At 45.1% G+C, this 144,179-nt stretch overlaps 2 protein-coding genes across 3 annotated transcripts; one reads left to right on the top strand and one right to left on the bottom strand.

The window, feature by feature from the left end:
• The first annotated feature begins 42,084 nt into the window (after positions 1-42,084).
• On the top strand, positions 42,085-67,299 carry TUB (TUB bipartite transcription factor). The gene is made up of 12 exons (XM_061148063.1): positions 42,085-42,176; positions 51,279-51,330; positions 51,805-51,961; positions 54,864-55,007; positions 56,209-56,376; positions 57,571-57,692; positions 58,104-58,301; positions 58,579-58,691; positions 59,604-59,721; positions 61,955-62,053; positions 62,277-62,448; positions 62,909-67,299. The coding sequence occupies exons 1-12, from the start codon at positions 42,139-42,141 to the stop codon at positions 63,040-63,042; spliced, it is 1,515 nt and encodes a 504-aa protein (XP_061004046.1). The 5' UTR covers positions 42,085-42,138; the 3' UTR covers positions 63,043-67,299.
• A 165-nt stretch (positions 67,300-67,464) lies between these two features.
• RIC3 (RIC3 acetylcholine receptor chaperone) lies at positions 67,465-124,450 on the bottom strand. 2 transcript variants are annotated; one of them, XM_061148074.1, is made up of 6 exons: positions 124,307-124,450; positions 94,038-94,264; positions 92,820-92,895; positions 90,525-90,618; positions 82,903-83,048; positions 67,465-72,529 (listed from the first exon to the last, which is right to left on the bottom strand). In XM_061148074.1, the coding sequence occupies exons 1-6, from the start codon at positions 124,428-124,430 to the stop codon at positions 72,093-72,095; spliced, it is 1,104 nt and encodes a 367-aa protein (XP_061004057.1). In that variant the 5' UTR covers positions 124,431-124,450; the 3' UTR covers positions 67,465-72,092. The 2 variants fall into 2 exon arrangements, with proteins under 2 accessions (XP_061004057.1, XP_061004065.1); XM_061148082.1 differs by having other exon boundaries at positions 67,465-72,490.
• Positions 124,451-144,179: the final 19,729 nt, after the last annotated feature.

Below are 144,179 nucleotides of genomic sequence, written 5' to 3'. Positions count from 1 at the left end.
CGTCCTCCTTTCAGGGATGTGGTCACCAGTAAAAGAGCTAATGTATATAAAAGAGGTCAGAAATGGCCAAGTACTGAGATGGATGTTCTGTGGGGCTCTGCTGGACAGAAGGAGAATCACGGGGAAGTGTGTCTGGGCTTAAAGGGAAGAAGAAATTGTTGACTGCAGGTGGAGGGGCTGCTCTGGAAAGAATGAGCATCCTGATGCTGGAAGCACACATGGAGGTTTTATAATTCCATGTCGATCAGCTTAGCTTCCAAAGGGCTTCCGGCCCTAGGAGGTGTGACCCTAGAGGGGTGCAGTCTATCCAGCCCCGAGGCTCCATGACTCCTTTTGTCCGTCCTTCCCCAGTCCTCTCCCGGGGGGTTGTGCCGCTGGGCCCCACAGCCAGCCATAAAGTGAGAATGGCCTCCTTGGAGAAAGCTGGCTTCACTTACAGTTGATAAGGTTTTTCCTGGTCCACATTCCTATGGGCCAATATATAAACCTGAGAGCTTGGGCAGGAGGGGGGCTACCAGGGATGCTGTGCTTGAGAAAGTGCTAGCCTGAGCCTCAGCTTTGAGATGCTCTTTGACTCTAGCTGCAAAGTTGCATTCTGCCTGAATCAGGACAGAAGACATCTGAAAGAAGTTCCTGAGATGTGGAGGGATGTGGTTTCTGGTTCCAGGTGGCCACACACATATACTCACCCACCTGGAAGTTGCTGTGTGCCGCATGTCTGCACACTACACTTGTGCTGCCTTCCTGCACTGGCTTTGGAGCTTCGAGGCATGTGTCAAAGTGGAGAGAGCAGCAGACTGAGAGTTGGGGAACCCAGCTCTGACCCCTCCTCCCACTGAGCCATCAGTGATACAGTGGGCAGGGTATGAGATGCCTTCTCAGTTGACAATCTGTCTTCTATTCTCTGGGGGCCATTAGAGTTGATAGAATGGACTCATCTTTGCACTTTCCTCCTGGGCCACTCAGTCTCCCCACAAGTCTTTCTGTCTGTTTGGCAGACCTAGGGGCCAAGGGCTCCAGGGTCCCATCAGAAGTGCCTGGTTTTGCAACTAGGCATCATTTCCTGCTCAGGAATTTGAAATTGAAGTCCAACAATTCCTAATACTATTCTAAGCTCTCATTGAAAATCTGAGTATAATTTTTACAAGAGTGTGGCTGAGGATGGATAAGAAAGGGAACAAGTCGAGCTGAAGGTGACGTGAGCAGGAGGTAGAGAGAAGCCTGGGAGCGGAGGAGGCTAGAGGGGCTGGCAGGACTCGGACAGAGGGAATCAGCTTAGATTCTGCCCTGAGGCAGAATGTGGTGCTTCTGAGGGCTTTAAGCAGGACCAGGAGGCATGATCAGACTTGCATTTAGAATGCTCACTCTCCAAGAGGGAACTAAGATGGCGGAGGAATAGGACGAGGAGACCACTTTCTCCCTTACAAATTCATCAAAAGAACATTTGAACGCTGAGCAAACTCCACAAAACAACTTCTGATCGCTAGCAGAGGACATCAGACACCCAGAAAAGCAGCCCATTGTCTTCGAAAGGAGGTAGGACAAAATATAAAAGCTAAAAAGAGAGACAAAAGAGTTAGGGACAGAGACCCATCCCGGGAAGGGAGTCTTAATAGAGGAAGTTTCCAAACACCAGGAAACCCTCTCACTGGCGGGTCTGGGGGAAGTTTTCAAATCTCGGAGGGCAACCTAACTGGGAGGAAAAATAAATAAAACCCACAGATTAGAATGCTCACTCTGGTGCCAGTTGGAGGATGGATTTGAGAGAAGTAAGTTGGAAGCAGATGCCGTCCTGATGCTGAGATCTGGGCAACAGACGAGGAGGCCTTACAGAGGATAGGGGTCCAGGCAAGGGGGAATGGGGAACTGAGTGATACTGGGCAGTAACCTCAGAAGGGCTTGATGGTTGTCTGCATTGGTCGAGGAATGTGGACAGGGAAAAGAGGAAGCGATGACTGCACCTGGGGGGCTGGATGTGTCACTCACAGAGAGAGAACATTATAGAACAAGTGCTCAGAGTCACAGGAAGTCCCAAGCTATGTACCTCAGTGTGAGGTTTTGCAGGACATCCAGGGGGATGTGTCCAGAGAGCAAGTAGATGAAAGGGTTTGGAGCTTAGGAGGAGGTGAACCCGTGATCCAGGCATGGATGTTCTTTATGGCAGGGCTGTGGGACTTGAAGCCCTGTGAGGGGATAAGATCACTCGGTACACTCTAGGTGGAGTGAGAGGACAAGAAGCTGAGGACACAGACTAGGAAACCTAGATCCCCCATCAGTTCCTCAGAGGCACACTGTGTGTGTCCCATGGCACGAGGCCTGCCACTGACCCCTAGGCCAGGGCTGACCACAGAGAGGACATCAGTGAATGTGTCTGACTGTGGTTCCCCCAGATGAGGTCTTTGTCCTTAATGTACCTGGATCTGCCAGAGTTGCCATAGTAACCACAAATGCAGGGATACATGGTCTCTGTGTTGTCATGGAAACAAACACTTGCGTGTCCCTCAGTGGCACGGCTACTGAGAACTTGAGGATTCAGTCTGCCCTGAAGGGTTTGGGAGGGAGACTGTGACCAGCAGAGAGGGTTTCCATGTCCTAATGAATCAGTGATGGCGGCTGTTAGCCTGACTGTTGCCACGGTGATGGAGAAAGACACCCAGGTGACTGGTGCTAGCTTCAGTACTGAGCTGGTAAGATAAAGCATTGCAACGGGCTCCAGGTCTCGGTGTGCAGCCTGAACAGGACCAGACCTCAAACTCACCCCACCCTCTGGCTGCCATGGGGACCAGGACCTCTTTGCTTTCTCTTTGGGTTTGCACCCTTTTGCCAAGACAGGGATTTTGTTCTCAGGAGACACTCCCCGGCCCATGGGATCTCAGCATTCAAAGCAACACAGGAAACCTGGGCCCCTGAAACGGGGCCACCGAAGAGATCGGTAAGCACACAACACCCTCTCCTTTAGCCCATGGACCCCCACCCTGTGTCCACGGCACCCATCATGACTTCCTCCCTTTCAGTCCCAAGGCCCTCCCTTCCCCCACCACATGGGTTCCCATGGCTCTTCCCTCCCAAAATCTCAGGCTCTGGACAGGTCAATGGGGACCTTTGCACCTCTGCTCACCCAAATCTCAGGGGAATCCTCCACCACGGGTGTGAGGCCTCTGCTCCTGCCCTCTGCCTCCACTGCAGCCCCTACCCTGCCCCCGGGCTCCACTCCCCTGACTTTGGTCATTATCGCCCTCCTTCTGAGCTGCCTGCCTGCTGTCCCGGGCCCCACAAAGCCAGCACCTGCCGAAGTCCCTCCAGCTGATCCCACTTAACTCCCACCGGAAGCAGCTGGGACTGAGGCCCTGGAGGAGGCCTTGATGAGTGCCCAGTCTGGCCAGGTCAGGGGCGGGAATGACGAGGTGAGGTACAAGGCCGTGGAGTCACCCCTGCTTTTTGTCCTCAGGCCAACAACCAGGAGGAAGTATTGGAAGGAAGGAAGGGAGATCGCTCGGTGAGCTGGCAGGGGAGGAGGGAGCGCTGGCTGGGGAGAGGCCACCGGCAGAAGCCTGTGCGGGGAGGGTGTGGGCAGGGGAGGGCAGCTCTGTGGCCGTGGACCCCATATGTGCTGGGCTCCGTGCGTGGGAAATTAAGTCTGGAGGAAGGTGTGACCCCGAAGGGAAGTGTGCCCTCTCTGTGGCTGTTGTGGCCTTGATTTATTCCTCCTGGAAATAAAAGGACCCTCCTGTGGTCCTTTTGCCCAACTCCAGCCTGGTGAGGCTGCTGAGAGGGCCCAGGGTTCTGAGCTCCACTCCCCAGCCTGTCCTGGGTCACTCGGCCAGGCGTTCTCAGACCCACACTCTCCCTGCCCTAAGCTGGCATCCCCAAGGCCTGTCTTCACAGTCCGGAGATGGGTCTTTTCTAGGACTCCTGACCAGAGCCTCCTCTGTGCTTTACTGATGGCAGGGTCCCTGGGATATATTTCCTCGCCCAGAGGACAGGCAGGAACAGCTGCCTGTGAAGGAGGGAGCTTGCCTCAGAGGTGAGGCCAGATGTGGGATCCCCTTCCCAGGTGCGATGTGGCTGCCAAGGGTTCCCGGAACCTGCAGAATGCATCTGGTCTTCCAGGGACCAGGCCAGAGACATAGAGGGGCATTTGGGGCTCTGGTTTGCGCCCTCTGGGATGTTGGTCCTGGTACTGATCAGGTCTCTGATGAGCTGTCCTCAAAGAGGAGCTCTGTGGAGAACCATGGGTCTATGGCCCTCTGTCCTCCTTTTCTGCACACGGCCTAAAACCAGGTTGGCTTTTTAGCCTAAAGAAAATCTCATGAAGAGAAAGGTGGGAGGCAGGGGAGGAGACGTGGTGTGTCCCTTGAGCCTACTTCAGAGGCTTCTGGCAGGGGAGGAGGAGGAGGGGTGTAGGGATTGAACCCCAGGGGGCAGACTCTGCTGTGTGACGCAAATGAGGCTCGAGGACTTCAGCTCATTTGTCTTCTGCAGCTGGTGCATTTTGAGTGATGTGAGCTGATGAGGCCCCCTCTGGCACCCACCACCCATACACTGTCAAGGCCATAAGAACCTCTGAGATCACCCTTTGAGTAACAGCAAAACGGAGGCCTCAGGGCAGGGTCACACTGCAAGTTGACAGCAGAATCAGGACTAGAACCCAGGCGCCCTGCTCATGGGTCTTTCTCTGCACTGCAGGCCTGGGAGCCAGCCTCACTGTGTAGCAGTCAAGGGGCCTGCTAGGAGTGAGTGGTCCTTTGGTTATGACCTTTCCTCCTGTGAATGGAGGCCCTGAGCTTACTGTGGGCTGTATATCCACAGCGGATGCCTGGATGGCAGGGACTCCTGGCCTTACCAGGTTTCTGGGATGACTCTTTCTGGGGTTAGGTGCCTTGTTACTTTACCCAGGGCCTCCTCCCACCACCACTACTCTGGCTGTTCCGTGTTGAAAGGCTCTGCCAGTTTCCCTTTAAAGCTGTGTTATCAAGATGGTGCCAACAAGCGTGGCATTTTGCTCCCAATAGCCAGTCCTGTGTGGGCTCGCGGGGTGGTGAGTAGATGGATGAGGGAGCCAGGCAGCCTCAGTGTTAAGGCTGAGTTCTGGGGACGTGTCTCTGCAAGTTGGCAAAGTCTTAATTGATGATAAAGTTTGATGGTCCAGCCATGGAAGGACATAGCCAGAATAAAGGAATCTTGTCACAGCGTTTTTATTGCAGGTTCTCCCAGTCATCCTGGGAGCTTCCACGTCCCTGAGGACATTCCTCCATACCCTAGCCTCGGAGTTTCTTCTTTTCCTCAACTCATTGACTGTCACCTTTACTTCAGTCACCCATTACTGGGATCTTTTCGTCATGTAAAACTGTTCCATCTCCAAAGTTTTAATCTCTCTGTACCTCCGAGGCATTGGCTCCCTTTGCTCCACTGTATCAGTTCACAGAGACCTTCAGGCTCCCGCCTCCTAGTTTTTTTCCTGGCCCTGAATCCACCCTTGTTCCTATCCAGTCTGGACCCTATGACCTTGCTTCAGCTGTTTGCCAGTCACCACCTGGCCCCTTAGTCTCCCACACCACCCCTAGAACATGGTAACTGACTGTCTTCTTTAGTCCTGACTTACAAGGAAGGAGGGGCGGGTGGGAATCCCTTCATGAATGGACACTAGTCCGAATTCACAGTCCATAGCCTCACCTGAGCCCCCAGCAGTCCTCCGGCCTAGGCCACTGCAGTGCCCCCTCAGCTGTTTCTAAGATCTCACATAATCCCTCTACTTGTCTATACCACAGTTTCCCCTCTTGTTCCTAGCAGTCAACCGAGGCTCTCTCTTTATAAAGAAAATCTGCCAGGAAGACATTTCTTTTCTTTTTTTTTTAAAAACTTTTTATTTCATATTGGCGTATAGCTGATTAACAGTGTTGTGATAATTTCAGGTGAACACAAAGGGACTCAGCCATACATATACCTGGATCCATTCTGCCTGCCCCCTACCCCACCCCCCCCCCAGGAAGAAATTTATTTAACCTCTGCTCTGGGCGACATTCCTGCATCCATGCCTATCCATACCTCTGGCCCGCATCACACTGAGAGATGGGTGTTCCTCTTCCAGTTAGCCTCTCCACAAGAGATCTGGGGACCCTCCACCTTGCCTCTCCATCCAAGTTCCCCCCTCTGTTGCTCATTCCTTCTCTCCTCTCCTGGCTCCTTCATTTGTAACTCAGTTAAGAAATGAAACAGAAGTACTTTGACTTTATAGCCTCCTCTCTCCTGCCCTCTCAGCCAAGCCTATTAAAATCAAAGTCAGTGTTTATTATCTCCACTTCCCCACCTGCTGCTGAATCTTTAATCTACTACAACCTGGCTTCTGCCCCCATTTCACCACCTGAGCTGCTCATCCTGTGTCTCCAGTGGGTCTTGCTGTAAATCCCCCTGAAGCCTTTCAGTGCCTAGTTGACCTCTCAGCTGCATTTGATAGAATGGAGCGTGCTCTGCCTTTAGAAGCTCTCTTCCTTGCATTCCATGACCACACACTCTCCTTTTCTGCCTGCCTTTCCTTCTCCTTTCCGCCTGATAATTCTCAGTTTTCTTCATGAGATCTTCTTCTTCTGTTCATCCTGGAAATGCTGATGTGGTCCAGGAGTCTGTCCTGGTCTCTTTTCTCTCATAAACTTGTTCCTGGTGGTCTCATGGATTACCCTGGCTTCAACCTCATCTCTCACTGGTGACTAGAGCTGCTCCTCAGACTAGCTCTAAAAGAAACCTTTTAGAGCTTCTTCTTAATTTTACTTTTTCTTTTTAGTTCTATAAGTTTTTGCTTCATGTGTATTGAAGCTTTCTTTATAGGTACATAAACATTTAAGATTGCTATGTCCTCTCAAGAACTTAACCCCTTCATCAGTAAGAAATGTCCTTCTTTATCTATGGCAGTACTTCTTGTTCTGAAGTTCCAGTGCTGCTACTGCTAAGTCACTTCAGTTGTGTCCAACTCTGTGCGACCCCATCCCTGGGATTCTCCAGGCAAGAACACTGGAGTGGGTTGCCATTTCCTTCTCCAATGCATAAAAGTGAAAAGTGAGTGAAATCGCTCAGTCATGTCTAACTCTTCGAGACCCCGTGGACTGCAGCCTACCAGGCTCCTCCGTCCATGGGATTTTCCAGGCAAGAGTACTGGAGTGGGGTGCCATTGCCTTCTCCATTGGTCTGATGTTAATTTAGCCACTCCAGCTTTCTGTTGATTAGCATTTGCATGGTGTATCATTTTCCATCCTTTTATTTGTAATCTCTCTGACTTTAAAGTGGGTTTCTTTTAGGAATCATATCATTGTGTCATTTTTATCCACTCTGACAAATTTGAATTTTTAATTGGAATATTTAGAACATTTACATTTACTGTGACCATAATATGGTTGAATTTAAATCTACCATCTTGCTGTCAGTGTTCTATTTGTCACACTTGTTCTTTTTTCTTCTTTTCCTACTTTCTTTGAGATTGGCTGTCTCTCATGATTCGATTTTATCTCTGTTCTTAGCTTATTAGTTGTGACACATTTTTGTTTTTCTTAGTGGTTGCTCTGTTGCTGTTCAGTCACTCAGTTGTGTCTGACTCTTTGCGACCCCACAGACTGCAGCATGCCAGACCTCCCTGTCCTTCTCTGTCTCCTGGAGTTTCTCACACTCATGTTCACTGAGTCAGTGATGCTATCCAACCATCTTATCCTCCGCCTCCCCCTTCTCCTCCTGTTTTCAGTCTTTCCCAGCATCAGGGGCTTTTCCAGTGAGTTGGCTCTTTGCATCAGGTGGCCAGAGTATTGGAGTTTCGGCTTCAGCATCAGTCCTTCCAATGAACACTCAGGACTGATCTTTAGGATTGACTGGTTGGATCTCCTTGCAGTCCAAGGGACTCTCAGGAGTCTTCTCCAGCACCACAATTTGAAAGCATCAGTTCTTCAGTGTTCAGCCTTCCTTATGGTCCAACTCGCACATCCCTAAGTGGCTACTGGAAAAAGCATAACTTTGAGTAAACTGACCTTTGTTGGCAAAGTGATATGTCCGCTTTTTAATATCCTGTCTAGGTTTGTCATAGCTTTCCTTCAAAGGAGAAAGCTTGCTCTAGGGTTTACAATATACATCTTGTTCTTGCCATAGTCTACCTTAAAATGTTATAGTACTGCACGAATATCATAAGAAGCTTACAACAGTATACTTCAGTTCCCCCTTCTTGTCTTTTGAGCTGTTGTTGTCATGCATTTTGCTTTTACTTATAAACCCAACTATCAGTTTATTATTTTTGCTTTAAACAGTGAATTATCTTTAAAAAACAACTTTGGGGGATATAACTTATATACCATATAATTCACCAGTTTATAGTGTACAATTCAATGTGTTTTAAGTTGTGCAACCAACACTACAATCAATTTTAGAGCATTTTCGTTTACCCCATCTCCCCAAAAAGCTCATGCCCATTAGTAGTCATTTCTCTTTCCTCTACCCACCCCTAGCCTTGCACAACTGCTGATTTACTGTCTCTGTAGATTTGCCTATTGTGGATATTTCATATAAATGGAATCATAAGTGGCTTTTTGTGACTGGCTTCTTTCAAACATATCACAATGTGTTCAAGGTTCATCCATGTTGTATCATGTCTCAATACTGCATTTCTTTTCATTGCTAAATGATATTCCATTATCTGGATTTACCACATTTGTTTATCCATTCATTCGTTGATGGACATTCACATTTTTCCACTTTTTAGCTATTATGAATGATGCTACTGTGAATATTTGCAGACATGCTTCATTTCTCTTGGGTACATGCCTAGTAGTAGAACTTTTGGAAGACTGTACCACCTTTTGAGCAACTGCCAGGCTGTTTTCCAAAGTGGCTGAACCAATTCACATTCCCACCAGCAGTGTATGTATAAGAGATCTAGTTTCTCCACTTTCCTGCCAATACATGTTTTAGCTGTGGTATTGACTAAATAATCATCCTAGTGAGTCTAAAGTGGTATCTCATTGTGGTTTTGACTTATCTCTCCCTAATGACTAATAATGAGTGATAATGTGCCCATAGGCCATTTGTGTGTCTTCCTTGGAAAAATGTCTATTCAAATCCTTTGCTCATTTTTAAATGGACTATTTGTCTTGTTACTGAGTTGTCAACGTTCTTTTTGTATTCTAGATGAAAATCCTTAATGAGATAATGATTTGCAAATATTTTATGTCATTATTTGGATTGCTTTTCACTTTATTAATGGTGTCCTTTACAACACAAAGTTTTGAATTTTGATGAAATCTAATTTATCTGTTGTTTTGCTGCTGTTGTTGCTTGTGCTTTTGGCGTCATATCTAATTGTTTAATACAAGGTCACAAAGATTTATGTTTTCCTCTGAGAGTTTTATAGTTTTAGCTCTTACACTAAGGTCTTTCATTAATTTTGAGTTAGTTTTTGTATATATTGTGAGGTACAGGAATCCCAGGTTTTTCTCATTTTAGATATTTAGTTTTTCCCGGTATCATGTGCTGAAAAAAACTAATTTTTCTCCTATTGAGCAGTCTTGGCATCCTTGCCAAAAATCAACTGACTGTAAATGTGAGTTTATTTCTGGACTCTCAGTTCTACTGTGTTGATTTATGAGTCTGGCCTTATACAGTCTTGATTACTGTGGTTTCATAGTAAGTTTTGAAATTAGGAAGTATGAGCTCTCCAAATTTGTCTTTTTTCAAAATTGTTTTGGCTGTGTGCTGGGTCCCTTGAATTTCTTTTTTTTAATTTCTATATGAACTTTAGGACCAGTTTGTTAATTTCTACAAAGAAACCAGCTGGTATTTTGATTGGGGATTGTGTTGAATCTGTAGGTCAATTTGAGGAGTATTGCTGTCTTAACAACATTGAATCTTCTGATCCATAAACACAGGATATCTTTTAATTTATTTAGGTCTTCTTTAATTTCTTTGAAAGAAGTTTGTGGTTTTCAATGAACAATCTATACTTGTTTTTTAAAAAATTCATTCTTAAGTATTTTTTGATGCCTTTGTAAATTGAGTTATTCTTAATTTCATTTTTTGGATTGTTCACTGTAAATGTATAGAAATGTTACAAATTTTGTATACTGGTCTTATATCCTGCAAGCTTGCTAAACTTGTTTATTAGTTCTATGGTTTTTAGTAGATCCCTTAGATTCCCTTTATACAAAGTCATGTCATCTGTGAATAGAGATAATTTTACTTCTTCCTTTCTAATCTGGAGCCTTTATTTCATTTTCTTACCTATTCATCTTGGCTAGAACCTCCAGTACAGTGTTGAATAGATTTGTTTTGATCCTATTGGGAATGCATTCAGCCTTTTACTTTTATGTATAATGTTAGTTTTGGTTTTTCATAAGATGCTCCTTATCAGATTGAGGAAATCCTCTGCCATTTTTTTCTTTGTTCCTGTTTGCAGTATCTTGCCACCCCATCCATTTTTCTGGCTGCTTTTAGGATTTTCTCTTTATCCTTGGCTTTCAACAGTTTGATTATGAAGTATCTTGGTATAGTCTTTTTCATGTTCTGCTTGAGGTCTTACTACCATGCCATGTAACTCTGCTAAGAACGGTCCCATTCTCTCATCCATTTTAAAAATGGTTTATATACTTTACTGTTGTTCGATTACAAGCTCCATGAAGGCAGGGGCTATGTCTGTTTTTCCTCACTGTTCTGTCCTCAGCCTGTAGCGTATGTACACAGTAAGCACTCAATAAACGTTGACTGGACAATAATAACCATTTCCTGAGGACTTGTTGTGCTACACCCTGAGGACTTACAGTGCTAAGCCATTTACATATATTAACTCATAAAAAGTCGCAACTACCCTATGAGGTAGGTACTGTTGTCATTCACAATATGAGGTGAAGAAACTGAGACACAGAGTGGTTAAGTAAATTGGTCTAGGTCATATTGTCGTAGAAGTAGTGAAGCAAGCTTTCAAAGGTGTGTACCCTTAACCATTATTGAATGAATGAATGAATATTTTGATATATAGTGTCTACAAAAGGGGACCACAATAGGTAAAGGTATAGCTCCTAAAACAACCATCAGAACATCAGACTTTCCATAATTTTGAGTATCCATACACAATGTTAATAAATGTCTCTCTATATTATATATGTATAATATTAAATATAATATTCAATTAAATGTAGTAGTTCTATAAGTATTAAGTGTTAAGTAATGTTCACATGTAGTATATATCATCACTATTAACATTGTGATCCTACTGCATGCCAGGTTTTGTGTTAAGTGTTTTATATAAATTGCTTTATTTAATATTCATAATTCAGTGAAATAGGTGTTAGAATCCCTGTGATACAACTAAGGCTCAGAAAGATCAAGCCCAGGGTCACAGAGCTTATCACAAAGCCAGATTTGAGCCCCTGTCTATTTGACGCCATATCTGTGTTCTTAAGGGCTTTGCTGTACTCCCCTCTCGAGCCTGGCTGAAGCAGGGGCTGCCTTTGGCTCTCCAGGCTTTCGCTCTCCCAGGAAACTCCCAAATCCTAGGGCTTGGTCCCCACTTCACAGCACTCTCCAAGGGGACTACCTGTGCCCCAGGCAGTTTCTCCCAGCCCCTGTCCAGTAGGGAGAGGTGACACTTCGTCAGTTCAGACACTGTGGTGGTGTCCTGGTCCCTCGGAACCTGAGGGGTGCCGTATTGGAACCCATCCTAGACCAACTAAATCAGAACCTCAGGGAGGAGGCACAGGAATCTGAATTTTTAAACAGCTTCCCAGGTGACTCTGATGTCTGGACTGATTTGGAAACCACTGGCCCAGGTTCAGGAAAGAGGAAATGGATACTCCTTAGGAAAAGAAATGGGGGCTCTTTCCCAGACCAACTTTACAATACCTTTTAGAAACATGATGTTATCATGTGGTATGAACATATATTGTAAAATAATATTAGAAAACCTTGTAGTAAATTTGGAATACATGAAACAATATAAAGAAGAAACATAAGGTTACCTATAATCCTAACACCTAGAGGCAACTCCTGTTAACATTTGATTTACTTCTCTTTTTAAACTTTTTTGAAGTGTATATTTGTACACATAAAAATGCACAACTATTAGGGACACAGCTTAAAATGAATTTTCATGGCTGAACACAGTTATGTTAACAAAACCCAGACCAAGGAACAAAACATCAAGAGCACTCAAGAAACTCCCTTTGAACTCCTTTCTGGTAACTTCTCCCTCCAAAGCAGTTAACAGTGAAAGTCGCTCAGTCGTGTCCAGCGCTCTGTGACCCCATGGACTGTAATTCTCCAGGCCAGAATACTGGAGTGGGTAGCCTTCCCCTTCTCCAGGGGATCTTCCCAACCCAGGGATCGAACCCAGGTCTCCTGCATTGCAGGCAAATTCTTTACCAGCTGAGCCACCAGGGAAGCCCAAAGCAGTTAAACCGACTTCTAACATACTAGGTAATTTTGCCTATTGTTGTTCAGTCATCAAGTCGTGTCTGACTCCTTGCAACCCCATGAACTGTACCACACCAGGCCTCCCTGTCCCTTACCATCTCCCGGAGTTTGCTCAAACTCATGTCCATTGGATCAGTGATGCAATCCAGTAATCTCATCCTCTGTTGCCCTCTTCTCCTTCTGCCTTCAATTTTTCCCAGCATCTGTATTCTTGCTGTGAGAACCCCATGAACCGTATAATTTGCCTATGATTGATATTTAAATAAATGGACAATTTCTTATCCCCTCTTTGAGTCTGGCTTATTTTGCTGATATTATATTTGTGAGCTTCACCTGTGTTAAGCATGTATAGTAGTTCATTTATTGCTTCTGTATAGTATTTGTGTGACTGTAAAACAGTTTATATGTCCATTTTAATGTTGATGGCATTTAGGGAGTTGAAGGTGTTTGGGAACAGTGACTAGTGCTGTTATGAACCTTCTTGTACCTTTCTCTTGCTGCACATGTGTTTGCATGTCTGTGAGGTATGTACCTAGGAGTGGAATTGCTGAGTTTTACGTTCAGCTCTAGCAGATGCTGCGCAAGTTTTCCAAGATGGTGCTACAGATGCACCTTTGCCAACAGTATGAGTTCTGCTTGTGCCACATCCTCACCAAAACTTTCTTTTATTTTAGCCATCCCGGTGAGCACATAGTGTGTGGTATTGTGGTTTTCCTTTGCGTTTCCTTAGTGAATACTGAAATTGAGCATCTTTTCCTTCATGGTTTTTGGTTTTCTTGGCTGCAACTTGCGGCTTATGGGATCTTAATTCCCTGACCAGGGATTGAATCTGAGCCCATAGCAATGAAAGCACCGAGTCCTAACCACTGGACCACCAGGGAATTCCCACCCTTCATGTATTTCTTTTTAATCTTTTACTTTGTGTTCACCTTTGGCAACGCTTAGTTCATTTAAAAAGAAAAACAGAAAAAGAAAGACAGGAGGGGTAAGGCCAAACCGTAAACAAAAGAAAAATCTGATAAAGTAAACATAAAAATCAGAGTAAAGTACTATGTTGTTTTTCCCTTCAGTGAAGTTTGTCAATTAAAAATAAACGCTGTCTGACTTTCAGACCTTAAAGAAAATATATGTTTTGCTGTTGTTCCATCTCTTGGCCCTTTATTCTGTGCTTCTCTCAACCACTTAATTTTCACTTGCTTTACTGACAGCATTTGTATCTTTGGGAGTGGGGGATGCAATTTTATAAACTTTGCACTAATATTCTTCAAAGAGAAGTTATTGTGACAAAGGAGAAACTTAAATTCAGGCTGAGAGAGGGAAGCCTTGGGTAGCCAATGCCCAGAACAAGTTCCTGTCATTCCCAGGAGAACAGTAGAAGCTTTGCAGAGTGAAGTAGAAGTCAAATTGCGGACACAGCAGAGAGAATTCTAGAAATGAGCTTGTTCTGTTTTGTGCTGCTATGCAGAAATCATTTGTTAATTGAAAAATGGATTTAAATTTTCTTTAGATGCTTTAGGAAAAAAATCTTCCTGGGCATTATCTGAAAAAAAATAAACAGATTGAATCTATACACAAGACAATTATTTATGTTCATGTGCACATATATCCTTTCCACAAAGTTGTGTAGACTGACATCTAAAGTTTTCTTGTAGCATGTCTTCCCATATCATTTAACACTTAAAACTTTTAGTGTCTCTAGAATAGAGCTTTTTTTAATGGACTTACTGAAATTTATTTAATCACTCTCCTGTTTTGGTTATTTCAATAGTTTCTGAATTCTCAATGATGAACATCCTTATTGTAAATTTCCATGCTCACTTAGATTACTTTCTTAGAATAGCTTCAGAGACATGAAATTAATGACTCAAAAGAGTGAATGTCTTTAACGGTCTCTGATACACCAGTGTGAGACATTTCTTCCGGAAAGAGCATCATTCAGCCATATATGACAGTAGATGACACGCCACCCCCTTGGATGACCACCAACTTTGCACTCACTTCAGTTACAGTATCTCTTGCCATATGAGAAGACTGCTGTTTTGAACCTTATAAAATCTGTTTGGCTTCTGGATTTAGGAACTTGCTTAGAGCAGCTCCTCTACTCTCTACACATGATTAGAACAGTATTGTCTAATATTTTTTCCTTGTAGAAATGTTTTCCGTTTTACATAAACCTTAATCCATCTGTTATTTGTTTTTGTGTCTGATATGAAGTAGGGATACACTGTTTTCCCCCAGATAGCAAGTTGATCTCTAAACCATTTGGCAAATAGTGCAACATTTCTTCAGTCTTTTGAAAGGCCATCTTTATCATAAACCAATTTCCTCTACAGACATGGATCTCTTTCCACACTGCATTTGTCTGTTTGGTCATTCTCGATCCAGTACCACTGTCTTGGTTATTTCAGAGTTTTAGTACAGTTTGAGAACTGCTATGGCAAGTGCTTTCTTATTCTTGTTCTTTTATAAATTTTTCTTTGATATCTTGGGAAAATTGGCTTATTTTTTCCAGGTGAATTTTGGGATATATTTGTTCAATTAAAACAATTCTACTGCACTTGTGATTAGAATGGTATCAAACCTATAAATTCATTTGTAGACATGAATACCAAAATTATAATACCGGACAGGAACAGAGGATTCATCTCCTTAAATCAGGAGTGTTTGTATAGGTAAGATTTCTTGTGTTTTTTTAGAATTTTAGTATGTTTTCATGTATATGTGAGACATTTCTTGTGACGTTTTTCTGGATATGTGAATAGGCTAGAATCTCTTGTTTTATATATGTAACTAGATGTTTCTGATATGTAAGATAATTATGTAAGTCAGCGTGTCAGAACTGGAGTAGGTGTGTCAGAACTGAAGGATCAGGGTGTATGTAGCCTCATCCTCAGTGAACCCAGGGGACCCTGAGGCCTGAGAGGTAGGGTTTTGCCTCTGGTCACAAGGTGAATCTGGAGCCCAGGAGTAGATTCCCAGCCTGTGTCCCCTGGAAACCTCCTAAGTTAGATGGAGAGAAGGGCTCATTGTAACTCAGTAATCAGGGAGCCAACTACTGTTGCCATGGAAACCTAGAGGCTTCATCTTCTGGGAGGACCAGAATGTGGAGTCTAGAGAGAACAAACTGCATTAGGATGGGACCAGTCTAGGGAGTGTGTGTGTGTGTGTGTGTGTGTGTGTGTGTGTGTGAGAGAGAGGTGGGGGAGAGAGAAGGAGAGGGAAACACTTTTTAAAGAGAGGGGTGCCCACCTCATCATTGTCTACTAAGGTCTGGTGCCGTACTCTAGATTGACACTGGGTGGTGCTGTAAGAAGGGGTGTCCAAGGCTGCTCTTGGAGTGAGCTGGAGGCACTCTAGGCAGAAGTGCTAGCATCTGCCCATCATAGGACCCGGAGTCCAGCTGGCATCTGCTGGACGCTGGTTCCTCCTCCCTCAAGGCCCAAAGGGAGGCCCCCACCCAGGCCACACAGACCCTGGGATGATGACAGAAGAGACTGACCTCTCACCCCAGGACTCATCTCCGTTGATAATGGGCTGGGTGGCAAGGACAGTGCAGGAGTACACAGGGTGATGGTCAGGAGGAGTGGACAGGGCCTGACCTGCAGGTGGAGCTCGGGGTTGGGACAGCCAAGGCCAGCATGTGATTCTTTCACAGCCTCAGTCTGACAAGACTCAGGAAGGGGAGGTCCGTTGAGTCCTGTGAGCATCTGTGGAGTTTGTAGCTGGGAGTCCTGACTTCCCTGCTCACCTTGCCCCCTGCTTTTGCCCACCTGGGTCCTGAGTCTCCTGCTTCTCTGATCCCTTCCTTGCTAGCCCAGGAGAGCCTGAGCCCAGAACTAACTGCACCTGAGCAAGGGCCGCAGGCCCCAGGGAGGCTTTCCCCGGGCAGGCATGGGATGAGCTTCTGGAAGCAGGCGGGGTGTCTTCATTTGGGAGGTGGGGTGCTGGGGAGAGAGGAAGGAGGTGAGCTGCTAAGGCCACCCGTGGCGCCCAAGACTGGGTCTGAAGGACCCAGAAGTGTTGAGCGAGCAGCGCTTGTCCATCCTTTCCCTGTCCCCACTCGTCTTCGTGTGCCCCAGGGAGACCTGACCTCCGGGAATGGAGCTGTGACCCCAGGGAGGCTCCCTCCAGCTTTCCCACCCCTTGCTGTCAGGGTCACCCTCATGATTGATCCGGGAGGTGGGCTTAGAGTTCTGGCAGGGGTTGGGGGAGTCTCCTGCCTTGGAATGTGGGGGTGATATGAGCATGCCTGAAGTATGAGCTCTGTGTGTGGGGTGGCCGGTGTGCGTGCCCGTGCTAAGTGATCATGGGAAGAGATGAGGCAGGGGATGGTGTACATGTGTGCATGGTCTGTGTGTGTATGTGCGGTGGGGAAGGAAGTGTGTGTGGTGTGTCTGGAACGGTGGAGGTATGTGATGGGCTGGTATGGTATCCATTGATGTGTGAAAGGCCTTGAGTGAGAGGCTGACAGGTCTTTGTTGGAGGGTATGCACGTATGAAGTACATGAAGGAATTTGAAGTACATATGCGTGTGTGGGTATTGTGTGTGACAGTTGGGTGTATAGATAGTGGGTGTATGTGCAATAGAGCTGGAGGCAAAATGTTTGTGGAGTGTCTGAGGTGGCGTGTGGGAGGCAGCTGTACACACGTGAGCCTGACTGCCGGAAGAGCTGGCATGTTGTTATATGTGGCTTGGGAGGGGGAGGGCTATATGTGGATCCAAACCACCTGCATGGTGTATCCCAGATAGTGTGTGTCGGAGGAGTAATGAAAATGAACTAGCATGTGAGAATGCAGAGTGTGTATGAAGAAGGGACAGGAGTTGGTGGCCGTGGTCTTCCTTCTCCAAGTTGAGGAACCTGAAGCTCACACAGGGAAATAAACATGGCCGTATGCCTAGCAGCTCACAACCCAGACTCTTGAGGGTTGAGGGAGACTGGCCCCTCTGGTGGCCTGGTGCTGGTGGGTTATGGCTGGTCACATTCAGTCCCTTAGGGTTATTGTCCTGGAGCTGGCTCCCACACCCCATGAGAATCAATTGTACAATAAAGAAAACATTTTGTAAGCCAGCTGCTAAATATAGCTGTTATTGACAAACAATATAAATGTAAAATTAAATTATGTTTTTAACAAAGGTGATAAATACTCAAAACTCCCCACTTGGTAAGTTTTTTTCCAATGTTGGACTGCATCTTCAGTCCGGCCACTCTTGTGGCTGGTCTGTTGTGAGGCACTGCCTTGCACTGTTCCTGACTCCACCTTCAATCACGTCTCAGAATCCCAAGTATTCTTTCCCCAGAAGTGAGCAGATGCTACAATTTAGACTTGGTTTATTCTTTTGTTGATGGTCTAGACTTCAGAAAGGGACAGAAAACAGTTTTGTGAGTGTGGATCAGATTTTCAAGTTTGAAATGTCTGTGGCTGCTTCATTGTCAACAGCACTAACTATTGAACAATTTTTTTTTTAAATATTCAAAAGCTGTTTACCAATTCAGCAAAGAAGTCACTCAAATCACTGGTGAATGGCTGACGTTTTGACACATCTTCGTTGTTTCACCATCTTACTTGTTAAACAAAAATAGCAACCAACATGCACATCAGAACTCTACCTGTTTGTCACTGCAGCCATAGGTTGGCTCCAGCTAATGAGGAAAGTGGAAATCAATGAATGCATTGATTTGGGGGACATCAACTGGCTATATGGAATTTTTATTTGTAAATTATGTGCTGTACGTCCTTTATATCAGCAAAATTTATGATAAGCTTATGTATGTAGGCATGCAGACATTTTCTGGAGAGCCGGGTATTAAGCATCGCTGGTTGGAGCTCTCAGTAGGTCCTACCCCCTCCACACACGTCTCCCTTATTGTGCACGAGGTGAGGGGAAGAGGGCAGGTGCAACCTCAGAGACACTGGGAGCCGCTTCTCAGATTTCCAGACAAGCTGCAGGCAGCTCACCACCTCCTCCTGCTCCTGGGCTTTGGGCTCACCTGGTGGCCCCATTTATTCAGCAATAGCTACCTAAGCCCCTTCTCTGCCAGGTGCTGGGCATTCCCAAGGAACAGGAGGACATGGTCCCTGCCTACATGGAACTTACAGCCCAGGGGAGGAGATACCCAGTCCCAGCCAACCACTCCCTTGAGAGCATGGGGCAGAAAGGAGACCCCTCACCCAGCTGGAGAAGGAGGGAAGCCGGGACAAGCTGACCTGATACAGACGCTTCTCAGTACTGGGTGCACAGCACCCATGGGATCTCTGTTAAACAGGTGGAGGCTCTTTCAGGAGGTCTGGGCAGTCCGGTGCCCAGGAGTCTGCAGGGTACTTGGGTGTGGCGGGGCGGGTGACCCTCAGGCTACACTTGGAGAAGTCTTGATCTGGGGAGAGAAGAGGGTGTGTGCAGAGGCAGAGGGATGAGAAAGACGAAGTCATGCTGGGAAATCTGGAATGAGACTTGATGGGGGCAGCGGAGGGGAGAGGGGGCTGGAGCAAAGTGGAGGTAGGCCAGCCTGGAGGGGAGGGCGGGAGAGAAGCAGGAGGCAGAGGGGGCAGCTCACATAACCTCACAAGGGGTTTGGATTCTATCTTGTGGAATGAGGTGCTGTTGAAAGATCCTGGTTAGCAGAGAGGTGATGTGCTCAGATTGACTTTGGAAAAGTATGGTGCCCTTAGACCTGGCAGGATTGGAGGTCAGGATTCTGGAAGGAGGCTGGAGTCACATGAAGCCTAAATCCAGAGAGAAGCATGGGGGACAGAGGAGAGGGACCTATAGGAGGGCCTTGAAGGTTGACCTCACAGGGCTAGGTGAAGGACAGATGAGTTAGGGTAGCATCTGGGTGTTTGGGGGTGAATGGGTAGATGGCAGGGCCATTCATGGTGCCAGGAAACACAGGAGGAGGAGCAGGTCTGGAGTGAGATGAGTTCAGTTTTGGACCTGGAGAGCTGGGGTGCTTCTGGAGGGGCCCCAAGACACTTGGAGCTCAAGGGAACCTGCAGGAGGTAGATTGGGAGCCCCAGAAGGTAGGTGGGGGGCTGGGGTGGGATTGGAGAAGTTCCCTGGGAGAACACACAATGAGAAGAGCCTCAGAACAGGTGTCTAGATCCAGTCCTGAAGGGCCAGGAGCTCAGGTGCCTGACTTCGCCTCATTTCTGGAAGAGGTGACCCAGACACCAGTCCCTCCATTTAAGAGAGTCAGAGAGGGGGCTGGAGGAGGCTGGAGTAGTTCAGAACCATGAGCAGGTGACTCTCTTCCACAAGAGCTGGAGGTCATAGCACTTAGGAGTCTCGGGGTCTCAGTTCTAGCTCCAGTCCTAGCTCTGTTGCCAACTTGCTGTGTGACCTTTGGCAAATCACTACCCACTCTGGGCCTCAGCTTCTTTATTTGAAAATGGGAAGGTTGGACCAGACCAGGTGGTTTCCACATGACATTTGAAGCCGCAGGGTCACCCAGAACTAACTCTAGGGCATCCTTGGAGGGGGAGGGAGAGGCTGAGGGTGAGGAACACCAGTCCCTGGCCTCCCCCAGCTTCGTCCAGAGCTTTTGTGGTTTCTGTGTTGGTTTCCACCTAGAACCACGGGGTAAGAGAATCCCGAGTCTGTGAAGCCTTATCCACACAGACACTATGGAGACTGAAGGGTAATAAAACACGATGAGAAAATGAAATAGCCTCACTCAGATGCTGTGTGAGTCTTGATGCCTGTTTTCCCATGTAGCGCAGGCGTGGTCATGCCCGTGCTTACCCAAGACTCTGCGTGGCTGTGGGTAATTTCAGCAGCTCAACTTACTCCCTCCTCCTGGCCAGTGGGTTGCCAGCCTCGACCATCAGTGCCCCACTGTGGGGGTCTGTGTGACACTGGCCCTTCCCCACAGCTTCTGGGCCAACACAGTGTGAGGTTGGTTGTGAAGCAGCAAAGGGCCTCCCTGGCCCTTGATGCTATCTGTCCACTGTCGCTATAAAGACAGAACAAAGATTCTCTGAACAGGATGGAAAACACCTGGGTTCTTCATAAAGTCTGGTCTCCATGATGATGCCCACTGAATGCTGGAGACCTCTGCTGGTTAAGACTTCCCCACCTCACCCAGCTGCCCCCAATGCCCCTCAAAGCTAGGCACTGTCAGCAAACTGGAGGGAGGCTGGACCTAGACCTGTGTGCAGGAGGGAGATGAGCGGGGGTCAGAGATGGGAGCAGAAATGTCCCTAACAGTGCCCCCTAGGGAAAACTCAGACCCTTCAAATCTGTGCGCCCTCACATCCCCGAGAAGCCCATGCCTGGCTTCCCTCTCTCCAGGCAGGGCCCCTGAGCTGTGGAAGGCCCCTGCCCACACCCTGGCTCTGGGATCCTGCCATGAGGTGGTCATCTGGGAGGGGCCAGGATTCATGCCTGTTTGCCCCTTGCTTCTTCAGCCCAAGCTCATGGCCCAGCATGCACCACCCTCCCATTGCTGGGAAAGTGGTACTGCCCCTGCCTCTACCTCCTAAGGCATCCAGATGCCCCAGACTAGGCCACACTGGGCCCCAGGATCCCAGGCTTGAAGACTGTGCCTTTGGGGAGCTCCAGAGTCCCCGGGTCTCCTGCTACCTTGGGAACAGTTTGGAGGAAGAGCTCAGCAGAAGTGGCCTCCTCCCTGTCACCCCCTCAGTGTCCTAGCTAGGGCTCAGAAGCTTGCTCCAGGACCCCTGGGATGAGCCCCCCCCCCCCCTTCTTATCCCTCCCCTGCTTTCTGGGTTCCCCAGGACCATGGAGGCCACTTCAGCAGTTGCCACTTGGCAGGGTGGTTGGATGCGGGCGGGGTGACGACTCTCGGTGTTTCTGACAACAGGCTGGGGGACTCAAGCACCAATGTGAAGCTGAAGAGAGTCGTGGAGACAGGGGGCATTGAGACCGAGTCTGCCCAGGCCACGCCCGTGGCCGGGGTGTGGCCCTGGGCCTGGGGAGGGTCACTGTTTGAGAGGAGGACGCAGCTTTATAAAATGACTCCGTAAGTATGGCCTGGGTGGGTGGGGCCATGGGCCCCTCTGCCCCACCCTGGGACGTGGGAGTGGACCAGGAGCAGCTGTAGCTGCTTGGGGCAGCCTGGATAGCCAGGGGGCTGCTGGTGTCAGCAACATGCGATGCTGCGGCCAAGGCAGGGGGTGGGGAACTAGTCTGTGGACAGCTAAGGAGCCTAGTTCCTATTTCAGGGGCCTGTGGAGGACCCTCTGAGGTGTCCTAGGCTACTGTGCTAGGGCTTTCCCTTGAGGGTCGTGTGGGGGTGGGGAGGCTATGGTCTCTGCTGTGACTGCCAACTGCAAGCTGGCCTTTGGTCCAGATAAGAGCCACATGAACCCAGGAAGACAGGCCCGTGATTTCTTTCTTAGGCATGAGAGGCGCTAGGACAGTGATTTGCCTCATACAGGCCTTTGGAGAGTTTATACATGTTCCCAGGCCCTTTATACATGTTCCCAGGCCCTACCCCCACAGAGTTTTGGTTGGGGCCCAGGAATCTAGTTTTTGAAAGCCCCTCAGGTGATTCTGATGGAGCACTGTAGCTGGGTGAGGACTCATATCCCGGCCCAGTCCTACCATAGGCAGGCCACTGCCCACAGTGCCACCAGAAGATGCTCATGCTTTGACTCTTAGAGATGTTATGGTCACCCAGAATCTCACATGAAGGGTGGAAGACCTCTTCAGAACCTCTTCCTGAGGCCCAGAGGAGAAAGAATGGTGCATATGGTGGGCCCTTGAGGGAAAAAGACTAAGGAAAAGAAGGATGAAGCCTGAAAGAATGGGATTCCTGCATCTTAGTGGCTGGAGCCTCATGCCTAGGCTTGTGGTCCTCACAGCCTGCTCAGGGCCCAGGGCACCCAGGTCCACACCAGCTCCCGCACTGCCCCTATCCGGTCCCGAGGGTGAGCCTGACTCCTTCAGCAGAGAAACTGGAGAATGGAGGTTCAAGAGAGGTTGTCTTGGAAGGCGAGCATGCCCAAGGATCATTATGGAATTTTGTCAGTAGAGTTCATTTTTTAGTATGTTTAATGTCTTTTGAAAAATGACCTTTAAAAGCTCTCCTGATTAACATGAAGGTTACTGACTTCACTGAATCAACCTGAAAGTAACACGAAGTAACTAACTGAATATTTGCATGGTGGAGCTGGAGTCTGAGGTGCTGTGAGCTGGGTCACCTCCCATCTGGCCTGCTCGGGGCTGCACGTTCATTTCCCTGACCCCAGGCACGTCCACACCTCCTGGCTGCGGAGCCTCTAAGCTGCTCACTCGACCCAGTTTGCTGAGTCACTTCCCAAGGGCTGAACCTTTGGGCCCTTTCCAATTTCTTGCTATTATAAATATCACTGCTATGAATATCTCTGTACAAATTACTTTCTTAGTATTTTACTGGGAAGCAATCCCCGAGTGGAATCACTAGGTCAAAGGACATGCACAATTTTATAGTTCTTGTCACATATTACTAGATAGTTCTCTGGAAATATTGAATCCGTTTACCATGATACTGATTATGTGTGGCCAGTCTACACAGCCCTCCAGTAGTAAGGTTAATTGTTTTTATTTGTTTGGAGATGTTTTGGGTTTTTTTGTTTTTTTTATTTTTATTTATTTTTAAAATTTATTTTATTGAAGTATAATTCATTTACAATGCTGTGTTATTTTCTGCTGTACCACAGAGTGATTCAGTTTTATGTGTGTGTGTATATATATATTCTTTCTCATATTCTTTTCCATTATGGTCTTTTGCAAGATATTGAACATAGTTCCCTGTGCTATACAGTAGGACTATGATGTTTATCCATTCTATGTATGATAGTTTGAATCTGCTAATCCCAGATTCCCAAACCATCCTTCCCCCACCCTCCCTCCTCGTTGGCATTCACAAGTCTGTTTTATTTTGTTTTGACTTTTCCTGTCTTGCCATATTGGTTAGGAATGGTGCTATAAAGTTGTTCCCATATGTATTCCCATAATGACCGGTGGAGCTGGCCATTCTCTGAAGGACCCTACGTACCTGATAGGCAGGGATTATGGTGGGATCAGTCCTGAGTCAAAGAGCTAGACTAGGGCTGAGAAATGGAAAATGTTGGTTTTCTAGACTTCATCTTTCTGCCCCCTGCGGTAGGGCACCTGGACCACAGTTCCACTTGCTCTGAGGCTGAGTGATGGGTGACTCATAGCTGCCTGCACCAGCTGTGGCCTTCTGGGTGCCTAGATTACCATGTTGTGCTTGTGGTTGTGGTCCTGGGGTTAAATTCTGGGCTTTGTAATCTACCTGCCTGTTGTTTGATCTCAACCACCACTGGGGAGCTACACCAGGAGTTTGTCCACTGCCTATCAAGCCAGGGCTTTGACTATGGCCAGTGAGGGCATCTGTGTAAGGCCAGGAATGTTTGTAAGATCTGGGCTGCCATGCCTTGGCTGAGCTTCAGGCTGGACGAGTTTGGGACAGTCTTAGGGAGCCTTGACCCACATCAAGGTCTAGCACTGCAGCCTGCAGATAATGTCGGGAGGGCTTGCCAGTGATGTAAGGGGCTCTCAAGACAGAGACTGTGAGGTTCGAGGGCATGAAACCCAGTGATGGCAACGGAGTGCTGTGGTCATTGTGGGCAGGGCCACAGGACACCCTGGGATCTCAGAGTGAACAGGCCGGAGGGAGGGAGGAGAATAAGTCCAAGCAGACCTGACTGGTGGGCAGCAGAAACTGGAGTGTGAGGCTGGCAGTCACAGTGTAAAGTGCTGAGAAAATCTGAGAACACAGAGTCACACATGGACATCCAAGGGTGTCCCAGGTAGGATGGAGTTACAGGGCAGTTTGTGAGCCAAGGGCGTCTAGGAGTTCCTGTACCAAGGGCCTGTCTGTGATGAAGCAGGATGCTGGGGGAGGGGAGGACACAGGGCCAGTGTGTGATACAGACAACAAGGGCTGGCCTTTTGGAGGGGAATTGGCAGAAGCTGGCCAGGGATCAGTGTTCCAGCCCAGCACCTGAGTTTGGATCTACTGAGGGGAGGCCTGGCTCATGGACATGGGGCTGAGGCGGGGTAGCTGGGAGCTGTCCTGGGCTCTGGGTCCTCCGGCCTTTGGGCCGGAAGCGAATCTCCTTTCCTTCTCATTCCTGGCCTGATGCTCATGGACCCAGGGCTTGGATAGAGCTGGAGCAGGTGATCATGGACAGGGGAGACATGGCCCCAGGACCCCCAAATGGCAACTGGACAGAGCTGAGAAGTGGCTTGGTGCAGCAGAAATGCGGATTCAGATTCGGATAACCTGGTCTGATCCTGGTGCTGTGTGTTTCTGTGTCACCCTAATTTACCATCTCCCACCCTCCACTTCCTCTTCTGTAAAAATGGGGCGAAATTACAGAGGAATTCAAAAGAATTGAATTAGAAAGGAAAGTGCTCAGCACAGACAGTTGTTGCTCAACAAATGCCGGTTTCCCTCCTTTTGCTTCTTTTAGCTTCTAGAGCAGGGCCCTGTGTGTCTCAGGTGGGCGCCTGCCCTCAGCAGGAGGGCCTGGGGGGAGGGGCTGGGGGAGGGGAGGGGCAGCATGCATGCTGGCAAAGCCCTGGAGCAGAGCTGGAACAGAACCTCAGCTTCTGGGTTAATCTGACCTGTGGGTTATGGTGAGTTTAGCCCAGTGGATGGTTAAATCCTGGCAAATTTCTGAGCCTCTGTTTCCTCATCTGAAAAATGGGTTTATTAACATCTCGAATCCAGAATCACATGAGGAGTCACAATGATACGTGGAAAGCACTCACACCACTCATGCACATAGTAGGTCCATTCATATGTGACAGTGTGGTTTCTGTGACTGCTGACACCTCTGTAACCCCAGGGTCACAGAGGGAACAGAGTATATGCTTGGTGGTTAGCGCTCCAGCTGGTGCTGTAGCTAATTAATCTGTGGCTAATGTGTTGTCCTAGAGTTGGCTGAGGAGGGAGGACACAGCCGGATGCTGCCCTGAGGCTCCAGGACCTGTGGGGCTCCAGGGTCCTGCCCGGGGCAGAACAGGCCCTCAGCGGTTCTCTCTCACACCAGGTGTTCCCAGAGTGGCAGAGCCAGCAGGTCTGGTCAGGATTGGGCTGAGATCTTGCCTGGCACAGCACGGAACTGCCTTTCCCCTGTAGGAGCATCACCAGAGGCAGGCAGCTTAGTGAAGAAGGGAGTCAGGAGCAGCACAGCATGGGGTCAGGATGGGGGCGGGCAGGCAGCTCCGTGCAGTCTGGAGAGAGCTGGGTTCAGTCCCTGGATGGGCCAGCTGCCTGTGCCCAAGCTCTGATCCCAGGCTTGGTCCATTACTATGCACGGGGGACCAGGGGATGGACTGTTCTTTGGAGGCAGGAGGACCGTGTAGAAGATCCAGACATCTGGGGAGAGTCAGGCTGAAGCTGCTTCGGGCTTCCTCCAGAACGCCCCTGCCCCCCGCTCTGGGTACCACAGCCCTGGAGCAAGAGGATTCCAGGGTCCTGAATCCCAGTCTGTCACCTGCAAGTTGGAGATCCAGGGCAAATCTAGCTTATGTGACTGTTTGTATCCCTTTCTGGAAAATGTGCTCGGTTACCTGGTGCTGTACTTGTAGCCTGAATCAGACATGATCCCTGGGTTTGGAGTCCTCGGTCTAGGAACTAGCCTGTAAGTTACGCCAGTAATAACTGCGGGTGTTTGGGGACTTCAGCAGTGGTTACAGAAGCGCGGAAGGGGTGTGAAGCCCCTGCACAAGCCCCGCCCCTTCCAGGTGTGCAGCCCCTGCTCTTGGCAAATGGCCCTCAGTCCCTTCTCCCCCAGGTCACCCCTGGACCTGCCTGGACCTGCCAGGATCCTCTGGGCAACCTGTGCAGCCCATCACCTCTCTGCAGCACACACACACTCACATATGCACAGAGCCATCACTGCGTAAAGATAGGACCCCTCCCTGTCTCTGTCACTGCCCTTCATCCTGAACCTCTCACTCCAGCAGCTCCACTCTGATTTCCTGATCTGATTTCTCTGTTCTCCCAGTGTCTGGCTGCATAAAATATTGGTTTGTCGATGGCCTTACCCCACCAGTCTTACACTAACTAGGTCCTGCATCTTTGGCTCGCACCTCTGCCTCCCCCTTCCTCCAGCAAGATCTAGGAACTGTCCCTCTTGATGGGGCACTTGGGAGTCAGTGTGATGGGGTGGTTGATGGGCTGTCCTTTCCCAGTTTCCCATCCTGTTCAGCCAGTGTCAAGGAGTCACAAATTCTCAGGTTTGGACCCAGTCTCTGCTCCTTCCTAGCTGTGTGAACTCGGGCAAATTGCTTTACCTTTGAAACCTGTTTCCTGGTCAGTGGGAACACTGATAGTACCTCCCTTGTAGGGCTTCCGTAAAAACTCATTGAGACCCCATAGATGCAGTTTTTAGCACCAGTGCCTCTCACATAGTAGATGTTTAATAAACATTAGCTTCTGTTATTACCTTGTGGCTAAGAAAATATATGGAGTAGATAGGAACGATTACTTATATACCCAGCAAAGAAATATTGATCTTCTTTATTCCAGCACTGCCCTAGGTAATGGGGATAAACTGGGGAGCAAAGCAGAGGAAATCCCTGCCCTGGGAGCTTTCGTTCTGATGGTTTTCACCCCCACAAAATCCTGCTGTTGGGTCAGCCTCTTCTCTGCATCTTCCCCTGGGGCAGCCTCTCTGCCCTCTCTCCCTCAGCGTCCTCCCTCAAGACTCCCTGAACTCATCTCCTGGCCCATCCTCTGTGTATGCTCTTCCACTTACCCAAAATGCGTGTCCTACAGACATGCAAACCTAGCATATCTGAATTGGAACTCACGGGTCCAACCCCCCTCCCACACCTCTTCTCCCACTGTGTTTCCTGTAGGGATCCCTGCCCCACCTCCAGCTATTCTTCCATCATCTTCATTGTCATCATCACTTCTCATGGAGCACTTACTATGTCAGGCACTATTCCAAAGGCTTTCATTTATTAAATCACTTAATCTCCCTAAATCCCTAAGAAATAGTTGCAATTGTTTGCAGATAAGAAGACTGAAGCCAAAGTGGTTACATGAATAGTTCAGAGTTCCATGACTCTAAATGGCAGAGCCAGGATTATTAGCCAAAAAAAAAAAAAAAAAAATCAACAAAAAAAAAACCCAAAATAAAAAATACTCCAGACACAAAAGCTTGAGGTAGCCTGGCCTCAGAAGCTATCTCCAAAGGCTCTGCTTTCCCTCCGGTTGTGCGCCCTGCCTGGAGCCCTTTCTCAGTGGGCTGACCTCAGCTGTGCCACTCACCCTGGTCTCCTTCTCAGCTAGAGGCCAGGCCCCTCTCTTCTGGGCTTTTGAGGAGCCCACTCACCTGTATCTCTGCCTCCCTCTTGCTTCACCCCAGACTTTGCTCTAAGGGCTGCCTGTGATCTCCCTTACAAGCAGGACCATGTGTCTTCCCAACTTCTTGTTGCTGCTAAGAGATTCAAGACCTCAGCCTGGCCCCAAATAACCTCCCCATTCATTCCATACACCACCCACCCACCCCAGTGCTGTCCTGCCTCCTGTGTCTCCCTCACTCCTTTTCATTAAACCTCTCTCCAGCCTTGAGTGGTGCCTCTGCTGCAAAGCTCTGCCCGACCCTTGGCCAGACTCTCCTGCCCACCCCTATGCCCCCACAGCGCTGGACCCCACTGGTCCAGACCTTCATTCTGCTCAGGATGATCACTTGCTGTGTCTGTGTTCACGGGTGTGCTCCAGTGCCCTGTGATTCCCAGAGGCTGGCACCACGTCTTACTCATCTCTGGGTGCCAGAGACTAACAGGGCTCGCGGCAGAGGGAGTCTCAATGCTCAGATGAACAGAGCCAACCTCCAGAGTCACTCAGCAGTTTGGGTCAGGAAAGGTCTGAGTGTCTTTCTTTTTTTCCCATCACGTCCTGCAGTAGAAACCAGAGATGGGGGATGATTCCCCAGATTGTCAATCCCAGAAGAAGGGCGGAGCTGGAAGGGCCAGTGGAGCTCACCTGTGTTAATCCTTTATTTTTGAATTGTTGGACTGAGGCCCAGAAAGGGGAAGACCCAGTCCCAGGCTGCTCATCAGTGAGAAGTTGTGGCTAGAATTCAGATCCCAGCGTACTTCCTGCTTTGCTGAACTGTTAGATTTTTTTTTTTTTTTTCTTTGCTCTTTCTCTACATAAACTGCCTGCTGTGGTAACCCCAATTTCTTCCACTGAAAATCAGCCAAAATCTCAAGGCTCTGGAGTGTGGCCCTCTCCTCTTGCAGATAACCCCATGTACACTTCATTTTATACAGTTGTCATCACAATTTTGCATTCCTATTTTCTTATTTAGTACTTTTTGGGTAATAGTTCTTATAGAAAATGGGGTATATTTCTGGGTTGCTTGTCTTTGTCCACTGAAATTTCATGTGAGATTCCTATCTATCAGTGTGCTGTTTCAGTTGGTGTTGCTTTATAATATATTTTAACACCTAGTGGGACTGGTCGTCCTCTCATTAGCCATCATTATCAGAATTTTCTTTGCTTTTCTTACTTACTTTTCTTTTCCTCCAGATAATTTTTACCTGGGTTATCTAGAGGAATGAAGGGCAGGAAGATAGTTTATCCCAGGCTACCCTAATCTTGGGCATCAACACAGGTCAGTTGAATTGTGCGCTCAACTCCCGGCTCTGAAAATGAAAGAGGCCCATTGACTGGGTGAAATAGGCAAAAAGGGAAGTGGTAACACCAACTCCCCTTGCCACTGCCCCTCACCTACCGTCCTGGGAGGCAGGGCGGGATGGCCGCACAGTGATAGATGTGCTCCCTCAGGGTGGGTGTAGCTGGTGCTGGTGATCACTCCGCACTGTGGGTTTGCCTGAGGCCAGGAGCCCATTGGCAGCTTCCTGTGTAGGGTGTGGAGTCGGGGGAGCAGGCCCAGCCCGCGCATCCTCTGAACCTGCACCGCCAGCCCTGCAGCCTTCCCACCTCCTCAGCGGGGTCCCAGTCTGTCTGCACCCTTAGCTCTCTGTGCTCATGTGCGGGAGTCTGCCTCTCACTGCCCACTCTCTCAAACTTGGTACCTCAGAACTAACACCTCACCTCTTATTAGCCCAGTTACCCTTCAAAACACTTGAGGTACAGAATGGACACCTAATTTTATCACTGACCCAACTGCTTTGTAAGACAAAATTCAGGAACCCTCTTTGTTAAAGAAATGTTCATTTTATGTTGGAATATAGTTGATTTATAATGCTGTATTCACTTCAGGTGTATAGCAAAGTGATTCAGTTATATATATACATATATCTATTCTTTTTCAGGTTCTTTTGCCATGTAGGTTATTACAAAGTGTTGAGAAGAGTTCCCTGGGCTCTACAGGAGATCCTTGTTGATGACCTGTTTTTAGGAACACTGCTGATTGGCACTAGTCAGCAAGGCAAAGCGACTGCTTTGCCTTTCTTGTCTTGGAAGCCTGGTTCACAGACCATCTTGGCCTGTGTCCTTCTTTCCTCAGGTCATCACCTAAGGGAATCTTAAGAAATCACTGTACATTATCAAGTTTCAAAATTCCCTTCAATTTTTGCTTTGAATTAAGTGAAGTCTAATTTAGGAAAAATTACTATCTTTAAAATACTCTTCTTATCAGGTAGGAATATATTAGGAATTTCCATTCAAGTTCTTTTTATAAATCTCAACTATATTGCATAAGTTTCTTCATATGGATCACAAATAAGTTTCATTAATATTATTTTAAAACACATAATCTTTCCATTGTAGATGAGAGATCTTTCAAGCTGTAAATGATTATTATAATAATAATAGAAATGTTGACTATTTTCTTTTCATCTTTTTATGTGGTGACTTTATTGAACTTTCTGATTCTAGAGATTTTCTCATTTATCCATTTTAGTTTTCTTAAGAACCCAGTACAGAGTGCCATTTGCAATAATGGAAATTATTACAGGTTTGACCCCTGGGTTGATCCCATTTGCCACAATGTAAATTATGACTCTACTTTCTAATATAGTAGACTAACAACTGTTATAGGCTAATATATAGTCTAATATAGTAGACTAATGACTGAAGAAGAACTAAAGAGCCTCTTGATGAAAGTGAAAGAGGAGAGTGAAAAAGTTGGTTTAAAACTCAACATTCAGAAAACTAAGATCATGACATCTGGTCCTATCACTTCATGGCAAATAGATGGGGAAACAAAACAGTGGCAGACTTTATTCTGGGGGGCTCCAAAATAACTGCAGATGATGACTGCAGCCATGAAATTAAAAGATGCTTGCTCCTTGGAATAAAAGCTATGACCAACCTAGACAGCATATTAAAAAGCAGAGACATTACTTTGCCAACAAAGGTCCATCTAGTCAAAGCTATGGTTTTTCCAGTAGTCATGTATGGATGTGAGAGTTGAACTATAAAGAAAGCTGAGCGCCAAAGAATTGATGCTTTTGAACTGTGGTGTTGGAGAAGACTCTTGAGAATCCCTTGGACTGCAAGGAGATCAAACCAGTTAATCCTAAAGGAAATCAGTACCGAATATTCATTGGAAGGACTGATGCTGAAGCTGAAGCTCCAGTACTTTGGCTACCTGATGCGAAGAACTTACTCACTAGAAAAGACCCTGATGCTGGGAACAATTGAAGGCGGGAGGAGAAGGGGATGACAGAGGATGAAATGGTTGAATGGCTTCACCCACTCTATGGACATGAGTTTGAACAAGCTCCAGGAGTTGGTGATAGACAGGGAAGCCTGCTGTGCTGCAGTCCATGGGGTCACAAAGAGTTGAACACGACTGAGTGACTGAACTGAACTGAATGACTGTTCCTCAATGTTGCCTTCAGAAACTTTTAAAAAATTGAGGTAGTTGGTTTGGCTCCATCCCAACTAAACCATCACCCTAGGTCTCAGCAATAGAGCCTTGAACTAGAAGCAGGGAGGGTGGGGAGTAGATTCTAGACCTAAGAGACAGCCTCTGCTGAGGTTGGGAGAGTGTGAGCCTGGCTTGTCAGAAAGCAGACCAGTATGACTGGAGAATGGAAACTTGATCGGTTGTATGGACAGTTAAATGTTTTTTTTTTTTTTTTTTTTTGGTCTGCAAGCCCGGGAAGTCAGTGAAGGATTTAACGCAGCAGGTGCAATGGTAGATTTGCATTGTGGAGAGATCACTCTCGGTGCCATGTGAGAACAGACTGCAGGAGAGCCAGAGGGAAAGGGGGTGCAGCGCATTATGTAACAGCAGCTAACTCATACATCTCCTTACAACATGCCAGGCGCTGTTCCGAGTGGTTTCTGTATATTAACTATTAAGTCTCCAAGTACACAGAGAGTTTGTGGCAGAGCCTGGTTTGAAGCCACAGATCTGGCTCCAGAGTGGACACCTGAGGCATACATGGTGACCCCACGTACCTCGGATGAAGTAGCATGGACCAGGGTGGTGGCATTGGAAATGGTGAGAAGATTGATGGAGGGGAACAATGGAAGAGATACTTAGGAGTTAATAGCCACAGGACCTGGTGGATTTCATGTGGTAGGGTGGTGGGAGGAAATATCATGGTGCTAGTTTTTCCTATGTACTTGTGGTCATTTGGAATTTTTGTGGGACTTGTCTACTTTTCTACTGAGTTATTTGTACATGCTTATCACCTCTACTCATTTTCTGGGGAAGGAAGGAATTCAGATCCATTGCCAGGGTGCATTCTGCATCTCCCATGTGTCTTCTGGGTGTGCGGCCAGGTGAGGGATGGCCTCTGCTCATTATACTTTTGCTTAAGGGTGTGAGAGCAAAGTGAACCTGTTCTGAGTGTTCCCTACTCAGCCCTCCCAGGGCATTTAGAGTGGGAGGTGAGAAATGTGCATCTTTTTCATGTAAATTGTCAGATGGGACCCTGGATACTGGAACTCCAGTGATATTGGGGGCCTTAGACATTATCTAATCCAGTCCCCTCATCTTACAGATTGGTACATCGAGGCCAGGAAAACTGGAAAGAGATTTGTCGATGGTTATGAAAGGAGGCTGGGGATTTAGATTCAGGTCTCCCAACATCCAAGACACTAAAAGTATCTTTGGATGAGCGAGGATGTCAGCCAACAGCGTCAGCAAGTGTCCAGTCACCTGCTCTGGTGGGGATCCCCCGGAAGATTCTACTGTGTGTGAGAGCCAAGAAGTGGGATAGGGCAAAGTGAAAAACAGGTTGGGTTGAGCCAGAAAAATGGGTACCCATCACCCATGAAAACCAGACAGGCTGAGGTGTTAGTATGCAGAGGTGGGACCAGCAGGGAGGCCTGTGGGATTTTGGATCAGGTGTTACAAGAAGCTGGGGAAGAGTGGAGGGTGACATAAGCTAGAGGAACACGTAACCCCTCTCTGAACTCTGCCTGCTTGGGAGAGGAGACCTTTGAAGCCCATTCTGAGGGCCAGCCCAGCTTGCCCATCTCCAAGGAGATCCCAGAAGTAGTGATGAGTATGAGGGCCTGGACAGGGCCAGCTGGCCTGAGAAAAATCAAGCCAAAATCCAGGGCCTCGTCCTGCTGAGCCGGGCCCCTCATTCCCTGCCACCTGCCCCATGCCAGCCTTAAGGCCATGGAAGGGGCTGGCTCTGCAGCAGCAGGGAGATGGTGCCTGCAGCAGAGATGTGAAGGAGGGTGGCCTGGGAGGAGGACTGAGAATCAGGGAGAGAGATGCAGAGAGGCTGGAAGCAGCCTGGAGTTGGAGAAAGGCATAGGTGGGTTCTGCCCCACCCCCCCAGCCCCACCAGCCCTGGGCACTCTCTCACTGAGGAAGTCTAGAAGGAGCTGCCCAGAGCTCGGAGATGCTGAGGTGGAACGGCTCTCTCCTCCCCGCAGAGCCCAGGCAGGGCAGCAGCCACTGGGACTGCCTGTTCTCATCCTCCTCTGAGATGGGCCCACGCCCCAAAGCCCAGGCTTCCGCCAAGGCGAGTAAATCCTTGCTGTTGTGACCACCCATAGAGCTTATGCTTCCTTTCGTGTAACAGCTCCTCAGGGTTGCTGTGAGCAATCAATGAGATAATACAGGTAATGCTCAGCACAGTGCTGGCTCCACACCAGGGCTCAGTAAGTGGAAGCTCTAATTGCTATGTGTTGTCACATCTCTGTGGTGCTTTGGAACACAGTGATCGCAGGTTCACATTCCTTCTCTGCGTTCAGTCTCACACACCCAGTGTAGTAGGCAAGATGCGCATTGTCCCCACATAACAGATGAGGAGACTGAGGTGAGCCCTGCAAGTGGTGCTTGGCTACCCGTGAGTTAGCAGCACAGAGAAGACAAGAATTCAGTTCACGTGTAGTGTGTTTTCATTGCTGTGTGTTTCTTTTATAAAACGCAAGACTTTTATCCTTATTTCAGAGTTGAACAAATTCTAATCACCTTCTTTTGTCTCCTAACAGCCCTGCTGTAAAGAGTTAAAATATCAGAGAAATGTGTAGCGCTGGAAGGTAGCCTTGGAGAACATCCCACCCCCTGAATTTCTGGAGGCACAGAAAGGCAACATACTCACTCAAAGCCACACAGCATATTGACAACAAAGCCAGGAGTGGGATTCTGGGTCTGGTGTTCTTTCTTCTATACCTGCTGCCTCTATAGATCTTGGGGACTTTACTCCCCATTTCAGAGATGGGAAAACTGAGCCAGAAATGTAGAACAGCTTCATTCCAATCCCATGGCTTTTTCCTTAGAGGACACTGCTTCTTCAGTGACCTAGTAGCTTTAGAATCTGATAAGAATTTGTTATTTATGAACCATTAGCAGCAAAAGAGAAGGGCCTTGGAGCAAAAAGATGGTATGTTAGGGGTAATAAGCTTTGCAAATAGTTTAAATTGCATTTCAGGGTCTGATTCCTCTTGCTAGAGAAATGGGTTAGCAAATTCAGAGTAGGGTTGTTTAAAATGCATCTCACATTTTAAATAACCATGGTTTTCTTAGATGAGGGGAAAAAAAAAACAGGTCAAAACCGCAAACTCATAGGTTTTCTGAAAGGTTACAAAATAAAATGTTCTTTGCTGGAGGATATAAAGGCAGTGGCTCTCTGTTTGACAAAGGAGAGAGCTCTGCTAGATAAATCTTGCATTATGAACAAATGAGAACTCGCTCCCTCTCTTCCTGATCAGCTTAATTCATTGTTGCTTATCTGCAAATTCAATAACACTGATAAAATAAACCCCTCCTGCAGGCTGAGCATGGGGCCTGGGCCCTCTTCCTCAGAACCTTTTCCTATTTCTAACCTCAGCCCCTGCTCCTTGGATGCCCTGTGTGAAAGTGGGCAGAGACTCTGTGCCTTGGCTCTGGGTCCCCCAGCCACACCCCACCCACATCTGGGTCCTCAGAGCAGAAGATGCTCAGCAGATCCTCAAGGCGGAGCTGGTAAACTGAGCCAAGGGCAGGTATTAAGCATCCTTCCCACACTTCCCCACCCCCTCCAAGATAAATCATTTAATACCTGGCTCAAAACTGCAAGGATTTTTAATGCCCACGTGGACTGGAGGGCGGCCACCTGGGTGCCATCTTGGTAACAGATCATACTGCATAGGACGATTAAGGATATTTCAGTTGTACAGCTTTAAGAATATTACTTATTAATTCACTAAACCCGTTGTGTACCAAGTGTTCATTTACTGTCTGTCTCCCCAGCCACACTGGCAGGGTGCTGTCTATGCTATGGAGGGGTCAACAGGAGAGCTAAGGAGCCAAAAGCTAGAGTTAAGAGGAAGCCAGCACCTGGAAGGTAGTCCTAGGGTGGCTTTGCTGATGGACTAGGCTGTGTCTTTCTCACCCTGGGCAACTTTTTCTGAGACCATGTGTGCATATTGCCAGTGTGGAGCTTCTTTGTAGGATATTATACTTTCCTACAATATTGTATCTTACCTCATAAACCTGTTCCTCTGTTACATTCCTCCTAAAAGATAGAGATCCATCCTGTGAATGTAGACTCATTGATCTAACCAAGTCCCAAATGACACACATTTTGTTACCCCACACCCGTCCCCCCCAATTCCTGCCAATTTCCCCCATAGAAATAAAGCTGGGATGACTATCTCTGTACATAAACTTTGGCTCCAGTGCGTGTTTCTCTTGGCTGAATTTCTAGGACAGGAATTAGTGAGTCAAAGGGCTAAGCCTTATCACTAGGTTTTCTCTAAATGATAGCCATTGAGCTGTGGGCTCTAGAACTCTGTGCTGCCTGAGTTTGAACTCTTTCACTTGTTATCCGTGGGGCTTTCAGCAGGTTATGTAACCTCCGGTTTCTTCATCTGCAGAATGGGGATAATAATAGTACCTACCTCATAGTGTTGTTGTGAGGATTAGATGAGAGAAACCATGTGTAGCTGTTGGGTTGAATAGGCATGACTCATGAGATGGAATCATAAAGCCAACTTTATTTTTGTCTCCCATGGTCGCTTTAATTTTATTCTTCGAGGCTGTTTTCCCCCCAAAACCTGAAGGTAAGTCCCATGACTTTTCTGGCCATTTCCAGGTAACCAAAGGTTGTCCAGTCAGTCATTAATATGTTCTATCTATTGTGATTAAAAAAATCTTTGAACTCCAGAGTAACATCAGCTTCTCTGTCCACCCCAGCTTGCTTCAGGCTAGGTCTTGTAGGCAAGGGTTCACTCAGCAGTTCTGACCCTCTCCAGGGTCCAAGATGAAGGTACAAAATGGGGAGAGAGGAGAGGAAAGTTCTCCCTGACCTATATGATAATTCTGATGAGCTGGTGTCACACTTTCTGGGCTATCTCTCTATGTGGGGTGTTTTTGTGGATTCTTGGCGATCATTCCATCACTGGGGTGTCTCCCCAAGTACAGCTCCTTTGAGGTGGCTGGTGCTTCTGCTCTATGACTCACCCTACGGACCCATTCTCAGGCCTTGGGAAGGTAGCTAGACTCACCCCCTCCCCCAATGTGGCCTCCCTTAACAAGGGGGCCCTCTGGCCTGGGATCTAAGACAATCACACTTGTTCCTTGTGCTGGGGCCCACACTGTATCCATCACCCCACTAACCTGAGAGCACAGGCTGACCCTGGGGCAGCAGCACCCTCTCAGCCATCAGGGCAGGTGTGACTCAGATGCCCCAGCACTGTGGCCCCATACTGGGCTTCCCTAGTGGCTCAGACGGTCAAGAATTTGCCTGCAACACAGGAGACCCAGGTTCAATTCCTGGGTTGGGAAGATTCCCTGAAGGAGGAACACCCACTCCAGTGTTCTTGCCTGGAGAATCCCATGATCAGAGGAGCCTGGCGGACTACAGTCCATGGGATTGCAAAGAGTCGGACACTAAGCTCTCATAGGGGTTTCCATCAAGCTCTACCCTTCAGGTTGGAGATGAAGGACATAGTACTCTCCACCCTTCCTACTTAGGGCTCACTGGACCCTGGGGGCTATCCCTAAAATTCCTGTTGAACCTCCCAACAACCATTTTTTTTTTCAGCCTGTTTTATTTTACATGTATCAGAGATGTGCCAGCTAATGATACAGCCTCTTTTCCATGTCACATTTGGTGGTGTCCCACCTCACCCTGGAATGTAATATCTATTACCTCGGAGCCTCAACTACATAGTTCCATTTCATCACCCTTTTGCTTTTATGAAACACACAGAGGGTGCCCAGCATAGAGATAGTCTATAAACACATAGAGGGTGCCCACAAGTGATAGTCATGTCCGACAGTCTTATAAGCACTCATTTACACTGACTTCCTCACCATTACATTTGGTTTTCTTCCTATTACTTTGTTTTATACTTTCTGAGTTTTGTGTTTCCTTTAGACTATAATCATTTTTATTCTTTTTTTTTTTTTGGCCGCACTGTGCAGCATGTGGGATCCTAGTTCCCCAATCAGTAACGGAACCTGCATTCTTGGTCTTGGCAGCACAGAGGCTCAACCACTAGACCACCAGGGAAGTCTCTAGACTGTGATCATTTCTGTTGTTCTGAAGATTTTTTTTTGTTATTCTCTTCTGCAGTGATTTGGAAAATAGACATATTGCTTTTAATTCTATGAGTGGTTACTCTACATTTTTTTCACAGACATCAGTAAGCCCGTTTCTCTCACTTTAATCATGCGTAATGGAGCAGTGGTCTCTGTATATTCTGCAGTTTGAATGGGAATTTCAGAGGGCTTCTCTGGCTGCCCACACATGTGCTGCCGTCTTGCCATGATGTCTGCCCCACGGCTTTGCAAAGCACTGGTCGCTGGTGTAGGGCCTTTTGTCTCTGCCCTGGACTTCCCCATCCACCATCTAGCAGGTTTCAGTACCTCTGGGCTTGCCTCTCTTTATCCTCCATCTTGTTCCCAATTCTCTCTTTCTAAAAGGTACACGTGGGCAGGTTGTTGTTATTGTTGTTCAGCTGCACCCCAGTCATGTCCAACTCTCTGCAACACTGTGGACTGCAGCACGCCAGGCTTCCCTGTCCCTCACCACCTCCCAAAGTTTGCCCAAGTTCATGTCCATTGCATTGGTGATACCATCCAGCCATCTCATCCTCTGACACCCCCTTCTCTTCCTGTCTTCATTCTTTCCCAGCATCAGGGACTTTTCCAATGAGTCTGCTGTTTGCACCAGGTGGCCAAAATACCAGAGCTTCAGCATTAGTCCTTCCAGTGAGTATTCAGGGTTGATTTCCCTTAAGATTGACTGGTTTGATCTCCTTGCTGTCCATGGGACTCTCAGGAGTCTTCTCTAGCAGCACAGTTGGAAGGCATCGATTCTTTGGTGCTCTGCCTTCCGTGGTCCAGCTCACAACCGTATATGACCACTGGGAAGACCATAGCCTTTGACTGTATGGACCTCTGTTGGCAGAGTGATGTCTCTGCTTTTCAACACACTGTCTAGATTTGTCATCACTTTCCTGCAGAGAAGCAGTCGTCTTCTGATTTCATGGCTACAGTCACCATCCACGGTGATTGGATTACCCTTGGCTTAAAACCCATTAGTGGTTCCCCATTGGCTACAGGATAAAAATCCAAGCCCACCAGTCAGGTGCTCTGAGGGCCATGTGATCTGGTCCTACCTTAACTTTTAGGCCATTTTGCCACACCAAACCACTCACCTACACACTACCACATTAGGTGATTTGCACTTAGATTTTCACATGCGTTGGTCACGGATTCTCACATCCTTGCCTTTGCTCATGTCATCCTCTCTGTCTAGAATGCCCTTTGGTAAAAGAGCCCAGAACCATGCCGAGCCAGTCATAGACTCTCAGGAATTGTTAAACTTCACCCATTCCTTCCTCATCTGTCTATCAAAACCCTCCTGGGGACTTCCCTTCCTGACAAAAAAACAAAAACCTGCCTCATCCATCAAGGCCCAATTCAACTGTCATCCTTTCTTATTCTCAGGGAAGGCTTATCCTAACCTGACGTCCCTCCCTTCAGAATCACTGGCTGCTCCCAACACTTTGTACACCTGGGCTGTGGTAGCGGCACATTGGTGCTTTTTGTCTCTCCTGCCAGACTGAAAGCTCCCTGAGAGCAGGGTTGAGCCTGACACCTGCTGAATTGCTGCGAGGACCCTTGAGCCCAGTTGGGTCGAGTTGATGTTTCGTCGATTGCACTGTCTTCCTCAGAATACAAGGGTACTGTGCCAAGCTATGAGGCCGGGAGGACACCTTGGGACTTGGTGCCCAATCTGGATCGGTGTTCATTTATTCTTCATATCCTTTTGCTTCCAAAATTGACGCAAGGTGGCCCACACTCAGACTGTTAAATTAGGAACAGAAAATTTATGATTCCACATGGAAGTAGCAAGGTGCCAGCATGCTCACCTTCTTCCTTAAGTGAACGAGCCTTACTGAGGGGAACTTGCACTGGGGTCCAGGTGGGTGGCAGCTGGTGAAGGTCTGCTGCAGGTTGTTTCTCTCCCCATGTATTCTTTCTCTCCCTTGACAAACCGTGACCATGTTGGAAAATGCCTAACATGCCATGAGGAGAATTTAAATTCACAGCAATACCTCATCTTTGAGGAATGGGACAGGTGGTGAGGGAGGTGTGTGGGTTGCTCTGTTTCAGTAGAGGTACCCTTGTTCCTGGGCTAAATTTAAAAAGCTTAGGTACTTCTTCAAGGGTCACCATACAGCACAGCTGTATTTTAACCACAGCTTAGCACAATATTCTTCTCATGCCTTTCTGGAGTGGTTTTATAGTAGAAGCCAAGGGCATACGCTTAAAATGTCAACCAGGGACGTCATCTGAGCAGCAAAACCCATCACCAGTTCTGAATTGAGTGTGAAACTCACAAACCCCTGTAGAACTCACAGAAGTATATGCTTAGATCCTCCTCATGCATACACATAAGCATCTCAACTAAGAAATGTTCTTGTGCAGGCTCATTCTGATTGCAGGGACACCTTACACACACACGTGCACACACACACTCATGCATACATGGCACACAGCCCCTCTGGCTCCCCCACATCCCATGGGCGCACACAGCCTTCACAGAAAGAGACATGGAGAACTGTGTTATTTCTGCACCTCACTCTGCCTCCCTTAGGACAGAACTTAAAAGTGTCTATTTAATAGATTCAATTACTCCAGGCTCCTAAGACCTTCCAACTTGATTCTGATTGCTTTAAGGTGTCAGATAATTTGGGAAAAAAGGAGGAAAGTAGCCTCAAGTCTTGAAGAGGCAGTCTTCTCAGCTTATCTCTGAAGTGGTTGGTAGCTGCTGATGGTCTGGAGGGTGGTACTCACCTCTTGCAGTGTTCTGTCCACAGGTCCTGACAGACAGAGGCCTGGGGTAGTGATTTGCTGTGCTGCCTTGGTCTCCAGGGCAGGGACCAGCCCCTTTCTGCAGCCCTTCTTAGGAACCTTAGGAGTGAAAGCACAGGCCCAGGCCAAGGGTCCCAGCAGACAAGGAAACCGCCCTACCTTCTGCCCCCTGCACCCTACTCTGGGGTGAATTTTTTTTTTTTTTTTTTGTCTGCTCCCTGTTCTCATTGACAGTGATGGCTCTTGGAGGTTGATAAATAATCAGAGGTCACAGCCTTTGGCTAGCGTTGATGCTGCACTAGACAGAGATGGATCTGACTGCCCTGTGCGCCAGAAGCCTGAAGAGGGAGGCGGCGTGCATATGTCTGTGTGTGTGTGTGTGTGTCTGTGTGTGTGTGTGTGTGTGTGTGTGTGTGTGTGTGTGTGTGTGTGTGTGTGTGTGTGTGTGTGTGTGTGTGTGTGCGCGCGCGCACTGCAAGAACTGTGATAGGCAGGAGGAAGCTAAGGACAAGGGCTGTGGGCACTGGTGTGTGGATCCTGGCTTCACCACTGACCAGGTGTCTGACTTCGGGCAAGATCTGTCTTCTTGGTGCCTGTTTCTTCTGCTATAAAATGGGTATAAGAGCACCTACCACTGTGTGGTTGTGAGAATTACACAAATTCTATAGCTGGCACCTGATGCTAAGCAAACGCGCCCCCCGCCCCTCCCCTCCGTCAAGATCCTGGTTACTGTTTTTATAGTGGGGGGAGTCCTGGGTTGGGGGCTCCTGGTTGTGGACCCATGGGCGGCAGGAGGGGCCCTCCTATATGGGAGGACAGCGGGCTGCCCTCCCACGCTCTCGCCATTAGCCAGGCAGTCACGGACACGCCCCTGGCCTGGCTGGGGGATGGCGCTGCGGAATCCAGGATGCACGTGAGGACACCCACCTGCAGTGTGGAGACCCCCTCCGCGATCCCTGGGTCTCCCCCAGCTTCAGCCAGCCCTGCTGTGGATTGGCTGCCCTTCACCTCAACACGCTTTGAACTCGGTGCTCGTCACAGCCAGGACCACTTCAGTGCTCAGAGACTGTAAGGTTATCTTTGTTGAGAGGTTTTGCCTCCTTTTAAGTGTAGTCCTTAGGGCTTTGGAAGACAGAGATGCTGGGTCCTTTTCAGCTCCATCGCTGGGAGCTTTCTGTCTTTGGACATCTTAGCCTTCCCGAGGCTTTATTCTCTGGGAAACAGCAGCAACTACTTGCCTCTCAAGGCTGCTGTGGAGATTAAGTAATATAAAATTTAAGGGCTAAGGATGCACTAGACCATGCTCGGGACCTGAAGCTTCCCTTGGACCTCTTTCCGTTTTGGGGGGCATCATTCCTTTCCTGCACAACTGGATCCCACCCCCTACTTTTCCTCTCCCTCACCCCATTTAAGCAACGGTTTCCCATCCCTTAGCGGAGATAGTTCAGGTACGTAGGTAGGTGTTCGAATTATCCCCGTTTCACAGAAGGAGAAACTGAGGCTTGGAGGTCGGGGACCCGACCAGTGGTAGCGCCTCTATTCACCCAATGTGGGCGCAGGCGCTCTCACTTGCGCGGAGCCAGGGGACCCGCGCTTTCTGCGAGGGGGCGGGGGCGTTTGGGACGCCGGAGCCGATCTGGGGGTGGGGTGTCCGCCGGGGGCGGGGCGGAGCGAGGGGGGAGGGGGCGGGCCGCCGCTGCCACGCTAAGGCCGGGCCCCCGGCGCGGGCCCCAGCCCCTCTGGCGGCGGGGGGCGGTGCGGGCGACTTCTCCCGCCTCCACGCGCGCGCACGCCCGTGGCGGCCCCGCGCACTCAGCCGCTTCGCCCATCGCGCCGCGCAAGCAGTCGTTCTCCGAACCCGCGGCCGGGGCCCTGGCGTGCAGCGCGGGCCTCGGCGGGGCCCAGCGCCCCGGCCCGGGAGGATGCGGCCCTGGGCGGCCCGGGAGCTGATCAGGGCCCCCGCGCCGGCCCTCAAGGGCCCCGGCCTTCCGAGCCGCAGCTGCCGCCCCGCCCCCGAGAGACATGACTTCCAAGCCGCATTCCGACTGGATTCCCTACAGGTACGCGGGCGCCAGCCCCCACCTTCACTTCCCCCACGGCGCGCGGGTCTAGCCCACCACCCTTCAATGCTGAAGGCTCGGGGCAGGGTCGAGGGTGCTGGGTCGGGATGCCCACCACTCCGAACTCCGGGAGCAGGGCTGGTTGCGGATGCAGGGCTGGGGTGCAGGACAGCTGTACCCTCCCCATCTGGCCCTACCCTAGGGGCGCGGGTTGGAGGCGCTGGGCCTTCCTGCCCCAACTTTGGGCGCCCCAGTGAACCCGCCTGCTCTGCGCTCCCCACTTATAGGCCGGGGTTGCTGGAAGAGGCCAGTGCTCTGGGCCTGTATGGGCCTTGTTGGGGCGGGCAGCACCATGTGGTTGCCTGGGGAGGGAGTTAACCGTGCTGAGCCCCCTCCTAGGCCCAGCATACTGGTCACACGCCAGTATAGCCGCGTGCGCACACATACATCTGCAGACATGCACCCATAGGACGTCCACTGGACCAGAGACGCTCCTGCTGGTCGCTTCACACACTCAAAGAGCGTGAATTCCTGGAGACAGTCATTCTGAACCTAAAGCACAGGCTTCTTCTATATTCATGCACCATGTATTGCTGCGCGCGTGTACACACACACACACACACTCACTGATTCTCAGGCTCTCACAGGTGCACTCCTGCCTATCTGTACACACACACATCCTGTATTTGGGGGAATACTTGCCTCCCACTACCCAGACACAAGTACCACTGGTATCTATCAAAGACACAGAAATCCACTTAATCCACTAACTGGTTTAAACACTTCGGTACAGACCAACTCAGTACATGAGAACTGCCTTCACATGCACAAGAGAACGAACCTAGGAACCCGGGCACACTCGGAAGCATGGCTTGCCTGTGTTCCCCGATGCTGTGGTCTGTCCCAGGGACAGTTGAGTGTTCACGCCTGTGTGAAGATTGGTAGGGTGGGAGGGGGGAAAAAAATCTCTGGGGCTTGCACAGGTGCAGGCCTTTCCCCATCCACTCTACTCCATTCTCTCCATTACCACTGGAAAAGAGCTCATCGCCATGGCAGCGCCAGATCCTTGGTCACCCATTGGCTCCTTGGTTGCCATGGGCTACGGGGCTATCTCCAGGCCTCCCCTGAGAGGCATGTGTGTAAAAGGGGTGCTGGACTTCTAAGGTCCACTATGTTCTTGCCAGCCTAGGTGCACATGCTTGTGGCTGGCAGGCACAGACTCCAGACCTGCCTGTAACACAGCCTGCTCTTAAAGAGACCTGATTCCAGTCACTGATAGAAAATAATTCTGACAGGGCTCTTCGATGAGTCTGTCCAGACAGCATCCAAAATGGAAATCAGCTGAAACTGCCTGAGGCTTGTTAAAAGCAGATCCTGCTACAAACAAGCACCCGTCACTGGCCTGAGACTTCACAGTTTTCTCTTGAGAATTGTTGTGGTCTCTAATCTCAGCTTCTTTGGGGGCTTCAGGGCTTCCCAAGTTAGAATTTGTGGGTGTCCCTCCCACCAACACACACACGTGTGTGCATACACACACAACAACCCAGGATTTCCTGTGGACATATGCAGTCACACTGCAGTCTCATATAGACCAGGAGACAGTCCCATCAGGGGACTGGGGCTCTGCACTCAGAAGGGTTGTCACTCCACACAGGGCATCTTGGCTGGGGGTACAAGTACTTTCTGGAGCATCCTGGCCTTCTTGACACCTGTGTGCTGAGGACTTTCTAGAAGACACTGCAACCCACAGAGTATCATTAACCTCTTCTAACCACCCAGCAGAGATGCCTGGGCAGTACCTGTGAGATAGAGGCCGTGAGTGCTGTGAAAGTACCTGCCCAGGTGCTGATGGCAGGGTGTTGGCCACAGACTGATTTACGAGGAAGGGAGAAAAGGGGAAGTGCATGGAGCTGGGATGTGATGGCGTGTTTAGGATCCGCAGGCTGGGGACCAGGCCAGGTCATGGTTCAGGGAAGCCTCTCCCAGGAGCCAAGAACCACAGCAGCTTGTGAAGGGAGCGCTCAGGCCTTAGAGAAAGTCGGCCTCATCCTGGGGAGGTGAGCCTGCCTCTGGGGGAGAGGGCACTAGGGAGGTGGGGCTATCTCCCGGAGATGCTTAGTCTTCCCACGAGTCCCAGGCACTGGCATCCTGCAGAGAGGGATTTGGCACTTGCCCCAGCCCAGGCCCAACCACCCCATCCCCTCATTCCTTTCCTGAGCCCACACACTCCATCTGGAGCACAGAATCCTGCCACCCTGAAGCCCAGCCCCGAGGAACATCTTGGCCCCCTTGTGGCCCTGCCGTGTTCACTGTCCCATCGCTCTGCCACCCTGCTTTCTTGTTCTGTGGCAGGGAGGGTAGGTGTCTAGCTGGGGGTGGGCTGGAGTTAGAAGTTGTCAGTCTCTCCCGCCTTGCTGGGGTCTTTGTGAGCCTTTGTGATCCTAGGAAAGCACTGGACTTGGGTGTAGACTTCCAGAATGAGGAGATATGGCTCAGAGGAGCAGATGCAAATTGCCTTTTGCACTAACGGGGCTGCTGATCGCAGTTACAGCCACATGCCTGCCTGATCACAGAGGAAACTGGGGCAGAAGATGGTGAGGTGATGCACTTTGGAGATGAGGAGGAGGGGCGAGTGTGCACGTGCTTTGGTGTGAGGTTTCCCTTGTGTCACAGCATGTCAGAACTGGAAGGTATCATCTGGCTTGGGGACCAGAGGTGGGTCGATATCTTGTTAGCTCTCCTGGTGGGGGTTCTGCTGCCTCAGTGGTGGTTTGCACCTGCATCGCCTGGACCTGGCTCATTTTCTTTGAAGCTGTGACAGCTGGTGATAATCTTCTTAAGGGTAATTGTGACTCAATTTGTAATGATCATGGATTAACCTCACATTCTGACTTAGAAGGGAGCCATTTAGTTTATAAAGTGTAACAACTGTTATAACTTTTTGGTTTTTTTCCCCCATATTATTACCACTACTGATTTCTATCTGCCATTCTTCCTTCACCTGTGTTCTTGAGTGTTTACTGTCCCTGGTTCATGATTTTACGTTTTACGGGCTGAAGGAGGAGCAGTGAGAGTCAGGAAAGCCTGCTGCCTGCAGGTGTATTGGAAGAAGGGAGTGATGACCAGCCCTGTCCTTTGTGCTCTGTCTGCGCCGTCCTGTGGCCGCTGCCTGGCGGCTCCTTCACCAGCCGTGAACTCCTGGAGAGAGGGGAATGCACCTGGAAGAACAACCATGTGCCTGGCATGACCCTGCATGGACACGGTGCCCACCGCTTTGAATCAAAGTGGCATTCCCAAGTAGACGGTAGGACTTCCTGGCTTTCCTGGCCCCAAACCTGGCTTCTCAGCACTCTGAGGGCTGCAGTACTCTCCCTCACAATGGGGCTTCCTGAGTGCTACTGGCTAAGCACAGTTCTAGGTCAGAGAAGGAGAAGTTCAGGCAAGAAGGGCCCTCACAGACTGCCCAGTCTTCTGTGTGAACGCTCCCCTCAGCATGCCTGCCAGCAGCCTCACTTCCGATGGATGAGACCGTTAGAAAACTCTCCCTTAGGGTGAGCCTACTCCTGTCTCTGGGTTTCCCCTCCTCTTATTCTGTGTGTTAGTCGCTCAGTCATGTCCAGCTCTTTGCGACCCCATGAACTGTAGCCCCTCGGGCTCCTCTTCTCCATGCAGGGAAGAATACTGGCGTGGTTAGCCATTCCCGTCTCCAGGGGATCTTCCTGACCCAGGGATCGAACCCGGGTCTCCTGCATTGCATTACTCTGTGAGCCACCAAGGAAGCCCTTCCCCTCCTTTTGGCCCTCATTAAGATCCTCCTGCTACTGCACTTCTCACTGCTTCCTGGGGAGAGGAATGACTGCTCATTAGGCGAGGCTCCTGACTCGCTCAATTCTGCCTCAGGTGCCCGGACTCTGGCCCGCTGCTTTGCCTCTGGCCGCAGGAGGGAAGAGCAGACCCTCTGCCCGTAGTTCCACAGGCAGTTTCTCTCCTCTCCCACCCCTAGTGTCTTTGGGAAGTCTTCTTGCTGCTGCCCGGGGTGGAGGGAGCAGGAGCACAAAGCTGACAAATGATTCAGGGAGCAGGGAGCCTGTGGATGCGCTCAGATTGGTCTCTGCCCTCCTCCACCTCCTGGAGCCGCAGGCAGGGTCCTGGCTGTGGCCTGTCCAGATGTCCAGCATCGAGCAGAGTGAGGCTGTTATTTCCTCACAGTGGACCTCTGCCCTCCAGCCCTTACCACCCCCAGGGGATGGCTTTGATACTGACCGCTCCCCTCAAGGCCTGTGTGAGCAAAACTGCAGAGTCTTTCATCAGGCTGATGTCAAGCCCTGTCTTCTGCATTCTGCCTGTGTGGGAAGACGGGGTGTTTCGGGACCCACCTGTAAGATTGGACCACTTCCTGTTAGGCTTCTAGGGTCTTCTGAATGCACACTCTCTTAGTGAACAGTTAGTATATCTTCTACTTTGTTTCACCTGTAAGTCTGCTCAGAGGCCTGCCTTGTGTCAGGTCATCGAAAAACCTGCTAACCAAGAGAAGCATGATGCTCTTAATAGAAGCTTCCTTTGATGATGACATGACCGATTGTTGCCAAAACCTTTATCCATCTGACTGACCTAGCATACCAGTTACGTGGCTTCGTCCTACCCACATGGTGGTGTCACTGGTCCCTGCAGCTGCATGCGGAGGCCTGGCTGTACTGTCCTCCCGTCTTGTCTGATAGGCCCGAGGACATGTGCCCTGACTTACCAGCATACTTGGCCTTGCTCCTAATGGTCACATCCTGTCTCGATATTCAGTTGACCCCTTCCACAGTCTTGCCTGGGGCCACCCTTCTCTGCACACTATATTTTCCCGCATCTGAACAGAAGACTGCTTTCATGCTTCCAGCCTTAGAGCAACTTCTCAGTTTCTTTTTTGTTCTTTAAAGATCACAAGCTCTGACTCCTGGTCTCTACTTGCATGGCGGAGCATTAGAATCACATGTGTCGTTGGCTTTGAAAAAGAAAAGTGTGAGGTGGGGGATTGATTCTGGGGCAACTTCCCCAGCAGGTCTGAACTATCAAGTCAGGGCTGAGTGCCCCCAGCAGTTGGGACTCACCTGGTAAGTTTGGGAGCCAGTGGCTGGCATGGAGAAGCCTCATCCTGGGAGGGTGAGCTCTTGTGAGCAGTGTGGCCCTCTCGCTTCTGGGGTTGCCTCTGTTCCCACCTCCACCGTGTTGCCCACAATGTCCCAAGCAGCCACTGGGCAACAGAAGCCACAGGTCTGGACGTGCTGGGGAGTGGGGAGGTTCCAGCATTGGGCACAAAGTTCACAGCCAAGCAGGTGGTCTTTCCTCCCCGGACAACACACTTGCCTGACTGCCAGAGTCCAGCAGGGGCAGGCCCCGCTGTGACTGAGCGGGAGGAAAGGGAGCAGGGGGCAGGGAGTGGGCACGGAGACTGAGTCTGCTCTGAGGTTGACCTGGCCTTTGGTCGGCTCTGTGGATTAGTTGGAGAATGGAGGTGGGGTCTAACGAGAGGGGGGACCTGGGTTCCTAGCGATGTTGGCCAAGTCTGGCTTTTCCAGCCCCTGGAAGAAGTGTCCCTGACCCTTGCTGTCATGCACGGTTCGCTCTCAGATATCTGTCCGGTAGCTTTGAAGAAGCCGGGGGATGTGGAGGGGCCGTCTCCTGGGAGGTGAGGGGGTCACTTGATTGGCCTTGGGCAGAGCAGATGGATGGATGGACACTGCAGACCAGGTTTCTCTGGCCTTCACGAGCCAGGGGCCAGTGCTTCCCCCGGCCTCTCTGGTGACCATCATGAAGGAGCCGCCGGGGTCAGCTGGAAGACCCATCCATCAGTGCCCTGTCTCCTGTCCGAGTCTCCTGGCGGGGCTGCAGCTGGCAGCCTGGGCTTGGCAGTGATTCCATGATTGGAGCCCGAGTCATTAAAAGGCCATTACTGTCTCCTTTCATGGTTATCGTTTAGTGCTGTCTAGAACAGAGGCAGGAGGAGGCAGGCCGGGGAGCGAGGAAGGAAGATGCCTGGGAGAGGTTCTGTTGGGAGACAGGGCTGTCTGGGGAAGGTGCGGGGGGAAGGACTGGCTGGGCTGCTGTCGGGGTGAGAGAGGAGCTCTGGTTCTGCCCTCCCTGGAGACGGCCATCATTGTTGTCATTGTTTAGCTGTGTGCAGGGGATTCTTTGTTATTCACCAGCGACAGATGCTGTGCGCTCCGGATACATTGTTGTCAGGCAGAAACACCACCTGCTGCCAGCTGGCTGGTGCCAGGTGATTGTGGTCCACCCTTTGCCTTTGTGGCTCTCAGGGAAGCACCCTGCTGCCCCGCACGGGCAGCTCTCAGAGCCTCCTTGTTTAGCTGGATTTATTGTCGACCCTCCTGGATGGGTCTTGCTCAGCCAGGCGTGTTCTTGCTCACCAGACACATGTTGCTTCTCCCCAGTTGCCGCCCCCTGCCCTGCATCCCCCACTCCCCTGCATCCTTCACTCACACAGCGTGCCTGGTGGGGAGGTGGAGGGGGTGGCTCTCCAGGCACTTCTGGGGTATCTGAGTTTCTGGAATCTCTTCAGAAGCCTCACCCTTGCGTTCATCCGTCTTTCTCTGAAGGCCGGTGATTAAGTCCTTTCTACCTGATATCGTACTTGGTGCAGCTCTTTGTCATTCTCCCCCTTTGGGGGATGGAGGTGGGGACAGAGGAAGAGGAAGTGATGGAACAGAGTGGAAAGTCCATGGCAGTGGAACAGATGTCCTCCCCACGTGGATGAGGTTGTTGGGGGCGGGGGGACACTGAGCAAGGAGGCCACGGTGGCAGGAACCACCGTTTGTCATTTGAGCAACCACTGTGGCCCGCAGTTTGGAGGTGGCATTGCCGATGTGAGCTTACCTCTCAGCGGGATGTTGCCCTTTCATGTTAGGTGTCAGCTCCTTGCATGGTGTCAGCACCATGGAAATAGTCAACTGTGTCCTGCTCAGCCAAGCCCAGGGCCAGGGATGACCTAGATGACTGGCTCGCGTCATCCCAGTGAGCCAGGAAACAGCCTCTCCTGCTGGCAGGAAGGGGAGGCAGCACGGCCTTGCAGAGGTGGCCAGCATGCCTGAGATGCAGGCTGCCCCACGCGTGCCAAGGCGCAGAGCGTGGCGATTCAGCTGGCGTTCAGGCCCCGTTGCTCCTCTCGGCCAGGCGCACAGAGCCAGGCTGGGCACCGTGGCCACGAGGACAGTGGTGTTGGCACCCTGACCCTTTGAGGCTGTGTGGCCCTTGTGCTCTCGTCAGGCCATTGGCTGGAGGCAGAGAGACAGGAGGAGAGTTAGAGCCTCTGGACCTGGCCGGACTCCCAGGCATCCTGCTCACCTTCTGCCCCGCCTGTCCCGTGTGCGGCCTCCTGTGACGGGACCCTCGCTGTCCCAGCCCCTGGGATTTTTCAGAGCTATTCCCTGTCCTCTGGGCCTGGCATTGCCCTTGGGGAGGCCCATGTGCAGCCGCGTGCTCTTAGGCAGGTGGGCTCTTTTAGGTGGACTGAGGCCTTGACTAGAAGCACGTCTGAGTAGTGTGTTCTCCTGTGCCCTGGCCACTGAGGGTTTGGTGAATGAGGCTGTTTTGTGCAGGGCCCCAGATCACAATCGGGCTCTTCTTGTGTGTAGAACATCCATGGGCATCGGGCAAGTCCTTCCCAGGTGTCAAGTAGGTAGGACAGCTGCTAGGTCAAAATAGGCAGTCTTCACAGGTCGTGGCCAGGGAGGTGGTGAAGCCAGAGGGCTGGGTGGTGGGCCGTCGGCCATCCGTGGACTCCCTGCCACCCCCTGGCCAGGCCCCTGTAGCACAAGCAGTGTGCTGAGCTGAAAGGACATTTCAGGTCAATGATTGTTCCAGCTGGGAAGGGCTGCTGCTGTCAGGAGGAGGTGGATTGCCTCACCTTGCCTTCAGGGTGATGTGACCTCCTTACATGCGACTGTGTTCAGCTACATTCAGGACACCCACCTCTGACATGGTGTCTGCATGCATGCATATCCAGGTATGTGCTTACACATGTTGATGTGCGTCCACACATTTGGACATCTTCCAGTGTGCACACACACATGAGATCCTCCTACCGCCTCACACACAAACCCAGCACACTTGAACATACCTGTGGAGGCACCCACACAAGGTCTGGTTCAGGGCAGGCTCCAGAATAAGGGGGCCTGGGCAGCCTGGGGGTTCCCAGAGCTCATATCCTCAGGCTCCAGCCCCACACCATGCATCTGGCCTGACCTTGGCTTTATAGGCTTGGGTCTAGGTCTCATACTTGTGTCTTAGTCTAGAAAGAAAGCTTAAGTGGTTGGCGCTCCCTCTTCATGCCCTGCCTTACTTGAAGGCAGGGCCTGTCTATGTGAGATGAGGCTGCCGGTCCCACGACCTTATTAGTTAGGGATTCAAGGATTTGAGGCCCTGCAGCTGCTTGCACCATGTAGGTTGCCAGGGAAGGACCCAGCGGCTGGTTGCTGGGCTGTGCCTCGATGAGCTGTGTCCACCCTGCAGACATCTGCACCCTGCCCTCACTGTGCCCCGAGGGACTGGTTGATGTTTCCGTTTCACTCTCCAAAACGAGGGGTCCTCTTTACGTGGGGTGGGGGGCTGGGCAGTGTCAGCATATCCACTTACCACCTGGAGAGCCAGGAGTTGGCCTTGAATGGATGGCGAGAGTCTGCCCCAGAAGACCCAGCTTCCACCAGAAGGATGGAAAGATGGAGGGGTGGAGCCGGAGGGGCAGGCCCTTGGGTCTGAAGCCCCGCCTTGGGCCCGGCTTGTGACTGATGCCCCTGGATCTCAGTCAGGCCAGGCCCTAATGGGCCCAAGGGCCCATTCCTCCTCAGTTTACCGGGGCAGGGTAGACTGGGAAGTCCTTGGGCAGCAGGGATCCCAACAGGAGGTAAGTCCCTGAAGTGGCAGAAAGACGGCTCGTGTCTCTATGTCTCTAGGCGGTTCCCAGAATATAGCTTGACCCTTCTTCCCCGTCTCATGCCCAGCAGCCAAGACGGGAGGGGCTTAAAGAACCCAGACGTGCCGGGAGAGGGCTCTGGGTGGTCTTCGTGGGCCGGCCCTGAGTGCCCCTCTCTCCCCCTGCAGTGTCTTAGATGATGAGGGCAGCAACCTGCGGCAGCAGAAGCTTGACCGGCAGGTGAGTGAGGCTGGAGCCGGGTGGGAGGGCGGTCAGCGCGCGCCATCCAGGCCGGAGTCTGGACGGGGTCTCCAAGGGCAGGGGGTGGGGGAGCTGTCCTCCTTCCTGGGTGATCCTGTGTGGTGGAGAGAGGGGGCCCTCCCAGGAGAGAAGTGGTGAGCTCTCTCCTTCACCAGCTTGGCATTAGCACCACCCTGGCATCTAGGGCTCCTGCTGGGAGGCAGCTCAGGTCATTGTGTTGTGACCCTGTCGGGCAGCTACCTGGACTGACACTTGCCTGCTTCCCTTGGACCCCAAGTCCTGAGGCACAAGGATGCGAGGTCAGAGTGGGCTATGGACCCCACTGTGACCTCTGGAACCACATGGAGCCAGAAGGGCCTCCCTACCAAGTCCCCATCTGGGCACCTTCCCTTGGGGAGGCGGTCAGCCTGCTCAGGGCCCGCCAACTCCTGTGTGTGTCCACTGCCTCTGTAGCGGGCCCTGCTGGAGCAGAAGCAGAAAAAGAAGCGCCAGGAGCCCCTGATGGTGCAGGCCAATGCCGACGGGCGGCCCCGGAGCCGGCGGGCCCGGCAGTCGGAGGAGCAGGCCCCCCTGGTGGAGTCCTACCTCAGCGGCAGCACCAGCTACCAAGGTACACCCCACCCTGGGGCTGCTCACAGGGCCCTCGGGGACTTCCTGCTGACCTGGACAGGCGAGGGCCTGTCCTGTTGGGGGTGCCCAGGTGGGCAGAGGGCCGGGACAGGCGGAGGGAGGCTGGGATCTGGAGCCTGGGGCTCCCACGCCAGGTGTGGGGCCAGAAGGTAAAGCTTTGTGGGCCTGGGACTTTAAAAGCCCAGGTTTCTGATCTGAGACATTTCCCTGAAAGCAGGAGGCAGCTCCCAGGAGCAGAACAGTCTGCTCCCCGCCAGCTTTTGTCTCTCGAGAGGACTCTATCTCACATGCTGCCCACCCATGCCTCTTGTCACAGATAGACAGACACCTGTTGCCTCCCCTCCCTGGGTTCCCCAAACCCTCAATGTGCCCAACTTCTGGCCCGTGGGTCCCTGCACGGACCCGTGGTGACCAGCAGCCTCCAGCTCCTAGCTGTGTACACACTGGTTCTCAGCGGAGTCCCCTGGGAAGGGAATTCTCTGTGGCTCTTCCTGGGGGCAGGGACACCTCGATTTCACCCCAGTGCTCAGGACCCTCCTTCCTGCTGAGGACCCCTGGCTGGGCAGTGGGTGGGCCTCTCTGAGCCTGAAAGGACTGAGACTCAGTCCCCACTGCCCCCTGCTGGTGGCCAGTGATCACGGCAGCGCCTCCATCGAAAAGTGACTTTAAGAAGGTTGCAGGCCTCTGGCTTTGCAGTTGGAAGGAAGCGACGTGCTCCCCTCCTTCTCGGCTTCCTCAGGATGTGCGGCCTCCAGGCACTTCAGACGACTGGTCGTTGCCTTGCCTTGAGGCTCCTTCACAGTAATGCCCCCGTGTATGCTTCAGTTCAGCACCTGGGCCGCAGCTGATGTGTCTGCTCCACCTGAGAGGCCCTTTAGAGAAGGGGACAGTCTGGGAGGCAGCCCCAGCTGCTCCACCTGGCACTGGCCCCCGGCTCCAGCCTTACCTGGCAGCCTTCCCCTCACTCTTTGTCCATGGGTGCTGCCGCAGTGTCTTGCAGAGAAGGCCCCCGACATTCTGGGTTTGGTGGAGTTCAGTCTGTATCTACTGGAGCCCGGCATCACTGCCCCAGCTCTGCCAAGCCTGGCACCTGGCCATCTGAGGCTGCCCGTGGCAGGGGAGCCTGCTCTGGGGACTTCAGGCCCTGCCAGTTTGTGCCAGAGCCAACATCTTGAGGCGTTGAGAGGAGAGTCTGGCAGGTCACATCTGTGCAGTTACTTTGGCAGGGGTTTCTTGAGCACCGACTGTGTGCTGGGCCGGGCCAGGCCTGCAGAAAGACGGCAGCGGCTGTGGGGTGCATGGCCAAAGTCAGAGACAGAGCTTCTGGTCGTGCGGGTCACCTGCTCACTTGTCACTATGAGCGAGTCACTTACCCTCTCTGGGTCTGTTTCCTTCCCTGTAAAGTGAGGAAAGTTCTGTATCAGGGCTTTGAAGGTTGGAGCAGCTATGGTTTGTTGCAAGGTCCAGCCAGCAGAATGCTGTCCCCTGCCCAGCCTCCGGACCAGGCAGGCTGAGGGCAGCTTCTCCGGCCCAGGCTTCCCCAGCTCCAGGAGGCTGCTCACCCTGCTGGCCAATGTGGGATTCGGGTTTCCAGGAGCCACGCCCGCTGCAGCCTCGCTGCCTCTGCCCTGCCCTCTGCTGGCTGTTGGTGTTAAATACACAGGGCTCATTCCCAGAGAAAGATGTCAAAAAGTGCAAGTGTTAGTTGCTCAGTCCTGACTCTTTGCGACCCCATAGACTGTAGCCCGCTAGGCTCCTCTGTCCATGGGATTCTCCAAGCAAGAATACTGGAGTGGGTTGCCATTCCCTTCTTCTAGAGAACCTTCCCGACCCAGGGATTGAAACCAGGTCGCCTGCATTACAGGCAGATTCTTTACCATCTGAGCAACTAGGGAACTCCAGAAGATGAGATAAATCAGAGCCAGTATTTTATCCCAGTGGAGTTTTTGACCTACTGGCTGTGTTCATTCATGTTAATATTTATTGAGAGCCTGTTTGGACTAGAGGCTGGGGGTCCAGAGTGAGCACAAACTGATGCAGTCTCTGTTCTCTCATGGCCCTTAAGATCTAGGAGGGGAGAGAGGATGAAACAGACTGTCATAGGTGTGGGTTGCGGAAGGAAGCCAAGCTCGGCGAGTGGATGGCAGAGTAGTGGCCAGAGCAGGGTTTCCCCGAGGAGGAGCTGGACCTCACAGGATGATGGATGTTAGTGGGAGCAGGGGCTGTGTCGCGAGGGCAGTCCAGGCAGTGAGACAGCGAGAGCAGGCCCATGGCAGGCAGGAGGGAATCCGGGGCCTGCCTGGGACCTGGGATACCCAGGAGGTGACGAGGACACAGTCAGGCAAGGGGAAGGCCGGGCTTGCAGGAGGACGTTGGTCATCATCTTAAGAGTAGTGAGAAACCACTCAAGGGCCTTGACAGATTGGGCTTCTGATGCCTGGAGAGGGTGGAGATACCCAGCGGTGGCCCTCCTGAGACCTTCCACTTGGCAGGCAGCTCTTGGGATCCATTTATTCTCCTGCTTCAAGGGCTTGTCCCAGGAGAACAGTGTAGTCCCTGGGGTGCTCACCCTCACTCTGGTCTCTTCTGGACATTGCAGCCTTTTCTGTCTTCACCCACCATCATTGGTGACCCCCGTTCTCGCAGACACACTCCCTCCGCCTCCCCGACTGCTCTGCTTCTGGGGTAGTCATGGTGCAGACCAGGCTGTTGACTTTATCACCCTGTTGGGTTGGGGGGTGCCACCTCCTTCCAGCCTGGCCTGCCCTGTCCACCTCTGCCTGGAGGGATGATGGTACAAAGGCCCTGGTGGGGGAGCTGGGTGTGTTGTGCTGGAGCTCTGGTCTCACCTTGCATGCATTTCTTTCTCTCTGTCCGGCTAGTTCAAGAGGCCGACTCGCTTGCCAGTGTGCCCCTGGGAGCTGCTCACCCCACAGCACCAGCCTCAGCCAAGAGAACCAAGGCGGCCGCCGCGGCGGGGGGCCAGGGCGGGGCCTCTAGGAAGGAGAAGAAGGGGAAGCACAAAGGTTGGCTTGCTGTCACTGCCCTTTCTTCGGGATGCCCGGCCCCCACCATGGGGCTGGCAGGAGGCTTGTCCTCCAGACTTGGGGGTGAGGGGCTGGGTGAGAGGCCTCGGGGAGAGCCCCGACTGGCACTCAGGAACCCCCAGCTGGCTCACAGGCCTCCTCCCACTCACATGGGACCGGGCTGGCCCGTGGGCATGGGCAGGACTCTCCTGCTGCCCCAGGACGTGAAGTCCAGCTCAGCGTGGCCCAGGAAGCCACTCCCCGTCCGCCCGAGCACCCTTCACCCTGATCAGGACACTCCCTGGGGGCCTCAGTGTCTCCCGGGCGGCCTGTCTCCCCCCTTGGGCAGTGCTCGGTGGTCTTGTGGGCTTCCTCACTTTTCCAGTCCCATTTCCACCCTCTTGGCCCACAGACCAGTCTGTTCCCTCTGCTCCTGCCTCTCCAGAAAAGATCCCTGGAGACCAAGGCCAGTTACAGTGGCCCTGCCCTGAGTCCCGTCTCTGCTGGCCACCCTGTCTCCTCAGCCCTTGTTCCTGGGAGTGGCTTCCAGGCTTCCGCGTCATGGTCGGACAGTGGTGTGTTGGGTCTGAGGGTCTGTGGAGCTGACCGTGGCATTTTAGGCCAAGCCCAGATGTGTGGGCCAGGCCTCGTTTCTGGTCCCGAAGCTGTGACAACTTGGGCAGGAAGGTTGATGGGGGAGGTGGGAGCCCCTCCATTTGGGAAGGCGAATGTATGCTGACCTGTCTTTTTCCAGGGGCCTGTGTGTTTCACTGATGTGTGTGAGTCTGTGTGCGTGTGTGAGGGAGAGAGAAGGCTGGCACTGGCAGTACAGAGCTGGCCATGTCCGAGCTGAGTGGTGGCCTCGCTGTGTCGGACCCAGCCTCCTTCTCCCTCCTGTCCTGCTCACCATGTAGTTGGAGCTGGCTGCCAGCTGCCTAGGGACAAGAGGCATTTCAGTCCCCACCTCGGCCACAGATGTGGGGGAACAGCAGAAGAAATGGAGCCCGTGCCCCTTCCTAGCTCACCCACTGTTAAGAGGCTGAGAGCAGTCATTCATTTTTTTAAAAAATCGGTTTTGCAAATAAAGTTTTCAGAGGTGCGCCTGTTCTTCCCTCACCCTCTTCCTGGACACCTGGGGATCCAGGCTGCCCCGCCCCCTCCGCACCCCTGGATGGGACTCAGGAGTGTCCATGGCCTGCAGGCTCCGGCGGGTCAGCAGCATCGGCTGAAGACAAGTCTGAGGCCCGAGGCCCTGTGCAGATCCTGACTGTGGGCCAGTCCGACCAGGCCCGGGACGCGGGGGAGACGGCCGCAGGTGGCGGCGCACAGCCCGGCGGGCAGGACATCCATGCCACGATGCAGAGGAAGGGTGAGCCCCGTGGGGGTCCAGAGACACCCCCCAAAGCTCAGCCCCAGGTTCTCAGATGCACCTTTCTCAGGGAGCATGGCCATCCTGTGTCTGTTTTAGCCCCTCCCAGGCCCTGGCAGGGGGCACACTTGGAGACCAGTGAGCAACTTGGGCAGGGACCCCTGAGAAGACTGCATTGAGGGAGAGAAGTGTGGCTAAAGGAACCCAGCCAGCCCACAGCCCAGCCCTGGGTCCCCATCCCCGTCTCCTGCCCGCAGGGAGGCCCAGGTTTGGGGACAGGTTTCCTTTCCCTTTGGTCCATTTGAGAAAGTTCTTACGAAATGTCCCCACTGAGCTAGAGGGAGCAGGGCCAGGAGGCCGAGAGGCAAGGCAGACCCTCCCAGAAGACCTGCCGCCCAGAGAGTGAGCTCTGCCCCAGGGAGGTGGCGGAGGGAGAGCCCGCAGTGCACACGTCCTGAGACGTCGCACAAGGGACAGCCTCCTGGAGGAAGGCTGCTGAGGCTGGGGTGAAGATGTGAAGGCATATAGACGCGGCAGGTTTTGGAGAGGATGGGCTATCTTGGTAGCTCAGTTGATAAAGAATCCGCCTGCAATACAGAAGACCCTGGTTCGATTCCTGGGTCAGAAAGATCTCCTGGAGGAGGGACTGGCTACCCACTCCAGTATTCTTACCTGGAGAATCCCCACGGACAGGGGAGCCTTGGGGTCGCAAAGAATTGGGCACAACTGAGCGACTTTCACTTTCTTGGGAGAGACTTGGTGGGCCCCAAGCATCAGGCTGAGTGAGGAGTTGGGACTTTTCTCGAGATTTTATAGACTTGGCCAGCCAAGGCCTCCAGTAGACTTGAGGCCAGAGACGGAGGCTCCCAGGCAGGGCCAGCTCAGTTCAGGCCTTACTACCCAGGAGACAGGGCACCCTGGCTGCCAGACAGTGAGGGTCTGACAGCTGAGGCTGGGAGGGGGGCTGCACCCGGGGACAGTGACCAGCCCCAGCTCATGTATGCACCAGAGAATGTCCTAGTGTGCATCTGAATGTGTGCGTGGGAGTGTGTGGATGCGCGTGTGTACGTGCCACTCTGTGTGTGTGTGTCTGTGTGTGTGGTGTGTATGGGTGATTTGGAGCCAGTGAACGGGTGACTGTCTGGGTGTGCCTGTGTGACCGCTCGTCCCCTCCCACTCCTCTGCCTGGCCCAGGCATCTCCAGCAGCATGAGCTTCGAAGAGGAAGAGGAGGATGAGGACGAGAACAGCTCTAGCTCCTCCCAGCTCAACAGCAACACCCGCCCCAGCTCTGCCACAAGCAGGAAGTCCACCAGGGTGAGTGAGGAGCTCCTGCTCAGTAGGAAGGCCGACGGCAGTGTCGCCCGGGTGGGAGGGGAACGAAGTGAAGTGATGCAGAGTTGGCGTGCCTGTCAAGAGCTGCTTCCCCCAGGGCTCTTCTGTCCTCCCAGTCTTCAGTCATTCTGGAGGGCAAGGGAGCTGGTTGGACAGCATGGCTTCTGAGAGCGTGCCTGTTCCCTCCATCCCCACCCTGGGGTGCTGAGCTGAAGGAAGGGCTAGGAAGCCAGCTACTGGCCCAGGGCCGGGATCTCTGTGCCCACATCCCAGGGTGCAAGCCCTGTCTCCCACCACCACCACCACACGGGGGCAGCTTTGGATTCCAGACCACCAACTTCAGCAGCTCGGGGTCCCTGCCTGGAGCTCAGGCTCCTCCTCTCTCCTGGGTAGGAGGCAGCCTCGGCCCCCAGCCCCACAGCCCCCGAGCCATCAGTGGATGTTGAGGTCCAGGATCTCGAAGAGTTTGCCCTGAGGCCAGCCCCCCAGGGGATCACCATCAAGTGCCGCATCACACGGGACAAGAAGGGCATGGACCGGGGCATGTACCCCACCTACTTCTTGCACCTGGACCGCGAGGATGGGAAGAAGGTGAGGTTGGCTTGAATGCACAGTTTGACCCTGTTGGCTTAAGGTCCTGGGGGCTGGAGTGGGACTGGAAGCCTCAGCTCGAGCACTGACCTGCCAGTTCCCCCAAAGAGACAGAAGCCTGTGTGCCCTGTCGGTGCATACGTGTGCACACGTGTATGTTCAAGAGCTGAAGCGAGGGGGATCACTTGTGTGAGTGAGGGTGTGTGAGTGGTCCTGGGATTGCATGTGGACTAGAGGCTGGGCCTGGAACATGCTTGACTTTGCTCCACTCCCCAAGGTGTTCCTCCTGGCGGGAAGGAAGAGAAAGAAGAGTAAAACTTCCAATTACCTCATCTCCGTGGACCCTACTGACCTGTCTAGAGGAGGGGACAGCTACATCGGAAAACTGCGGTACCAGCATGCCCTCAGGAGGCCAGCAGGGGTGGGGCAGGCAGGGGCAGGCTCTGTAGAGGGCAGCTCCTGCCCCTGAAGGAGGTCAAGCGTCAGATCCTCTCCCAGGGTCCTCTCTGTCCATCAGATCAACCGCAGGCTCAGATCTGTGCTAGCCTAGAGCCAGATTGGAAGATAAGCCTCACTCATCCTACCCTAAGCTACTCCCAGGCAGAGGGAGCACAGGCCCCGTAGGGGGACAAATCAAACCCCAGGATGTCATGGATGATGTAGGCCCCCTGGAAGAGCCACCTTGGTCTCATGGTCAGTGCCAAGGGGCAGGAATGGGCCCTTGAGGGAAGAGGAAGCAACCTTGGGTTGGGACCAAGGCTCTGAGCTAGGCCTCAGGTGAGGGAGGGCGTGCTGAGAAGTGTGGCAGATTCAGGAGCATAAGTCAAGCTTAGAGCTGGAGTTGGGGCTGGACCATAACTCTCAGGCTGAACGGGACAGAGCGGATCATCTCCACCCTCCATGGGGTGCCGAGTCCCCTCTGCAGTCTTGCCAGGTGCCCCTCTGGTAGCTCACCTACCACGAGGGGAGCCACTCCAGTTCCTCCAGGGAGAGTTTCTGTAGCATTCCAATTTACCTGAACTCAGCTGAGATGCCCTTTGATTAAACTTGGAGCAAGTCGAGGCCCTCTGTCCACGAAGCGCCTTCTGAGATGATTCTGTGAACAGTGTACCCCCAGGTCCGCTCCTGGCCCAGCCCAGAATGCTTTGTAGGCACCATGTAAGACAGCCTCTGAGCTGCTCTCTGCCCACAAAGGTCATGGAGGTCCCTTCCAGTCTTTCCTCCGTAGGACAGCCTCTGAGCTAACTCCCTGCCCAGGGACAGAGGGTGCACGACCCTACACTGATTGTGTCTGTCCTTCAGGTCCAACCTCATGGGCACCAAGTTCACCGTTTATGATAATGGAGTCAACCCTCAGAAAGCATCAGCCTCTACTTTGGAAAGTGGAACCTTGCGTCAGGAGCTGGCTGCTGTCTGCTACGTGAGTCGTGGGCCCTGGGTCTCTGGGCTTCCAGTTAGACATGACACTCAGGACTTGCTACCTGTCTGTGGCCTATTCCATCTACTTTTATGGGCAGACAAAGAGGTGCCGTGGGGTGGCCCCTGCCTGGGACAGAACACAGCTGACCACCTGCCTGGCAAGTTCTGGGAATTAGGGCTGCCTCTCTGCAGCCCAGCCTGGATGCCTCCTGGGAAGGAGGAGGCAGGAGGCCTGGGTTCATGTTGGCGCAACCCTCCAGTATTCAGGTCCTAAATGGACTGTAAGGCCCTTTGCATAATCATCTCACTGAATATTCAACCTAAGAGCTTGAGGCGATCTTCTTTACTATATAGATGAGGAAACTGAATATCAGAGGTTGGGTCACTTGCCAGTGTCACACAGCTCATAGATACCGAACTGGGATATAATAAACACAAGGAACTTCTCCATCTAATTTCAAAATGAGGGACTGGTACCATTAACTTGGGACTTCATAACTGTTTCGTATGATCCAATGGTGCCACCTGCTGGTCAGCTCTGGGGAGGCAGTCTGAATCTCTTCAGGTGGTACTTAGCCCCAAGTGCCATTTGAGGCACTGAGAGACAGTAGTGAACAAAGATACACCCTTCTGGGGCTTGAACGCTGAGTGGGGGAGGTAAGCTATAAAACAGCTATGTGACATTCAGAAAACTAAGATCATGGCATCTGGTCCCATCACTTCATGGCAAATAGGTGGGGAGACAATGGAAACAGTGAGAGACTATTTTTGGGGCTCCAAAATCATTGTAGATGGTGACTGCAGCCATGAAATTAAAAGACACCTGCTCCTTGGAAGAAAAGCTATGACCAACCTAGACAGCATATTAAAAAGTAGAGACATTACTTTACCAACAAAGGTCCGTCTAGTCAAGGCTATGGTTTTTCCAGTAGTCATGTATGGATATGAGAGTTGGACCATAAAGAAAGCTGAATGCTGAAGAATTGATGCTTTTGAACTGTGGTGTTGGAGAAGACTCTTTTTTTTTTTTTTTTCTGGAGAAGACTCTTGAGAGTCCCTTAGACTGCAAGGAGATCCAACCAGTCAATCCTAAAGGAAATCAGTCCTGAGTATTCATTGGAAGGACTGATGCTGAAGCCGAAACTCCAATACTTTGGCCACCTGATGCGAAGAACCAACTCATTTGAAAAGACCCTGATGCTGGGAAAGATTGAAGGCAAGAGGAGAAGGGGATGACAGAGGATGAGATGGTTGGATGGCATCACTGACGCAATAGACATGAGTTTGAGTAGGCTCTGGGAGTTGGTAATGGACAGGGAGACCTGGCGTGCTGCAGTCCTTGGGGTTGCAAAGAGTCAGACACGACTGAGCGACTGAACTGAAGAAGGATAAAATAAAGCAGGAAGAGAGCTCAGTTCAGTTCAGTCGTTCAGTTGTGTCCGACTCTTTGCGACTCCATGAACTGCAGCACGCCAGAAGAGGAAGAGGGCCATGAATATTCTTTTAGGAAGGATGGCAGGGAGGGCCTCACTGAGGTGGTGCTTGGATAAAGGCCAGAAGGAAATGAGCGCCAACCGTGCAGGTGTTGAGAATATGGTGAGCAAAAACGCTGGCATGTCAGGGGAGCAGAAGGAGGGCAGTGAGTATAGCGGAGAGTAGGTGGTGAAGAGAGCGGGTGACGGGGCCATATTTCATGAGGCCTTGCAGGATGAGGTAAGACCGTCATCTTTTACTCTGAGTGAACTGAAAAGAACGACCTGACTCACCAGGACTGCTCAGCACTGTGTGGAGAACAGATGACAAGGAGGTGGGGTGGGGGCTGAGGAAGTGAAGAGTCCAGCTGAAGGCTGGTCCTTGCTCTTGCTGAGAGATGGTGGTTGGTTGAAAAGTGGTTGAATTCTGAGTATAACCTGAAGGAAGGGCTGACAGCATTTGCTGATGGGTTACAAGTGGTATGTGAGGGTGGGGGGAGTTAAGTTACGACTCCAGGTAGTTTGAGCAGATGGAAGAATGGAGATGTCATTTACTGGAGCAAGGAAGATGGTAAGCGCAGCTTGTTTGGGCAGAGTGGAGATTAAGGAGTCGATTCTGGACATGGTGAGCTTACAGATGCCTCCTGTACCTTCGAGTGGTGATTGACTAGCTCATCTTTATCCCGTCCTCCAGTCTGTCCAGCAGGTAGGTAGAGTCTTCAGATGGCCAGTATTGAGCGAGTTTCTCTTTCTCTTTCGCAGGAGACAAACGTCCTAGGTTTTAAGGGGCCACGGAAGATGAGTGTGATTGTCCCGGGAATGACCATGGTTCACGAGAGAGTCTCTATCCGGCCCCGCAACGTGAGTCTCCACCCACCCCACCCGCTTTCCCTGTTCTCCCAGCCCCTTCACGCGCTTCTGAGGGCACAGCTCCAGCGGGTGTGTGTGTGTGTGTGTATAGACAACGTGAGAAGCCCTGGGGGTCTTAGGGAGATCTAAGGACCCCCACCCCGGGGCAGATCATTCTCTGGGGCGGTCATGGGGCCGAGGCCCGGGCCTGGCTCAGCTGAGGCTGTCCTCCCAGGAGCATGAGACGCTGCTAGCGCGCTGGCAGAACAAGAACACTGAGAGTATCATCGAGCTGCAAAACAAGACGCCCGTCTGGAACGATGACACGCAGTCCTATGTACTCAACTTCCATGGGCGCGTCACTCAGGCCTCAGTGAAGAACTTCCAGATCATCCACGGCAATGACCGTGAGTGTTTCTGCCCTGACTCATGACTGTCCGTGTGACACCGGGGCCCTTAGCTTGGGATTTAGCCCACTCAGCCCTGCCTGTAGAGGTCAGAGTTTAAGGACATGGGTTATTCCGTTAGTAAAGGACTTTCTAACCTTAATGACTGGGAGGCCCTGGAAGAACCTCCTCTGGAGCCCTGACCCTAGATTCTGTGCTCACGGCAGAGTCTCAGGCGTGGGACCCCCCTTTGAATGGACTTCCTCTCTTCTTCCCCATCTCCTGGTGTGTTTCTGCGTCTTGTCACCTGTTCCGTATCTCCTACCACTTCTCCCATTTGGTCTGTGCTTTACCTCCTCTGGGATTCTCCTGGCATCTCTGCTTCTGGCCCTCTCTCCTTCCTCTCATGACTGGGTGTCTGTCTGTCCTTCCGCATCCCTGATCTGCCCTTCTCTCTATCCACACTTCTGCCTGGCTCCAGCGGACTACATCGTGATGCAGTTTGGCCGCGTAGCAGAGGACGTGTTCACCATGGATTACAACTACCCGTTGTGCGCGCTGCAGGCCTTTGCCATTGCCCTGTCCAGCTTCGACAGCAAGCTGGCCTGCGAGTAGCGGCTGCTTCGTGCCCTCTGGGGTTGCCCAGCCTGGAGTGGAGCCGCCTGCCTGCCTGTGGAGCAGCCCCACCGACCCCCTGTACATAGGCCCCCTGCCAGGTGAACCTTTGGCTCGGTGGGCCCCCAGGCTCAGCCATCCGGGAAGTGGCTCCTCTGCCTTTGCTGCTGAGGCAGAGGAGTGGGGGGCATGCGGGGACCAACGCAAATCCTTCCTGTGCCCCCACTCTCGGGTTAGTATCCTGCTGCAGTCGTGTTTGCCAAGCGGAGCAGCCTCTTCAGCCGGGGAGGTGGGAAGAGGTGCGGGGGGAGAGGAAGCACAAGGCAGGGCTGCCGCGGCCCAGCGTCCACTCAGCCCGGAGTCAGATGACCACGAGGCCCCAGCAGTGCGGGGCTCGGTGAGTGTGTGTGTGTGAGAGAGTATGTGTGAGTGTTGGGGCACGTCAGCTTTACATAGCACAGGCTTGGGTAGCTGAGCCTGGTCCTTAACTGAAGAAAGTCCTCGAGCATCAGCTGGCCTCTGCCAGGCCTGGGAGGAATTGGGGTGGAAACGTGAGGGGGGCAGGACCCTGTCAGGGTTGCAGGGCCCGGCTGTGGCTGTGGGAATTGGCTGGCGGCCTGGGGTTGGGGCTCATTTGATTTCTCTAGGATTTCTTAGTGTGCGCAGAGGTGGCAGGAGGCCGGCCCCCAAGGCCAAACGTCTTAGCAGGTAGGGCCTGTAGGATCCATACAGGCTGAGCATACCGGTGGCACGTGGGCCAGGGCTGTCCAGCAGCCCTGTCGGCTGACCCAGGGAACCCCAGGATGCCAGCCCCAGACTGCACACAGGTAGGTGTGCCTGGGGCTCCTGCCTGGCTACAGCTCCCTGCAGTCAGCCTAGGCTGTGGCCACTGAGGGCGTGTGTGTAGTTGTGAGCTGGGACTAGGAAAGGGTGAGGAGAGAGGGAGGCATGTTAGAACCACAAGGGATCAGAGGTGGCAGGACCGACCCTTAGAGATCACCCAGAAGATGGACTTGCCTGGGGTCACCTGGCTGGTTAAGGGCAGAATTTGGATTTCAGTTCCCTTCATTTCCTTGTTCCCACCATCCCCCCAAAAAAACTCTCTCTGGCCTTCCTGGGGCGCAGTGTGCATTCTCACGCACCTGGTTCCAGACTTAGAAATGTCAAGAGGTGGTGAAATTGAGACCTTTTCAGTGGGAAACCGGGCAGTTCCCTGCTGAAAGCTGTCTGGATTTTGCATGTCCATCTGACCAGGACTGGCCTGTCTGGCTCCCCCCACCCTGAGGGCAGGCTTTAGCAAGGCTGCTGCCCAGTTTTCTATCCAGGTGTGACAGGTGGTTGTGAGTGGCCTGACCTCTCCCTCTGCCGCCCTCCCCCTCGGATGGCACCATCCACGCTGCAGACTTGGGAACGCTTGCGTATGTGTCATTCACCCTGACAGAGGCTGCCGGCCCAGATGGAGATCAGAAATCAGTGGGAAGCAAGCGAGAGTCATTCCTCACTTCAGAGTAGATGGATGTCCTTGGAAAGACTACACAGAAGTTGGGTTTTTTAAAAGTCATACTTCAAACATGTTAGCAAGGCCCTGAGTGAGGTGGTGCAGCTGTTTGACTTCAGTGGAACTAGGCTGTTCTCATTTCCTGGGAATCTAGGTTTTCACCTGTTGAGTGCTTAAAGCGAGGCCTCCTGTCCTAGCAGGGACCTGGCCACACCTGGGGCTTCCGTCTCTGGTGGTTAACATCGTCTGGTATCTAGACCACTCTGACTTGGGACCTTCTTGAGGGCGCTGGAATTTTCTGTCCTGGAGCAGGTCCACTTCCCAGGGAAATATTGTGCTGTCCTCCTTTCCATAGTCCCAATTTGGCTCTTCCTGTCTTGACTTTTGAGAAGAGAGACCTACTGACATTTGGAATGACAGAAGCTAGATGACCTCGAACGTCTAGTCAAGCTGTTTCTCTGGGTCAGTGATTTTAAGGTAGAAAGGTTGATCCTGGATCTTTGAGAGAGGGAGGATCCTGGTGGCAGCGTGGAGAATTCATCAGACATACAATGGAAAATGTGTCTCCTGCTCACTCCTCTAGTACACAGAGGATGGGTTGATGAGTGTTTCATTAGGGTCAGGAGTGTGGCCTGAGAGTTCCAGCCTGGCAGTGGCAGAGGATAGTTCAATGACAAAACCCTCTGTTAGGTACTGAGTGACAGGCAAGAGTACTGATCACCTGCTGGAGACCCAGCCTGGCAAGGTCTTTTTTAAGACCCCATTCTGGGTGATGCTGGTTTTCCTTAGCCATGGGCCCAGACTCCTAAAGCTGCTGGGACCCCTGCAGACCACTTGGGCTCAGTCTCTCCCCCACAGTAAGAGTCCTTGCCCTTCGTACCCACTACCGATGGTCCTTGGTTGGGCAGGGAACTTGGTGATGGAACAAGCATGCCCCAAGGGCGTTGGGTAGCTGGGGCCTTAGGCAGCTCCTCCTGGGGCCACACCCCATCTCTTGCCCCACACAGTTCTGCAGAGCAGTAAGGTTCACATCCCTAACTCCTCCAGTCCTGGCTTTTCTTTCCTTATGGCTCTAAGGTGCTCTGTGTCTGTCTCTTTGTGTGTATTTGGGGCCAAGGGCAATCGGTGAACAATCAATTAAGGTTTCCTATTATGATCATATTTCTGTGGATGAATAGGAAAGGAATGAGGATGTAGCTATGATCACCTGTGGATTTTGTTCATTCATTTCATGCCCTTTGATCAGAAAGCGTACCTGGGGAAGTACCAACTCCTTCTCCAGAGGTTCTGCTTGGGAAGACACTATCCAAAAAAGTGTAGTTCTTCAGTTTCCACTCTGCATTACCTGGAGAAATTGGTGTGTTGCACGCATGTTTTGGATGAATTTGAACTTATTGTAGTTGAATGTGCCTTAAAAATCATGACACTAATTCAGAACGAGCATGTGAGGTCCAGACCCATGCTGAGGACAGGTGTTAGAAGCCAGGGAGTGTTACTGTCACAGGCTAGAAGAGAACCTTTGGGGCCCGCCTCCTGCAGTGACAAGAAGGAACAAAACTGTAGAAGCAGATGTCTTTTTTTTTTGCTCTAGAAATAGTGGGGCATTTACCTCAAAATGAATTTACCATATATTCAGAGGTAGTTCTGAACTTAACCAGCCACAGTGATGATTTCAAACTAAGATGCCTGTGCTTTCCTTACAGCAAGTGAGGGGGGTGGGTCCACGGCTCTGTTAATGCAAGCACAAATTCCGTCTCCAGGGTGGGGTCTCTGGCTTTCCCAGTTCCTGTGGGAACACTGGCCTTCCCTTCTCTACAGTTCTTTACCCCAGCTGAGATAGCTCTGTGACCTCAGGATGCCAGGGGGCGCTCAGAGCACATGTTTCCAGAGAGCTGAAGGAGGCTGCTTGCTTTGGTGCCCAGCACTGAGGGGGGCCTGACTCCTTGGCACTCAGGGCCCAGTGCCGGATCCCTACACTGCCCTGGGCCCTGGCCTGTATAACTGGAGCGGCCCCCAGAACAGGCCAAACTATGGGCTCTTGTTTTTGAGTTTATTGGTCATCTGTCCTTCCATGCCTCTAGTTGCAATTTTTTTTCATCTCAGGATATGGGGGGAAAAGTCCAACAGAAGTTATGGGACAGGTTTGGTTTTTTAATTTTCCAACCAAGTTGAGAAGCAAGTTGGTCTTACAGAAAGCACTACTGCACTTAGTAATCAAGTGATTTTGAGCAAACCATGTGATTTTTCTAGATCTGTTTTCTCACAGAATAAGGTTAGACTGTCATAGCTTGTGGTAGGATTCGGGGTGAATGAAAGTTGATCCTTGCTCATCACTTTCTGGCTCATCACTGTGCCTTTTTTCTTTCCTGAGAAAGATGTCACACCTTTTTCCTCTTCTGTTCTCTTGTCCCTCCCTGCTTCCCTCTCAAGATCCAGGCAGAGCTGGAAATTAGGCTGAGATCCAGAGTTTCCTAGAGAGTAACAGAGTGACTTAGAAAGGGAAGCCCAACTCTGGCCTCTTTAGTCCTGCATTTGGTGACAAAGGGGACTTAGAATGGTGATACTTCTCTTGCTGAGAGCATACATTTAGCCAGTTTGCATAATGCCTAGAATGTGTATGTCTGTTTGCACAAGATTGTCTTTTCCTATTTTGGAGTGGTCAGACATTTTATTTTTGTTCAAAATTATCGAGTTTTAGACAAACTTGCAAAACTGTGCTTTTATTAAGTGATTTTTTGAATAAACTCTTTGGTATTCTGGAGCAAATGTATTTATTTATTGGTATGTGCAATGACAAAGTTGGTATTTTCCCATGTTGACATTATGTATGTTGTAGAACTTAATGTTTGTCTAAGTACAGACCATATATCAACAAATTAAACTTGAACTGTTTCAACACTGCTGTGCACTTTTTTCCCCCCTATGAAAGAAAAAACATGTTTCTTACCTAGAAGTTTTTTTCTACAACATTCATTCCTTCTGCCCTAAGAGCCTCAGGGAAGGGCAGGAGGGTGGTGGTAACAAGGGGATCATAGCTGGTTTGGAAACAGTCACCTGTGGGAGGAAACTGTCTTTCCTCTGGCTGTGCTCCTCAAGTTTAAAGATGGTCAGAACCCCACATGCAGAGGCTGGGAACAGCTGGAAGAAGGGTAAAGACAGGAGGTACTCAACTAGCTCATCCTTTGCAGGCTCAGCTGTGCCAGCCGGAAGAGCGGGCTGCTGCTTCCTAGTAAACCCTGTGGGCCTGGCCCCGAGGAACAAACACAGGACTGTGTGGAGCTGGAAAAAGGTGGGGAAGGCCAAAGTGGTAGAAATAACATGAAGACCCAGATGCTGGGTTCCTCTAGCCATATGCAGAGCAGCCCGACCTGTTTAAACAGAACCTGGACACACTACACGCTTGGGAATTTTCTTTTCAGCCTGTGGCAGATCTGAAGTCAAGAGGAAGGGAGGCTGCAGTTATGCCTGACAGCTACAGGTCTGGTCCTAGGTGGGGAGGACCAAAACTGAAGTCACCCAGTGACTGTAGGACCTGGGCTCTGGGCCATTCCTGGCAATCAGGATAGCCTTGGAGTGTCAAGTCCAACAGCCCAGCAGCACAGGAACTTGGTGAGTGCTATGCTGTTGATGGCACTGGTCTGAGCACCCAGGACAGGCTACACCCTGGACAGATCCTATACATAGCATCTCATTTCATCCCAACAGCTCTGCAAGGGGAGAGCTTCCCAATTCAAAACTGAGGGAACTGGTACTTAGAGAAGTTAAGGAGTAATCTAAGGAAAAGGAGAAATTTGGCCTATTTAATTTGTTTAAGAAAATGGGAAAGGAAAAACCTAACATTAGGTACATTTTAGAAAGATTTGTATGAAATCATCAAGGCAAAGTCTGTGATACTTTGTTTTTCTCATTTGTGGGTAGCTGACATGTTCAGTTTTCCTCTGGAATATAGTCTGGGTTGAGGGAATTTAATGTGGTGATGAGTAGTGTTGGTTTATTACTCCAGATCAAGAACCTACCTGGACTGTGGCCTCTCTCCATGGCTTTGCCTCTGGGATATAGCATATGCAGGACACTACTATGATAAAAAGGAAAGAGTATTTTGTAGTTTAGTGATCAGGTTAAAGATGATCTCTTCAACAGCTCTGGACAGGGTCCATGGAGAGTCCTGGTTGATAGCTATTATCCTGGTGTAATTATTATTAAAGCTCCCTTTTCCTAAAGTGTCCCAGTTTGGACTGTAAGTCGTTGGATGACCCAGGCCATGGAAGGTGCATGGGGTGCTCACAGGCATCTCTTCCAGAGGCCGCACGGGCCTCCACTCCTCACTGCAGCTCTCTGTCCCTAGCTCCCGAGCTCCCACAGCACTGGTCCTGGAGCTAGGGAGGTGCTCTGCTTGTGCTCCTGGCCTGACCAGGGAAGGGCATCTCCAGGCCAGATCACCCACCTGAGTTACTAAGCATGGCCCCACATGATGCAGTTATTTCCTAGGCCAACTATCTGACCCCAGAGGTATGACTCTGCTCTACCATGGTGCCCAAAAGTCACTGCAGACCTAGTGCCAGGGGACTGATAAAGTTCTCAGCCCAGCTCAGTTCTGGAGAAATGAAGACCAGGAGAAAAGAGATGACAAAAACCAGGCCCATGACTTTGGTCATCCTGGATTGTATATATAAATATAATCTCATCCCTGAAGAATAACATAATTCTGAAAAATCCAAAAAGGACTGCCTAATCTGAAGTGACTGAAAAGTAAATTTTTTAAAATATAAATACATAAATATTTTCCTGTTATATAAGCCCACCAAGAATCAGGGCAGCAAGAATCATCATGAGGTCTCAGTACTTGGGGCAGGAACTGTTTCTACAAGCCAATTTCACCCAGAGATGAACATTCCAAATAAACAGTTGGTTATGTGACACCTTACGTACCAGCCTCAAATATCAAAATACCTGAACATCCATTTACTTTCACACCTCACTGCTCTACCACCACTCTTTCTGCCAACTGTATCTTCTCTTCCTTGCACATCTGGAGAAGTTCATAGCATCCCTCAAGATCCGTCTCCTCTGTGGAGTTTCTTGGAAGTACTTTAGCAAAAGTGACTGTTTCTTCCTTTGTGCTCATATGGATTTGGGTCCATATCTCAATTATAGCACAAAATCTTGCACAATAAAGTAGCTACCACTTGCTGAGTGGTTATCCTATATGAGATAGGACCAATGCTGTTTTATAAGCACTGATGATTTCACTTAATCTCCGTAACTGTGGATTTAGTCCTCATACCCTGTAAGACCTGGGCTCTGACTCCCCAGCTTTAGCGATGAGAAAGCCAAAGTTCTCAGGGTTAAGGAGCTGGCCAGATTCTACAACTAGAATAGACAAGGATGGAACTGTGACCAACATTTCTCTGCCTGCAGAACTCACCATCTTGAGCCCTTTTACAGTTTACAGTTCATTTTAAAAAATAAACTGGATAAGGCTCTCATATTCAACTGTTTTTTCCTCAAAGGCAGGAATTAAGCAGTGGTCTGCAAGATGAATAAATGAGAGAATAAGCAGAAGGAAACAGATATCCACCTCTAATAAGGGAATCATATCCTAAGGCAAAAAAGAAACTTGAACCAGAGTCCCAGAACTCTCCTCATAAATCAGCCCCTCACTGTGATGAAGAGAAAGAACATGGCAAATAATTTATCGAAACAGGAAAGAGCACCTACATTATTTTTTACCTTCAGCATTATATTACATCTAGATTGTTCTCAGTACATTTTAAATTCCTTTCTTTACAAGTGAATCTAATGTTCTACACAGAGATAGATACAGTATGCTTTCTATGGACTCAGTCTTCATTGACTTTTCTCTGTAGTCATTAACAAGAAATGCATAGCTGTAGCTGACACATCATCTTAATATGATCCTGTGACAGTAGTGTATATGCTTATATGTGATCTAACCGTGATTAAATTATTTTCTTGGTCTCTGACTCATTCCAGGTATAGTGGAACTCTAAAAGCCAAGTCCACCTTTACATGATTTCTTAGTTTTCAAGTCTTCCACATTTCGTGGTCCTCGGGAATGTGTCCTCTTGAAACTCTCAGGTCTTACCTGTAAACTGAATTCACTCATCCTTACTATACAGAATACATCTTACCTCAAAGAGACACATGACCAATGGCAGCTCAGAAATTAGACTTTGGGTTTGGTCACAGTCCTCCCTGTCCTAACCTACCTCCCACTTTACCCAACTTTCTCAATAGACTCAGATATCCAAATACGGAACACATGGTCTGTTCCCAGGCACTGCTATATTGGGTCCCTGCAATATAGGGACCCAATGGCTTGGGTCCAAGGTCCTTAGACCAAGGACAGCACGTGGTCTACAAGTTCAATCCTCCTCGTTTCTGTTTTAATTTGTTGTAAGAACAAATTCCCCAGAGGACACACATTCAGAAACAGCATTTAAGCAAGGACTGCCTGTCAGTACATGGGTTTACTCTCCGTCAGCCACTCCTTGGCCTTGTGAGCATCTCATGGCAGGACCTCCACCCTTCAGCAGCCTTTCCTGAAGCTTCAAACCTTGGCTCCACAGGGCAAGGACTAAAGTCTCTATCTCAAGCTTCCTCTGGCCACAGAAGACCAGAGGTATGAAGGTGCTTCTACATTGGGCAGTTCTGTTAAGCAGAACAAGGATAAAGGAAGCTAGAGATCCAGGCATTATTAGAGAAAAACTGTTTCCTGGCAAGCCTGTCCCTGTAGAAGGATATGGCCACCCACTCCAGTATTCTTGCCTGGAGAATTCTATGGACAGAGGAACCTGGCAGGCTGTAATCCATGGGGTCCCAGAGAGTCAGACACAACTGAGTGACTAACACTACTATCACTATTACCAGCAAGCCTCTAGGCTCATTCTCAGGTCAATGGGAGTCTTCTATGCTGGAGAAAAGCAGAGGTTTGAGGCAGCCTCGGGGCTCTGCAAAAGGCCCTCACTGTAACAGGCTCCTCAAGAGGCCCTCGCTGTTAAGTGGCTTCAGCTCAGGCAAGAGTCCCCGCTCTGGCCCTACCATTCCCACAAACAAAATGTTCTCCTTCTTGAACCCAGCAGATCACTAACCTGCTCAAGGCCCAAAGAATAAGGCACCTTGGACTCAAATCTTCACTCTTGCAACTTTAAATCCTCATCATGTGTAATTTGATGTTCGTCACAGGTAAACCATCTGTTACTTCTAACACAGAGAGTCAAACCTCTGCCCTGAGTGGTCCCATCTGTAATTACGATAGATCAAAAATTACTCAGTGGATCAAATCTCTGGTGGAGCAAAGGAGGAAGAGAAAGAGGGAGGCTGTCTTGTGTTCATACTAATTTCTATGATGTTTTGTAAGGTGACAGGTGTGCAAGCACCAGGAAGGATTTATGATATCCATGGTAGTGGCCTGATTGGCTATGATACTTAAACACGGAGAATGAAGTACAGGGCACAGGGCCAAGGATGAAATCAGAGAGGAGAGAAAGGTCACCTTGGGATTACAGTAATGGTCCTAGACTGACTGTTCTCACTCTAAACCCTGGGGATGCCGCTTCCTCAGCATGCCACCTGGATCTGCTTTATCTGCACTGATGCCTGACCCTGCATCTCTCAAGTCATAGGGCCACACTTCATTGGTGGTTTCCTCCTGCTCACTGTAACTGTTTGCACCAAATCCAGCATTCTCTGCCAAGACGGCGGGATCCTCTTCTTCAGGAGTCCAGCAGGAACATGGTTCTGGCTCTAGGTCACATGAGGTAACAGAATTATCTTCCTGAGCTCTGGGCTCAGTAGGCATTGCCCAACCCACACGGTCTGATACTTCCTCTTCTAGCACTCCCATTCTTTCAGCCATTTCTTCAGCAGAGGGCTCTTTTGAGTCAGGGTAATCCACCAGGATGGTTTCTTGCCTATGCTTGATGCAATCTGAAAGGTCATAAATTGGATAAGTCTCTTCGGGATAACCTAGAGAAAAAAGTAGCACAAAGGTCTTACAAAGAATGTCTCTTCCAAATAAATAGTGTCTGGTTCAAAGAGGCTTCTCAGGCAGCAGCCATCCTATCCCAACAAATCCATTCAAGAAATCTCTAAGAGGACTAACAGTTCTCAAGTTTCACTTGAGCAAATTCTTGGCGATCCGGCTGACTGTCCACCAGCTCTATGAAATACAAACTAATTCAGCTGAAAATCCCTTCTCAAGTTCAGGGTGCTTGGGGCAGAGTGTAAGTCTCACACCTCAAGCTTCTGCAGTAGTGATGAAGATTAAACAAACAACATGATCCTCAGTTTAAAAAAAAAAAGTGCCAAACACCAGATGGCGAGAGCATAGCTCAAGGCTAATGTTTATAATTTCTATTTGGAACCATTTCCAAAGCTTCCCAGGGGCGGGGTGGGAGTGGGGGAGGAGGAAAGGAATGTTGAGCTCTTTGAAAAATACACCACAAAGCCTTCTACTAATCAAAACAATTGAAATGGCTTGCAAGTGTCAGAAATAGAGCACACTTTAGCAAGACATGCCCAAGATCCCCAAGGACAAAGACTGCATTTTGAGAAGACAGAATTCCCATTGTTGGCTTCTTCGTCTTCACGACAGGGAACAAAAGAAAACAACAAACTGGTAAACAAAATGAATCCCAGCAATGTTAATGAGAAAAGAGAAAATGTTGCCAAATTAAAGAATGAAATGAAATAAATCTGTGTCAGCCAAGCCGAGCCTGAGCAGCAGATGGGCCGTGCTGGAGCTCATATGCCGGTGCTGGCAACAGCAGCCGTGCTCACCATACAACGTGAAAGCCAGAGAATTCAAAACCCATTTGCACATTATGATAATTGGCAAGTTGAACCCTAACATAAACCATTTTTTTTTGCCTACAAATTCTGAAAAGTTGGGGTCTTTTTTTGTGCCATGCACAGTGTGGAGACACATTTTTACAACATTTATGATCGGGGGAAAAAAAACAGTCAAAGTCACACAGGCTTATTGTAGAAAATCTGAAAAACCCAGACAAGTTTTAAAAGAGAAAACAAATCACCTAGAATCCCATCACTAATAACAATGTGTTGTACTACCTCTGGCCTTTTTATCACTGCAAGTGATATTTTTCTCTTTTTTAACAAAGAGGGATCATACTGTACATAAAATATTGTACCCAGATTCTTTTCCTTCAACATTATATCATGAGTACTTCTTCATATTATTAGGCATTTAAAAGTTGGCTGCAAAATATCCCATCATACAGCTACATAACTGACATGATTTACCATGCCCCTTCTGTAAGACATTCAGATTCTTTCCAATTTTCCATTATAAGTTTCATATTAGTTAAGATCTCTGAATATAAATCCATGTCCATTTCCCTATTTTTTTAAGAGAGACTTTTAGAAATATGAAAACTAGACCAAACGGGAGGGACATTTTAAAAGCTTTTTTTATACTCTGCCAAATTACTTTCCAGAAGAATGGTGTAAATTTTTAGTCCTACCAGTGATATAAAAAAACTGTCCTCCTCCTCACATCCTCACCAGCACTGTAGTAGTGTGTCAAGAATCTCGCCAATGCAGCCTTAGTTCCCAGGCTTAACTTACTGCGGACAGTATGCTGGGTAAACTGGAGCTTAGCTACCCAAGGTCCTCACAGTCTCTTTGGTCAAAGGCAGAGGCTGGGGAAGTTAGCTCTAGTTAGCTCCTAGCCACTGAAAGCTTAAGAGTGAAATCTGTTTTCTGGCATATTTCTGCCTCTCCCTACACCAAGAACAAAGCTTAATGTTGGAATTTCATGACTATCTGCTTTGGTTTAAGATGGGGAAGCCTGCTGAAGAAAATCAAACAGTGACTCACATAACTACTTGAGTAGCCCATTATCAGCCAACGTACTGGTTACCCAAGAACTTCATTAAAAACATAAGCAAGAAACAAAAACTCACTGGTCCTACGAGGAAGTCAGCAGTCCAAAACGGGAACCAAACTAAGCAAACTAAAGTGAAAGTGAAAGTGAAGTCGCTCAGTCGTGTCCGATGTCCGACTCTTTGCAACCCCGTGGACTATAGCCTACCAGGCTCCTCTGTCCATGGGATTCTCCAGCCAAGAATACTGGAGTGGGTTGCCATTTCCTTCTCCAGGGGATCTTCCCAACCCAGGGATCAAACCCAGGTCTCCCGCATTGCAGGCAGACACTTTAACCTCTGAGCCACCAGGGAAGGTCAATCAGCTTTTAACTGACATTTCCAGTAATATTCAACTGGTTATTGTATATATAAAACCAATCAGGCTTCAATATAAACAAAGGAGCAAACAGAATATAAGAAAGAGCTGTCAGAAACTGAAAATCCTAATTGCAAAAAAAAAAAAATTAACCTGAATAAGGAAGAAAAGAGTAGGTTGAAATAGACATGACTGAGAACCAAATTAATATATTATTAGAAGTTCAAGGTGAAGAATTCTCCTAGGACAAAGATAAATATGACAAAGAAATGGAAATTATGAGAAAAAAGATAAGCTGCACAGAAGACCTACCCAAGATCCAATGTTAGAATTATTACAATTCTACAGTGAGAGGGCAGAGTAGGTTAAATGGGAGCAATAATCAAAGAAATTACAAGAAAATATTTTTGAGTTGAAAAAAAGTCCCAAGTCTTCAGATGGATAAATGCTAGGTAAAAATACTTTGAAAAATCCATACATTAATACATAGTCAGATATATGCTGATGAACTTGTACAAATTCAAACTTTTAAGTATAAAAAGAATATGAATTTCCAGACAGAAAACAGAAACTAGCTAACCAAAAACAGGTTGCCCATTGAGAAAAAGAATAAGACTGGGATAAAAGTTATCATTTTCAACATCAAATGAAAGTAGAGAATGAAGCAATGTTCTCAGACTTATGAGGGAAAATGGCATGATCATATAATTTTATACCCATCCAAAAAATTATTTGTATCAAAGTGAAAAGTTAAGTCCAATATTTAGAAAGCCCTCTCTTCTATTTTGGGGGAGCTGGGGGAGGCCTTAAGGAAGTATTCTGACAGATACAAAAATTAATACAAGTTTAAATTAAAGAAAGAAGATACTGTATATAAGAAAGTGGTAAAAAATGAAATCTATAAGAATTATCAATGTAAAATAAATAATTATTGATAATGTGGTTAGAAATTTAATGACATTGTTAAATACTTAGAAAAGGCTAATATCTTTAAAAGCTGCATAAATCATTTGGAGCTAAAACTCTACATAATTTCAACAAAACCTAAGTAGTAGGTAGAAAATAAATAAGAATAATTTTACCTTATTTGGGAACAGGTTATATAATGAAGATTTGCAATTTGGAAGGAAAGAAGTAATTCCATTTTTCATTTCATTGATTACTACTGAGAATGAAATAATTTTTCTTCTGTTTTGTAGCCAGTTGAACTTTTTTCTTTTGTGCACTGCATAGCTAGGTGGATATCAGTGTTTCCTAAATTAGTTGTGGAACTTTTTATATATTAAAGATATCCGCTTCTTTGCTGATTATATTTGTTACAAGTATTTTTCCAATTTTAATGTAGGCTCTGAAAACTTTTCGACCTTGTCTGATCTACAGAAAGTAAAAGTTTTATGTACACCATGTAAGTTTTATGTTATGCTATCCTCTCCCTTATAATTTCTTGCATTGCTTTTTTAAATGAGTTTATCTTATGTTAATTGTAGATTGATGTGTAGTTATAAGAAATACAGAAATCCCATGTACTCTAGTTTTTTCTAATGATAACACCTTACAAAACTATACACTATAATATCACAACCAGGATGTTAATACTGATATAGTCAGTATACAGGAACATTTCTATCACCACAAGGATCCCTTATATTGCCCTTTAATGGCCACACCTACTCCCTTCTGCCCCTAATTCCCTCCTTAACCTCTGGCAACTACTAGTCTGTTCTCCATTTCTATAATTTTGCCATTTCAAGACTGTTATATAAATAGAATCACATTACATAATAACCTTTTACAATTAGTTTTTTTTTTATTCAACATAATCTGGAAATTCATCCAAACTGTTGCATTTATCAGTAGTCCATTCCTTTTTATTGCTATAATCTTTCCCAGCCATCACAGTCTTTCCAATGAGTTGGCTCTTCGTATCACGTGGCCAAAGTATCAGAGCTTCAGCTTCAGCATCAGTCCTTCCAATAAATATTCAGGATTGATTTCCTTTAGGATTGACTGATTTGATCTCCTTGCAGTCCAAAGTGAAAGTGAAGTTGCTCAGTCATGTCCAATTCTTGGCGATCCCACGAACTGTAGCCTCCCAGCTCCTCTGTCCATGGGATTTTCCAGGCAAGAATACTGGAGCGGGTTGCCATTTCCCTCTCCGGGGGATCTTCCCAGCCCAGGGATCGAACCCAGGTCTCCCGCATTGTGGGCAGATGCTTGACCATCTGAGCCACCAGGGAAGCCCTGCAGTCCAAAGGGACTCACAAAAATCTCCAACACCACAGATCAGAGGCCTCAATTCTTTGGCGCTAGGCCCTCTTTATGGTCCAACTTTCACATCTGTACGTGACTACTGCAAAAACCATAGCTTTGACTATACAGACTTTTGTCAGCAAAGAAATGTGTCTGCTTTTTTAATATGCTGTCTAGGTTTGTCATAGCTTTTCTTCCAAGGAGCAAGCATCTTTTAATTTCATGCCTGCAGTCACCATCTGCAGAGATTCTAGAGCCCAAGAAGATAAAGTGTGTCACTGTTTCCACTGTTTCCCCTTCTATTTGCCATAAAGTGATGGGATCGGATGCCATGATCTTAGTTTTTTGAGTGTTGAGTTTCAAGTCAGCTTTTTCACTGTCCTCTTTCACCTTCATCAAGAGGTTTTTTAGCTTCTCTTCACTTTCTGCCATAAAGGTGGTATTATCTGCATATCTGAGGTTACTGATATTTCTCTTGGCAATCTTGATTCCAGCTTGTGCTTCATCCAGCCCAGCATTTTTCATGATGTACTCTGCATGTAAGTTAAATAAGCAGGATGACAATATACAGCCTTGACATACTCCCTTCCCAATTCTGAACCAATCCATTGTTCCATGTCCAGTTCTAACTGTTGCTTGTTGACCTGCATACAGGTTTCTCAAGAGCCACAGGTAAGATGGTCTGGTATTCCCATTTCTTTAAGAATTTTCCAGTTTGTTGTGAGCCACACAGTCAAAGGCTTTAGTGTGGTCAATGAAGCAGAAGTAGGTGTTTTTCTGGAATTCTCTTGCTTTTTCTATGATCCAGCAGATGTTGGCAATTTGACCTCTGGTTCCTCTCCCTTTTCTAAATCCGGTTTGTACTTCTGGAAGTTCTTGGTTCACATATTGTTGAAGCTTAACTTGAAGGATTTTGAGCATCACCTTGCTAGCATTTGAAATGAATGCAAGTGAGAAAAACACAGCATGTCTCCCCATTTATTTATTAATAGATCTTTGATTTTTTTCATTAGTGTTGTATGGTTTTTCAGCATGCAAATCCTGTACATGTTTTGTGAAATTTACACCTAAGTCATTCATTTTTTTGAATGATTACAAAGTTTTCATTTTGATGCCACCATGTTCATTGCTAGTGTACAGAAATACAATTGATTTCTGTATGTTTATCTACCTCGCTGAACTCATTTATTAGTTTTAGCTTTTAAAATAGATTCCTCAGGGTTTTCTATCAGACCATCATGTGATCTGCAAGCAGGCCTTTTATTTCCTTTCCTTTCTTCCTGTACTACCAAGAACTTTCAGCACCATGCTGAATAAAAGTAGTCATCCTTGCCTGTTCCCAGTCTTAGGGAGAAAGCATTCATTGTTCACCATTAAATATAACATTAACTGTAGGTTTCATAGATTCTCTTTATCAAGCTGACAAAATTCCCCTCTTGTCCTAATTTCTGTTTTTATAATGAACAGATCTTGCACTGCTTTTATGCTCAAGAATTTTTTTCCTGCTAAGAGCAAATACCTATTCACAACTATTTTTTTTCTAGTTTTTAAGGTTCTTCTCCTCCATCCTTAGCTATTTAATATACGTAGGGTTATTCTGATTTTAATATGTATGCTCTTACTTCTGCTCTGGCAATAATGAAGGCATGAGGATTCCCCTGTTTAACAACTAGAAAATCAAATAAAAGATATGAAGAGCCAATTTTCAAACATTACATAACAAAAGTAGTCATGGATCCTGAGAAAAGGGAAGCCCAGTGGTCTCACGGAGCTTGGAAGGCAAAGTTCAGGGAGACCAGAGCAGTGAGAATATATAGGGAAAAATACTGGAAGGAAAGGAGCTTCGCAAAGAGAGCTCCAGAGATCTATAGAGGGGACTCCTAATGTTGTTAATTGTGTTCGGATCTGTGCAGATATGGGATAAAACTAACCAGGGCCAGGAAAAGAAATGATAAAAGCATTAGGCCTGTAAATTCCTGGAGCTCACACATGGCTAGAACAGTTCACGTCCTTACCAGCCAAAGTGGAAAGACCTTGTGAAGCATCACACAGAGTCCATAGAAAGATGCTGCTTTACTAACAGGGCTAAATTAGCCACAGAATAAAAGTTGCTTTGGACCCACTCTAACAAACCTTAAAAACAAGCACTGAAGGATCCAACTGATTTCTGGTAACTTAACTGTGTATTAGAAAGAAGTCCAACACTAAAGTACTAAGACAAACTCTAGCATTCCACAATGTAAAACTCGTAATACCCATCATCCAATCAAAACTTACCAGGCATGCATAAAGGGCAGGAAATGAGGACCCATAACAAGGAAAAAAATATCAATAACTAGAAAGAGATCTAGAATGACACAGGAAATAAGATTAGCAATCAAGTCTGTTAAGAAAGCTGTTATAAATATGTTTCATATGTTCAAAAAGGTAGAAGAAAATATGAATATATGATAGAGATGAGACATAAAAAAAACCCAAACAGAACTTCTAGAGATGAAAATACAATATCTGAGATTAAAAACACACTGAATGAGACTTAGAGCAGATTATATACTGTGGAAGAAAAGATTAATAAAGCTGAAGACATAGGAAAACGATCCAAAATCAAGCATGATGGAAGCAAAAGACAGAAGGGGTAAAAAAAAGAGGCCATATGTGACCTGTGGAACAATATAAAAAAATCTAACAAACATGCAACTGGAGAATCAAGAGAGCACAGAAGCTCAAGAGAACTATCTCATGAATGAAACAATGACCAAAAATAGATCAAGGATCTAAGCTTCCACCTTAAGAAACTAGAAAAAGAATGTCAAACCCTAAGTAAGCCATAGAAATCACTGAAATAGGAAATAAGAAAAAACCCAAACCACAGTATAGCTCTTGAAAAGATCAACAGTGTTGATAAACCTCTGATCAGTCTAATCAGGAAAAAAAAATTACAAAAAGGCCCAATTACCTATATCAGGAGAAGAACAGGACACATCCTTATAGATCTTACACATATTAAATAAATAGCGGAATATTATAAATAATTTTATACTAATAAATTTGATAATGAGAATAAAATACATAAACTAACTGAAAGATACAATCTATCAAAGTTCCCTCAAGAAGAAATAAACTGATATAGTGCAATTCATGTTAAGAAATTAAATTCACAGTCATACAAGTCTTGCCACAAAGAAAACTCCAGGCCCAGACGGTATCACTGGAGAAATCTGCCAGACATTTAAGGAACAAATAAGTAATCCTACACAAACTCTTCTTTACAAAAAAAAATCAGTATAATTCACTAACTTAAGTCACCAAAACAGAAAAATAATATGATCAGTTCATGTGATTAACAAAAAGCATTCATAAAATCTCAATACCTATACATGATGAAAAACTCTCAGCAAAGTAAAACCAGAAGGAAGCTTCCTCAACTGAAAAAGAACATCCATGATAAACCAAGAGCTCGCATCATATTAATGGAGAATGTGTGAGCACTTTCTACCTAATATCAGGAAAGCAAGGATGTTTGCTTTCACCACTTCTATTCAATATTGTGCAAGGAAGTTCTAGCCAGTGCAGTAAGCCAAGAAAAGGAAAAGACCTATAGATTAAAAAGAAGTAAAACTGTCTTAAAAAATCTGAAGGAAAAAAAAAGAAGCTACTAGAAGTGTGTTTAAGAAAGTCACAGGATACAAGATCAGAAAACAAAAATAAATTGTGCTTCTACACAGATAGCAATAAGCAATTTAAAAAATTTTAAATATCACTTATGATATAAAAAATATGAACTTTAAGGATAAATTTACAAAATATGTATAAGACCTAAATACTGAAAACCATAAAACATTGCTGAGAAACTAAAGATCTACATAAATGGAAAGATAAAAATGTTAATGGATTGGAAGATTCAATATTGTTATGATGTCAATTTTTCCAAATTGATCTAAAGAATCAATGCCAATCAAAATCCTATCAGGCTTTTTTTTTTTTGTAGAAAGTAACATAGAGCCTCTTGATGAAAGTGAAAGAGGAGAGTGAAAAAGTTGGCTTAAAGCTCAACATTCAGAAAACAAAGATCATGGCATCTGGTCCCATCACTTCATGGCAAATAGGTGGAGAAACAGTGGAAACAGTGGCAGACTTTATTTTTTTGGGCTCCAAAATCACTGCAGATGGTGACTGCAGCCATGAAATTAAAAGACACTTACTCCTTGGAAGAAACGTTATGACTAACCTAGACAGCACATTAAAAAGCAGAGAGACATTACTTTGTCAACAAAGGTCTGTCTAGTCAAGGCTATGGCTTTTCCAGTAGTCATGTGTGGATGTTTAAGAGTAGAACTATAAAGAAAGTTGAGCACCGAAGAACTGATGCTTTTGAAGTGTGGTGCTGGAGAAGACTCTTGAGAGTCCCTTGGACTGCAAGGAGATCCAACCAGTCCATCCTACAGGAGATCAGTCCTGGGTGTTCACTGGAAGGACTGATGTTGAAGCTGAAATTCCAATACTTTGGCCACCTGATGCGAAGAGCTGACTCATTTGAAAAGACCCTGATGCTGGGAAAGATTGAAGGCAGAAGCAGAAGGGGACGACAGAGGATGAGATGGTTAGATAGTATCACCGACTCAATGGACATGAGTTTGAGTAAACTCTGGGAGTTGGTGATGGACAGGGAGGCCTGGCGTGCTGTGGTCCATGGGGTCACAAAGAGTCAGACACGACTGAGCGACTGAACTAAACTGAACATATTGATTTTAAATTTATATGAAGGGCCCAAAATTACAAAAATAATTTTGGAAAAAAACATAGTTGAAGAACTTGCCTTACCAGATTTCAAGACAATATAAAGACATTGTGATATTAGTATAAGTATAGACACAAAGATCAATGAAACAGAACAGAAAATCCAGAATACACCCACCTATCCATGGTTAAATGATTTTTCCATTTTCCAAAAGGGAAGGGTTGGTTGATTTCCAACCAACACACCAAGATAATTAAATATAACAAAATAAACTGGAACAATAGAATATCAATATGGAAAAATATTAACCTCATCCTGATACTGCACACCATATATAAAAACTAAAAAACAGATCACGGGCCTAAAAGTAAGAGCTAAAACCATACAATTCTAGAAGAAGGCAGAAGACTTTGGTAACTTTGAGTAAGGCAAAGATTTCTTAAAAGCTCACAAAGAGAGTGAATCATAAAAGAGAAAATGATAAACTAGACTTCATCAAAATGAAAAAAAAATTTCTGGTCTTTGAAAGATGCCACTAAGGAAATTAAAAGGCAAATCACAAATTAAGAGAAAATATTTGCACAATTCATAACTGACAACTTATATCTAGAATATAGAAGAAACTCTTGCAACTCAGTAAGAATATAACCAATATAGCTCAAAGTTGGCAGCCCAAAAGTTTCTAAACTGGTGAATGGAGAAACAAACTATACCCAGACAACAGAACACTACTCTGCAATTAGAAGAAAGAACTACTAATACACTCAACACATGCAAAAGCATTACACTTAAATCAATGAAGCCAGAATACAAAAGAACATGTGCAGCATGACCCATTTATACAGAAAAGATAAAGCCAGAGGGACAGAAGGCAGTTCAGTTGTTGCCAGGGCAGAAGGGGATTAGCACTGGGGATGGTAACTTAGAAAGGGGATGGTAACTTTCTGCAATGATGGAAATATCATGGCTATTTCTTGACTGTGGTATGATTATACAACTCTACATATCTGCAAAACTTATCCAACCATACACTTAAAATTGATGAACTGTGTATATCTTATACCTCAGTAATAAAGCTGATTTTAAAAATTCTGTTAAGATCTCTTTTCTGGGCTGATGGTTAACAAAGAAAGAAGAAAACACTGTTTACCTTCCCAGTCCTCCATATAAGGGGCCTCCTCAGCTTCTTTCTCTGGAGTGGATCTATCAATGAATTTTCCTTCTTTCATGACCCTGGTGATTTCTCGGAGCTGATGCAGCAATCGTTTTTCTTGGTCAGAAGTCACAGTCTGTGCTCTGCTTAGAAAGAGCAGACAATCCAGCTAGTTAGTAGTAAATACTCCTAGGCAACGAACATAAACATGACTATGATCTGCCTGGACTCTAGAATAGGAAGTTCAATAGCAACAGATAATTACTCTAGGAATTGATTCTGGAACTGCATAGATGGGGACCAGAGATGTTAGTTCAATGTTTTGATTTTATAAATAGGAAAACTAAGGCCTAGAACAGAGCAAGTGATTGTCCGAGGTCCCAGAATGATTTAATGTCAGTTCTGGGACAAGACCCCAGATGTCTCAGCCTTCAGGTTCTTTCACAGTACACCTCACTGCCCCGATTCCCTATCCTCAAGCGGTTTCACCATTACTTACATTACTCCATTTACTACAAGCCACTTTTCTCTGAAGAAATGTCATCAAAAGAAAATGTGCTGGACCACTCGCCTCAATGAGGGAAAAATATGCTACTAGGCCAACCCTAGAATTGCCAGGCTGAACCTCCTTGTGCAGAAATAAAGACATATCCTAAAATGTGAGAGCTGGATCATTCTGACAAATCATCTAGACCAAAGGAATTGGGGAAACTGAGGCCCATGGAGAGGAAATTATCTATTTATTCACATTGTTAGTAAATGTCAGCACTCTACCTAAAACTAGTCTCCTAACTTGTAATAGCATTCGGTGCAATTCTTGAAGCACAGTGCTCAAGTTCCACAGTTTAGAAAACCTGGATGTGATCCCCTCATTCAGCTGTGTTGGCTCTGGGGAAATGCCTGCATGAGTAAGATGAGGCTCAAGGATAATATGTGACTATTTGAGAGGGAAGCACTGCATCGTATCGACAGGCAGGCAAAGCCCTACTCAGAACACTGAGAATTGTCTGCTTTGGGACCAGTTTTATCTACTGGCAGGATTTAATAGAGGCTATTTATTCTCTTAAAACCCCAAAGCACTCGAAGTCAATATAACACTCATGAAGATGAAAGAAATGATATATTCTGTACCAGCCTCATGGAGGTGTCATCAATCTTTCCCAGTCCCAAGCCTATGTTTCTTTTTACATTTAACCTACATTATGTTACCCTTAATGACTAACAGGGAAGAAGAAAAAACTGCTTCTCCTGTCAATATTAAGATGTTAACTGAGGAAAATGTAGGTGCAACACTTTTACAAATCTCAGTGGGAGGAAAATTAAAACCCCAGGAGCTCCACTTTTTCTACAATAAATGGTCTCAAAGCTATGAACTGAGGAAAGCCTGTCTGTTCTACATGCATGTGAACAGCTGCTTGATACTTTCCATCAGCAGAGGAGTCCTGACTCACCTTAACTACTCATCTGTTCTATAACCCCTAACTCTTATTGTTATGACAACTCATTTTGTGGGAGGCTTCTGGGGTAGCTGGGTCACCCTTAGCTCACAACATGTTGCACATGTTACTTCTCTGGACTGTACTTAATACATCCTGAATTTTACTGAATGCAACAGTCTTGACTTTGTTTTCTAATTCATGGAAAATCAGAGCCCTTAATTAAAAGGGATATGGGTAGGCTAAGAAAAGCAGAAACAGAAGAGAGCAGCTTTCTTAGAGAATTCCAAACTAAAGTGTCCTCAAGTGTACTCAGGGTCTCTATCATGCATTAGGCAATTAATCATGGTCCACTTTACATCTTCTGAATTTATTGCAATAGCACTTTCATGGATTCCTCATTGTCTCAATTTGGTTTGATAATCCTGGATGTCAGAGATAAGTTCACTACAGTATAGGCACACTGCCATGAACATTTTAACTGCCCAATAAATGTGTTAGCTTGACTGGTCCCCACTTCCTCACCGTCCATTTTCTTCTACCTCCCTGAAATCTGGCTGCCACTCCATCATTTTACCAAACCTTGTGAAAATCAATGACCACTTTATTTTTTCCCCCTTTTGTCACACAGCACACAGGACCTTATTTCCCCAACCAGGGATCAAACCTGTATTCACTGCAATGGAAGCATGGAGTCCTAACCACTGAATCACTAGGGAATTCTCCAGTGACGACTTTACTCTTAAGTCCAAAAGTCTTTTTATCACATTTCATTCTTCTTGACTTCTCTGTATTACGGCCCATCTTCTCCTTGAAATATCCTCCTCTTACAATATGGTTTTCCTGAAGGCTCAATGCTAGGGCTCCTGTTTATCCACTCCTACAGGCATGTCCTCAGGAAGCAGAGCCAATTCACAGACTAAACCATCACTTCTACATACATGATGCTCAGACTCTACCTCTAATCTTGACTTCTTACACAAAGGCCAGTCTCATAATTCCAGTTACCTCCTGGGCATTTCTACTTGGAGGCCTTGTCACTATACTAAAGTTAATCTTAAATTCACCCTTTAAAACCATGTCCTAGTGGCCCAGGATCATTAGCAACTGCATGAACAGGTAAGCTAAGTGAGGTTGGCTATGGCTGACTCCAAGATGTTAGAAAAATAAAAGGTCAAGTTGGGAGATAACTCAGACCTTTGAATGCTTCAAAACTCCGAGGAGTCATCAAGTTCTGAATCCAAGAGTTACACAGAATGAAACAGTTTCTTACAACACCACTCAAATGAGAAAAGAAATCAGACCAGCAGAAGACTGCTGGCAATGGCCACATGACATAACATGCTTCAAGGATTTGGTAATCTCATCTTTTCCTCCTCTTACTCCCAGCCAAATGGACACTTCCAAACTTGTGTCCTTTGTTCTGACCACAATACCCCAATTTGCTATTGCTGCTATATATCATACATGGACGTTCTGTTTATTTTTTTCTTTTCAAACATATCATTTTGTATTGGGGCAGAGCCGATTAACAATGTTGTGATAGTTTCAGGCGGACAGTGAAGGGACTCAGCTGTACATACATAATACACGGATGCTCTGATGTTTCTTCAACCATACTCAAAGCTGAACTCATGACTCATATTGCAAAGCCTTCTCTTCATTCTTCTGTGCTTTATCTTGGTTGATGCCACAATATTCCTACCAGTTTGGACTGTATTCTGGATTATCAGGGAGGACACAATGCATTTATGAAGGTCCTTAAAAGTAGAAGGGGGAGGCAGAAGAGGCTAAAGTCTCAACTCACTGTTGCTGGCTGTGAAAGTAGAGGCAAGAGTTCATGAGCCAAGGAATACGGGCAGCTTCTAAAATCTGAAAAAGGCGAGGAAAGATTTTACCCCAGAACCTCCAGAATGCAGGGAAAAGTCTGGCCTACACCTTGATTTTAGCCCAATGTAGGACTTCTAACATACAGAACTGTAAGATAACCATGTATGTTGTTTTAAGGCATTAAGGTCAGGTTAATTCATTACAGCAGCCACAGAAAACTAATACACACTCCTAGAGCACATCTTTTCTCTCTGAGATGCAGGGCCTTACAGAGAAAATAATACTTGCAAATGACAACCATAGAGGGTTGTACAAATCAAAAAAGTGCCAAAAATATTCCAATTGTTGCTGAAAATGTCTGCTTCAAAGTACTTTCTTTACATCCACCTCATTCAATCTTTTAACATGTGCAGACACTGTCAAATGTGCCGGCATTAGGAATGCAAGTCTGAATAATGAAAATTCCCTGTTCTCAAGGTTATAAGGCATTAGGGAACAGAAAAGTTAACAGAAGATAAGGAAGTAACATGATGCTTACAATATCCAGTAAACATAGGTGGCCTGGGAGCATGTAGGAGGAACACCTAACCAAGTTGTGGGTCCAGGGAAAGGCTCGCAGAGGAAATGATGACTAAGTTGAGACCTCTAAGACAATTAAGAAATAAGATAAATGTCTGTGGGGAGGGGGTTGGGGGCAACAACCAAGCAAAGGAAAAAAGCATATGCAAAGTCCTAGAAGCAAAAATGCACAGGTACTTCAGAGGAAAAGCAAGTACTCAGTGTGGCTGGATCATAGACATGGAGAAAGAGCAATGGGGAAAGATAAAGTAACTGAGGTATGCAGAGCCCAGACTATGTAAGTCATGTAAAACATTCTACTCTTAATCAAAAGCAACAGGGACATAATAATGAAGGGTTGAAAGAGGTAATCCACTGGTTTGGGAGGCAGAAAGTGAAGCGAGGCAAATTAGAGGAAAAGAAAGCACATGAGATAGTTTTGACCTATGTCAAAAGTAAAGGCATTCTCAGGACTTTCCTGACAGTCCAAAGACTCCATAATCTCAATACAGGGGACCAAGATTCAATCCCTGGTCAGGGAACTAAGATCTTACATACCACACAACATGGACCAAAAAAAAAAAAAAAAAATTAAAAGACACCAATTTCTTTAAGGAAAAAAAGTTAAGGCATTCTCCATTTGCTCACTCATTCTTCCATTTCAACTAATACTTTTCTAAAGCCTACTACTGTCCTGTGCTAGGCACCAGGAATAAGAAGGATAATTCCTGCCCTGGTAGAGTTTAGAATGTTTTGCAGGGAGACACTTATTAACCAAGAAGAAATGACAGGACAGGTAATTAATGAGATATGAGAAGTTAAGAAAAGATGAATCAAAGATGACATTTAATTTCTCTTTTGGACAACTAAGTAGCTGGTGGAGCTGTTTGCTGAGATGGGGAACATTACAGGTAGAATACGCTCATCTGTGGGTAGATGATGAGCTTTGTTTTGGATGTTCATTCAAAGGACATTTACTGTCTGATGAGGAAAAGAGCAGCTATCTATGTGACATGTCCTGTAGAACCCTGAATACAAAGATCAGGAAAGGAAGAGAAGGAAGTCAACAGGGAGCAGGTAGGATTTACTCTTCTACCATGGTAACTACAAATGCTTACCTCAAAAGTGACTATATACTCTTTCAATGGCAAGTATTTACTTAGTACCTGCTATGTGAATGCAGTGAACAGACAAGAGACTAAGCCTGTCCTCAAAGAGTTTATATCCCAATGATGCCTGCCAGAAATGTGTAGTCCCACATACATATTCAACATGCCTGCCAGAGTGTCTGCTGCCAGAGGTTGCACCCTCATGTCTCCTCCTGGGGCACTCCATGCTTCTAGGTAAATAATTACAGCTGCACATGCTGCTCCAGGAAGGAAATTCTGCTGATCACAAGGATGAAATAAGGACACTTCAATTCTGGTTTCCAGATCCTTTCCTTAGTCTTTGTGTCCCGGGACTAGAGAGTTTGCTTAAATCAGACATAACATGGCATAATACCAACCTTCTGGGAGGCCTAATTATTTTAAAACGTGTGCAGACTTATATTGCTCACAGGTGAAAGCTTTCTGAAGTTTCATTGGATAGTATTATAAGCTTTTCCCATATTCTTTCATAAGCACTAAAATAAAGTATTAGAAATGGCATATATTGGGAATTTTAAGCAAAATCTTACAATTACAGAGTGATATTATATAAAAGGACTTGGAAGGCTGCAAATGAACATGTCTTCTTTGTCTTAAATCCTCTCCTTGACCCCCAGAAGCCTGGCAATGTGACAATATATTGATCTGATAGAAAAAGCACTCGGTTATTTTGGGCTCTTCTAATAACCCTAGAAGCACAGACTTGTAAAAGAACAAATGCTACAGAAACTAAGGTTAAAGGATTTAAGTATAAAAAGGACAAGAATATAAAACATGCAGCTACCTAGTATGCTCTCTTGAGTGAAAGGAGAGCTGATCCCTGGTTCCTGACAGGTACTGTGGAAATATTTTACACAATCGTTGCCATGTGGCAGTGCAATCCATGTGTTCTCAGAGAGTCCCCACTCCAGCATCTGACAAGGAGTAAATAATCTGAGCTAGGACCTATTGCCCCAGAAACAGTGATGTGGCACAACTCCATATGCAATGGTGATGGCAGGGTGGTGGAGGAGACACACAACTCCTCTGCTTTTGCACATGAAATGTGGAGACACAATCCTGGCTGGCACAAAGAGGATAGACAGTAGTTAGGAATCACAGTACCACATCCCTAGCTTGGACAATGGATAGATGGGATGCATGGTAGCATTATGTGATCTGAGCTAAGGGAGTCTGAACAGCAGTGAGTAATATCTTCAGATATTATCTGAAAATATCTTCACGTAGTTTTTTATCCCAAGGCCCAGTAATTGGGTCTCCCAGGTGGGAGGCCCTGCCCACAGACACTCACCGATTGTTTTCTGACCCTTAGGTGTTGCCTAGGGCTTCAAACAGACCAGGCCAGGGTATGATATTTTCTGAGGTACAAGGGTCTATAAAAGTCTGGTACTTGCCTACCCAGACTGAGTGGTACAGGGCAAGGGCAGAAAAGGCCAGAAACATATAGATGCACAAACCAGTTTAGTGACATTCATATGAAACACTGAAATAGATAATGTACATAAAGTATTTAGCTTAGAGCTTGGTTCTTAGTAAGTGCTAATAACACCAAATAGTATTACTCACTCACACAGATATATTCATGTAAAGATAAGAACACCTATCTTGACTGCTCTGGAGAAGGCCAGATGGTCACTTTGCTTTCTGGACCAAAAGAAGGTCAAGGGTGCTGGGCCCAGAGAGGCAGGGATCACTCTTAAAAAGGTCACTTCAGCAGCAATGTAGACATTGCAGGGAAAAGCCAAACCAAGGGACTATAATTTGAAGATGTTTACTCTTTTCATATCCAGCCAAAGATGGGCAAGGCAGGAGCCAGAAAGCAGGGAAAAGAGTACGGAGCGCTAATAGCACCATGGATGGCAAACAGAAGGGGCCAAGGTAGAGCAGTTTTCTGAGGCAAAGACTCTACACTGAGCCCCTGGGTCTACAGGAGGGACCTTTCAAGACATCCTCCTGCATGGGACCTCCTGCATGCCATTCACCCCAGTTCCTACTCCATCCTTGTCAGAAGGCCTAGCGTGAACCGAATCCCTCTTTGTCCTCAATCTCACATTCTGGTTTCTCCTCTCTAGCCTTCCTACACCCGTGTTTTCTTAGTTGATGCCCACTTCCATTAACCCCCAAAGCCACCGTTTCAGATCCTCAGCCAGCCTTGTTAGCGAGAGGAGTGTGTCTTCACCGTGGGGCATCCTAAAGGGCTAGTTTGGCTCCCGACACCTACTTCACGCATCCAGTTCTGTTCTGGCACAGTCAACATAAAACAAATGCCTACTTTGAGCATACTTGGGCTCCTTGCATTTTGTCTCCAACAGAAAGCACAGTATTTAATAATCTTGTTTTACTTAAGATAATGCCATTTTTAGACAGCTAGGAAAATGACTTCATTAAAATGCAGTCATTTTACCTTGTGGCATCCACTCACAAATTTACTCACTCTCACAATAATGTTGCACAACATAGAACATATACTCTTGAAAATGACACTTGAAAGTGTGAAAATGGAAATGTTAAATGAAATATGTAAATGACTAATATGATAACAATGATATAAAGTGAAAGCAAGTGGGCCAGAAATCAAAGAAAAATAAAATTTTGAATTAACTCTCTAAATGGGCAACAGTCTGATCCCTGTTATGTGAAAACATACCTCTCACCATTAGGCCCCACTCTGTTGATTAATTTTTCCATGGCTTCCTCTGTTTCCTTCAGTTTTTCTTGCAGTTGAACAAGCTCAAAATTGGCTGAAAAATAAGCATCAATCTGAGAACCATCATATACAACTCCTTAAGCTCTTTTCTGAAAAACAGCTGACTGTGACACTCTACAATAATCCAGGCTGGTCCCAAGACTCAGAGAAGAGACTGACAGTCTCTGCAGCTAATCCAATCAGGACACAAAGGGTACTGAGGTCTAGGTACCAAGATCTAAAGGACACACGTTTAGAAACTGATGAATAAATCACCCTCTCTTACACACAGAAATACAGCAGGACCCACCAAAGAAACACCTACAAGTGAAAAACACAGCCCTACACAGTCAGCCAAGAAGAAATGAAGATAAACATCATCTTTTTAATTCAAATAATACTTGAGGATGAAGTACCAAATCTGGTAAAGGTCTTCAGAAAAGGTATTAAAGTCTTGAAATGAGCACTATTTCATCTGTACCTAAGATCTGAAAACATAACGAAGATGACAATTTAATTCTTCAAAAGGAAAATACTTGAACTAGGGCTGACACATTCCTGGCCCCAGGTTTCCTACTTCAGTCATCTGTGGTTGAACTGTGTAACCTTGCCCCCAGTCTTCTCAAGAAAGGTCAAAAGGAGCACATCTACTGAAACTAATGTTAAGGTCCTAAAAGTAAAATAAAAAAGTAAATCACTCAATCAGTACATGAAATAAACTTTAAAGCAATAGGAAAATAAAATGTTGTTCATGTCTTTCTGTTTCATATCTGAGCGTCACCCTACACAGATATATTTAGAGGATCACTATAAAATATAACATTTCAAAGGCTTTTTAGTACTTTTATAACCTATTCTTCTGCATCCAATTAACATCTGTGCCACGTAAATGCTTGGGTTATTTTTATTTTGTGTATGATTCAAAATCGAAGTGGAAAAAATTGATACAACTGCTACTATATCATAAGACAGCTGCTCTTAGGAATTCATTTTATTTACTTCTTTCTGTTTTAAATGCATTATGTGACATTATGAATTTGCTACTCTTTAGCTCACAAGTATTTTTTTAAAATTTCATGATGTGTTTACCATCACTTTTGGTTAGACACTATCTCAATTAAGAATACAGCAAGGACTGCAGTCACTTAAATCTGAATATTTAAGATTTCAGGATGCAGAAGCCACTGGGATATCTATTTTCACAGTGAATCCAGAGTAAATGCAAACAGCAACTATGGCTGAGGGCAGATGCTTTAGTGGTGCAGACTTTCTTCATTTTGATGATGTCTTTCTTTTAAAAAACCTCTGATGAGGCTTCAGTATCCACAGGATAGTTTGGCCTCCAAGGCCTTCAACAATACAGCTTAACTGACCTGCTCTTCATGCCTTCTTGCGCACAGCTGCCCCGTTTCAGGCTGTGTCTTACTCAAGCTCCCTATCAGGCCTCCTCCACAGCTAGACACAATTTCCCAGAAGGCTTTCACCAACTCCCTTTTTTCTAGGTAATAAACTTTTCACCAGTTATATTTTCCTAACATTCATCCTAGACTATAAATTCTCAGAGCGAGGAGCCATGCCATATACATTTCATTTTTCCAGAGAGCACAGAATATGCTAGTTGGTCCATAAATATTTGATGATCATGTTTCAAGAGTCAGAATATTAAACTCTATCCCTAGATCTAATAACTGACTTTGGCAACTGACTTGATCTCACTGCCTCAGTTTTCCTCTATGTGAAATAAAGATATTTGCTGCCAATACTCTGAAGTCTGGAAATGACAAGAAACCCGTCCTAAGTGTAAAATATTAATTTGTAATATATGTTAACAAAAAAATGAACTGACAGTTCTGTACTTTTCATAACAGTCTGTCCCTTAAAAGCCCAATATCAACATGGAAACTTTTGAGAATTCCCAGTGTGTGTGTGTTAGTCACTCAGTCGTGTCCGACTCTTTGCAACCCCAAGGACTACAGCCCATCTGTGGAATTCTCCAGGCAATAATACTGGAGTGGGTTGCCATTTCCTCCTCTAGGGGATCTTCCTGACTCAGGGATAGAACCTGGGTCTCCCCCACTGCAGGCAGATTCTTTACCATCTGAGCCACCAGGGAAGCCAGCCAAGGTAAAAACACCATCAGATTAAACTGGGACAACTTTTGAGAAATGCTTTTAAGGCATATCCACAGATTGTCACTCGGCTGCTTTACAGCTGTCTGACTCAATGAAACTTATGAAATACTGAAAGGGCACTTACTAATTTTCCTGTGGGTATTTCCAGGTGTGGCAGTGGGGCACTTCCGATCCTCTGGAGTACTCTTCCCCCTTGAGAGCTGAGAAGTGAAGGAGGTACAGCACATCAACAGCAGCTCAGAACCTCAAAGTCACGGAACCCCTCATATTAAATGGGAAAAAAAAAAAGGTTGGGAGAAATCAAATCAAACAGCAACATTAGAGAAACATCTCAAAAAACAAAAGCCAACAGAAGGTTGCCAAGTAAAAAATTACTGAGGCACAAGAAAACACTCTCTTCACAAGTCATGTGCTTCACCCGTGCTCACTGCAGACTCGACCTGGGCTGCCAGTAGGGCTGCCAGGCAGGGAGAGTGACCCCGTACTCTAGTGAGGAGGCCGAGTGAATCTGCGTCCTCTGCCTGCAGTGCTAAGGCCCGTGGCCTGCCTAGACATGGAACTTAATTAGGAGTCTACTTTCAAAAGGACCCAAATCATGTCTCCTCAGAGCTAGGAAATATCAAGATTAGTTTCAGGATGTGGCAGTTCTGTTTCAGAGAATCACTACTATTAGGATTTCCCTGGTGGCTCAGATGGTAAAGGGCCCGCCTGCAATGCAGAAGACCCGGGTTCAATCCCTGGGTCAGGAAGATCCCCTGGAGAAGGAAATGGCAACCCACTCCAGGATTCTGGCCTGGAGAATTCCACGGACAGAGGAGCCTGGCAGACTATAGTCCATGGAGTCATACAGTCAGACACGACTGAGTGAATTACTACAACTGACGTGGTGTTGGCATGGTCACTACTTGGCCTCACAGTGATTGCCTGGAAATCACAATGCCAACCTTAATGATAAAGTTCTTCTTAGAACATCTTTATGCCTTTACAGCTTGCAAAGATGCCCAGTCAAGAAAAAAACCAGGTAGGGCAGCAAGAGGGTAGGCTTTGAACTTTATTGCTCAATAGATTAGCAATTAGAAGGATCCAGATTCAAGCCCTGCTTCTACATTTTCAGTTGTGAATTCTGGAGCAAGTTATTTGGGTTCTGAGTGAAGATTTTCTCATTTATAAAACTGAGATAACAGCTATCTTAAGTATCTTCTAAAGAAGAGGCAAAATTTAAAGAGACAGTAGATTTGAAAAAGGGCTGCGAAATACAAAGGGTTTTAATGCTGACAATGATTCTTATTATGATGATAATAGATTTTCATTGATGTAATACAATCAGGATGATTCCACTTACCTTAAACAGAATGTACAGTATATATAAAAAAATTCCAAAACCATAGATGGGAATAATTTGCCCCATCAGGCCTCTTCCACCACTTCCTCCTCCAGCACCTCCGCCTGATCCCTTGGCCTTTGCAAAGGCTTCTGCGAGGTGAGACCTCTGGAAACGAGCCCCAGGGGTCTGGCCATCTGAGGGTGCCTGCTGCTGATGCATCATAGGTGGAAATCGACCCAACTTCCCTGAGAAAATAGATTAATCAGTCTTTATTTCTTCTACTATTTTAAATACAGCTATTTTGAAACACATCACATACTGAGATACAAATAACAGAAGCCAACTCAAACAAGTTTAAGAAAAAACTGGAACTTAGATTATAAGGATATACAGGTATCATTAGAGTATCACACAGATAATAAACACTATGTGGCAATCTCTAGCTGTTCACCAAACCCATTTTCTCTTCCTTTTTTGGTCCACAGGTAGATGACATTTTTCAGCTTCCCATACTTAAATGTGACCATGTGACTGAGTCCCAGGCAAAGCAATGTGAATGAGAGGTGCCAGCTCAAGGCCTGGTCTATACAACTTCTCATGTATTGAATTCTGTGTTCATTTCCTTTCTTCAGGCTGGATGCTGACACCTAGGGAGGCATTTGGGAGTCAAGTGTTGAAAATGGCAGAGCCTCTATCAACCCAATTTCCTGAATAACTGTGTGGCACAGAGCCCTCCACTGTCGCCATCCCACCAACTTAGCACCATCTGGACCTGTTCATGTGAGTAAAAAATAAACTTCTATTGTGTTAAGGCCATGATATACTTTGGAGTCTATCTGTTAGAGCAGTTAGCCACTCCAACTAATACATGTAAGGAAATGCAATATACATAATTTTGGTCTCAGAAGAGAACACAACTGGAAATTGGAAAGCCATCGGGATTCAAGACAGCTCCTCTCACATTGTACCTCAATCATTCTCCCTCTCTGTGGGGCCAGAAGGCTTTTTTCCCTGTTACTTTGTTTTTTCTCTGTTACTTTGTTACTAGCTTCTCCTTGAACATGAAGATGTTCACCCCCAAACCCTTCGATTTGCATGTCCTTCAAGGGGTCAGCAGAGATTGGTCATAATTCCAAATTCCCTGCAGGAAGATTTTGAGGGCTCGGCTTGGGTAGGTATGTGGCACTTTCTAATCAGCTGCAGCTGAGAAGACAGGATTCATGTGCTACAAACAGGGTCACAGGGGCTCATCTCTGTGGGTGGAAGAACAGGGCTTAGAGAAAGGAGCACACATCAATTTTCTCACACTGTTTTCCTCCGTTCAGGCAGCCAAACATTAACACCATCAAGCCTCCTCCAAGTCATAGGTGAGAAAGAAAGGAAGGACATCTCTTCAAAAGCCATGTAAACAGGCTTCTGTGGATAAACCAGTGACAGAAAAGACTAAGGAGCAGAAAGACTTCCTGATTGAGGCTCTGAGAATACAGACTATATGGTAAAAAAAAAAAAACTAGTGGATTTGATTTCAATAAAATGGTGGATTTCTGTTCAATAAAGAATACCATGAACAGGGTTAAGATAGATGACAGACAAGGAAAAGCTTTTGCAGCATCTAAACTTGACAAGGGATTAAACCTTTGGAATAGACAAGGAATTCCTACAATTTGATATGAACATCAGAAGAAGCCCAATAGAAAAATGCCCAAAAGATATGAGTAGGGAACTCACAGAAAGAGAAGCTCAAACGGTTAACAAGTATATTAAGAGATGATCAAAGTAAAACCAATGAGAAAAATACCAATTTAAACAATGAGATAGCACTATACCTATCAGAGGGGCTAAAATCAGAATGGTGGGTAATAGCAGGTACCGGCAAGATGTGGGAGGCAAGCACGCTTGTGCACTACGGGTAAGAGTGCAAACGGATGCAGGCATTCTGTTAGGTGATACGGCCGTACTTAGCGATGTTAAGGGTATATCCTATGATCCAGTGATCCCACACTGATGGATAAGTTCCAGACAAATTCCCAGATAAGCCTGCCTAAATCTGAATTCAAGCAATAGGCTTTATAGACCTGTGTGAGAATGTTCACTGTGATGATGTTGTAATAGGCAGCCTGAAGGAACTTTGATCTCCATAACTGTTAGAATGTAAAATCAAAATGGAATAGATACAAACATGGAATTCCATGTAGCTTTCAGAAAACATACTTTACATGAACCTACAGAAGCATGAACATATTTTTAAAAGCACAGCACTGAGCTAAACAATAAATAAGCAAATACCATGTGTAAGTTAAAGACACACCATAATTATACTACATATCTTTCAAACAAATATGTAGGCATAAGAACATAAAACAGACACATCAGAGTGGGCGCATGTGAACAGGAGAAAGGAACAGGCATGTAGACTGAAGGTAAAGGATTAAAAAGAAAATAATGGAATAAGAAAGCAAGCTTGCACTGATGACGTTAATCAGGTGTGATTAACTGAGGACTATCTTTAAGTCAACTTGCTGCTCCTGAGGTGAGAGAGAGGGGTAGGCAGGCAGAGAGTGAGACAGCGAGCCACTGGCCAGGAGCTGCCCACTGCTTTGTATCTTCTCTCAGACAAGCTCCACCCCTATAACCCTCTTTTCCCTCCTGTTAATGACTTTGGAGGACATGGAAACTGTGAGAAGAAATGCTTCTTTTTAAGAGGAGGTCAGCAACAGAAGCACAGCTTCAGACAACAGACAAAAGACAGCAGGTCACTGCCCCTCGTTCCGGGTGCGGTGCTCATGCACACACTCGCTCAGTCGTGTCCGACTCTGAGACCCCGTGGACTGTAGCCCGCTAGGCTCCTCTCTCCATGGGACTCTCCAGGCAAGAATCCTGGAGTGGGTTGCCATTTCCTCCTCCAGTTGATCTTCCCAACCCAGGGCCCGAACCCAGGTCTCCTGCATTGGCAGGTAGATTCTTTACCACTGAGCCACCTGGCAAGTTTATTCTGGATGCTGGTGACTGTTTTGCTACTAAACTGTCAAGGATCTTAATAGCTTAAATGGTGACTACTACCTTTAAGGCTATCATGCACTTTGAACAAATACTTAGCCAGCATCCCAAAAGCTAACCATCTTCTTGAGTGAATCTGATATATCTGGTGGTTAGTGTAGATTTACTATCTGTAGTAATATGTTGTTGAGTTCCATCTTACTGTACTGAGAACACCATTTTCAAAACTTGGCATAAAACAAAATATAAAAAATTAAAACCAAGTAATGGCACAAAAGGCATTATTTTGCATTTCTAAAATTGAAAAATGATGATGATGCTAAACATCACACATTTCCCTCCCCCCAAAACTTATATAGTGCCATCAACCAAGAAGATGTACTGGACAGTTATTATTACTCTATACTGTAGGTAGGAAAGGAGGAGAGCCATAAGTGAAACAGAAACAATGGTTCCCACATGAAGCAAGGCTTTTAAAAAGTAGTATACCCAAAACAAACAGCAAAAAATGAACAGAGTATCATGGATCTTATTACCAAACAAACTAAATGTCTAAGTACTGAAAAGGATGCCAAAAAAAAAGGAAAGGAGTCAGATGGGCTCAATCACTGGAGGGAATGAGATTCAGAAGAGAAGAGGAGCAAAAGCACAGTAGGAGAAGAGGAGTGTGAGCAATGAGAAAAGGACAAGAACAAAGAAAGAATGAACAAGGCCAACTACCGAATCCTTTCAGGGAAGTAACAGGAGACAAGAAAAGCAAAGCACGTAGATTAAATGCTAACTTGTGTCACAAGAATTTAATACTGTGGGTCTAGGATCAGGGAAGTGATTTAACAAGAAGGGTGTTTGAGGGGGATTATTCTAGCAGTTGAGTAAAGACCAAACACAGAAAGAAACCAGGGTCTAGAAAATCAGCAAGAAGACAGCTATACCTATAGAAAGGAAAGGATGGATCCAAGGGCTTTTACCTTGTAATGATCTGCAGTATTTAACAATGAATGAGGGGGACAGTTAAGAAAACTCGAAGGTTGGTTTAAGATACCAAGAGAGAACAAAGAGGAAAACTGAGAGGGCTTAAGGTTAGGGGAAGACTGAACACCTATTTTCACATGTTAAATTCTAGGTGTTTGTGGCACATCCAGAGGAAATATTTATTTGATGTAGTTAGGCTTGAGAAGAAACTCTGAGCTATCTAAATGACATAGCTAGTAAATAAAATTAAGTTGAGTGAACAGTCCCCATGCCAAAAAAAGGTGGAGGGATATGTGAAGTTATGTGCAAAAGGAGCAAGGAAAAAAAAAACCCTGAGCTGGTCAAAGGCAGCCAGAAGCAAACCAGTATCAGAAAAGTCAAAGGAGGATAGACATGAAAGCAACTGAGAAATCTAGAACAAACTGATAAAAGATTAATAATAGCTATCCCTGCTTTTAGACACAACGTATCCTTGGGAAAAGGATGGCCAGCATATGAAATCTTGACTCTCCATCTGTTTGGATAATAATGGCAGTAACAGAAATCAATATGATACAAAGGATCATAGAAACTTCAGAGTCAGAAGAAGCCTTAAAAGCCATTCAGTCTTTCAAAAAGCGCTATGAGGACAAGACATTCATAGAAAAGAATGAGTTGGACCCCCTGCCTCACACCACATGAAATTTCTAAAAATTAACTCAAAATAGAGACTTAAATATAAGAACCAAAACCATAAAAGTCTTAGGAAAAAAACATAAACATAAATCTTTGTGACCTTAGATTAGGGAACATTTCCTTAGATATGCCTCCAAAAGCACAAGCAACCAACGGAAAATTAAGTGGACTTCATCAAATATTAATGCTTTTGTACTGCAAAGGACACCATTAAAAAAAAGTGAAGACAACCCACTAAATGAAATAAAACATCATATCTCATAAAGGTCAAGTATTCAAATATATACGAAGAAGAAATGTAAAGTAAATAAATCTACAATCGGATACAACTTTATACCCACTAGGATGCTATAATCAAAAAGACAAGATAATAAAAAGGGTTGGTGAGGATGTGGAGAAAGGAACTATCATACTCAGCTGGATGGGAATGTAAAATAATGCAGCTGCTTTGAAAAATAGTCTGGCAGTTCCTCAAAAAGGTAAACAAAGTTTCCTTACGACCCAGCAATTCTACCCAGCCTCTTCAGGCTGCTGCTGCCAGAATGCCACCAAAATGTGCTTACACAAAAAATTATGTACAAATGTTTAAAGCCAGCATTATTCATAACAGTAAAATGTGCATCAACTGATTAATAAACAGATGTGCTATATCCATACAATGGAATCGTACTCAGCCATATAAAAGGAAACAAGTACAGACACATGCTACAGTATGCATGAACTTTGAAACCATAATGCTAGGTGAAGGAAAAAAAGTCAGTCATGCAAGACCACATATGATTCCATTAATATGAAATGTCCAGATCAGGCAAATCCGTAGAGACAGAGTAGATTCATGGTTGCTTGGTGGAAAGAGGGAGGGAGGGTGCAGAGGGAGCAAAACAAAGTGACTGACTATTATTAAAAACCACTGATTGTGCAACACAGTACGTGAATTATATCTCAGTAAAGCTGAAATTTTTTAAAAGAGCCATCTAACCACCTATGTTCAATACCCTCAACTTCCCTTAAGCGGTGGTCCTGACTCTGCCAAATACCAAACAGAAAACTCAGTATGCCCCCCAGGAAGCCCATGCCACCTCTGTACAGCCGTGACTGTTAGATTTGTCTTCTTTATATTGAGTTAAAGGGTGAGTAACGGGAGGAAGAAAGGAAGTGTAATACAGGGGTTTAAAAAGCTGGAAGTAGAGAAACAATAAAATTGATTTTAAAGGAGATTATTGGTGTTTATGGGCTTCCCAGGGGGCGTTAGTGGTTAAAGAACTTGCATGCCAATGCAGGAGACTTAAGAGACGTGGGTTCAATCCCTGGGTCAGGAAGATCCCTGGAGGAGGACATGGCAACTTATTCCAGTATTCTTGTCTGGAGAATCCCCATGGACAGAGGAGCCTGGAGGGCTACAGTCCATAGTGTTGCACACAATCGGACGTGACTGAAGCGACTTAGTATGCACAAACTGGCGATTACAATTAGAATCAAAGAAGCACTAAAAGGACTTCCCTGGTGGTCCAGTGGTTAAGACTCCCTGCTTCCATTATGAGGGGCACAGGTCTGATCCCTCGCTGGGGAGCTAAGACCCCTAGGAAAAAAACACTGAAAAAGTAGAGAATACTATTTTCTAAGGCAGGAGGGGGAAATGACATCAATGGAGGAGATAAGCTAGATGGTAAAAACATATTTTATATCCCAGGAGAAATCTGTGCATTTTATATTCAATGTAACATTTTACATATTTACTACTGAACACTTAACAGTATGCCAGACACTGTGCCAGACACAGATTAAAATAAATAAAAAGAACTTCTGTATTTAAAGAGATTATAGACAAGAAGTATAGTTACAGCAACATGGTAACGTACCACAACTATCAAGTTCAATGGCTTTTACTCAATTCTCACTCGTAAGGTTCCTCTGCTACACAAGAAAACAATCACCACAGTCATTCAATAAATACTGGATTGATCTGAACAAATCTCTCAAACTTTCCTGCCTTAACATCCGTGGCATATCACTCTCCTGATCTTGGGCCACTGACTTGTCCGTCAACCTATTTCTTTCCATTTCTTTCACCTGTTCTTTAATCCTCTCTCCTCAAGATTCAGTTTCATCTTTTTTCCTTATTTTTTTTTTTCCTTTGGTAAATTCATTCATTCTCAAAGCATATATTATAATTTCCAAAATGTACAGGCTCTAGTTCTAACCTTTCCTCCAAGCTCTTACCTCTTATCTCTGAATCCCATTAGTACATGTCTTTTGGTGTGTCAATCAACTCAAAGCTATAAAATGAAACCCGTTTTCACCTTTCAAAACCTGCTCTCCTCCTGTATTTCTTTTCTTTGTAGAGTCAATTAAGCTTTGGATCTATAACCCCTGCCACCTGTAACCAAAGGTACACTTGGGATGGCAGGCTAAGTTCAGAATGCTGAATCTGGAATAGATTTTTCCATAAAATTAACTGTTCTCAACAGGGAGTAACCTGACCTCTTGGATCTTGGTACCACCATATTTCTTAGAACTGAACAGCCCAGGATGCCTAAAAAGTCAATGGCAAGCAAACACTTGGAGATGTCTGGTTGAAATGATTTTTTAAGAAAAAAATTCAAAGAAAAGTCCCCAAGTATACAAAAAAAAAAAAAAAAAACTATAGATGATAATACATGAGCACTTGTATTACTACCTACCACACACATGTTAACTGAAGCCCCTTGTGTCTCTTCCTTCCACCATCGCTGAGATAGCCACATCTCTGAATTTAGTTCTTATTATCAGAATGTATGCTTTTAGGCTTCACTATGCAAGTATACCCGGAGAAGACAATGGCAACCCACTCCAGTACTCTTGCCTGGAGAATCCCAGGGACGGAGGAGCCTGGTGGGCTGCCGTCTATGGGGTCGCACAGAGTCGGACACGACTGAGCGACTTAGCAGCAGCAGCAGCAGCAGCAAGCATACATCCATGAACAATATACAATATTGTCTGAGTATTCTAAAACTTTATATGATGAATGGATGGTGGTTGTGTAACACTGTGAGTGTACTTAATGCCTCTGAACAGTATACCTAATGGTTGAAATGATAAATGTCATGTATATTTTAACAATTAAAAAAACCTTTATATTACAGTATCACACTGTACTGATGTTTTTGCAACTCTCTTTTTTTGCTTTTTCTGGGTGAGGATTAATATTTTGACCTAGAAATGTAACCAGATTGATACACGTAGCTCTAGTTCATTCATTCACTCAAACTGCTTTATAGCATCTCCTTATATCTCTATATCACAATTTTCCACTATTATAAATGTTACAAAATATTAAACATTACTTTACAGCTACAATATAGAAGAATTTTTGGATTTTTAAAGATTTGTGGATTTAAAGATTTGGTGGTTTACAATGTCATGTTAGTTTCAGATATACAGCACAGTGAATGAGTTTTATACATGTGTGTGTGTGTGTGTGTGTATATAAAAACACATATATACACATACACTTTCATATTTTTCCCTTATAGGTTATTAAAAACTATTGAGTATAGTTTCACGTGCTATACAGTAGGTCCTTGTTGGTTATTTTATATACAGTAGTGTGCATATATTAATCTCATATATATAGCAATATATACACAATGAAATATTACTTGGCCATAAAAAAGAATGAAATAATGCCATTTATAGCAACATGGATAAACCTAGAGGTTATCACACTAAGTGAAATAAGCTAGACAAAGACAAATATCATATGATATCAGTTATATACGGAATCTTTAAAAAAGATACAAATGAATTTATCTACAAAAGAGAAACTCAGACATAGAAAAATTTATGGTTACCAAAGGAGAAAGGGAGAAGGAGAGGGATAAATTAGGAAGCTGGGATTTGCGATTTAAAAAAAAAAATGCTTTAAAACAAACAGCTAGAGAGATCAGAACATTAAAGATGTTAGAACATTAAAATTGCAGACCTTCCGAAATAGGAAACAGCTGTGTTTCCTATCTCTATATGTACTTAAGTATTCTATAAAGTGGACTTGACTAAATCCCAATTGTTTATTGAAAGCTTTCCCCATATTTAGGTTTATTTAATTATTAAAATTTCACTTAGCAAATCATTTAAGCTTGACTAAAAACTTAATGGATTTTACAGAGTGAAGCTCTATTTTCCCTTGTTAATAACCAGCCCCACTGCTAAAAACAAAAACAGAAACTCTAGCACTGTTAACAAAGAGCTTTCTGAAAGCAACACTAAACCATCTGCAGCATTTCATTCTCAGGGCAAATAAATCAATAAAGAACGGGATGTGTTTATATTTCTGATTACCGCAATACAAGAAAGGGCTTAATGGCCAGTCCTTAAAGATATGAAAGCGTCTCCCTAAATACTGAGGACATTCTTGAGGCCATATTTAATTCAGCATTACTTAAGGTGGCGGCTCCAACAATAGCTGACTGTTTCTTTCTCACCAGTCTCCTCAGAGGGCCCATCTTGTCACATTCCCCTCCTTCCTAACTCTACTTTGCTGACCACTGTCTTAATGTTTTCTGCCTGTTTAATCAGATTTTCTTCTTCATCTCTTACCAACCTCTCCATTCCCAATTCATACTACATATAACTAAAGGAGATACTTGTGGGTCTAAGCTGCTTAGCATAGGGTCTGGTCCACATACTCAATACATGTTAACTATTACTCTTTGTTATCAGAATAATCTTCCTGAAGCATATTTCTAACTAGTCTTGCCACATCTTTGATCAAAAGCTTTCAATGGTTCCCATTATCAACAAGAGACTGCATCGTGCAGGAGGAGGCAGAGGGAAGTAAAATGAGTACCACCATTTCAGTCAGAGATTCTCACTGTGCATCCAACATTTGAGCAGAGGTTAAACCAACCTTTCTAGAGCCAATTTTCATCATCTGTAAAATGGCTATCATGAGACCTACTTCTTGGAGTTGTTACAAGGGTTACAGATTAAATAACACAACATATACAAAGCACCCAGCACACACAGTAGGTATTTAACAAATTCTGATCTTCCCTCCTTACAACCTGAACTCCTAAACAACCAAATCCCATAATCTAGCCCAAAAGTACTTCTTCACACTTCTTTCCCATTACATACTCCCGATTCAGCCAAACAAGACTTCTCACCAAGCTCTGAGCCTTCCTTCTGATTTCTTGCCTCTTAGCCTTTGCTTATTCCAATGGTTTTGCTTCTCCCTCCAACTTCACATACCTAAATCCAACCTATTCTAAGCCCAGGCCAAATGCTGCCGTTGTCCCTGAAGCATTTTCTCCTATCATCTCCATTGCTAAGAATACACTGTCTGAACTTCTTTAATTACACTTTTAACACCTGGCCTTATTCAAGAGTTATATTGAAATTATGTGTCTTATAGCTCCTACTTGAATGGACCGGAACAGAAATGGGTAACAACTCCCACTAAGTACCATTTCTGCTCAACTTTAGTTAGTGCTAATTGAAACCTACAAATCACATCTGAGAACAAGAAAAGATCTGGTGTTGCTACCAACTGGCCTGGCACTCACAGTTAGCTCTTGGTATTCTCTTAAATGTAGGCAATTTCAGACATCAACAGCAGACAAGGCCATTCTGTGACCATGACGGACCAAGGTAAAAAAAAAAAAAAATAACATTCTGCAATCTGTCTGAACACACACAAAACATGAACACTGCCCAAAGAAATACATATATATATATATATATATATATGTATATATATATATCAAACAGCCCCTATTCCTAGATGATGAGTGATTGCTGCCACTTTGTTAATTATAGCTATAGCTTTTCTATAGACTGCTGTCTTTACGTAAACTCTACTAAGACACCCAGTCACAGAATTTGCCCTACTTTCTGACAGCACCCAATCCATAGCAAAGACCCACGTCCTTGAACCTTCTTAAAAATCACCTAACACAAGCCTCAATCTCTATAGTAAGACTTTCCTAACATTCTTCTTGCTGAGATACTGCGTGCTTCATCACGGTATACATCTTCCTTTGCTGAACAAGTAATAAATCCAATTTACTCAACTACAGGTGCACTCCTGGTGCCCTGGCTGGAGGATAAACTATGAACTTCTTGAATAAAAGTCTAGTATTTTCTTTATGCCTACAGGGCATGTTTTGGGTCTCACAAGCTGTACACTTTGTTGAACTGATCTGAATGACTTATACTATGACTGTTGGCCCTTTCTGGAATCTCAAGACCCAGCCCAGTCACTCTCAAGGCTAAACAATCACTTCATTATCCTGAGTGTTTTCAACTTCACAGTTTTGAGAAAAGAAAACAGCAGTCAGGGCGACTGATCAAGGTGCTCCACACCCACACACCTCAGAGCTTTTGAATTTAAAAAAGTGTCTAATTCACATGCTTTCAGTCTCGCAAATTGTCTCCTCTCTTCTTTGTGTATGCTTTCAGAATAGATGTCTGATGTTTCCTTAGAAGAACAAATAAGTAAGGGACCAAAATAATTTGTATCAGGCACTTAAAATTATGTGTATATGTCAATGTTATATATGTACATAACATATGTATACACAAGATTAAGAATCAGTGAGTAGGACTCACTTGAGAACACGGGGACAAGAGGAGTCTGAACTCTTACACAGAAACAGGGTTCCTGAGGAGGGGATGGTAAGGAACCTTGTTTATAGGCATTCAAAGTGAGATGCTCAATGGAAAACAGGCAGGCCGGGTCAGCAGGAGAGATACCAGGTGTGACATTACTGTTGAGCGCCACGGGCCGCACCCAGTGGAAATGAGGGCAGGACTCTCTTGAGGTCAACTCTAGCACAGACACAGCACTCTGTCGTTGTGGAAGACTTCAAACACTCTGGCCCCTGTGCAAAGTCTTAAGTCAGCTAACTGGGAACAACTGACAAATCCCTGACCTAGTAAGCTGACATTTTCATGTTCCACAGGTATGTAAGATGAGTAGGAGAATGGCTATTATGGCTAAAGAAGAAACTGGTTGATGAAAGGAGAACCATAGGAAAAAGAGACCATGTCATCTTAGAATTTGTGGCAATAATGTAGGGGTTGTATGGTACAGGTTCTAGTAAGGCAGAATTGAGAAGTCCTAAAAATAAAGCCATGTAGTTCCATGGCAAGAAACTCTAAAAAGAAAGCTCCTGAAATGCACTTTTGCTTGGATATTTAGAAGAGCTACCAGTACATCAGATGTACTGGTAGCTCTTCTAAAAGAACAGACAGAAGATCAACAGAAGAACACACAAGAAATCAGAATGAGAGAGTAGCAAGACTTGGAAGAACCATACGAGGAGGCCAAGGTTCAAAATAAGTTTACAAAAAAGCTAGCAAAAGCAAAAGGGGTATTTTGAGAGTGAAAATACAAAATGTATGTGGAGTTTTGGATAGACATGTACACACTGCTATATTTAAAATGGATAATGAGGACTTACCACATAGCACATATAACTCTGCTTAATGCTATGTGGCAGCCTGGATGGGGGTGGAATTTGGGGAATAATGGATGCCTCCACACATACGGCTGAGTCCCTTCACTGTTCACCTGAAATCATCACAATATTGTTAGCTGGCTACATCCCAATGCAAAATAAAAAGATTAAAAAAAACTACAAACAATAAATGCTGGAGAGGATGTGGAGAAAAGGAAATCTTACCACACAGTTAGTGGGAATATAAATTCATACAGCCACTATGGAGAATACCATGGAGATCTCTTAAAACACTAGGACTAAAACTACCATATGACTCAGTAATCCCACTACTGGGCATATACTCTGAGAAAACCACAATCCAAAAAGATATATGTACCCCCAATGTTCATCGCAGCACTATTTACAACAGCCAGGACATGGAAGCAACCTAGATGTCCACTGACAGATGAATGGATAAATAATTTGTGGTACATATATACAATGGAATATTATTCAGTCATAAAAAGGAATGAATTTGAGTCAGTTGTAGTGAGGTAAACGAATCTAGAGCCTGTTATACCGAGTGAAATAAGTCAGAAAAAGAAAAACAAGTATCTCATATTAATGTATATATATTTTATCTAAAAAAACAATATGGATGAACCTATTCACAGGGAAGAAATGGAGATGCAGGCATGGAGAATGGACTTATGGACACAGCAGGGGAAGGAGAGGGTAGGACCAACTGAGAAGGCAGCACTGACACATACACACTATCATGTGTGAAATACATAACCAGCGGGAAACTGCTGTGTAACACAGGGAGCCCAGCCCATATATCTAAAACTGAGCCACCTTGTTGTATGGCAGAAACCAACACAACATTATAAAGCAATTATCCTCCAATAAAAAAAGAAAAAGAAAATGCAAATTTACCTGATAATAAAATGTAAGGCTGAGAAAGCAGAACGTTTCAACCTCTATTTTACTTCCATATTCTCTATCAAAGGATATGAATTTGGGGTTAAATGGAAGAGAATTAACAATTATAGAGGGGAAAAAAATGTCCCAGATGGGTGAGGCAAATAAGTTCAAGCCATTCACTAATTAACTTCCACCGGGAAGACTGGTAAAACTTGCAAATAAGGTCACTGAACTAAAGAAAATTTTAGAAATTAAACTGATAAAAATTTTGAACGAATGGCAATAGATAACTATTGTTCCAGTTTGCAAAAAGCAAACGGTGGACAGTGGACTTTTCAATTAATAGAGAAGTGAATATATTGTGTAGCTCTTGGGCTCAATTCTAAAAATGATTCTTCCCTTTTTTATGGAGTGGACATGAGAGGGAAGAAACTTTTTTTCTGGTTGTAAAAGAAATGCATACCTATGGAAAACTGAGAAAATACAGAAAAGTATAAATAATGACCACCTATAATTCCTAAAATAACCATTGTTAAAATGTTGATCTGCTTCTTTCTTGTGACTATGCATAGTGAACACAACTTTACTTTTTATTTATAGTATACAATTTTTGCATATCATTTAGAACTTGTCATGAGGAGAAGAAAGAAAAAGGGAGAAAGAAAATGTACTAGAAGAAATTATGGCTGAAAACTTCCCAAATCTAAAGAAGGAAACAGATATCCAGGTACAGGAAACATAGAAGGTCCAAAACAAGGTAAACCCAAACAGATCTACAGCAAGACATATAATAATAAAAATTTCAAAAGTTAAAAATAGGCTTCTAAAGGTAGCAAGAGAAAAACAAGGAGCTAATTACAAGGGAACTCCCATACAGCTATCAGCTTATTTCTCTTCAGAAATGTTGCAGGCCAGAAGGGAATGGCAAGATATATTCAAAGTTCTGAAAGGGAAAAATCTGCAACCTAGGATACTCTACCAAGCAAGATTATCATTTAGAATCGGACAGACAAAGAATTTCTCAGATAAGCAAAAACTAAAAAGAACACAGCAATACTAAACCTATCCTAAAGGGAATATTGAAAGATCTTCTCTAAATAGAAATGAAAATAAATAAATAGAAATGAAGTTATAAATATATAGGAAAGACAAAAATCACCTAAATCACTTATTTAGGTCATATGGAAAGCAAATCACCTAAATAAGCCAGTACACGGGGAACTCCCTGGTGGCCCAGTGGTTAGGACTTCATGCTTCCACCACCTGGGACCTGGGCTTGATTCATGTTTGGGGAACTAAGGTCCTGCAAGCCATGCAGTATGGTCAAAAATTTTAATTAAAAAAACTTCAATATTACACTTTAAAAAATAGATAAATAAGGCCAGTGTACAGATTTTTAAAAATTCAAAATTTCTGTGAAAGTGATGATAACCACAATGAAGAACAAAAGGACGAACAAGAAGATGTACAAGAAGATATGAAAAGCATAAAATGAGAGGGGAGAGTAAGAAAATGTAGATTTTTTTTTCATTTCCTAGAGTGTGTCTGAGCCTATATGACCAGTCTAAAGCACACAGATAAAGGATGGAATTAACATACTTGAAAAACACAGTAACTACAAAAACATAACACATTCACAAAAACCAAAAAAAAAAAAAAAAAAAGAGAGAGAGAGAACTGAAGTATAATGCAAAAGAAAATCAAACCACAAAAGGAAAGAGAAAGAATAAATATAAAATCAACAGGAAAATACAGCTTAAAGTGCAATAAATTCATATTTATCAGTAATCACCTTAAATGTCAATGAACTAAATGCTCCAATCAAAAGACACAGAGTAGAAGACTGGGTTAAAAAAACAAAACAGCTACAATATGCTGCCTATAAGAGACCCACTTTAGGGCAAAGGACACAGACAAAATGAAAGTGAGGGGACACAAAAGATATTTCATTCAAAGAGAAATGAGAAGAAAGTGGGAGTTACACTACTCATATCAGACAAAACAGACTAAAACAAAGGCCACAGAGGAATATAAAAGACATTATATGATAGTAAAAGGATCAATACAAAAAGAGGACTTTACACTTGTCAACATATAGGCACCAAATACATAAAACAAATTCTAACAGACATAAAGGGAGAAAATAACAGGAATACAATAATAGTAGGAGATTTTAAAACACAACTCACATCAATGGATAGATCTTCTAGACAAAAAACTCAATAATGCAACAGAGATCCTAGATTATAAATAGAGCAGTTAGACTTAGTTAAAATTTCCAAAACATTATATCCAAAACACCAGAATACATATTTTTTCCAAGTGCACATGGAACATTCACTAGGACTGACCACATAGTAGGGCACAAAACAAGCCTCAACAAAGAGTATAGAAATTATCTTAAGCATCTTGTCCAACCACAATGTCATGAAACTAGAAAGCAACCACAGAAAAGAGAAATGAGAAAATAAACAATTACACAGAGACTAAAAACAAGCTACTAAAAACCCAATGGCCAATAATAAAACCAAAGAGGAAATTTAAAAATATCTTGACAAGTGACAATGAAAACACAACCATACAAAATCTGTGGGATGCAGCAAAAGCAGTTCTTAGAGGAACGTCATAGTGATAACCAGGAAATTCATAGTGATACAGGCCTTCCTCAAGAAAGATAAGTCTCAAATAAACAACCTAACCTTTCACTTAAGAGAATCAGAAAAAGAACAAAATCTAAAGTCAGTAAAGGAAGGAAATAAAGATCAGAGAGGAAATAAATAAAGTAGGGATTAAAAAATTGAAAGAAAAAAAATCAATAAAACCAAGAGCGTGTTCTTTGAAAGGATAAACATGACTGACAAACCTCTGACCAGGTTCACTGAACAAAATAAGAAATAAGGAGACTTAACAAATAACACTGCAGAAACACAAAAAACCTTAAGAGAATACTTTGAAAAATTATATGCCAACAAATCTGACAACCTTGGAAAAATAGGTAAGTTTCTGGAAATAAACAGCTCACCAAAACTGAATCAAGAAGAAACAGACAATTTGAGCCGACTAATCACCAGAAATAAAATAGAATCTTTAAAAACTCTGTACAAAACAAAAGCCTGGGACCAAATGGCTTCACAGGCAAATTCTACCAAACATATGAATAAGAACTTATATCGATCCCTCTCAAACTCTTCCAAAAAACTGAAGAGGAAGGAACACTCCAAAAGATATTCTATTCTATGAAGCCACTATCATCACCCTTATACCAAAACCACACAAAGACACCACCAAAAAAGAAAATTATAGGCCAATATCTTTGATGAATATAGATGCCAAAGTTCAACAAAATATTAGCAAACCAAATTCAACAACACATAAAAAAGATCATATACCACAACCAAGTGGGATTCATCCCAAGTTCACAAGGATGGTTCAACATACACAAATCAATGTGATACAGCAAACAAATATGAGAAGACAAAAACCACATGATCATCTCAACAGATGCAGAAAAAGCATTTCACAAAATTTAATATCCGTTCATGATAAGAAACAAAACAAAACACCTCTTACCAAAGTGGGTACAGAGGGAACATACCTCAACATACTGAAATCTACTTATGATAAACCCACAGCCAATACAATGCTCAGTGGTGAAAAGCTGAAAGCCTTCCCACTAAAATCCAGAACAAGACAAGGATGTCCACTTTCACCTCTTCTATTCAACACAGCATTGGAAGTCCTAGCTACGGCAATCAGACAAGAAATAAAAGGTATTCAAATGAAGGGAAGAGGTAAAATTGTCATTATATGCAGATGTCATGATATTATATATATTAATAGAAAACCCTAAAGACTCCATACAGGTTGACAAACCTGTATGCAGGTGAGGAAGCAACAGTTAGAACTGGACATGGAACAACAGACTGGTTCCAAATAGGAAAAGGAGTACGTCAAGGCTGTATATTGTCACCCTGCTTATTTAACTTATATGCAGAGTACGCTGGGCTGGAAGAAGCACAAGCTGGAATCAAGATTGCTGGGAGAAATATCAATAACCTCAGATATGCAGATGACACCACCCTTATGGCAGAAAGGGAAGAGGAACTAAAAAGCCTCTTGATGAAAGTGAAAGAGGAGAGTGAAAAAGTTGGCTTAAAGCTCAACATTCAGAAAAGTAAGATCATGGCATCTGGTCCCATCACCTCAAGGGAAATAGATGGGGAGACAGTAGAAACAGTGTCAGACTTTATTTTTTTTGGCTCCAAAATCACTGCAGATGGTGACTGCAGCCATGAAATTAAAAGACGCTTATTCCTTGGAAGTTATGACCAACCTAGATAGCATATTAAAAAGCAGAGACATTACTTTGCCAACAAAGGTCCGTCTGGTCAAGCTATGGTTTTTCCAGTGGTCATGTATAGATGTGAGAGTTGGACTGTGAAGAAAGCTGAGTGCCGAAAAATTGATGCTTCTGAACTATGGTGTTGGAGAAGACTCTTGAGAGTCCCTTGGACTGCAAGGAGATCCAACCAGTCCATCCTGAAGGAGATAAGTCTTGGGTGTTCATTGGAAGGACTGATGCTGAAGCTGAAACTCCAATACTTTGGCCACCTCATGCGAAGAGCTGACTCGTTGGAAAAGACCCTGATGCTGGGAGGGACTGGGGGCAGGAGGAGAAGGGGACGACAGAGGATGAGATGGCTGGATGGCATCACCAACTCGATGGGCATGAGTTTGAGTAAACTCCGGGAGTTTGTGATGGACAGGGAGGCCTGGCTTGCTGCAATTCATGGGGTCACAAAGAGTCGGACATGACTGAGCGACTGAACTGAACTGAAAGACTCCATACAAAAACTAGAACTGAGAAATTCAGCAAGGTAGCAGGACATAAGATTAACATGCAGAAATCAGATATATTTCTGTCAACAATGAAATATCAGAAAGGGAATGTAAAAAAAAAAAAAACAAAAAAACCCAATAACTTTCAAAATTGCACTCCCCAAAATAAAATACCTAGGAATAAATCTGAGCAAGGTGGTGAAAGATTTACACACTAAGAACTATAAAACATTAATAAAGGAAATTGAAGATGACTCAAAGAAATAGAAAGATATCCCACGCTCTTGGATTGGAAGAATTAATATTGTTAAAATGGCCATACTACCCAAAGCAACCTATAGATTTAATGTTATTCCTATCAAAGTGACATTTTTCACAGAACTAGAACAAATAATCCTGAGATTTATTTAGAACCATAAAAGACCAAGAATTCCCAATGTAATCTTGAGGGATAAGAGCAAAATAGAAGGCATAACTCTCCCAGACTTCCGACAATACTACAAAGCTACAGTAATCAAAAAATCATAGTATTAGCACAAAAACAGACACATTGATCAATGGAACAGAATAGAGAGCCCAGAAAGAAACTCGTACACGTATGGTCAATTAATCCTCAACAAAGGAGGCAAGAATAACGGGGGAAAGACTTTCTTCAGCAAGTGGTGTTGGGAAAACTGGACAGCCACATGTAAATCAATGAAGTTAGAACACATTCTCTTACCATACACAAAAATTAACTCACAGTGGCTGAAATACTTAAACATAAGACATGACACCACAAAACTCCTAGAAGAGATGACAGGCAAAACACTCTCTGACATAAGTTGTATCAATGTTTCCTTAGGCCAGTCTGCTGACCTAAGGCAATAGCTGCTGCTGCTACTACTAAGATCACTTCAGTCGTGTCTGACTCTGTGCAACCCCATGGACTGTAGCCTACCAGGCTCCTCCATCCATGGGATTTTCCAGGCAAGAGTACTGGAGTGGGTTGCCATTGCCTTCTCTGCAAGGCAATAGAAATAAAAACAAAAATAAACAAATGAAACCATACCAAAAGAAACCATAAATAAAACAAAAAGACAACCTACAGAGTGGGAGAAAATATTTGAACTATAGAAATCCCACTTCTGGGCATATATCCTGACAAAACTCTAATCCAAAAAGATACATGAACCCTATGTTCACAGCAGCACTATTCACAACAGCCAAGACAAGGAAGCAACCTCACCGTCCACCGATAGATTAACGGATGAAGATGCAGTCCATACACACAATGGAACATCACTCAGCCACTAGAAAGAATGAAATAATGCCACTTGTAGCAACGCAGGTGGACCTACAGATTATCATACTAAGTGAATTCAGAAAGGGAAAGACAAATACCATATGATACCACTTATAAGTGGAATCTAAAATATGATACAAATGAACCTATCTACAAAAAAACAGACTCACAGACACAGAGAACAGAGTTGTGGTTACCAAGGGGGAGGGTTGGGGGAAGGATGCAGCGGGAGGCTGGGGTTTGCAGATGCAAACTATTACACATGGAACAGATAAACAAGGTCCTACTTTATAGCACACAGACCTATATTCAGTATCCAATGACAAACTGAAAAGGAAAAGAATATTTAAAAATGTATATACAGGTATAACTGAATCACTTCGAAAAGCAGGAATTAATGCAATATTGTAAATCAACTATACTTCAGTTAAAATAGTCTCAAAAATAGGTGCACAGTATCAGATTCAAATTTAGGTATAACTAATTCTGTAAGTGTATTGTCCACCCTGTTTATAAATCAGTACCACTGCTTTAGTGATTCCAGAGAAATTGATATTTTCTCCCCTTTGATTTCAAAGAAAAACAAACCTGGCCACAAAAAAAAAAAAAAAAAAAAAAAAAACTTCATGAATATAACTTACTGGAATCCTAACAGTCTATCATATGCATGCACAATATGAGATGCAGCCATAAATAATAATAAATGGGAACCCACTCAAGTATTCTTGCCTGGGAAATCCCATGGACAGATGAACCTGGCATGCTACAGTCCATTGGGCTGCAAAAGAACTGGACACGACTAAACAATAATGGTTTATAAATGTTAATAGAGGAAACCATGATCCTTGGGAGCCAATATTCATTAATTTGTTTAATTCTCTAATTCTTTAATTTATTGATTAAATTCTTTAATGATTTTCTACTGTGTGCGGGCCTGATCTAAAGCTGGAAATACTGCAGTGAACAAAACAGAAATCCTGACCCTCATGGAGCCTCCTATCTCAACCAGAAAAGAGATGATACACGAGGTAATGATAAATACTAAGAGAAAAAATGACGCAGGTAAAGGTGTTGGGGGAAAGTAAAGATTTAGCAAGAGTATCCAGAGAAGGCTCGGGAGATGTCTTTTAAGTTAAGACATAAAGAAGATAAAGGAAATGCACACAGCTGTCTAAGGAAGAGCATTTCAGGCAGAGGAAACAACAAATGCAAAGGCCCTGAGGTGAGAGCGCACCTGGAATGTTCAAACCATAGTGAGGAGGACGCCAGTGTGGTTAGAGCAGAAGGAGAAAGCCAGCAACGCAGAAGGAAACAGAAGAGGATTAAGTAGGCCTTGTGGGTCACGTACAGACTTTTGTCTTTTCATCTGAGTGAGTCAGGAAGCCACTGGAGGGTTCTGTGGAGGGAGACTTAAGCTTTAACAGGATTAGTATGGATTCTATGTTGAGAATACAAAGAAGGGGGAAGAAAGGAAGCATGCAGAACATAATGCTATACTGGACAGAATAAGATGGAGTAAAGCAATCAAACCAACTGGTTGAATGATTGTACACAAATGGGTTTCAAAGAACAGAATGGGGTGACCTTAAGAGTAGTTTCAAAAGACTGACAGATTTTTTTAGATAATGTGAATGATCAAGAAGATATGCTAATCACTATCAAGGGAATTCATGAAAAAAAAATGAGGCAGTGAGAGAAATTTGAATACTGATTTCATGACATTAACGAATTACTGACTTTCAGGTGCGATAATGATATTGCACCTATATTTTTAAAATAAATTTTGTTTTCTTATGCTTTAGAGATGTATACAAAAATACTTAAGGATGAAATGAAATCCCATTGTCTGGGATTTGCTATTTGCATAGGGGGGTAAAGTAAGTGGGGATATCCATGATACAAGATGATGGTTGTTGAAGCAGGAGGATGTGGATTCCTCTTATTATACTACTCTATTTACTTTTTCTTATGTTTGAAAATGTCTTTAACAAAAAAAGGTTTTTTAAAAATCAAGAATGATACATAGCTGAGATGGTAAAAACAAATACAATGAATGAAACAATAAATGTTCTGAAGAAATGTCAAGAGGCTAGAATTCTGGATCAAATTGAGACAAAATGCAACAAGGAAGGCTATATCGCTCTATTTGGTTCCAAAACACCAAGAGAATGTACAAAATGGACAAACCTATAGGAGTAGCTCCTTTAAAAAAAAAAAGAAAGAAAGAAGTTTAAAATTCTAATACACAGCAAAATCAGCAAGTAACACCCACAATCTAAAGTAACCCCCAGGATGTATTAATAGAAGTAAAGAATTTTTAAAAGGGGGATATGCGTTTAGTCACTAAGTCAAGTCCAGCTCTTTGCAACCCCATGGACTGTAGTCTGCCAGGATCCTCTGTTCATGGATTCCCCAGGCAAGAATACTGGAGCATGTTGCCATTTCCTCCTGCTCCAGTATCCATCTCTGGGTCAGGAAGTGAGTCTCCTGCACTGGCGGGCAGATTCTTAACTGCTGGAGCCACCAGGGAACCCCCTAAAAAGGGGGATGGGGCACACAATAGGCTGCTCTTCCATGAGATACCAGGCTTACACTTGCTATTGTTTGCCTTCTAAGAGGGCCATACTTAGATACTTGAAACTATGTCACATGAGGAATGGATGTGGGACCTAGGGATGTCACGTAGGAAAAAAGATGGAAAAAGGTGATGTGATACTAGTCTACAAATTTCTGAACTCGTTGCCTTTCCCCTTTAATCTATTTTGCTTCATTACTATTTTGTAAAGGGTGTCACCATCTATATAGCCACCTAAGCCAATAAGCTGAGAATAATTCAAGATGCCTCCCTCTGTCTCAAATCCCACTTCTAGATAAAAATGTCTCTTAAAATTGTTCCTGTCCCTCCTGTTCAATGTGGACACTTCCCCTGCTCCATTTACTCCTCCTTCCTCCAGTATCCCTATTTCCCTCTGGGAACCACTCCCAACTACACAGTGGGTCAGCATAGTCTTTCTACCCAGAGCACTGCAAATAACTTTACTCAAGTCAATAAAATGGATGGATATATTAGCTGGAACTACTGCGAAAGAACTGGGGGTGGGGGGATAAAAGTGAGATGGGAGAGAAGGAAGAGTTCAAAAGAAAAGAAACATTCTTTCTCTGAACTATTAAATGTGAGGTAATATCTGGAACTGTTGCAACTATTGTTGCTACACTGAGAGACAGAGCCAACATGAGAAGAAACCCAGAAGTAAAAAGAACAAAGAAAACCAGACAAAAGTCCTGATGGGGTTGTGAGTCTCTGGATCAAACCAACAGGAGGCCAATTTTAACACAAAGTCCTTTCATGTGCACTAGTCAACACATCCTCCTTTCAACTTGACAACTCAGCTGAATTTTCTGTTACTTATCACTAGAATCCTAAACTGAAGAGCCCAAAGACACTGGCTTAATGATGTTCATGATGTCTCAAATGGACTACTGCAACATTATTTTCCCTGAAGAAACCCTCACTGATACAGCTTCTACACGGTTGTCAAGATGTCCTTTCAGATTTAAGTTTCTCTTCTACTAACAAACTCACAATGGCCTCACCTATCTTTAGAACAATATCCAAACTCCTTAAGTATGGCATGAAAAAAAATCTTTACAATTTGGCACCTGGTCTCATCTCTTACAACTCTAAAGCTATTTCAAAGCTCTAGGTGTTGATTTTGCTGTGTTCCCTCTGCCTGAAATATTCTTCTTAATCTGGTTAATAAAAACACGTTAGAATTACCTCCTCAATTTAGTGTAAAAAAAAAAAAAAAAGCAAGGTTTTAACATCCAAAAATCAATTATGTAATGTATCATATCCATAGAATGAAGGACAAAAACCCCATGGTCACTTAACAGACAGAAAAAGCACTTGACAAAATTCAATTCAATCCCTTCATAATAAAAATACTCAACAGACCCCCTTTTTAAAATTCTTTAGTTCTATTAATGCATCCATAGCTAGCAGTATCCTTAATGGTATGAAAGCTTTCTTAAGATTAGGAACAATCAAGGATGTTCACGCTTTACTATTTCTATTTGACACTGTCCTAGAGGTTCTAGCTCCGGAGAAGGCAATGGCAACCCACTCTAGTACTCTTGCCTGGAAAATCCCATGGACATGGACGAAGGATCCTGGTAGGCTACAGTCCATGGGGTCACAAAGAGTCAGACACGACTGAGCAACTTCACTGTCACTTTTCACTTTCATGCATTGGAGAAGGAAATGGCAACCCACTCCAGCATTCTTGCCTGGAGAATCCCAGGGACAGAGGAGCCTGGTGGGCTGCCATCTATGGGATCTCACAGAGTTGGACACGACTGACATGACTTAGCAGCAGCAGAGGTTGTAGCCCAGGCAGTTAGGCAAGAAAAAGAAAAGGCCTATAGGTAGGAAAGAAAGAAGTAACACGATCTCTGTTTGTAGACAACATGATCATTTACCACAGCCAATAAACAATTCAGCAAGTCTACAGAATACAGTATTAATACACAAAGACTGTGTTTCTAAAACTGAGTAATGAATAATCTTAAAATTAATAAAATAATTCTATTTACAATAACATCAAAAAGAATAAAATACTTAGGAATATACTTAACAAAAGAATTCTTGTACACTGAAAACTATTGAAAGTCACTCAGTCGTGTCCGACTCTTTGCGACCCCACAGACTATATAGTCCATGGAATTCTCTAGGTCAGAATACTGGAGTGGGTAGCCTTTCCCTCTTCCAGGGGATCTTCCCAACCCACGGACTGAACCCAGGTATCCCAAATTGCAGGCGGTTTCTTTACCAGCTGAGCCACAAGGGAAGCCCAAGAGTACTGAAATGGGTAGCCTATCCCTTCTCCAGCAGATCTTCCCAATCCAGGAATCAAACTGGGGTCTATTCATTGCAGGCGGATTTCTTTGCCAACTGAGTTATCAGGGAAGCCTGAAATCAATTAAAGACCTAAATAAATTTTTAAAAATCCTATTCATAGATTAAAAGACTTATTGTTATTAAGATGGCAATACTCTTCAAAATGATTTAGATTCCACACAATCAAAATCCCAGCTGGTTTTTGCAGAAATTGACAAGCTAATCCTAAAATGTGTATGGAAATCCTGAGCCACAGTACTCAGAAATCAATCTTGATAATAAAAGAACACAGTATGGAGACTTAACAATTTATGATCTCAAATTTTAACTACAAAGCTTCAGTAATCAAGGCAGTGTGGTACTGACATAAGGACAGGTATATATTCTATATCTGATTTTTATCAATGGAACAGAATTGAGACTCCAGAAATAAGCTCTCACACTTAGTCAACTGAATTTCAACAAGGGTGTTAAAAAAATTCAATGTAAACAGAATATTCTTTTCAACAAATAATGCTAGGATAACTGTATATCCATATGAAGTTGGACTTTTCCTCATATCAAAAGCAAAAATTAACTCAAAATGGATCAAAGGATTAAATATGAGTAAATACTATAAAACTTGAAGACATGGGCATAAATGTTCATAACCTCAGATCTGGCAATTATTTTTTTAGATCTGACACCAAAAGCAGAAAAGAAGAAGGTAAATAAGTTAGACTTCATCAAAATTAAAAACTTTCCTTAAGAGGACACCATCAACAAAGTGAAGAGTTAAAGAAAATATTTGCAAATCACATATCTGATAATGAACTTGTAACTAAAATACATAAGGAATTCTTATAATTCAACAATAAAGAAACCCAATTTAAAAATGGGCAAAAGTCTGAATAGACATTTCTCCAAGTTGTTACACAAACGGCCTATAAACACATGAAAATATATTAAAGTTGTTAGTCATCATGGAAATACAAAAAAAAAAAAAACAACCCACAATAAGACAGCACTTCACACCTGTTAGGATGGCTATAAGAAAAAGGCTGGCAATAACAAATGTCGGAGAGTATGTGGAGAAATTGGAATCCTCACACATCAACGGTGGGAATGTAAAATGATGCAGATACTTTGGAAAACAATCTAGCAGTTCCTCAAAACTGCTCACAGAGTAATAATATGAGCGAAATTCCACTCTTAGTTCCAGCCACACTAAAATGTTCACATTTCCCAAATGCATATATTCAAGAGAAATGAAAGCATATATCCACACAAAAATGTGTACACAGATGTTAACAGTGGCATTACTCATAATCATCAAAACCCCAAATGCCCAACTAATAAATGAATAAAATGTAGATGGAATATTCCACATAATGGAATATTATTCAGCCATGAAAAGTAATGAAGCACTGATACACGCTACAACATGGATGAAACTTAAAAACATGCTATATGAAGGAAACCAGTCACAAAAGATCACACATTGTATGATTCCATTTACATGAAATGCCCATAGCAGGCAAATCTATAGACAGAAGATTAATGGTTGCCTAGGAAGCTCCAATACTTTGGCCACCTGATGCAAAGAACTGACTCATTAGAAAAGACCCTGATGCTGGGAAAGACTGAAGGCAGGAGGAGGAGGGGACGAGAGAGGATGAGATGGTTGGATGGCATCACCGACTTGATGGATATGGCTTTGAGCAAACTCAGGGATTGTTCTGAATGAAGGACAGGGAAGCCTGGTGTGGTTCATGGGATCACAAAGAGCCAGGCACAACTGAATGACTCAACTGAACTGAAGGCTGAAGGGGCTAGCGGTGGGGCTAAAGATGGCTAAAGATGGTTTGGAGGGGGGCGGGAATGATAAAAGTGTTCTAAAATTGATAGCAGTGATGATTGCACAACTCTGTGACCATGCTAAATACCAGTCACACACTTTTTTTTTGCTTACTTTTTTATTGATGCATAGTTGATTTACAATATTATTTCAGATGTACAGCACAATGATTCCACATTTTGCAGATTATACTCCATTATAGGTTTTTTACAAGATAATGGCTATAATCCTCTGTGCTATACAGTATATCCTTGTTGCTTATCTATTTTATATTTAATACATAGTAGTTTTCATCTGTTAATCTCATACCCTTAATTTACCCCTCCCCTCTTTCCTCTCCTGTTTGGTAACCACAAGTTTATTTTCTATATCTGTGGTTCTGTTTCTGTTTTGCATACACATTCATGTTATTTTTTAGATTTCACATATAAGTGATATCACATAGTATTTGTCTCTGACTTTTTTCACTAAGTGTAATATTCTTAGGCCCATTCATATTGCTGCAAATGGCTACTTCTTTTTCTAAAATTTATTTTTAATTGGAGCATAACTGCTTTACAATATTGTGTTGGTTTCTGCCATATGCCAACATGAATCAGTCATAGGTATACATATGTCCCTTTCCTCTTGAACCTTCCTCCCACCTCCCACCCATCCCACCTCTCTAGGTTGTCAGAGAGCATGGGGTTGAGTTCCCTGTGTCATATGTAAATTTCCACTGGCTATCTATTTTACATATGGTAGTGTATATATGTTTGCATGCTATTCTCTCAATGTGTCCCACCCTCTCCTTCCCCCATTGTGTCTACAAGTCTGTTCTCTATGTCTGTGTCTTCAATGATGCTCTGCAAATAGGTTCATCAGTACCATCTTCTAGATTCTATGTATATGCATTAATATATGATATTTGCTTTCCTCTTTTTGACTTACTTCACTCTGTAAAATAGGCTCTAGGTTCATCCACCTCATTAGAACTGAGTCAACTGTGTGTCCTTTTATGGCTGAGTAATATTCCATTGTGCATGTGTACCACAGCTTCTTTACCCAAGCATATGTTGATGGACATCTAGGTTGCTTCCATGTCCTAGCTATTATAGTGCTATGATGAACACTGGGATACATGTGTCTTTTTCAACTATGATTTCCTCAGGGTATACACCCAGTAGTGGAATTGTTGGGTCACATGGTAGTTTCTTTTTTTTTTTTTTAATGTGGTAAGCATATGTTTCATTTTATTAAAATGCATTTACCAAATTGTTTTCCAACATGGTTGTACCATTCTACATCATTACAAGCAATATGAGAGTTTCAGTTGCTTTGCATCCTCATCAGCACTTGGTATGGTCAGTGCACATGGTAGTTTTATTCCTAGTTTTTAAAGGAACCGCTATACTGTTTTCCATAATGACTGTATCAGTTTACACTTCCACTAACAGTGCAAGAGGCGTCCCTTTTCTCCACAGCCTCTCCAGCATTTATTGTTTGCAGATTTTTTGATGATGGACATTCTGACCAGAACTGATTCATTGGAAAAGACCCCGATGCTGGGAAAGAGTGAAGGCAGGAGGAGAAGGGGACGACAAAGGATGAGATGGTTGGATGGCATCACCGACTTGATGGACATGAGTTTGAGTAAGCTCCGGGAGTTGGTGATGGACGGAGAATCCTGGAGTGCTGTAGTCCATGGGGCTGCAGAGTCAGACACGACTGAGTGACTGAACTGAACTGATTCTGATGAGTGTGAGTTGATACCTCATTGTAGTTTTGATCTGAATTTCTCTAATAATAAGCGAGGTTGAGTATCTTTTGATGCAGTCACACAGTTTCAACACATGAACTGCATGGTATGTGAATTATATCTCAAGAAAGCTATTACCAAAATAAAAAAAAAAAAAGAAAAGGTTCTTCTCTTCCATAACACTTTTCTTGAGACACCAATAAAACCAACCATCCTAACATGTGTCTCCTCCTTTCCCTGCAAGGATTTGAGTACCTGCAATTGATACTTTTTTGCACTTATTCAATGTTTTTTCCCCTATACTAAACTGTGAGTTCCTCAAGCCAGGGATTTGGCTTTTTTTTTTTTTTAAAGAATTAAACAGTATTTATATACTGTGTGTAAGCTATGTTAAAGGGTACATCATTAATATTTGCTAAAGACTATCTTAATGGCTGTCATGTGGAAAAGGGACAATGCTCATTTTATATATGCCAATGGGCAGAGATGAAAGCTATAATGACACAATTTTAAGACACAGATGACATGAATTTTCAAATAATCAGGGCTATCCCTTTCTGCAGAGCAGGGGTTTCTGGATTCTGTGGTTTCTCTGAGTTGATACTCAAATTCTTGATGTATGAACAAAAAGTATGGGCATTTTTCCTGGGGGAAAAATCAATAATTTTCATTAGATTCTTAGAGGGATAATGGTTAGAGGTTATAATGGATAACCCAATGATGGTTAGGAATCACCATTTTTAAAATGTCAGTGTACCAAGACAAGGATTTTAGTTAGCAAATTTCAGTTACTGGAATACATCAGTTAAGGTAGGCTTTTACATAGATTATGGTGGCTCAAACCGTAATGAATCTGCTGCAACGTAGGAGACTTGGATTCGATCCCTGGGTGGGGACGATCCCCTGGAGAAGGGAATGGTCACCCACTCCAGTATTTTCGACTGGAGAATTTCATGCACAGAGGGGCTATCTGCAGGCTGCAGTCCATAGGGTCGCAAACAATTGGACACGACTGAAAAACTAACTTACTTTTACCTAGATTATACTACTTTGGTAATGAATGCAAAAAGAGCATTTTATTCATTTAAAAATACTGACGGTCCAGTATATGCCAACTGCTAAAGAAATGGCTTACACTCTACAAAGCAGAGACGAGACAAAAAAAAAAAAAAAACCAGTAAAATATATAAGAAAATGTCATTTGATACAATAACGCCTTCAATCGAGAAAATAAAACATGGTGGAATAGGAAATTATGGGAATGTAAAGAGTGACTTTAGTTAGAGTCATCAGGGGAAGTCTCTGAAGAGATTACATTTAAGCTGAGCAATGAGAAGGGCGCCGAGGAACTAACACTTCAGGAATGAAGAGAACAGAAACTGTAAAGTTTCTAAGGTTAAGAACACTATTATTAAAAACACTACTGAGTTCTTAGGAGAAAAAGCCATCTCTGATCGTCTCTCTATACAACATTTAGAAGAGTATCTCCCACCTGCATTGAAGAGAACTTATTCAAGACAATTCAGCATGATGAAAATTTAACATGATAAGACACTACTGTAAACGAATCTTTAACTGCTTAGGGTCATCGTGAATTTACTCTTCATCATCATCAGACAAAGTGAGTAAAATCTTTAGGGTTTTGTAATAAGAGAAAAGAAAAAAAGAAAAAGAAAACTCAACAAATGAGGTAGTTTGCTTTTTTTTTTTTTTCAAGAAGTTTCTCCCAGGGAGATAGTTTCACAAACATAAAGACTATCAAGCAAAGTCTATGAACAGAATTCTGGGTTGGATCTGCCCTTCACCCCTAGAGCTTGGTGTTTTGCATTTCTTGTATTTATAATCTATGATGTCCAAGAGGGTGGAGTTACAGTCAATGTGCACAAATCAGAGGGAATTGAGTTCAAGGAGCTGTCCAACATCAACAGGTTGAATACTAGTGGAAGCACGAAAACTGTAAAACCGTGTCTCAAAGATGTTATACAGACAATTTCCAGAAGAAAGTTACCAGAACTTCACAATCTACAGAGAACTGTGCTAGTTCCTTCTCCTAGTCTTTGGCAGTCCTGCCCTGTCACACTCACCCATTATGCAAACGCCCCAGAATGCAAACCACAGGGTGGATTTTTAACCACCACATACATCATGCCAGTAACAAAGGATTAACAAATACTTGTTCAGGTAACGGGACGCAGAACCATGTTCATCTCAGTAACTGAAATTCAGATTGTTAAAGTCTTCAAATTATATTTACGAAGGCACAAAAAGAGCCTGAAGCAGTGAGCACTCGACACCAAACTGAAAATACACAAGAAATTAAGGTTAACAATACCCAGTCCAACTATTTCATTAGAAAGCACGAGAGAAAGCACACGGACACCCTAACAAGGAGAATTCAAGTGGGAGCCCTCCTGACTCAAAGCGCTTGGGCAGATAGTTGACTAGTTGAGTTAGGCCAACGAGGGGGAGGGGTGAGAGCACCCGGAGAGAGCGTCCAGGCTCGTCTGCGCGCGCTCCTGCAGGGGAAGGCCTGGAGGGATCTGGTCCGGCCGCTGCCCGCTGGGGCCAAGAGGACCCTGGCGCTTGGCACCTCCCAAACTCCGCGGGGCCGGAGACCCCCCGCGGCCGCCCTCCCTCCAGCAGGGCTCTCGGCGCTCGTGCTCGCCCTGCGGCTCGGGGTGGCGGGGCCGGCCCGCGCTTACCTTCGGGCGCCGGCGGCGGCTCCTGCCGCTTTCCGCGGGACAGGAAGGCCTTGGGCAGCAGCAGCGACACAGCCAGGACGAGGCCCGAGGCGAGGGCCACCCTCTGCACCGTGGAGTACGCCATGACCGCCCACCCCCGCCGCAGGTGCGGGCTCCCGCCGGAACCGGAACCGCAGCGCCCGCGGCCTCCGCCGACCCCACCGAGCGCTGCGCGGACGGCGCCGCGCGAGGGACACGCGAGCGCGGCGCGTGGGGCTGACTCGCTCCTCCCGCACGGTCCCCAGGTGCGCCGAATGGTAGCCGCGCCCTCTCATTCATACCAGCTAGAAACTCCTCCCTGTAACCCACGCCCACAGGGGCGTTCTACACCTAAACTACGGTTGGCCGCGCCCTTCCTTTCATCCCCATCACTACACTGCTCACTCCCCTCCTCAACCGCCCATCAATTAACTGGTTAAGCTTCCAGCCCCTCAGGCCCCGCGCATTCATTCTCCATCTGCAGCCCAAGGTGATAATGCTAAAACTCAGGTGTAATGCGTTTAAAGCTCTCCATAGCTTCAAATCTTTGAAAAACTCCCCTTTATTCTCATATAAAGGTCCAACTGCTTTCTGTGACCTCAAGCCCTGATCTGGCTTTACCAATGCACCGTTCAAACTAGATCATTTGCTATTTCCCTAACATATTTCTTGCTTTCCGGGAATCTTTGCTTTATCCTGCTCACACTGCCTGGAAAATTCCTAACACATCTCCACTGCTAAAAACTTCTCTGAAGAATAGCTGAAAAGTACTGCCTTCATGAAACATTTTTAGCCAGCTTCTCCTTCCTCTGTGTCCCCACAGTTCTTATTACTGTCGTTATGAATTTCTTTAACAAACATTCTTTTGGATCTTACTTGGTATCAATCACAGAAATGCCACTACAGAGTCTGATGAATAACATAGGTTCCCTGTAGGGTAGATAATCATAGAAACAAGAAAATGCAGCAAGTATTCTGGACTCTAGGTCACTCAGTTCACTGAAAGGAGGAGAAATAAGGAAAGAGCTTCTGAAAGTAGGTGAAATTAGAGTGAGTGTTTAAAGAATGAGGAAGTTACTAGGCAGACAGGTGAGAGGAGTTCGAAGGATAGTCCAGGAAAAGGTTGCAAAGAAAGCAAAGACATGAAAGCTTGAAGCTTCCTTATGTGCTGTGAAAACTATTAGTAATTCATTTTGGTTGTAATTCATTTAGGGTCAGTGACATAAAGTGATAAGGCAATATAAGCAGGAACTAGGTTATGAGAAGCTTAGATATAATTCCCAGTTAAATATGGCAGATGAAAGGCTTCCCAGGTGCTCCTAGTGGTGCAGGAGTACCACTATGGTGCTTGTGCCAATGCAGGAGATATAAAAGATGCAGGTTTGGTCCCTGGGCCAGGAAGATCCCCACGAATAGGAAATGGCAACCCACTACGGTATTCTTGCCTGGAAAATCCCATGGATAGAGGAGCCTACAGTCCCTGGGGTCGCAGAGTTGGACACAACTGAAGCAACTTCGTGTGTACACACTCATGGCAGATGGGGCACACACACTTATCTTTGCTTTCTCCAGACACCTCACAAAAATGAAAAAAAGTGTATCAACTAAAATACTAAAGAGGATGGGAAAAACCATGACAGCAGATAAAAATGTCAAAGTTTTTATAAGATGCAACATTATCCAATAGAAATAAAATGCCAGTTACTTATGTATTGGGTTGGTCAAACACTTTGTTTGAATTAAAAACCAGAACAAAATTTTCAGTAAACCAATAATTTAAAATTTTCTAGTAGCCACACATTTCTTTATTTTTATTTTTTTAGTTTCTTTTTTTTTTCCAATTATTTTTATTAGTTGGAGGCTAATTACTTCGCAACATTGCAGTGGGTTTTGTCATACACTGACATGAATCAGCCATGGAGTTACATGTATTCCCCATCCCAATCCCCCCTCCCACCTCCCCTCCGTAGCCACACATTTAAAAAGTGAAAATAAACAGATGAAATTAATTTATTTAACCCAAAATGTCCCAAATATTATCATTTCCACATGTGTAACACTAGTCACTCACATTTCAATGACTTAGTAGCCATAAGCCTAGAGGCTGCCATATTGAACAGTGCAGGTTTAGAGAATAAGAAGTGAAGTGCCTACAGGGAGAAAGACTCTAAGAAGCAAACCAAGTTGACTTTCAGAACCTATAAATTCTTTTTTTTTTCATTTATTTTTATTAGTTGGAGGCTAATTACTTTACAATTTTGTAGTGGTTTTTGTCATACATTGACATGAATTAGCCATGGATTTATATGTATTCCCCATCCCGATCCCCCCTCCCACCTCCCTCTCTACCTGCTCCCTCTGGGTCTTCCCAATGCACCAGGCCTGAGCACTTGTCTCATGCATCCAACCTGGGCTGGTGATCTGTTTCACCCTAGATAATATACATGTTTTGATGCTGCAGAACCTATAAATTCTTAGGAATTGAAAGCACTGAGTTCCTTTAAAGGCAAAGATGTAGAGTGGGATTGAATGAAGAAAGATTGGTTCAAAGTCTGTGAAGAAGCAGTTGATATCCTCCAAGTCCTCAATTATTGCAGGCAGGGGAATGCCCCTGCTAGCATCACTCGGGCATCATCATTATTGATGTCATCAATAGTACTAAAAGTTATTGAGCTTTTCCTATTGTCCAGGTATTTTCCATATCATGACAATTGATTCTGTTAACTTTAAGAAGTAAGAAATATTATTATTTACCCACTTTACATATGAAAAAACTAAGAAACAAAAAGCTGAAGTAACTTGCTCACAACTGCACAATATACATTGGAAGCTTTTATTTGAATCCAGGCAGGCTTACTCCTGGAAATGGCAACCCACTCCAGTATTCTTGCCTGGAAAATTCCGTGGACAGAGCCTGGTGGGCTACACTCCATGGGGTCTCAAAGAATTGGACATGACTGAGCACACATGCTTACTCCAGGACTTGCCTTCTTTAACTACCAGTTTTGCTTTCTGAAACCAGAGAAGCTCTGGGCTCACAGAGAGCAGATGCGTCTTAGGAAGGTGATGACTGATAGGATGTATCTTCTAAGAGACACAGAGGAATCTCAGATTACCCCCAAATTCTTGCTTGGGTGATTGGATAGAGATTGACTTCATATAACAAGATTTTGAGAGCAGAAGAATCAGATTTGTGAGAAAGATGAGTTCAGATTTTGACAAGTTGAGTTTAGGGTCCATGAAGTGTCCAGGTGGGCTTCTCAGGTGGTGCAAGTGGTAAAGAATCTGCCTGCAAATGCAGGCAAACTTGTGGATCCAGTCCCTGTGCTGGGAAGATGCTCTGGAGAAGGGCATGGCAACCCACTCCAGTATCCTTGCCTGGAGAATCCCATGGACAGAGAAGCCTGGAGGTAGCTATCCAGTTGGATAGATGGGTCTGAAGCTCAGAAAAGATGTTTGGACTGGAAATAAAAATAGAACTGATCAGTCCATCAATTGTAAATGAAGTCTTGGAGAAGATAACATCAGCCAGAATGCGCATGTAAATGATAAACCACAATGGAAACTTGGGTTACACCCTTTTATTGAAGTTACCAAGTATTATGACAAAAGTGGGATAGAAAAGAAGACAGTGATTTAGGTGTTAAAGTTGAATGAATGAAGACACTGGAAGGTAACAGGAACAGAGAGTATAACGAGCAGTCAGATGACCTTCTCTTTAAGGAGTTGTAGTTGGTTTTTAGAAATAGGTGTAGCAGTGGTGGCGGGCTTTCCTGGTAGTTCAGTGGTAAAGGATCCAATGCAGGAGATGTGGGTTCGATCCCTGGGTCAGTACGATTCTCTGGAGAAGGAAGTGGCAACCCACTCCAGTATTCTTGTCTGGAAAATCCCATGGAGAGAGAGGCCTGGTGGGCTACAGTCCATGGGGTCACAAAGAGTCGGACATCACTTAGCGATTAAACAACAAGCAGTGGCCGCAGTAACCACTCAGAGGCATACTTCTAAGGGCTTTATGTACAAAAATACATTGATGTTTATACAGAACTTACTGAATATATGCCAGTTCTTATCAGTAACTGCATGCATGCAAAGTCATTTCAGAAGTGCCCAACTCTTTGCGACCCAATAGACTGTAGCCCCCCAGGCTCCTCTGTCCATGGGATTCTCCAGGCAAGAATACTGACATGGGTTGTCATGCCGTCCTCCAGGGGATCTTCCCACCCAGGGATTAAACCCACATCTCTTAAGCCTCCTCCATTAGCAGGTGGGTTCTTTGCCATTAGCACCACCTGGGAAGCGCTATCAGTAACTACTTGGTCTAATTCTATTGCTTATGGTTTTACACTCAGAACAAACTTTTTTCCCTTTCACCTGCAGTCCCACTGCTGAGGAACTTGTAAATTGTTCCCTAGCAGCTCCTCCTATGTTGCTGGAATTCTTACTTTTGTGATAACTACCTTCCCAATACTCCTGATTTACCTCCTTTCGTCTTTCTTAACACCCAATTTCAGAACAGAAGCAAACTGCTCATGGGCCACAAGATCCAGGGAAGAGAACCTACCTTCCTCTGACGTGCAGTAAGTGGTTAAGAGGGGCTCTCTCAGCCTTAGGCCCCAAAAGAGGGGAGCTCTCTTTGCCTCCTCCTTGGAATCTATTTCCATTCTGCTTTGTGATGATCAGCAGGGCTCCCTGATATGAGTCCCTCAGGGCCCTGCAGCTGGAGACACTTAACTGTAGCTGCTTCCAACTGAGCCCGCCTGGGGAGCCTGAACTGTTCCTCCATGAGGGACATCAAAAAGTCACTCGGCCTTAAGTCATATTCATAGTCATTGATCATAGCCTAATGTTTAGCCTGCTGTCAATAAGCTGTTGACTTACTTCTGTGACTTATATTAGTGATTTTCAAACTTGATTTTTTTTTTTCTGATGACAGATCTTGAATCCAGAAAGCACAGTAAGGAGAAAGTTTGGGAAGTCAAGGATAGGAGATGGAGTCAGAGTGAAATATGTGCTGAGCAGTACACCATTAGCTCTGTTTCTCTGGGGAACTTTAATACAGTGACTTTGGCTATTTCTGAAAATGTAATTCTTCTATTTTTGAGGCTTCTTCGTCCCAGGGGAGATTCCAAGGCTGTACCTTGGCCTCTGAAAACAATTTTAAAAAGAGCCCATAAGAAACCATGGCAAAAAAAAAAAAGAAACCATGGCAGCCCCACTGTAGAGTCACAGACCTTATTAAAGGCAGAAATCAGGGTGGTGAGCAGGGAAGTGAGACCCAAATATCCAGAACACTGAGCAGAAGGGAGGAAGGCATGTAACTCCAAAGCACAGAGTGGAAAGGCTAATGGAGGCAGGCAAGAGATGGGACAGGACCCACAGGAGAGGCTATATTGGACCAGGGTCTTGAGAGGTGGATGAAATTTCTATCAGGGATAAGGAGATTTGATAAACACCTTTTGAATACTCTTTCATTGTCAGATGTTATCCACATTGAGAACCTCACTTTCTCAATGTTGAATCCAACAAACTGTATTTCCCCTGGCCACTGGGGTGCAGGTACGTAACTCTGTTTCCCAGTCAGATGAACCCAGATTTCAGTTTGGAAGTTATCTATGAGAGGAAACATCAACAACAGCAGCCTGGGCTGCTTTTTAAAATATGTATGTGTGTATATATATATGTATCATAATGTATAGGTATGTACACACCTATATATTATGATACATATATATATACACACACACATACATATTTATGTATATATATATATTTACTTACTTGGCTGCTTGGGATCTTAGCTGTGGCATGCAGCATCTTTCACTGTGGCATAGGGGCTCTAGAGCGTGCACTCAGTAGTTGCTGCAGGTGGGCTTAGTTGCCCCATGGCTGATTTTAATTTCCTGACTAGGGATTGAACCTGAGTCCCCTGCATTGGAAGGTGGATTCTTGACCACTGGACCACTGGGATTGTCTCTAGGCTGTCTTTTTTTTTTTTTTTTTTGGATGGCTGTAGGTGGTAGCAGAAGAGGATATTCCTGCAGTTGGTGGAGGCCCTGTGTAGCTTCTTAAAGACAGAGCGGTGGCCCTTCAGGTTTGGGGCCAGTGGCAGCTCCCTTTCAAGGTTAGTTCTGTGGAGTTATTTCCAGCTACCTCTGGGGGCTCTTCCAAACTTCAGAGCGCCAGTTTTCTCACCTGTGAAATGGAGTCTATGTCACCACCCTCCCCTTTCTCCCTCCTGTGAGCTAACACATGTGATGGAACCTGGAAGGCAACTATATGTGAGACAAAAACAGCAGTAAGAGCTACAGCTCAAAGTAAATCCAGTGAAAACAAATTGGAATTGGGAAAGGGTAGATGGTTTTGCAGGGAAATGTATAGGGAGGAAGCTTCTAGAAGGCCCATATTCCTCACCCTGAAGCTTTACCCAACTGGGGATGCGTAGGTAAAGGTCAAGGGCATGAAGATCCAGACTTCCTGGTGGCGAGGGGTCGAGGTGAGAGTGTCCTTACTGCTTTGCTATCGTGTTCCTCACTGGCCCCTGCCTCTGGTGACACAGAGCAGAAAGAGGTCACAGTTGGATACCTTGGGCCTTTCTGCCTTCAATGAGAAGAAATAGTCTTTGGCTTCAATTAATTAAGCAAACAGATAGAAATTCCCCACTAAAGTCACACTTTGCATATCCATAATCTGTGCATTACATTTTCTGTATACTTTACCCCTGGGTAAAAATTGGTGAGCATTTAAATGCTTCCTCACATAATCTTGCTAAAGCACACTCTTGCCTATAAATATTCATGCCACTGCCAAAACATTTGCAGGGTTTCCCCAAAGGTGAAATGTGTGTACTGTACTTTGTCTTCTGGGTATAAATATTATCCAATACATTTTAGTTAATATGAATACACTAATTATTCCTGTAACCCTTTTAAAAAGGGTCATCTTCATGATGTGAATTTTTAAAAAATGTAATTACAGTAATTGGATACTTAATCTAATTAAAATTTGCTTTATCTTTAATGGGAATTTTTCTAAAGAGGCAGAACGACAATTGGCTTTTTGATAATGACTGTTTTCTTTCTACAGGGAGATCAAGTTGGTGAAAACTGGTGAACCAGGCAGTTTTGTGTCTGTCAGTGACTTTCTCCTTACAACTTGGTCCTTGAGTAGTGAATGGCTTTTGGTAACTGAAGAGGATGGAGGAAAGGACCAAGGAAACCTTTCCCATTCCGAGAGCTGAAGCTCTACACCTTCCTAGGAAGCAGCCCTCTGCTGGACCTGTGTCTGGTCCATCATGGGCATGTGACCTAAGCCAGCTAGATCAGGGTTCCTCCAGGGCTTGCTGGACCTGGAGCCGGAAGAGAGGCAGCTCCACACTGCTTTGGGGGCCATGGCACTGGAAGGAGTTGTTGTGGATATCACAAGTGTGCCACTATATCCCTTGATACGGTGACTCTTGAGGTCATCTGCTGAAGTTCCTCTACACCATTTGGGTATCTCTGTGTCTCTCTTCATAAGGCCATTCTGTGGCTTGGGGAGCAAGCTAGGCTTGCTAGAGAGCTCCCATTCCCAGAGCAACTCTCAAACAATGAAGGAAAGGAGCTGGTAGGTAGATCCATGTCTCAGCCTCCTTGCTCCAGGTGGACAGTCTGAGGGGTTCTCCACACATTCCTTCTGAGGCCTCGCAGTGGGATTGGGCTCCACTCCAGCTGTAACTGCTCATCCATACATCCATGTGGGAGCTGTCCTCCTTTGTCTCACTCCCCCACTCCCTCATGATACTTCTTGAGATCATCTCCCCAGTAGAGCAGTGCACCCAAACTCTTGCCTTGGGGTCTGCTTTGGGGGAGCCCAAACTAAGATAGATGCACGGTTGGAGTTTCCAGGTAACTATTCTCCACTGTGTGGAATAGGGTTGTCTGAAGGAGGAGAGTGAAACCAGAGGAAATGAGCAGAAACGGGGTGGATAGAGAGAACCTGGTGGTGTTGAGCCTGGTTCTACCCGAGGACTCTCCTTGCTCCTGCTCCTCAGATTTCTTGAGCTGTCCTGAACCCTTCCCACCATATCTACCAATATTTTGGTGTGTGTTCAGCTTGCTTGAGTTGGACTTCCATCTCTTGAAACTGAAAGTATCATGACTCTTGCAACCAACAAGTGACTTTGCATGCAAAACATTTAGAATAGAGCTTGCCTGAGTTTAAATGCTACTACTATGACTGCTATTATTATTATTAAGTGCCTATAATTATTATTCAAAGTCTAACCTGCTTCCAGAAATGACTATGGATCAATGACCTAGAGCCTAGTAAGGAGTCATAAAGAAGTCAGTTTAATTCTAGCTAATTCCCTCTCTTTTGTCTTTTTTCATAATTTGATGGGATTGATGTCCATTTTCTCTCTCACTGGGAGTTATTTATGTAATCAATAACTATGGCCTTACTGTCTTCTTATTGATCACTAACAACAAGCAATTAAATATTATTCTATTTTTTTAAGGATCACATTGGTTTTGCTGTCATTTTGTTTCCAAATCTGAGTGGCTTAGACAGACTTCTCAGCACGAATGCCCAGTTAAGGTTCAAGTCATGGCCGCTCTGACTGGCTGCGTGGTTACAGTAGGACTGACTGTTGGAAGCCCCATCTGCCAAAGAAAAAATTTTAACTATGTTTTATGATTGCACTGCTATAAAGACAAATATATTAGTGTTATATATTAAGACACTTTGGGAACTTCCCTGGAAGTCCAGTGGTTAAGACTCCATGCTTCCTGGTTGGCGAGCTAAGATCCTACATGCCAAGCAGTGCATTCAAAAAAATATAAAGACACTTTCTATCTAAAAATTCTTCTTTCCTTCTAAGAGAAATTAAAGCATTTTAGTAATGTTCAGTTCCGTTGAGTCTCTCAGTCGTGTCCAACTCTTTGCTACCCCATGGACCACAGCATGCCAGGCCTCCCTGTCCATCCATCACCAACTCTCGGAGTTTACTCAAACTCATGTCCATTGAGTCGGTGATACCATCTAACCATCTCATCCTCTGTCGTCCCCTTCTGCTCCTGCCTTCAATCTTTCCCAGCATCAGAGTCTTTTCAAATGAGTCAGCTCTTCACATCAGGTGGCCAAAGTATTGGAGCTTCACCTTCAACATCAGTCCTTCCAATGAACACTCAGGACTTATCTCCTTTAGGATGGACTCCTAAAGGATTGGATCTCCTTGAAATCCAAGGGACTCTCAAGAGTCTTCTCCAACACCACAGTTCAAAAGCATCAATTCTTCGGCACTTCAGCTTTCTGTATAGTCCAATTCTCACATCCATACATGACTACTGGAAAAACCATAGCCTTGACTAGACAGACCTTTGTTGGCAAAGTAATGTCTCTTTTTAATATGCTGCCTAGGTTGGTCAAAACTTTCCTTCCAAGGAGTAAGCATCTTTTAATTTCATGGCTACAGTCACCATCTGCAGTGATTTTGGAGCCCCCCCAAAATAAAGTCAGCCACTGTTTCCACTGTTTCCCTATCTATTTGCCATGAAGTGATGGGACCAGATGCCATGATCTTAGTTTTCTGAATGTTTAGTAATGCAGCTGCTACTTTTTTTCTGTTTTCCATCACATATAACATGTTTTAATTGTATCAAGCATCCTAGAAGTAAAATGTTGCCATTTTCAGAAAAGTTGCCAGCAGATGTGTGTGTGTTTTGGGCATGGCAGAAGACTTGATCTTGACAGAGGAAAAATGCTTCCGTGTAACTTTTGGTTAGGCACAGGCACGGCCCAGAGGGTAGTCTGAACTCCAAACAATGAAGACCAAGGGGCTTTTCCGAATAAATTCAAGTGGTGTTTTCTTTCAATGAGAGGTTGCTGCATTGTAAAATTCAGGACTCTTTCTGGTGGCCCAGAGACAGGAATTTGATAGCCTCAGGTCTCGGTAAAAGAAAACAATGTTTGAAGGTTGGTGATTTGTGGAGGAGCTTGGGTTAATAGAGAATTAGCTGGGAAAGAACTCCTGGGATGGGCAATGCCTGGTAGACAATGGATTTAGTATGGTGATATCCTAGTTTTCCTCCTGCATTGATTCCTCTTATGATTTCTTCAAGCCTTTAGAAAAGTCTATGACATACCATGTCTGTGTCATTGATGCTTTGAGCAGGGACATGTCATTTTGTAAGGCCAGGGCAGAGGTAGCAGCATTTTATCAGGGGAGAATTCTAATCCCTGGTGGCTCAGTGGTAAAGAATCTGCCTGCCAATGCAGGAGACTCAAGAGATGTGGTTTCGATCCCTGGGTCTGGAAGATCCCCTGGAAAAGGAAATGACAACCCACTCCAGTATTCTTGCCTGGGAAATCTCACAGACAGAGGAGCCTGGCAGGCTATAGTCCATGGAATTGCAAAGGGTCGGTCACAACTTAGTGACTAAACAACAACAGCCAAGGTGACCTGAAGCACTGTGAATGGAGGGCTGCAGGCTACTCAGGTGAATGCAGAGAAGCAGGCTGCAATGTGTCTGGTCAAGAATGCACTTAAGACAAATTCTGTTTCTCCCAAATGTATGGGAGGATGGTGATCCCTCAAGGGAAGAGGCAAAGAGAGGGATTAGATCCTGCTATGAGGTTAGGGGTCCCAAGCAGCCTGGGTTCATAAATATCCTCACCTTTCTTAGCACATCTCCTGAGAGTCTCTTCCAGCTACATTGGCCTCCTTGCTGTCACTCACGTGTGCCTGGGCAGTGTCACCCTGAACCCTTGCACTGTGTCCCCTGCTGGGATGGTCTTGCCCCAGATATCTGCATGGCTTGACCCCTCACTGCCTTCAAGTCTATGCTCAAATGTCACTTTTATCAGTAAGACTTTCCCTGGCCAATCTTTTTAAAGAAAAACACTCCTTAGCCCCTGTTCTGCTTTATTTTCCTCTGTGCCACTTGTCTTAGTCTTTTCGCACGGCTGTAAGAAAGTTCCAGAGACTTTGAAACAACAGAACTCTATTTCTCACAGCTCTGGAGATTGTAGCTCTGAGAACAGGGCCTTGGCCTTGGCAGATTTGGTGTCTAGTGAGAGCCTGCTTCCTGGTTCATGGATATCTGTCTTTTCTGTGTTCTCATGGGGAGGAAGAGTCAAGGGACCTCTTTGGGGTCTCTTTTATAAAGGCACTAATCTCACTAATGAAGCTCATCACCCTCATGATTTAATTACCTCCCGAAGTCTCCACGTCCAAATACCATCACATAGAGGGTTAGGTTTCAACATATTAATTTCAGGGGGACATATACAGTTTATGAGAAGGGCACAGCAACCCACTGCAGTAATCTTGCCTGGAGAATCCCATGGACCGAGGAGCCCGGCGGGCTACAATCCATAGAATTGCATAGAATTGGACGTGACTGAAGCCACGGAGTCCTTTCAATCTCTAACATCAACTTATCACATTCTTCAGCTTTTTATTAAATACTTTCGGTTGTCTCCTGCCCCTCCCCTCTAGAGTACAAGTTGCATGAGGGCAGGGAGTTTGCTTGCTTTTGCAAGTTATGCTTGCTTGCATAACCAGTTTCTAGAACAGTACCTGGCACGTGGTAAACTTCAGTAATCTTCGGATGAATGAATGAAGATGTGTTTTGGGAAAACTAAATTGACTGGAAATCAGTTTATATGCCTATTATATACCAGTTGAAAACCACAGCTGAGTAAATAAAGTGGTAACAGGTTTACACGGAATGACTGATTATCCACATTCTCATGTTTGACTGAAATGGTGTATATCATGCTGTGGCTGGGGTGGGGGGTAGGGGGCATGCGTGCATGCTCAGTCGTGTCTGACTCTTTGCAACCCTATGGACTGTAGCCTGCCAAGCTCCTCTGTCCACAGGATTCTCCAGGCAAGAATACTGGAGTGGGTTGCCATTTCCTTCTCCAGGGGATCTTCCCTACCCAGGGATCAAACCTGTGTCTCCTGCATTGGCAGGCAGATTCTTTACCACTGAGCAATCCAGGAAGCCCCGTGCTGTGGCTGGGTGGTTTATAACGATGTTCTGTAGAAATTCAGGTGCTGCAGGGCTTCCTTCGATGAGGGTTCTGAATTTTATTTTTAAATATATTTTTAACTATTTGAGAATAGAACAGACCTGAATGCAGTATACATTAAATTTGAATACAATGACAATTTCTGATGTGTTAATGAGCACTGTCAGGTTAACTCATTCAAAAGAAGTATAGCCTGAGGATAAAGATTCTTCATTCTTCTGCCATTGATATAAATGTATTTGGACTTCTTATAAATGTGTTCATAAAAGATGATAAGTTTGGAGTTCTTCATTTGTGACACTTTATTCAATAAGGAATGCAAACAGATAACTTTGGTGATTCTCTATTGAAAAAAGTTTTCTACTGTTTACTTTCAAGCTTCTGAAACAGGTTAATTGAAGATTATCCTGAGGTTGTAAGGTGAACTTAAAATATATTGTCATTTTCACTACATTCCTCTAGCATCAGAATGTTCTGACTACTATGTGATCAAAACAAAAGGCAGAAATAAATTGGGTGCCAAAACTGGTAAGTAGCAGAAACTCTCCTCAATAGCCCTTGCTTTCAGTACTTTTTGAAATTGTAATTATTTGGGTGGTCTTCTTTTGTTTTTGTTTTTCTTATGAAACTGATGCAGCTATGTGGATGGATAAACTATTGCCACCACAAGGCTACAATCTCGTGTTTTTATAAAGTCTTGGTCCCTATAGATCTTTATACTCTCCCTCACTTCCTGGGTTGATACAGCTGTTCATTTCCATCAGGGCTTTGAATGTGGAAAACTGAATCATGGGTTTGTTTGTTTGTTTTTAAAAATTGATAGATGTAAAATTCACTTTTGTTCCTATGAGTTTTTACAGGTGTGTGTGTGTGTGTGTGTGTGTGTGTGTGTTTAGTCACTCAGCTGTATCTGAGTCTTTGAGATCTCATGGACTGTAGCCTGCCAAGCTCCTCTGTCCATGGGATTCTCCAAGCAAGAATACTGGAGTGGGTTGCCATTCCCTTCACCAGGGAATCTTCCCAAACCAGGAATCGAACCCAGGTCTCCCAGATTGCAGGTGGATTCTTTACTGTCTGATCTACCAGGGAACGTAGATTCTTATAACTACCACCTCAGGATACAGTTCCAGCATTCCAGAGAATTCCCATGTGCTGCATCTTTGTTTTCAGATCTCACTCTATACCCTCTCCCGGCAACTACTCATTTGTTTTCTGTTTCTATGTTTTTGCCTTTTTTAGAATGTCTTATAAATGGAACCAGGCAGTAATCTTTTGAGACTGAATTCTTTCACTTAGCCAAATGCATTTGAGATTCATCCAAGTTGGTGTATCATAGTTCATTGCTTTTTGTTGCTGAGTGGTATTCTCTTATGTGGATATAACACTTTTTAGCTATTCACCCATAGAAGGACACTTGACTTATTTTCAGTTTTTGGTGATTAAGAAATGTTGCTATCAGCATTTGTGTATGGGTTTTTGTGTGAACATGGTTTTCATTTCTCTATGATGAATACAAAGAAATGGGATTCTGAGAAACTGCTACACTAGGTTTTCCAGAAGGTGGAATTATTTTGCTTTTATACCAGAAATGTGTGAGAGTTCTAGTTGCTCCACAGCCTCATCAGTGGTTGGTATTGTCAGTTTTTCTCTTTTAATTTTATCCACTCTAATCTGTATATATTAGAGTGTCGTGATATTTTGAATTTATATTTATGTAATGACTAGTGGTATTGAAAGCACATCCTTTCATGTGATTATTTGGTAAAGTGTCTATCTAAAACTTTTGTCATTTAAACAGTTATATTGCTTTCTTATTGTTGAGTTTTCAGAATTCTTTTCATATTCTGGGTACAAGCCATTTACCTGGTATATGATTTGCAAATATTTCCTGCCAACCTGTGGCTGATATTTTTCTTCTTTTAAAAGTATCCTTTACAGAGAAAAAGTTTCTAATTTTGATAAGTTCCAAGTTATCAATATTTTCTCTTCTGAGTTGTCCTTTGGATTTTATATCAGGAACTCTTTGCCTAACTCAAGTTCAAGCAGATTTTCTCCTTTGTTTTCTTCTATATGTTTTATAGTTTTATGTTTATGTATATTATCTATTTTGAGTTCATTTTTTATATGGTTGCTTTTAATTCTTGACATGTCAAAGTGATCATTTGTTTTAATTGTTTGATTTGCTTTTTATTTTTAAATTTTTTAAAATTTATTTATTTTTTATTGAAGGATAATTGCTTTATAGAATTTTGCTGTTTTCTCTCAAACCTCAACATGAATCCGCCATAGGCATACATATACCCCCTCCCTTGTGAACCTCCCCCCATCCCCTCCCCATCCCACCCCTCTAGGCTGATACAGAGCCCCTGTTTGAGTTTCCTGAGCCAGACAGTAAATTCCTGTTGGCTATCTGTTTTACATATGGTGATGTAAGTTTCCGTGTTACTCTTTCCATACATCTCACCCTCTTCTCCCCTCTCCCCATGTCCATAAGTCTATTCTCTATGTCTGTTTCTTCACTGTAGCCCTGTAAACATTTTTCTAGATTCCGTATATATGCATTAGAATGTGGTATATATCTTTCTCTTTCTGACTCACTTCACTCTGTATAATAGGTTTTAGGTTCATCCACCTCATTAGTACTGACTCAAATGTGTTCTTTTGTATGGGTGAGTAATATTCCATTGTGTATATGTACCACAACTTCTTCATCCATTCATCTGTTAATGGACATCTAGGTTGCTTCCATGTTCTAGCTATTGTAAATAGTGCTGCAATGAACAATGGGATACATGTTTCTCTTTCAATTCTGGTTTCCTCAGGGTATATGCCTAGGAGTGGGATTGCTGGGTCATATGGTGTTTTTATTCCTAGTTTTTTAAGGAATCTCCATACCGTCTTCCATAGTGGCTCTATCAATTTACATTCCCACCAACAGGGCAAGAGTGTTCCCTTTTCTCCACACCCTCTCCAGCATTTATTGTCTGTAGACTTTTTGATGATGGCCATTCTGACCAGTGTGAGGTGATATCTCATTGTAGCTTTGATTTGCATTTCTCTAATAATGAACAATGTTTTCATTTTTTCATGTATTTCTTAGCCATCTGTATGTCTTCTTATAAGAAATGTCTATTTAGGTCTTTTTCCCACTTTTTGATTGGGTTGTTTGTTTTTCTGGTTTTGAGTTGTATGAGCTGCTTGTATATTTTGGAAATTAATCTTTGTCAGTTGTCTCATTTGCTATTATTTTCTCCCATTCTGAGGGTTGTCTTTTCACCTTGCTTATAGTTTCCTTTGCTGTGCAAAAGCTTTTAAGTTTAATCAGGTCCCACTTGTTTACTTTTGCTTTTATTTCCATTACTCTAGATTGCACTACAAAGCTACAGTCATCAAAACAGTATGGTACTGGCACAAAAACAGAAATATAGACCAATGGAACAAGATGGAAAGCCCAGAAATAAACCCATGCACCTACGGGTACCTTATTTTTGACAAAGGAGGCAAGAATATACAATGGGGCAAAGACAGCCTCTTCAATAAATGGTGCTGGGAAAATTGGATAGCTAATGTAAGAGAATGAAATTAGAACACTTCCTAACACCATACACAAAGATAAACTCAAAATGGATTAAAGACCTAAATGATTTACTTTTTTTAAAGATAGGGATTTTGTTTTTATAAAACTAATACATGTCTATTTTAAGAAACACTTCAGGGTACAAAGAAGAAAGCTAATATCCACTCCAAACTATGCTGCTTGGAAATAACCAGATTTCGTTGAAGAAGAGATTTCACCTTGTTTATAGCCTGATTTATTAGACTTTCATCTAAGGTTTTGGGGTTATATGCTTAAGAAAGCTTTCCTCACTTTAAGAATTTGAAAAGCATCCATCCATGTTTCCTCTTGGTACTTTTATGATTCTGTGCTCCACAGTTATATTAGATCCATCTGGAATTTACTTTGCTAATTGAATGAGGCAGGAATCCTGCTTCTTCTTCCCATCCTCCTTCCCACCCACTCCCAAGAAAAGACTAGCTAGTGAATGAGCACTCTTTATTGAATAACACAATATTTTAATCATTGATTCAGAATGCTACCTTTATTATAAATGTACATATATGTTTTGACTTCTCTCTGGACTCTCCATTCTGGGCCAATACTGCTGCTGCTGCTGCTAAGTCATTTCAGTCATGTCTGACTCTGTGCGACCCCATAGACAGCAGCCCAACGATCATCTATTATGCCAGTAGTGTACTGTTTTATTTACCAAAGCTTTATGTTTTATTTTCTGGCAGAGCTGATTAATTCTCTTTTCTCTTGTTATCCAGAGTTTTACTGCTTATTCTTACAAATATATTTTTCCAGATTAACTTTAGAATCATTTTCTAAACTGATTGTTAGCATTGGTATCACAATTAATCTATCAATGATTATCTATAATGATTATCATCATTATAAAATTAAAATTTTCCAGCCAAATACCAGTATACTATTTGTATCATTCATTCTGGTCTTTTAATTCCTCAGGTGAAGTTTATAGTTCTGAATATTTCCTCTTAAATGTATTTCTTTGTTGTTATTTGAATGTGAACTTCTCCCCAGTGTTTTTCTTTAACTTGTTTTTCACATAGAAAAAATATGATTTTATATGTCAATTTTCTAATTGTCACTTAACCATTTTTTGTTTCCATTGAATTGTCTGGATTTTTCATATTGTTTAAAAATAACCATAATTTTACCTCTTCTTTCCAATCTTATCTTGTATTAATTTCTCTTGGCTATTTGTATTGGTCAGTTTTGGCCCCCAAAGATGGTGGAGTTGAGGGAACTTGGGCTCAGCTTTTCTCACTAGCACACTAGGGAGACAACTAACTGCTGAACAGCTACTGATGGAAGGACTGGAGCCTGCCCCCAGAGATGTTCTGCATCCAAGAATATGAAAAAGAAACCACAGTGGGATGGTAGGAAGGGGTTCACTTGCAATGTGGTCAAATCCCATACCCCCTAGGTAGGCAATACACAGGCTGGAGAAGAATTATATTGCAGACGTTCTCCCATAGAAGTAAGAGTTCTGAGCCCTGTGTCATGCTCCCCAGCCTGGGGGTCTGGCACGGGGGAGGGGAGGAACCCTCAGGACACGTGGCTTTGATGGCCAGCAGGGCCTGATTAGAATTGTGGTGCTAAAGGAGACTCTTGAGAGTCCCTCAGACAGCAGCGAGATCAAAGCAGTCAATCCGAAAGGCAATCCACCCTGAATATTTGTTGAAAGGACTGATGCTGAAGCTGAAGCTCCAATACTTTGGCCACCTGATGCAAAGAGACAACTCACTGAAAAAGACCCTGATGCTGGGAAAGACTGAATGCAGGAGGAGAACGGGGCAACAGAGGATGAGATGGTTGGATGGCATCACTGACTCAATGGACATGAGTTTGAGCAAACTCCAGGAGATGGTGAAGGACAGGAAGGGCTGGCATGTTGCAGTCCATGGGGTCACAAAGAGTCGGACATGACCGAGCGGCTGAACAACAGCAATCCCTGGCCTGTAGCCAGACTCCAGGAACCAGCTCTGCCTGCCAGCAGTCCTGCACTAACCCCGGGCCCTGGTTTACCTGACAGCGGGTGGGCAGCAGCCCCAAAGTCTTCAGGGCCCTGACCGCCTAGCAGTGAGCCAGCACTAGCCCCAGGTCCCCAAAGTTTCCACAACCAGCCACGTTGTGGTCAGGCCCTGCTAAACATCAGCCAGCAGCATGCACAGGAGGCAGAGCCTGGCAACCAACCAGACTAGGGGTCAACCAAGCCCAGCAGACCACCCACACAGTCAGCCCAGCACAAGAGATAGACCCACACCGCCCTCTCAGGGGGAAGTGAAGTTGCTCAAGTGAAGTTGCTCAGTCATGTCCGACTCTTTGTGACCCCATGAACTGTAGCTCACCAGGCTTCTCCATCCATGGGATTTTCCAGGCAAGAATACTGGAGTGGGTTGCCATTTCCTTCTCCAGGGGATCTTCCCAACCCAGGGATCGAACCCAGGTCTCCAGCATTGCAGGCAGACGCTTTCACCCTCTGAGCCACAAAGGAAGCCCAACCCAAGAGCATATAGCTTGGGGGATAAGATGGGGGTGCACTGCTGGGATGTGTAGGATGCCTCCTACAGAGTTGGCCAGTTTTCCAAAGAAGAGAAATAGAACTGACCTACCACAGACATAAAAATACAAATAACAACTTAGAATGAGGTGGCAGAGGAATATGCTTCAGATGAAGGAACAAGATAAAACCCTGGAAGAACCACTAAGTGAAGTGGAGATAGGCAGTCTGTTTAAATTAGTCTATAACTGCACAACAGTGTTAAAAAATAGTAGTGATAGAGTATATTCAGGTCTTATTTTTAATTTGATAGAAATTATTCTGTTGTTAAATAGTAAGCAACATTAAAAATGATGCTAACTTTTAGTTTGAGGACATATATCTGGATGTGTTAATATGGTAAATTGTATTTTCTAATTTAAAATCACACTTGCATTTCTGGCATGCATTTCACTTGATAGTCGTGTAATATATGCTAAGTTCTATTTGCTAATGGTTTATTTAAGATTTTTGCTTTGTTATTCAAAAGTGAGATTAATCTATAGTTGTTTTTGTGCCTTGTCCTATTTTGCTATCAATAATTTATTATCTTTGTTACAAATAACCTGGAGCTTCCTTTTCTTTTTATGCAGTGGAACAGTTCAACTCCAGAATTATTTGTTCCTCAGAGGTTGGAAAAAATTCACTTCTGAAACTGTGTACATGCAAGTGTGTGTATACATACAGGAGAATCTCTTTTTTGACAATTTTCTCAATACTTTCTATGATTATTAACATATGGTTAGTCAATGTTTATAATAGCTTCTAGAAGTAATTTCACAACTTTAAAAACGTATTAGTATATACTTGCAACATTTGAAAATTATAATTATTTTAATTTTCTACTTATTTGTGGTTATTTCCCTGTTTTGTGTAGTATTTCTTTTAAAATCTGATTATTTTATTTTAGTCTTTTTGTCAGTTGGGCAGTTAATAAGTTGTTCTTAATGAATTAATTTCTACTTTTATTATTTTCTTCTTGCAACTTTTCTTAGGATATTTTTTCCTAGTTTGTTTAGTTGGATGCCTAAGTCATTTATTTTAATTGCTTCTTGTCTACTGTTTAACACGTGGCTGAGACAGTGCTCACTGGAAATGTATGTGCTATTCACCTACATATCACAGTTTGATATGTGATATGTGTTTGAAGTTTGGTTTCAGCCACTTGATTTGCAGCTCTAGCCAATGGACTGTGAGTACAAGTGATGTATGTTTAGTTTGAACTGAGCCAATATGTTTTCTCCCTCCTCTTCTTTATGCTTTTACCACAGTCTTGTAGGCCTTGTATTCTAGGTGGCTCAGCTACAAGGCAAAAATCCTGTAAAAAGCCTGCATCGCTAAGTAACTGAAACAGGCAAACAAGAAATAACCTTTATTGTGTTAAACCACTGCAATTTGGGGGTTTGCCTGTAGTACTAGCTTTTAGTTGCTTATCTTGTCCAGAAATGTATTTGAGGCTATGACTCTTCCTCTGAGTATAGCTTTAGACATATTCAAATGTTTTGATATGCAATTAAAATACTGAATTTTTTCCTGCTCAGAGATACATGTCCCATTTGCTCAGACTCACAGCTGCAAGACACATCTGCTCAGCTTAGTTCTTCAAATCCCAGTCTGGCCAGAACTTTAGGTCCTCCCTCCACTTAAGTCAGTCTGTAAATGCAAACTGTGATAGCCGCGCAGACCTCTCCTGAGCCTGCTGCTTCAGTGCCTAG

The sequence above is a fragment of the Dama dama genome, chromosome 1 (assembly GCF_033118175.1).
Source record: "Dama dama isolate Ldn47 chromosome 1, ASM3311817v1, whole genome shotgun sequence".
NCBI lineage: Eukaryota > Metazoa > Chordata > Mammalia > Artiodactyla > Cervidae > Dama > Dama dama.
This window is presented reverse-complemented; position numbering and strand designations above follow the sequence as displayed.

Bases quoted from the DNA above. Each gene is read 5' to 3' on its own strand.
- RIC3 (XM_061148074.1), bottom strand. From the start codon at position 124,430: ATGGCGTACTCCACGGTGCAGAGGGTGGCCCTCGCCTCGGGCCTCGTC. The intron at 83,049-90,524 runs GTATGTTTTCAC...CTTTCTAAGCAG, and splicing joins GTGGGGCCTAATGGTGAGAG to AGCACAGACTGTGACTTCTG. The intron at 72,530-82,902 runs GTAAACAGTGTT...TTTTTTCTCTAG, and splicing joins TTATATGGAGGACTGGGAAG to GTTATCCCGAAGAGACTTAT.
- TUB (XM_061148063.1), top strand. From the start codon at position 42,139: ATGACTTCCAAGCCGCATTCCGACTGGATTCCCTACAG. The intron at 56,377-57,570 runs GTGAGCCCCGTG...TGCCTGGCCCAG, and splicing joins TGCCACGATGCAGAGGAAGG to GCATCTCCAGCAGCATGAGC. The intron at 62,449-62,908 runs GTGAGTGTTTCT...GCCTGGCTCCAG, and splicing joins GATCATCCACGGCAATGACC to CGGACTACATCGTGATGCAG.